At 40.6% G+C, this 144,179-nt stretch overlaps 1 protein-coding gene across 1 annotated transcript; it reads right to left on the bottom strand.

The window, feature by feature from the left end:
* Nucleotides 1-32,201: 32,201 nt before the first annotated feature.
* Nucleotides 32,202-118,293, bottom strand: LOC147368360 (adhesion G protein-coupled receptor E2-like). Its single transcript, XM_086413566.1, has 24 exons — nucleotides 118,233-118,293; nucleotides 114,350-114,409; nucleotides 113,700-113,819; nucleotides 110,641-110,787; nucleotides 107,643-107,750; nucleotides 103,146-103,297; nucleotides 91,365-91,476; nucleotides 76,119-76,172; nucleotides 75,685-75,804; nucleotides 69,728-69,774; nucleotides 69,537-69,614; nucleotides 68,960-69,137; nucleotides 66,802-66,909; nucleotides 66,399-66,619; nucleotides 66,029-66,208; nucleotides 64,198-64,395; nucleotides 63,688-63,923; nucleotides 63,146-63,147; nucleotides 40,617-40,681; nucleotides 40,261-40,352; nucleotides 39,204-39,372; nucleotides 39,014-39,122; nucleotides 38,811-38,839; nucleotides 32,202-32,487 (listed from the first exon to the last, which is right to left on the bottom strand). Exons 1-24 carry the CDS (start codon nucleotides 118,291-118,293, stop codon nucleotides 32,248-32,250), a joined length of 2,886 nt encoding a protein of 961 aa, XP_086269692.1. The 3' UTR covers nucleotides 32,202-32,247.
* Nucleotides 118,294-144,179: the final 25,886 nt, after the last annotated feature.

Here is a 144,179-nt window from a genome sequence, read left to right as displayed (position 1 = left end):
GCCATTCCCTTCTCCAGTGGACCACATTCTGTCAGATCTCTCCACCATGACCTGCCCATCTTGGGTTGCCCTACGGGCATGGCTTAGTTTCATTGAGATAGACAAGGCTGTGGTCCTAGTGTGATTAGATTGACTAGTTTTCTGTGAGTATGGTTTCAATGTGTTTGCCCTCTAATGCCCTCTTGCAACATCTACCGTCTTACTTGCGCGTGGGGTATCTCTTCACTGCTGGTCCAGCAAAGCGCAGCCATTGCTTCTTACCTTGGACGAGGAGTATCTCCTCACCGCCACCCTTCCTGACTTTCAACGTGGGATAGCTCCTCTGGGCCCTCCTGCGCCCGGGCAGCCATGGCTCCTTGGACGTGGGGTTGGTCCTCCCGGCCACTGCCCCTGGCCTCGGGCGTGGGTTGCTTCTCCTGGCCACCACCCCATGCCTTTGGCTTAGGTGTATGGGGTAGTTCCTCCCGGCCGCTGCCCCTGACCTTGGATGCGGGGTAACTCCTCTCGTCGCCACCCCTCATCTCGGACGCTGGGTATCTCCTCTCGGCCACCCACCCTGACCTCGGAGGTGGGGTAGCTCCTCTCAGCTGTTCCTGTGCCATCGCAGTCTGGTACTCTCGGCCTCTGCCCCTGACCTCAGATGTGGGGTAACTCCTCTTGGCCGCCGCCCTTCGGGCATGGAGTCCTCCCGGCTTCTGCCCCTGACTTCGGACGTGGGGTGGCTCCTCTTGGCCGCGCTTAGCGCGCCGGTCGTCACAGCCACCTGCGTCATTAACATAGCTTAAGAAAAACATTTCCATAGAGAAACCTCCTTTTAATTTTGTATGGAGAAGGAAAAAAATCTGACACTTGTAGTTTGTTTCTTCCTGCTGCTTTAGGGAGAGATAAAAAATGTCTGACACTTGCAGCCTATTTCCTCTATTTGGAGACCCCTGGCCTTCCTGCCTGTTACCCTCTCACTATCTCCAGGGGATCTTTCCAACCTAGGGATCAAACCTGGGTCTCCTGCATTGCAAGGACATTCTTTACCATCTGAGCCATGAGAGAAGTCCAATAACCTCCCTGGTTCTTTCCAAGTGAGTTCCTGGTCCTGTGCATCAGGGCACAGCCTTTTCCCTTGATCTCCCAGTTCAGTCTGAGAACATGAGTTACTGATCAAGGTTTCTGTTATGAAAACAACCCTTATATGTGGTATCTAAACAGAAATGATATAAATGAGCTAACTTACAAGTCAGAAAATCTCATGGAAGCAACCTAGATGTCCATCAGCAGATGAATGGATAAGAAAGCTGTGGTACATATACACAATGGAGTATTACTCAGCCATTAAAAAGAATACATTTGAATCAGTTCTAATGAGGTGGATGAAACTGGAGCCTATTATACAGAGTGAAGTAAGCCAGAAGGACAAACACCAATACAGTATACTAACGCATATATATGGAATTTAGAAAGATGGTAACAATAACCCTGTATACGAGACAGCAAAAGAGACACTGATGTATAGAACAGGCTTATGGACTCTGTGGGAGAGGCAGAGGGTGGCAAGATTTGGCAGAATGGCATTGAAACATGTGAAATGTCATGTATGAAACGAGATGCCAGTCCAGGTTCAATGCACGATGCTGGATGCTTGGGACTGGTGCACTGGGACGACCCAGAGGGATGGTATGGGGAGGGAGGAGGGAGGAGGGTTCAGGATGGATTTTCTTTTAAAAATAAATAAAAAAATAAAAATAAAAAAAAAAAAAGAAAATCTCATATACATAGAGATGAACTTATGGTTTCCAGGGGGAAGGATGGAGGGAAGGGATTGTTAGGGAGTTGGGGATGGGCATGTATGCATGGCCATATTTAAAATGCATAACCAACAAGGACCTACTGCAGAGCACATGGAAGTCTGCTCAATGTTATGTGGCATCCTGGGTGGGAGGGAGTTTAGGGGAGAATGGATACATGTATATGTATGGCTGAGTCCCTTCACTGTTCGCCTGAAACTATCACAACAATGTTAATTGGCTTTACTACAATACAAAATAAAAAGTTTAAAAAGTAAATAAAAAGAAAACAACTATGGGTGCAAATAAATAGAATTTATTCTTAGAGGCAATACATTTACCACTTGGTAGAGTCTTTCCTAGTATCTATATGAGCCAGTGAACCCTATGAAAACCTCTTATAATTTGTGAGTCTTTACAGGATTTCCCCCCAATGTATTCAGCATTAAGAAATGTCATGTTCCACTTATCAGAAGATAAGAAATATGGCTATTCTCACAAAAACCAGGAAATAATTTATAGCCAAGCAGGACAATATGACTTACTAGGTAAAAGGGATTATTCTAAACAGTGAAGAAAATAAAGACACATCAGAATTAAGCTGACCTGATACAGTTTTTTTCACCAATTCACTGTTGAAAGTGTTAGTGTCTCAGTTGTGTCCGATTCTTTGCCTCCCCATGGGCTGTAGCCTGCTAGGCTCCTCTGTCCATGGAATTCTCCAGGCAAGAATACTGGACTGATTTCCATCAAATCATTCCATCCCACATAAAGCCTATAGACTACGTAATCTTGCTTTTTCTTATCCCACTAGAATTTTCAAATAGTATGGTTTCCTACTCTTGTGAAAAACAAGACAAAACAAAACAGTTATTTTATCAGCGTGTCTCAGCCATAGTATCAGATATTTGGTCAAACACTAGCCTAGTTGTTGCTGTGAAGGTTTTTTTTTTTTTTTTTTTTTAAATGAGATTAACATTTAAATCAGAGCTTCCCAGGTCACTTAGTGGTAAAGAATCCACCTGCCAAGCAGGAGTTGTGGGTTCAGTCCCTGGGCTGGAAAGATCCCCTCAAGAAGGAATTGTCAACTTGCTGAAATATTCTTGCATGGGAAATCCCATGGACAGAGAAGCCTGGAGAGCTACAGTCCATGGGGTCCCAGAGTCCAACACAACTGAGAGACTGAGCATGCATGCACACCCACAGCATTTAAATCAATAGACTGAGTAATGCAGATTACCTTCTGTTATATAGGTGATCCTTTTTTCAAGCAGTTGAAAAACAGAGTAAAAGATTGACCTCACCGAGGAAGAGGGAATTCTTCTTCCAGATTGCATTTGGACTTGAGAAGCAACATCAGGTCATCCCTGCCTCTCTGCCCTGCAGATTTTCAACTTTCCAGTCTCCACAATCCCATGAGCCAATCCCTTAAATAAATCCCTTTCTCTCTTCCTATCTATATACATTCTAGTGATGTGTGTTTCTCAGGAGAACCTGGACTAATACTTGTGGTAAAATGAGGAATCTTTAAGCCCCCAGTTTGCCTAGAAGTAAGTTTCACCATTTTTCTCCTTTGAAACTTGCTATACATGTGCTAATATTCTTAAAATTTCTACTCTCTATTCCCTTATAGAGATAGTGGGAAAGCAAGTCAAATATCAAGGAAGAAAGGAAGAAGAGATAATATTCGCAGACTGAATAGGGAGTTCTCAGACAGTTTTACTTGTCTATCCCCCATGTTATAATTCTGGACATCTGGCAGCAACCTTATGCATGCATTTTTCGTGATGTAGAGACCAGCAAGCCCAGCCACGGAAGACATCTGATCTTGGTCTGTGTGTATTGAAAAGGCTTCTTATTTTAAGTCTAACTTGCACCCTCGAGGCGCTAACTTGGGAAAACGCTGATCTGGATTCTTTCTTCTCCCTGATCTCTCCTATGATTAGCTTCTTAGAAACCCCAGTCCTATTTTTAAACTATTTGCATGGTGAAAGTGAAAGTTGCTCAGTTGCTCTTTGTGACCCTGTGAACTGTATCAGTCCATGGAATCTTCCAGGCCAGAATACTGGAGTGGGTAGCTGTTCCATCTTCCCAACCCAGGGATTTAACCCAGGTCTCCTGCATTGCAGGCTGATTCTTTACCAGCTGAGCACAAGGGAAGCCCAATTGCATGTATTTGTACTGAAATACTCATTGAAGGTGGTTTTCAATTTTTTGATATAAGAAAGTGTGATACCAAGTATAAGAAAATCTCCCCAACATGAATAATTACTACTGGTCTTTTAATCCCTATGAGGCCCTTAGGTCAGAGTGAGCAGTGAACACAGTGAAGTTGCTCAGTCATGTCTGACTCTTTGCAGTCCCATGGACTGTAGCCTACCAGGCTCCTCAATCAGTGGAATTTTCCAGGCAAGAGTACTGGAGTGGGTTGCCAGTGAGCAGAATGATGTATTTATTATTTATTAGTGGACATTTAAAAAATTGTGGTATAATGGACACACAACATGATACTAGTTTCAAATGTGGAACATGATTATTTTCTATTTATATGTATTGCCAAATAAGTCTAGTTAACATCCATCACCACACATAGTTACAAAGCTTTTTGCTTGTGATGGGAACATTTAAAATTCACTTTTTGGTAACCCAGTAACAAAACAGAGCTTAACTAAATTAGGCAAGTTAACTCACAAGCAGGTGTTCTTTGATGTCCCTCACATTTATTTTCTTAGTCCTCAAGGTCCAAGATCTCTAGTTATGCACAACCACCACCATCGCCTGCACCATTTCTAAGGTACATTCTGTTTGACCATAAACAATTATGGTGCCTCATCTCCAGTCAGAGATTGGTTTCAGAATGGACTGGTGACTCATTCTTGCAGTGAGGACAAAAATCCATGGGGCTTCTAGTAAGATTCTATTTCCTAAGAAAAAACTTAGAGCCCCTCCCTTTCTAGACATTTCTACGTCTGGATGCAATGCTAGAAAGGCTCCATCCAGCAGCCTGAAGGTGGTGCCAGTCCAGTCAGAAAGGCAGAGCAGAAAAATGGACCTAGATGACACTGTTGACCAGCTAAATCACCCAGTGCTGAAGCTTGTTTGGCCTCAGAACTTCCCAATATGTAAGATAATAAATTTCCCTATTGCTTAAGCTGGGGAGTAGGGAGAGAGAGAGAGAGACAGAGCCCATCACTGTGATTACTGTCCATAGATAAGAGTGATTTACAATGGAACATTAAAATAAAAAAAAGAGAGGTTTACTTTGTTAGAAAATTTGCAATACGGTATTATTAACTATTGTCACTTCACTGCACATTATATCTGCATGACTTCTTGATCCCTTTCACCCAATGCACTCACTTCCCCTTCCTGGCCTTTGTGCTCTGTATTTACAAGCTTTTTTTTTTTTTTTTTGGTCTTATCTTCCTTCTCTTCACCTTTTTAAGTCTTATTTTTGTCTGATATATGAAATGTTTGTACATATTTTAGCTATTTCTGTGTTTTAAAGTAAAATTTTTTATGCTATAAACTTTGTCCTTGAAGGTCCTTTAGTCAGCGGTAGTTTTTGGGGAGTTATTTAATGTCATTGCATGTAAACCCACACTTTTCTTTTTGGCTGCTGTTGCATATATCTAGATTATTCAATATGAAGAAATTATATTTTTCTGTTCTCTATTTTTTGTGTCCATACAATAATGTGGCAGTGAAGGTCTCAAAAGTACCATAAGGAGAACATTTGTTATTTTCCATAGAATAGACATTATATAGTTGTAACTTTGGGTTGTTGAGTTCAGTTCAGTCACTCAGTCATGTCCAACTCTTTGTGACCCCATGAACCGCAGCACACCAGGCCTCCCTGTCCATCACCAACTGCTGGAGTCCACCAGAACCCATGTCCATTGTGTCGGTGAAGCCATCCAACCATCTCATCCTTTCATCCCTTCTCCTCCTGCCCTCAATCTTTCTCAGCATCAGGTCTTTTCCAATGAGTCAGCTCTTCGCATCAGGTGGCCAAACTATTGGGGAGTTTCAGCTTCAACATCAGTCCCTCCAGTGAACACCCAGGACTGATCTCCTGTAGGATGGACTGGCTGGACCTCCTTGAGTCGAAGGGACTCTCAAGAGTCTTCTCCAGCACCACAGTCCAAAAGCATCAATTCTTTGGTGCTCAGCTTTCTTTATAGTCCAACTCTCACATCCATACATGACTCCTGGAAAAATCATAGCCTTGACTAGATGGAATTTTGTTGGCAAAGTAATGTCTCTGCTTTTTAATATGCTGTCTAGGTTGGTCATAACTTTCCTTCCAAGGAGTAAGTGTCTTTTAATTTCATGGCTGCAGTCACCATCTACAGTGATTTTGGAGCCCCCCAAAATAAAGTATGACACTGTTTCCACTGTTTCCCCATCTATTTTCCATGAAGTGATGGGACTGGATGCCATGATCTTCGTTTTCTGAATGTTGAGCTTTAAGCCAACTTTTTCACTCTCCTCTTTCACTTTCATCAAGAGGCTCTTTAGTTTTTCTTCACTTTCTGCCATAAGGGTGGTGTCATCTGCATATCTGAGGTTATTGATATTTCTCCCAGCAATCCTGATCCAGCTTGTGCTTCATGTAGCCCAGCGTTTCTCATGATGTACTCTGCATATAAGTTAAATAAGTAAATATATATATTTACTCTTTCTCTCTATAGAGTAAATATATATACATATAAATATATATTACATTGTGATAAATTCTACAAGTCTTCTATTTAATGGTACTGCATTACCCAGGTGCTATAGGATAGAACCAACTTCCTATATTCAGTTAAAACTTTTGCTAACATACTTCTTTTGCTTTCATTTTTAATATAAAAGTTTTTGTTGTCAGTTGGCATAAGTGACTTATATGTACTACTTCACCATTTATCTCCTTTAGAAGAAAATTAATAGATGACTAAGATAGGGAACTTAAAAATGTTAGGAAATTGTATTCATTATATATTAGGTAGAATAGTAAAAGGAGTCCAAGTTGGCGGCTAGAAGACTCAAGCAAACAGCAAACAAGAGAAAAAGCCTGTAAAAGAGGAGGCTGAGGACAGGGGTGAGAACCTGTGGTAGGAAAACATGCCCAGAGCACATCTCATTCTTTGGTTGTCCTTGAGTATATGTCCATTTGCATTCCCTTCCCTGATTGGTGGTGGGTACAAGCACTATTTTGGGTAAGGCTGAACCAATCACACTGGAGGAGGATGAGACAGAAGTATGAAAGTGGAAGACAAGAGGGATCAAGGCTCTCCTATGGAGTCTGTCTGTTCTCACATCTTAAGAGTGTACTATCTGATGCCTGCTGCCTGCTGCCTGCTTGAGCTATAACTAGCCTACTAGAACTTTAACTACTGTGTCAATGAGACAAGAACCTTGAGGGTACACTGTCTGCAGCCTCCTTAATTAAGCTTGCCTACTTGGGTTATAACTAGCCTACTTGTGGTGTAACTAGTCTGTTGATGAGAGAAGAACCTTGAGGAGAACCCTGAGAATGCACTGTCTGTTGTCTTCTTAACAAATCCTGCCTAGTTCAGCTGTAACTAGTTTATTGTCTCGAGTCCATGCTATGACCAGACAAGAGTAAAGAAATCATGCCTGCTTGAACTGTAATTAGCCTGTCATTACAAATCTTTGTTATGAGGAGACAAGAACCAAAGTGAGAGAAATAAACTGGCCTGACATATCTGTGGATACAAAAAGGTCAAAACTTCAAGCTAATGAGCCACTGTCTCTGAAGGAGCACAGTTTTTTTTTTTTTTTCTTCTTCCCCTCAACAGAATGACAGTATATAATTTGTAAAGAACCAGTCTAGATAATTTGTAGAGAAACTTTCAACTTTACATTTATAAGATTCTGTAAGGCTTGCATTTAAACATTAGGAGACTTAGAAATCTTGAAATTAAACATTATCACATGGTTTCCACTTCCCCAATTTAATGGATAAACAATTTATTTTAATCTCAGAAAAATTTGTATTTCTTTGATTACCAGTGTAGTTGAAATTTTCATGTATTTTTATATTTTCATGGCACTCTGTGATTTATATACTCATATCTTTTGCAAACTCTCTATTTTTATTCATTGTATTTACTTACATTGTTAAGAATATATACATGTGCATGCTGTGTGTATATGTCTTTTTTTGGAAAAAACATAATGCAAATTTTTTAATGGTATCACGTCTTCAAACTCTGATTGTGGTGTCTTTTGTTACCATATTTTTTCCCTGAAAATTTGTTACCTGTTTTATTCCTGGAGAAGAGTAAACAAAAGAGAGAAGCTATTCACTTTAATTTGAGAGGCAGCTGTGTTGGAAGCAAAAGTATCAACCATTTTAAATCCCTCAGAATATTCTTAGCAGTAAAGGGAATGATGAATCATCTTTGGAGACTAGAGTAAGACGATCCATTTTCATTGGGATAAAAGAATAAAGAAAAGCAAGCTCAATAACACTACGTGGGGTTTTAACACAGAAATTAGCACCAGGTTACTTCTTTCAAATGCAGATTATTTTAATGAAAATATGTGTGTAAGTCACAGTTATATTTCCTCTGAATTCAGTTGGTCTCCTACCTATAGTAGGAGCCTGAAGAACAACGGTATTAGTTTTCTCTTAATTTTGTTTTTTGTTTTTTGCCAATTTAGTTTTTAATTGAAAGATATTTGCTTTACAGAATCTTGTGTTTTTTTGGTCATACATCAACAAGAATTAGCCATAGGTACACCCATGTCCCCACCCTCCGAAGCCTCCCTTCCATCTCCCTCCCCATCCCATCTTTCTAGATTGTCACAGAGCCCTTGTTTGAGCTCCTTGAGTCATACAGCCAATTTCCATTGGCTGCCTATTTTACATATGGTATTATAAATTTCCATGTTACTGTCTCCATGGGTCTCAACCTCTTTCTCCTCCGTGTCCTTAGGTCTGTTTTCTATGTCTGTTTCTCCATTGCTCCCCTGATAATAAATTCATCAGTACTATCTTTCTAGATTCCATGTATATGCACCAGTATATGATATTTATATTTCTCTTTCTGACTTAATTCACTCTGTATAATGGGCTCTAGGTTCGTCCACCTCATTAGAATGGATTCATATGCATTCTTTTTTATGGTTGAGTAGTATTTCATTGTACATATGTACCACAGCCCCTTTATCCATTCATCTATCTATGGACATCTAGGTTGCTTTCATGTTCTGGCTATTGTAAATAGTCCTCCAATGAAGATTGGGGTACATGTGTCTTTTTTCAGTTTTGGTTTCCTCAGGATGTATGCCTAGTAGTGAAATTGCTGAGTCATATGCTAGTTTTATTCCTAGTTTTTAAAGGAATCTCTGTACCATCCACCATCCATAATGGCTATATCAATTTACACCCCCACCAGCAATGCAAGAGGGTTTCCTTTTCTCCACACTTTTTCCAGCATTTATTGTTTGTAGACTTTTTGATATGGCCATTCCGACTGGTGTGAGGTGGTATCTCATTGTAGTTTTGATTTGCTCTTCTCTAATAATAAGCAATGCTGAGCATCTTTTCATGAGTTTGTTAACCATCTGTATGTCTTCTTTGGAGAAATATCTGTTTAGGTCTTTCCCCCACCTTTTGATTGGGTTGTTTGTTTTTCTGATATTAAGTTGCATGAGCTGCTTGTATATTTTGGAAATTAATTCTTTGTCAGTTGTTTCATTTGCTATTATTTTTCTCCCATTCTGAGCGTTGTCTTTTCACCTTGTTTGTAGGTTCCTTGGCTGTGCAAAAGCTTTTAAGTTTAATTAGCTCCAAGTTTTTTATTTTTAATTTTTATTTTTTTCCCATTACATTAGGAGGGGGGTCCTAGAAGATCTCGGAGAAGGCAATGGCCCCCCCACTCCAGTACTCTTGCCTAGAAAATCCCATGGGCAGAGGAGCCTGGACTGCTGAGGGTCGGACATGACTGAGCGACTTCACTTTTACTTTTCACTTTCATGCATTGGAGAATGAAATGGCAACCCACTCCAGTGCTCTTGCCTGGAGAGTCCCAGGGACGGGGGAGTCTGGTGGGCTGCCGTCTATGGGGTCACACAGAGTTGGACACGACTGAAGTGACTTAGCAGCATAGAAGATCTTGCTCTGATTTACGTCATTGAGTGTTTTGCCTATGTTTTCCTCTATGAGTTTTATAGTTTCTGGTCTTACATTTACGTGTTTAATCCATTTTGATTTAATCTTTGTGTCTGGTGTTAGGAAGTGTTCTAATTTCATTCTTTTGCACACAGCTGTCCAGTTTTCCCAGCACCACTTATTGAAGAGGCTTTCTTTTCCCCATTGTATATTCTTGCCTCCTGTGTCAAAAATAAGGTACCCGTAGGTGCATGGGTTTATCTCTTGGCTCTCCATCTTATTCCATTGGTCTATATTTCTGTTTTTGTGCCAGTACCATATAGTCTTGATGACTGTAACTTTGGAGTATAGTCTGAAATCAGGAGGGTTGATTGCTCCAGCTTCATTCTTATTTCTCAAGACTGCTTTGGCTATTTGGGGTCTTTTCTGTTTCCATACGAATTGTGAAATTTTCGAACAAAGGCACTATTAACCAGATACAATCAAGTCAACCCTTCCAAACTGGGATATGACTACCAATGGCCTTTCTAGCTCACAGCTGCCTCCAGGGATGGGGATCAGTAAGTATGTTGTCAGGAAAGACAGATACTGAGGATGAACCAGTCAAAACTTGAATGCTGTGCAGTGGGTCCAAGATGACTTTCACACTCTGTTCACTGCACATTTTCTGACCTCTATGCACAGGAGTATCTGGGAACACCAGGCTCACTTGATGATGATGCATGTCCATGTTCATGTTGATAGCAAACAGGGTAAATATCATCCCCATTACAATTGTAATAAGATGAAATTGGCAGTTATGTCATTACAAACTTTTATTTTGGCCTAGTTTTTCAACTATTTACTATACAGATTTTGCTTTAGTCTTGCCTAGAACATTGTCCTTCATCTTCCAATGTTTATTTGGTAGGTTTTTAGTACCCCTGGAACTTGTTCAATCAATAATTTTTCCTGAATAAATAACCTGCTGTCTTGATGTGATTTATTAAAGAAATTATTGTGACTTTTCCTGACTTTACATGTAATCTTTGATAACATAGGTTTAAAATACCATATCTATCAAACTTTAAATTTCTATACATGATGTATTTGTGATTCTGTTTCATGAATCCATTTTTCCATTTCCAGACCAATATCATGCTTAAAATGCTTTAGTTTCATTTTTATAGATGCTATGAAGCAAATTTGTGTATTTTCTTTAAAATTATTGTAAATCTGGTTGGATAAGACGAGACTTTCATCAATAAGTCTATTGCAATAGGGAGAATGCTCTGATCTCAGAAATCTGTGAGCATCTCAAAATTATACAGAAAAAAAAGTTTTTCTTTTATAGGGTAAAGGAAGTAGGCAAAAATAAACTTAATTTTAGGGGGCTGGTGGACAAATAAGGGGAAATTATCCCTGGTTTGTGACAGGAAATGTATCTTACTGTGGTCAGCCATTTTCCAGGAGAAGTTATAAATAAAGGCATGTTCTACTTTATTTTGATGCTTACACAGGCTTGTAGATAAACTTAGTTCAGGGACCTGTAGGAAAGAGAAACACCTGTTTCAAGTTTGATCACTGGCAAAGCAGAGGGTAAGAAATATCAGTTATGAAGAATTAATCAGTGTCATTATTTACAACTGTGCTATTTCCCCTTTCACATTTTTCTTCTATAAACTTTAATAAGTTTAATAAGCTCCACAAAATGTCCTTTGGACTTTGATTTTGATTGGACTGGTTGTGTAGATTAATTTGAAGGTAATTGATTCCTTATAAAACTGAGATTTCCCAACACCACCAGTATAGCTGTCTATGTAAGCATATGATTTCTTTTACTTACACTTTATAGTTTTCTCCTTGAGAAATTATAGCGTTTCAACAATGGAGGATTTTTCCTAGTTTTGTTCTTAAATTTCAAACAATTTTTCCTATATTAAAATTGGATTTTCCTTTGATAGGAAAACCAGTGGACTTTCCATATTTATCTTGGTATAGATGTGAAAATGAAAGTGAAGTCGCTCAGTCGTGTCCGACTCTTTGCGACCCCGTGAACTGTAGCCTACCAGGTTCCTCTGTCCATGGGATTTTCCAGGCAATAGTACTGGAGTGGATTGCCATTTCCCTCTCCAGGGGTTCTTCTCGACCCAGGGATCGAACCCGAGTCTCCTGCATTGTAGACAGATGCTTTACCATTTGAGGCACCAGGGAAGTCTGGTATAGATGTAGAACTCTCTATATTTTTCAGTAAACTCTCTGAAGTTTCTTTGGTAGACAGCTATGCCTTCTGCAAATAGTGTCTATTTTGTGTATTTCTTTCAAGCACTTGTACTTCTCTTTTTTTCATCGCATTTGTGTGCATTTTGTGGTGGAATAAAGATTTGTGAGACAATTCAATTGTCAGTGTTCAAAATATTTTGGTATGAACATTTATCACACGGTCTATGAGGTTTCACCACAATAAATCCTGCTTCCTAACAATGATAAAAGCTCAACTGCTACTGAGTTTGAAATTGTAATTTAAGAAAATATATCAGATGTTTTGTATGCATAAGTAATTTCAAGTTTCATTGGTAGAGCACAAACAGAATATGTTTGTGCCTTAGAATATGTCATGCCTTAGATGGTGCTTTTCAGCAATTATATTCTTGCCTTATCAAAATTGAAAAATTCATTTTTGATACTGACAACATGAATAAATATTGGTTGAAAAAAATATACCCAAAACACAAAAGACATATGGTTGATTACTACCTTGATCTAGGCTTCCTTAAATAGTTATCATCTACTATCACAAAATTATAATTTGTTCCGGTAAACATATAATCTATATTTTAATCTTGAAAGTTATATAAGATTTCCTGTAAATATTCAAGTATTAATAATATATACTTTTAGAATTATAAGTTATTTTATTGAAAAATCACCCAACAAGTTGACCTCTCTTTATAGTGTATGTGAAAATTGTTCTGTGTCAACATAGGTAGAAATAATTCAGTCTTTGGGTCCATGGGCCAGTATTCCTTAAAGCTGAGATGACTTTTCATTTTGCTATAGTTTATTAATGGTTCATTTGAGTAGTTTGTGTTTTCTTCTTACAATGCTGCAATGAACCAATCTTCTCCATGAGCTCCCTAGTTTATAAGTGTTGAGAGCAGAGACTTCTTATTGTCTGATAGATAAAAATGATCTTTTCTAAGATTTCGCATCTGTTCTGCTGATTGTCAGAAGCTGGTATTCTCAGGGATCTGGAAACCAGAAGTTTGTGAGTAGAGGACACTGGGAACCACATACTGCAACTTCCTGTAAATGGAAACCTGAGACTAAGGGGAATTGAAATTGCAGCCTTGGGCCTCCAGAAATCCAGAAGCATGTCTCAGGAATCTAAGGCTTGATCCTCGGGGATGCTGAGAACCCAAGAAATAGTTCTGCTCCTGGTAAATATGAAATACATATGTTCTTAGATGTGAACACATTAAACCGAGAAGTGCAAAGTTATTGATAAATGTGCTTCTTTTCTTTGATAGCAATAAAAAAATTTGTCATACCACAAATATGGATATTCTCTTTCAAAGAAGTTAAATACGTATCAATACAGCAAAATACAAAAAACTATCTTACACACAGCTGATGACAGCACGATACAAAATATTCCCTTACACTGCTAATTGTCCAAAACACAGTCACAAATGGACTTGCATTTTCTTTCTCACTTATGAAGTTACTTATGATTTACACTTCATAATAACACAATCAGTTCAGTTCAGTTCAGTCACTCAGTAGTGTCCGACTCTTCGAGACCCCATGAATCGCAGCACGCCAGGCCTCCCTGTCCATCACCAACACCAGGAGTTCACTCAAACTCATGTCCATCAAGTCCGTGATGCCATCCAGCCATTTCATCCTCTGTCGTCCCCTTGTCCTCCTGCCCCAATCCCTCCCATCATCAGAGTCTTTTCCCATGAGTCAACTCTTCACGTGAGGTGGCCAAAGTATTGGAGTTTCAGCTTTAGCATCAGTCCTTCCAATGAACATGCAGGACTGATCTCCTTTGGAATGGACTGGGTGGATCTCCTTGCAGTCCAAGGGATTCTCAAGAGTCTTCTCCAACACCACAGTTCAAAAACATCAATTCTTTGGCGCTCAGGTTTCTTTACAGTCCAACTCTCACATCCATACATGACCACAGGAAAAACCGTAGCCTTGACTAGATGGACCTTTGGTGGCAAAGTAATGTCTCTGCTTTTGAATATGCTATCTAGGTTGGTCATAACTTTCCTTCCAAGGAGTAAGCATCATTTAATTTCATGGCTGCAGTCAGCATCTGCAGTGATTTTGGAGCCCCCCAAAATAAGGTCTGACACTGTTTCCACTGTTTTCCCATCTATGTCCCATGAAGTGATGGGACCAGATGCCATGATCTTCATTTTCTGAATGTTGAGCTTTAAGCCAACTTTTTCACTCTCCTCTTTCACTTTCATCAAGAGGCTCTTTAGTTCTTCTTCATGTTCTGCCATAAGGGTGGTGTCATCTGTATATCTGAGGTTACTGATATTTCTCCTGGCAATCTTCATTCCAGCTTGTGCTTCATCCAGCCCAGTGTTTCTCATGATGTACTCTGCATATAAGTTAAATAAGCAGGATGACAATATACAGCCTTGACATACTCCTTTTCCTACTTGGAACCACTCTGTTGTTCCATGTCCAGTTCTAACTGTTGCTTCCTGATCGGCATACAAATTTCTCAAGAGGCAGATCAGGTGGTCTGGTATTCCCATCTCTTTCAGAATTTTCCACAGTTGATTGTGATCCGCACAGTCAAAGGCTTTGGCATAGTCAATAAAGCAGAAATAGATGTTTTTATGGAACTCTCTTCCTTTTTTGATGATCCAGCGGATGTTGGCAATTTGATCTCTGGTTCCTCTGCCTTTTCTAAAACCAGCTTGAACATCTTGAAGTTCACGGTTCATGTACTGCTGAATTGGAGCCTGGCTTGGAGAATTTTAAGCATTACTTTACTAGCGTGTAGGATGAGTGCAATTGTGTGGTAGTGTGAGCATTCTTTGGCATTGCCTTTCTTTGGGATTGGAATGAAAACTGACCATTTCCAGTCCTGTGGCCACTGCTGAGTTTTCCAAATTTGCTAGCATATTGAGTGCAGCACTTTCACAGCATCATCTTTCAGGATTTGAAATAGCTCAACTGGAATTCCATCACCTCCACTAGCTTTGTTTGTAGTTATGCTTTCTAAGGCCGCTTGACTTCACATTCCAGGATGTCTGGTTCTAGGTGAGTGATCATACCATCGTGATTATCTTGGTCATGAAGAGATCTTTTTTGTACAGTTCTTCTGTGTATTCTTGCCATCTCTTCTTAATATCTTCTGCTTCTGTTAGTTCCATACCATTTCTGTCCTTTATCGAGCCCATCTTTGCATGAAATATTCCCTTGGTATCTCTAATTTTCTTGAAGAGATCTCTAGTCTTTCCCATTCTGTTGTTCTCTATTTCTTTGCATTGATCAATGAGGAAGGCTTTCTTATCTCTCCTTACTATTTTTGGAAATCTGCATTCAAATGGGTATACCTTTCCTTTTCTCCTTTGGTTTTCACTTCTGTTCTTTTCACAGCTATTTGTAAGGCCTCCCCAGACAGCCATTTTGCTTTTTTGCATTTCTTTTCCGTGGGGATGATGGTTGGTGGAGTTTGTTATATTTCTGTTCTACTATCCAAAATCTCCTCATTGGCTTGTTCATTAAGTCTGTTTCTTTCATTTTCACTTCATCAATATGTTCAATTGCTTCTTGCTGTTCTTTTTCTTCCTTCAGCAAGTTTGAAGTAGCAGATGCCTCATCTGGCCTGGAGGCAGGAGTCAGCCTCACTTTCTTGTTTTTTTTTTTTTTCGCCTTGGATGGAAGTGAAGACTGGTGTTTGGGGGCCATGCTGGGAAAAAAAGAAAGCCAAGAATCCTCCCAGGGGAGGAGAGAGGTACTGGAAGCTCAGAGAACTCAGACTTTTTTATTTTGAAATATTTAGTTTTATTTTGAAATATAAATTAAGAGGAAGTTGCAAAACAGTACCAAGCAGTCCTGTGTAATCTTCAGTCATTTCCCCACAAAGACTACATTTTTATACAATGATAGTTCAATATTTAAATGAAGAAACTGACATTGCTACGATGCATGTGTGCAATTCCATGTTGTTTTATCATATATGTAGATTCCTGCAACTGTCACTGCAATCAAGATCCATCAATATTCCATCACCACAAAGATTTCCCTCATGCCACCCCAGCATCACTAAACCTTGGCAGGTCTAAAACTAAGGATTTTATTCTTCAACAAAGCTCAACATTGTGTGAGATGCATATTTGATAAGAAAAAAAAATATTCCTGATATGTTTTTAAAGATGAGAAAAACATATCCCTCAAATTTTCTAGTAGGCTGTGTGATGGAATTATGATAATTTTCCTTGTTTGCATTTTTCACCTTTACTGTTTTCTATGTGGCCATGATTATCAGTTCTGCTAGAGCTGCCACAACAAAATATAGACTGAGTGTCTCAAACAGCAGAAATTTATTTTGTTATAGTTTCGGGGCTGGATGTCCAAGATCAAGTGTTGGCAGGGTTGGTTTCTGATGAAAGTGCTCTCTTGATTTGTACCTGGCCCTCATCTCACTGCATCCTCATCTCACTGCACGCTTTCTTCTCTATGTGGAAAGACAGTGATCACTGGCGTCCTCTAGTTCTAAAGGTTGAGCTCTTATTTTCCATCTGTTGGACATGACAACACCAGTGCCCTATTCCCTTCACTCTTCCCTTGGCCTCTGTCCCCTTATGGAAGTGCTTCTGCTCCCTGATCCTACAGACACCCCACAGTTTGCATATTGTTCTCCATAGTGGCTGTAGCAGTTTACTTTCCCATCAACAGTGTAGGAAGGTTCCCTTTTCTCCACACCCTCTCCAGCATTTGTTGTTTGTAGATTATTTGATGATGGCCACTGTGACCAGTGTGCGGTGATACCTCATGAGAATTTTGATTTGTATGTCCCTAATATTTAGTGATGCTGAACATCTTTTTGTGTACTTTTTGACCATTTGTATATCCTCTTTGACGTAATGTCTATATAGATCTTCAATGCATTTTTTGATTGGGTTGTTGGAACATGAAATTATTTCTTTAATTTCTCTTTCTAATATTTTGATTTTTGTATATAGAAAAGCAAGAGATTTCTGCCTATTAATTTCATATCTTGCACTTTTACCAAATTCATTGTTTAGATCTAGTTTTAACAGTTTTCTCATAGCATCTTTAGGATTTTCTATACACAGTATCATGTCATCTGTAATCAGTGACAGTTTAGCTTCTTTTTCAATTTCAATCATTTTATTTCTTTTTCTTCTCTGATTGACATGTCTAGGACTTTGAAAACTACGTTGAATAATAGTGGTGAGATTGGACATCCTTGTCTTGTTCCTGATCCCAGAGGAAATACTTTCAGTTTTGACCATTGAGAATAATATTTGCTGTGGGTTTGTCTTATATGGCCTTTATCATATTGAGATAGATTCCTTCTGTGCCCACTTTCTGGAGAATTTTTATCATAAATGGGTGTTGAATTTTGTCAAAATCTTTTTTTTGCATCCATTAAGATGATCATATGGTTTTTATTCTTCAACTTGTTAATATGGTGTATCACATTGATTGATTTGTGTTTACTGAAGAATCCTTGTATCCCTGGGATAGATCACAGTTGATCATGGTATATGATCCTTTAAATGTGCTGTTGGATTTTTGTTTGCTAGTATTTTGTTGAGGATATTTGAGCCTTTAGGGATATTGGCCTGATGATATCTTGGTCTGGATTTGTTATCAGGATAATGGTGGCCTCATAGGATGAGCTTATGAGTGTTCCTCCCTCTGAAATTTTGAAATAGTTTGAGAAGGATAGGTTTTAACTCTTCTCCAAATGCTTGCTAGAATTTTCTTGTGAAGCCATCTGGTACTGGACTTTTGTTTGTTGGAAGATTTTTAATCACAGTTTAAAGTTCAATACTTGTGATTAGTCTATTCATGTTTTCTATTTTTTCTTGGCTCAGTCTTAGAAGGTTATTCCTTTCTAAGAATTTGTTAATTTCTTCGAGGTAGTCCATTTTATGGTGTCTAGTTGCTTCAACTAGGCTCTTTTTAATTTTATTTTTTAATTGGAAGATAATTGCTTTACAATATTGTGTTAGTTTCTGCCATACATCAGCATGAACTGGTCATAGGTATACACACAGCTCCTCCATCTTGAACCTTTCTCCCACCTCGCACCCCATGCAACATCTCTAGGTTGTCACAGAGCACTGGATTTGAGCTCCCTGCATTATATAGCAAGTTCCCACTGGCTATCCATTTTACATATGGTAAAGTATATGTTTTGGGGCTTCCCAGGTGACCACAGCGGTAAAGAACCTGCCCACCAACACAGGAGACAAAAGAGATGTGGTTTCGATTCCTGGGCTGGGAAGGTCCCCTGGAGGAGGACATCATAACCCACTCCAATATTCTTGCCTGGAGAATCCCCATGGACAGAGGAGCCTGGAGGGGGGGTGTCTACAGTCCATATGGTCACACAGAGTCAAACATAACTGAAGCGACTTAGTATGCACACATGCAAAGTTTACGTTTCAATGCTACCCTCCCAATTTGTCCCGCCCTGTCCTTCTCCAACTGTGTCCACACAGTTGGGTTTTTTTCTTTTTTTATATGGAGTTCTATGAGCTGTTTGTTATTTTGCAGTTTAATTCCTTGTTTGTTGCATCATTTGCAAATATCTTCTCCCACTCTGTATGTTGTCTTTTCATTTCATTTATAGTTTCCTTTGCTGTGCAAAAACTTTTGATTTTAATTAGGTCTCATTTGTTTGTTTTTATTTTTTTTATTTTTATTTTTTAAGGATGTGACTTTACAAAATATTATTTTATTTTTTTTAAATTTAATTTTATTTTTAAACTTTACATAATTGTATTAGTTTTGCCAAATATCAAAATGAATCCGCCACAGGTATACATGTGTTCCCCATCCTGAACCCTCCTCCCTCCTCCCTCCCCATACCATCCCTCTGGGTCGTCCCAGTGCACTAGCCCCAAGCATCCAGTATCGTGCATCGAACCTGGACTGGCAACTCGTTTCTTACATGATATTTTACATGTTTCAATGCCATTCTCCCAAATCTTCCCACCCTCTCCCTCTCCCACAGAGTCCATAAGACTGTTCTATACATCAGTGTCTCTTTTGCTGTCTCGTACACTGGGTTATTGTTACCATCTTTCTAAATTCCATATATATGCATTAGTATACTGTATTTATGTTTTTCTTTCTGGCTTACTTCACTCTGTATAATAGGCTCCAGTTTCATCCACCTCATTAGAACTGATTCAAATGTAGTCTTTTTAATGGCTGAGTAATACTCCATTGTGTATATGTACCACAGCTTTCTTATCCATTCATCTGCTGATGGACATCTAGGTTGCTTCCATGTCCTGGCTATTATAAACAGTGCTGCGATGAACATTGGGGTACACGTGTCTCTTTCAGTTCTGGTTTCCTCAGTGTGTATGCCCAGCAGTGGGATTGCTGGATCATAAGGAAGTTCTATTTCCAGTTTTTTAAGGAATCTCCACACTGTTCTCCATAGTGGCTGTACTAGTTTGCATTCCCACCAACAGTGTAAGAGGGTTCTCTTTTCTCCACACCCTCTCCAGCATTTATTATTTGTAGACTTCTGGATCGCAGCCATTCTGACTGGTGTGAAATGATACCTCATAGTGGTTTTGATTTGCATTTCTCTGATAATGAGTGATGTTGAGCATCTTTTCATGTGTTTGTTAGCCATCTGTATGTCTTCTTTGGAGAAATGTCTCTTTAGTTCTTTGGCCCATTTTTTGATTGGGTCATTTATTTTTCTGGAGTTGAGCTGTAGGAGTTGCTTGTATATTTTTGAGATTAGTTGTTTGTCCGTTGCTTCATTTGCTATTATTTTCTCCCATTCTGAAGGCTGCCTTTTCACCTTGCTAATAGCTTCCTTTGATGTGCAGAAGCTTTTAAGGTTAATTAGGTCCCATTTGTTTATTTTTGATTTTATTTCCAATATTCTGGGAGGTGGGTCATAGAGGATCCTGCTGTAATGTATGTCAGAGAGTGTTTTGCCTATGTTCTCCTCTAGGAGTTTTATAGTTCTGGTCTTACGTTTAGATCTTTAATCCATTTTGAGTTTATTTTTGTGTATGGTGTTAGAAAGTGGTCTAGTTTCATTCTTTTACAAGTGGTTGACCAGATTTCCCAGCACCACTTGTTAAAGAGATTGTCTTTAATCCATTGTATATTCTTGCCTCCTTCAATATCCGCAAATCAATCAATGTAATACACCACATTAACAAATTGAAAAATAAAAACCATATGATTATCTCAATATATGCAGAGAAAGCCTTTGACAAAATTCAACATCCATTTATGTTTGTTTTTATTTTTATTTCTATTACTCTAGGAGATGAACCCTAAAAGATACCGCTGTGATTTCTGTCAAAGGGTGTTGTGCCTTTGTTTTCCTCCAAGAGTTTTACCATATCTAGTCTTACATTTAGGTCTTTAATCCATTTTGATTTTCTTTTTTTTTTTTTTGTATGGTGTTTAAAAGTGTTCTGATGTCAATCTTTTAAATGTAGCTGTCCAGTTCTCATAGCACCACTTACTGAAGATGCTGTCTTTTCTCCATTGTATATTTTTCCTTCTTTTGTCATAGATTAGGTGACCATAGGTGCATGAATTTATCTCTGGAATTTCTATCCTATTCCACTGTTCTGTATTTCTGTTTGTGTGTGTGTGTGTGTGTGTGTGTCAATAACATGCAGTTTTGATAATTATAGTTTGTAGTGTAGTCTGAAATTAGAGAGCTTGATTCCTTTAGTTCTGTTTTTCTTTCTCAAGGTTGCTTTTGCAATTCCGTACACATTAAAATTTTTTTGTTCTAGTTTTGTGGAAAAGGCCATATAAGAAAAACCCACAATTAACATCATACTGAACAGTGAGAAGCTGAAAGCATTTTCTCTGATTAAAAATTTAAATGAATTCCTCCTAATCATCTGTGACAGCTAGATCATTGTTTTTTGGGCTTTGCATATGTGTATCAGTATTCTATCCTGATGGTCTCTCCGTGGATGATAGTGTCTTTTCTTAGAGTTTAGGTTACTTTGCTGTATATCAGCTCTCTCTGAGTCCAAGAAAATGAATGACTTTGTAGTTTATCTGGATATTTCTTATGAGTTTGCTGTTACTGGTTGCCATTTTCTATTTCCTAAGCAGAAGTAGAAATACTCTCTATTCCTTCTGTATTATAATAATGTTTTTTTTAATTTTTAGATTTTGTATCATTGCCATATAGCAATAAAAATCATATATTTATAAGATATCTATTTACAAAGTTAGCTTTGTAAACCTAGAAATTCATTAGTATATGAATTAGTATATGAATTAGTATATGAATTTAGGAATTAATAATTAATTAAGCATTTATTTTTATGATAGATTTTATTTATAAGTTTAAACAGAGAGAATTTTGTGTAATGACACACAAAATTATATATACTCTACCTTGAGACCACAGTTATTCACATAATGCCATATTAAAAGTCTTTCACAATGTATTTACACATACATATATTTTCCTGCTAATATATGATTTTCAGGGAACATACTGTAACACTTTTTTCTTTAATATATCTTCATCAAATATTGAAGAATTTATAGGATATGCTCTACATGATTATAATGATATTATATCCAAGAAAATAATTTCATAATAACTTTAAATGTCTCATACATATTTAATGTACCCCAATCATTTCCAAAATATTTTTATAGCATATATCCAAATCAGAGTCCTACTGAAAGCCTGTTGCTGAGCAGTGAAAGACGCCAGGATTCTTGGCCTCCGGAGGAGAGAAATTCACTCTGGGGCCAGCGACGAGGCTTGATCTCTCAGAGCTATTGTGCAATAAAGTTTTATTAAAGTATAAAAGAGATAGAGAAAGCTTCTGACATAGACCCCAGAAGGGGGCAGAAAGAGTGCCCCCTGCTAGCCTTTGAAAGTGAAAGTGAAAGTGAAGTTGCTCAGTCGTGTCCGACTCTTTGCGACCCCATGGACTGTAGCCTATCAGGCTCCTCCATCCATGGGATTTTCCAGGCAAGAGTGCTGGAGTGGATTGCCATTTCCTTCTCCAGGGGATCTTCCCAATCCAGGGATCAAATCTGGGTCTCCCGCATTGTAGACAGATGCTTTACCGTCTGAACCACCAGGGAAATCTGCTAGCCTTTGGCTGCATGCTATATACCTATCAGCAAGCTGTTAATTAGAGAAAGGAGGTGTCTCAAAACTCAGAGTGGCACCAGGCCCGTCACCCACAACATGCATTTTGAGATAACATTAGCACCAGGTGAGTCATCCCAGGCCATAAAATGATTGACATGAATTGTGAAGAAAGGCAGGTTTTCAAGTAAATAAATAGTTTCATTAACATAGATTAGGAGAACAATGTATGAGTGAAACATACAGGTTTGTTGAGCCCTCATTGGGTCTGAGTCTTAAGCAAACGGACTTGAAGAAAGGACAGAGTCTAGGGTAAATACATAGCTCATTAACGTAGCTTAAGACAAACATTTCCATAAGAAAAACGCATTGGTTAGCTCAAAGTTTGAGAAAAGTTAAGTTCAGGTGGACCCAGGTGTCATCATGGCAACACAGAATTTTAAGAAAAATCTCTTTTAAAATTATATAGAGAAGGGGAAAGAATCTAGCACTTGTTTGTTTCCTCCTGTCAGTTAAGAAAGAGATAAAAAAATGTCTGACACTTGCAGTCTATTTTCTCTGTTTGGAGACCCCTGGCCTTCTTGCCTGTTACCCTCTCACTACTAAAGTTGACAGTGAATTTGATTGCCATGTCACTTTCATCACTTTTATCTAAATAGCCTTATGTACCTTTTACAAGGATACTGACATTAGAAAAATTTCCTATGTTTTGTATTTGCCTGACTGCTTCATCATGGTTATTTAACTTGTGTGCCTTTCCCCTGTGTTTCATGTGTACTGAAAGTCTGGTCTCAAAGAACAGGTACAAGAAAGATTTTTCTAGAAAGGGCCAGATGGTAAAAAGTTTTGGCTTTGTGATCTTGCAGACTGTTTCACAAGCACTCAACTTCACACTGTAGCCTGAAAGCAACTATGGGCAATAAACCAGTGAATAGTGTGGTTCTGAACCAGTAAGAGTTTATTTGCAAAGACAGGCAGCTTCCTGGATTTGCTAAGCCTTGGTCTAAAGGTTAGATTAGATATAGGTTAAATTGATTGGGCTTCTCTGATGGCTTCGGAGAAGGCAATGGCACCCCACTCCAGTACTCTTGCCTGGAAAATCCATGGACAGAGAAGCCTGGTAGGCTGCAGTCCATGGGGTTGCTAAGAGTCGGGAACGACTGAGTGACTTCACTTTCATTTATCACTTTCATGCATTGGAGAAGGAAATGGCAACCCACTCCAGTGTTCTTGCTTGGAGAATCCCAGGAACGGGGAAGCCTGGTGGGCTGCTGTCTCTGGGGTCGCACAGAGTCGGACACGACTGAAGCGACTCAGCAGCAGCAGCAGCTGATGGCTTAGCGGGTAAAGAATCTGCCTGCAGTGCAGACTGTTTCACAAGCACTCAAGACAGGCAGCCTCCTGGATTTGCTAAGCCTTGGTCTAAAGGTTAGATTAGATACAGGTTAAATTGATTGGCATCTCCAATGGCTTAGTGGGTAAAGAATCTGCCTGCAATGCAGGAAGACACAGGCAGATGAGGGTTCGATCCCTCAATCAGAAAGATGCCCTAGAAGAGATCAATACTAGAGGCAACCCACTCTTGTATTCTTGCCTGGAGAATGCCATGGACAGAGGAGCCTGGAGGGCTGGACACGACTGAAGCGACAGCACACACACACACACACTTATGATATGGACACAAACCTTTATTTAACACAAACAGGATGTTTTCAGTTCATGTCTTATCAGGAAATATATAACATTAGACTGATATTATTGATGTTAAGATTGATCATTAAGTTCATTTGATGCCTATCTGATCTAACATTACAAAAATACACTTTGGTCCTTGTAATAAATCAATAATCACTTAAGAGAATTCTTTAGCATTGTGAGATTGGCGAGTTTTTCAACAAGATTTCCCCCAGTGCTTTTAGTGGTGATTTACTGGATACTGAAAAATTGTCATTATCTACTTCTGTCATATCTTCTACACTTATTTTCAAATATGTTAAGTATCATTATGTACTCATGGATATTTTAAATTTAACATGTTGTGATCATTTAAAGTCATTTTCCATTTGGTTTAAATTGATACAAATCTGGTCAGTGGATGTCCATGGGACATTTCTATGTCCCACTGGTCTTGGATCTTGCTAAGATCTCATTCTGAGAATGAAATAGTTTGTTATACATGTAAGTAAAACTTAAAAAATGTGCAGTAGCACTATACTCTTTCTAACCCAGCACATCTTACAATTGTAAGGATGTAGAGATTTTATTTATTTACAGGATTCTGATTTCATTCTTAACAAAGCCTTTTCTTTAACATGTAAGCTCTATGAAATTAGAAACTAGATCTCTTAATTTAGTGCAGTACATGGTGTGTACTGAGCTTCCATGGTGGCTCAGATGGTAAAGAATCTGCCTGCAATGCAGGAGGCCTGATATCAATCCATGGGTCAGGAAGATCCCCTGAAGAAAGGAATAGCTATCCACTCCAGTATTCTTGCCTGGAGAATTCCATGGACAGAAGAGCCTGGTGGGCTATGGACTATGGGGTCACAAAGAGTCAGACACTATGGAGCGACTTACAAACACCCACACATATGGTGAGTAGTAAAATATATTTTTCTCATGCATAAGTTTGAGGGTGAAGAAGTTGAAGCATGTATGTATTGAAACCCTGTCTTGCTTGCTTGTAACTCAAGTGTTTTTAGGACATAATCCAGGAAAAATTTGGGACACCATAGCAATTGTTTACCCTCCATGTATGTATTTGAACCTTACTTTCCTGTCTTATGGTATTTTAAGTCAGTTTTCTGAAGCTCATTTTCCTTATCATATACCTTGAAATATCTTCATATACCTACAAACTTGGGGAACTTTGTAGAAAAAGGTTGAAGCAGGTGATTTAACCTAAGGCAACTGTGGAATTACATCAGAGCCCTTTGACTATGCCGAGAGTGAGGTGAGCATACCATATGGAGTAGAAAAGCAAAATTCTCCTAGCAATCTAAATACCAACCATTCCCATCATACGTCCTTACACAATGGTTCTGTGAAGAGTTCCTGTAACAAACATGAAAACATATTTTAAAAGTTTTGCCCAAAGATGACAGTTCAGAATTTTCCTTGTCGAACAGGATACAAGATCATCTGATTTAGCCGTTACTTTAAGTCTCCTGAGAAGGAATATGTAAAAATGACACTTTGTTAGAAACTGCAAAACTTTTACACCAAAAACTAAAGAAGATTGTCAAAAGAAGTCAAAGAAGACCCAAAGAAATGGATCAACATGCCACATTCATGGATCAGAAGACAATACTGTTAAAATGGTAGCATTGCAGCAAATTGACCTATAGATTCAATGCAATCCTTATCAACATCTCAGTAACCTTATGATGTTGAATAAATATCCCCAGTTTCAATCAACTGATATTACTGTGGATGTTTTGTGCACATGGCTTTGTGCTGACCCTGTGCATTAAAAATAACACAGGCAAGATTTCTGATTTCACAAACCTTACCATCTAGTGGGAAGACAAATACAAATGGTCAATTATATTTGTGAAATGGGAGGTCCCTCTGCCCTGGTCCCTCCATTGATGTCCCTATCTTTTTGCTCTCCATGAAATGACCTAGAGCATTCTCTGTCCAGATGATTCTCTATGTGCTAATGAAAAGAAAACAATGGACCTCCCTGGCTTCTTAGAAGATGTGATAAGTGGATAATGAACCTGATTTCACCAGGTACAGTAGTGTGGATGAGGGTAGCGGGAAGTGCATGAATAAAGATAAGGTCATGAATTGGTGCGCTGGGTCCTAGGTCAGGTATGACATTTATCAGTAAAATGTCAAATAAATAACAAGCCCTCCAGATGATTTTTAATGTACTGTAAGACTTGAGAGTCTTTAGTTTCACCAACAGCATATCTAAAAAGTGTCCCCCAACCCATAAGAAAAGTACTACAAGCTAATAGAAAAATATACCAAGGATATGAACAAATTGTTTCCAGAGATTGAAATATTACTGACTCATAAAGAAAGATGTTCCCTTCCACTGAAAATAAAAAGGATACAAAGATACACATCTTTCCCTAGATATGCTATTTACCTCTCAGATGGGTAAAAGTACAAAGTTGGATAAGAACGTTGTGGTGAGGCTGTAGGGAAACATGTGGCTCAGGATAAAAAATCTGCCTGCCAATGCAAGAAATGCAAGAGATGTGAGTTTGACCCCTAGGTTGGCAAGATCCTGGAAGTGGACATGGCAATGCACTCTAGTATTCTTGCCCAGAAAATCCCATGGATAGAGGAGCTTGCAGGCTACAGTACATGGAATCACAACAGAGTTCACCAAAAGTGAGCACACACACACATACTACTGTTGTCAGGGTCGATGGAGTGACCTCAAGATGTTGAAATATGGAAGTATCTACAAACATGCAGTTGTGAATTTGACGCAGTATCCAACCTAACTGAAAAATCAAAAATGAGATCAATGAAGTAAGTTTAAACAGTTGCAACATTGTTTGTATTAGCAAATGATCTAACAAAAACACTCACTATAAGAGCCTTGATATGTAATTTATCCAACAGAACACTACATGGTCAAAAAATAATGGAGAATCTCATTGTAGACTCAAGAGAATAAACAGATGTGTGAAAAAAGAAGGATCAAATAAGAAATACACAGATTGTATTTACTGTGTAAAACATCTATTGACATGTGCAGGAGAAGCCAAATTTGGTTTTTGGGCCAAGAGGAATTCAGTGTCTGGGGTTCGAAGTGAGATGGAGATGGTTCCTTTCTTATTGTCTTGGCCTTCAAAGCCCAAATATTTTAACTCTTCAACAAGTGTAAAATTGTGTATTAAGTATGGATATTTTGACATCTAGTCACATGGCTGTAGGAAACATGGCCTTGGATTGTTGTTCAAACTTCTGGGGGCTCCTGTGATTCTTAGACATTTTGTGCTACAGTCATTTCATGCTTACTTTCATGTGAGTGCCACTTGTATTTCAGTAAATTCCCCATTGTTTCAGGTTGCCAGAGAGTGTTGGTTTTGATGAACCAGAGAAAGTAAGCAGCTCACTTGGTCAGGTGAAGAGGCAAAGATTTCTCCTGACTCACCTGTACTCACTGGTTCCTCTGGTCCCCTCTGACCTCTGCCATCATCAAATCTTTCTTTCTACAGCTCCTGTGCACTCAATTCCAGAATACCCTCATGGTATTGAGAATTCTATTGACAACCATATCACTGTCCCCTGTGGTATACGTAACCACTTCCAGGTTTGAAGTCAAATGAGAATCTGGGTGGGCTTCCAAGGTGGTGATAAAGAATGCAGTAAAGAACACAGGAGACATGAGACACAGGTTTCATCCCTGGGTTGGGAAGATCCCATGGAGAAGAGAATGGCTACCCACTCCAGTATTCTTTCCTGGGAATGTCCATGGAAAAGCAGTCTTGGGGGCTACAGCCTATTGGGTTGCAAGAGTTGGAGATGACTTAGAGACTAAACCACCATGGCTAATTCACATTGTTTTATCACTGAAACCAAAACAACATTGTAAAGCAATTATCCTCCAGTTTGAGAAAAACAAACAAGCAAAAAAAGAACTTCCTCTACAAAATAAAAGCAAAAACACAAACTGAGCTTTCTTTTTTTTTGAGAAAACATTCAAAGTTTAGAGAGTTTTCATGTAAGGGAGCTTCTCCTGGTGGCCTCCAGATAGAGACCCTGTGAGAGGGTCCAGGAGAGGCCACCTGAGAAGGAACACATGTAGGCCCTGAGAGCTATACCAGCTCCCTTGCTGACAGATAGGAAGACAATGAGACCTCAGTCTGACAACCACAATGAACTGAACCTTGCCAGAAGTCAGAGGGTTGGATGAGGACTCCAAGCCTCAATAAGAATGCAGTCCAGGTGGACAGAATGATTTCAGCATTGTAAAAATCTGAGCATCCATTCCAGTTGTACCATGCAAGATTTAATTTTTTTCTTGTTTTACATGGGTGGGAATTTGTTACCCAGCAGCACACATTGAATGTAGCCACTCTGAGGGTTCTCCTCTGCACATCATAGTGGGCCATGAGGACAGCAAAGCTGCTGAGGTGGGTACACTGGCAGGTGGTTCCCACCATCTTGCAGCCTCTGGTGGCCTGGTGACCACTTACATTCTGGCCACACTCCCAGAAGATGCAGTATGCCTTCTTCTTTGGCCCAAGGATCACTGACTATAGGGACAGGAAGTAGGTGTGAGCTGGTGGGTCTATTGCTCAGAAATGCTGACCCAGAGCTAGCTTATGCTGGGCTTTCCTGGGGATATGATGCACTTGTGGGGGAGCCCTCTGAAACCCAAGGCTCTGCCCAGGACTCAGGACTCTTCCACATCCACAGCCCCACCCCAACAGGACTCACATGTTGGAAGACCAAGGTGACAGGGAGCTGAGGTTCTGGGTGTTATTGTTGCTGATAAAGGTGGATATGCCATCTGACATCAGGATGGGGGAGACTTCCCACAGCAAACCCCTGTGTGTCTCATGTGCAATTGCCTGTTCCTCAGTATCCAGGACCAGGGGGACTTTATCCAGCAACTTTCCCATCCCAGGTGTGGAGATAAGCCCTACAACTATAGGACCTGCAGGACAAGGACAAGATTGACATCTGGGAGTGCCCAACATGACCCCTCTTTTAGATAGACTTTCTTTGTAGCCCCATCATAACCTGCAATTCCTTTTAAACTTTCATTTTGTTTCATGGTTAGTGGCCACATGAGGCTGCTCTTAGTGGGGCAAGGTTTCTCTAATAATTAGATACAGCAAGGTGACTCAGTTATGCACATATATACATTCTTTTTATATTATTTTCCATTATGATTTATCTTAGATGTTTACAGTTTTTTTGAATGCACTGTTCAGTTCAGTTCAGTTGCTCAGTCGTGTCCGACTCTTGTGACCTCATGAACTGCAGTACGCCAGGCCTTCTTGTCCATCACCAACTCCCGGAGTCCACCTAAACCCATGTCCACTGAGTCGGTGATGCCATCCAACTATCTTATCCTCGGTCGTCCCCTTCTTCCCCTGCTCTCAATCTTTCCTAGAATCAGGGTCTTTTCAAATGAGTCAGCTCTTCGCATCAGGTGCCCAAAGTATTGGAATTTCAGCTTCAACATCAGTCCTTGGGACACAGTAAAATTCCGGATTTGCAGGAATTGAGTAACCAATAAGTCCACCACCATGACTTCTTTCACACTGATGACATGATGAATTTCTTGAAACACACACAACTAAGTATCTTTTGTTCTCACTTAATGGCTCAAAGAATAACACTTCAGGTTTTCCATGCAATAAGAAGATACAGTTCAAATGATTTTTTTTCTGCCACTCTGCACAGCTTGAGGGATCTTAATTTCCTGAGCAGGGACTGAAGCTGGGCGCAGAGCAGTGAAAGTGCCAAGTCTTAACCACTGGACTGCCAGGGAATCCCTCCAAAGATCTTTTTAAAATTAATTAATTCATTTTAATTGGAGGCTAATCACTTTACAGTATTGGGGTGGCTTTTGCCATACATTAACATGAATCAGCCATGGGTGTACATAGGTCCACCCATCCTGAACCCCACTCCCATCTCTCTCCCTTGCACATCCCTCTGGGTTGTCCCAGAGCACTGGTTCTGAGTGCCCTGTTTCATGCATCAGACTTGCACTGGTCATCTATTTTACATATGTATACATGTTTCAATGCTAGTCTCTCAAATCATCCCACTTTCACCTTCTCCCACATAGTCCAAAAGTCTGTTCTTTACCTCTGCCTCTCTTTAGCTGTCTTGCAAATAGGGTCATCATTACCATCTTTCTACATTCTATATATATGCATTAATATCCTGTATTGGTGTTTCTCTTTCTGACTTATTTCACTCTATATAATAGGCTCAAGCTTCATCCCCCTCATTAGAACTGACACAAATGCATTCTTTTTTATAGCTGAGTAATTTTCCATTCAGTATATGTACCACAACTTCCTTATCCATTCATCTGCCGATGGACATCTAGGTTATTTCTATGCCCTAGCTATTGTAAACGGTGCAGCAATGAATACTGGGGTACATGTGTTTTTTTCAATTCTGGTTTCTTTGGTGTGTATGCCCAGAAGTGGGATGCTGGGTCATATGGCAGTTCTATTTCCAGCTTTTTAAGGAATCTCCACGCTGTTCTCCATAGAGAACAGTGGCCATACTAGTCTGCATTTCCACCAACAGTATAAGAGGGTTCCCTTTTCTTCACACCCTCTCCAGCATTTAGTGTTTGTAGACTTTTTGATGGCAGCCATGCTGAAAGGTGTGAGATGGTATCTCATTGAGGTTTTGATTAGCATTTTCTGATAATGAGCAACGTTGAGTATCTTCCTGTGTTTGTTAACGATCTATAGGTCTTCTTTGGAGAAATGTCTGTTTAGTTCTTTGGCCCAGCTTTTGATTGTGTCATTTGTTTTTCTGGTATTGAGCTGCATGAGCTGTTTGTATATTTTGGAGTTTAATTCTTTGTTGTCAGTTGCTTCATTTGCTATTGTTTTCTCCCATTCTGAAGGCTGCCTTTTCACCTTGTTTACAGTTTCCTTCATTGTGCGAAAGCTTTTAAGTTTAATTAGGCCCATTTTGTTTATTTTGTTTTTATTTCCTTTACTCTGGGAGGTGGGTCATAGAGGATCCTGCTGTGATTTATGTCAGAGACTGTTCTACCTATGTTTTCTTCTAAGAGTTTTATAGTTTCTGGTCTTATGTTTAGATCTTTAATCCATTTTGAGTTTATTTTTGTGCACGGTGTTAGAAAGTGCTCTAGTTTCATTCTTGTATGGGTGGCCAGCCAGTTTTCCCAACACCACTTGTTAAAGAGATTGTCTTTTCTCCATTATATATTTTTGCCTCCTTAGTCAAAGATAAGGTGTCCATAGGTGAATGGATTTATGTCTGGGCTTTCTATTTTATTCCATTGATCTATATTTCTGTCTTTGTGCCAGTCCCATACTGTCTTGATGACTGTAGCTTTGTAGCATAGTCTGAAGTCAGGAAGGTTGATGCCTCCAGTTCCATTCTTCTTTCTCAAGATTATTTTGGCTACTCAAAGTTTTTTATGTTTCCATACAAATTGTGAAATTATTTGTCCTAGCTCTGTGAAAAATCAAAGATCTTTTAAAGTAACTTGGAAAGGTAATATTTTAGAAACGATACATGAGACCATAGAAAGATAAATATTTTCTTTGAAAAAAAAGAAAAGAAATTTAAGAAGCCTTTAGTTAAAAAAAATCTCCTTGTCAGATGGACTTGTCAGGATAAGATCAAAATACCTATCAGACTGGATGAAATTTGGTTGAGCCTGGTCTTTCTCAGAAGTCCCATCTCCCTACGTTTCCTAACCCTGAAGTTATAGAATATAATAACAGTTAAATGTCCTTCAAAAAAAATCTATCTGTTTCTAAATGTATGTCTTGATTCCTCCAATCAGAGTTTAGGAAATGTTTTCTTCATGGAGTCATAAAATGGCAGTTTGAAAGTTGATAAAAATCTAGAAATGTTGTCTGTTGTTAATTGCCTGAGATGTAAAGGAAAAATCACTGAAGTCCTTTTGGACAATCCTTACCATCCCCAGTATGAGTTATTTATTCCTAGGTCTATAGAAAGCTCAGGGTAATTTCTGGTGTTTGGGATGGGCAACTTTACTCAAGAAGGTTTCAAATATTGTGCTCCAGGAAATTATGCACAATGGAACACAGATAAATTATGTTTTTCTTGAACAAGATGACAGGAAGCCATAGAAGAAAATTCCAGGATGAAAGAAAGATATCCCTAACTGTTAAGCACTGCTGCTACTGCTAAGTCACTTCAGTCGTGTCCGACTCTGTGCGACCCCATAGATGGCAGCCCACCAGGCTCCCCCATCCCTGGGATTCTCCAGGCAAGAACACTGGAGTGGGTTGCCATTTCCTTCTCCAATGCATGAAAGTGAAAAAATAAAGTGAAGTCACTCAGTCATGTCCGACTCCTACCGACCCCATGGACTGCAGCCCACCAGGCCCCTCCGTCCATGGGATTTTCCAGGCAAGAGTACTGGAGTGGGTTGCCATTGCCTTGTCCACTTTTAAGCACAAGAGACACCAAATTTTAGGAGAAAGTAGAAGATGTAATTTCATTAAGCCATGGATTTGTTTGGTCCTTTGCCCATAGATAGTAGAAATAGCTGACCAGATTACTTGAAGTTTAGAATCCTTCAATGGCTATCTGATGCCATTACTGTGTTTCTCTATAGAGAAAATAAATTTTGTTTCTTCACTATGTATATCATCTCTGCAGGAAGTAGGGGGCAGTGGCAAATATTTATTCATATATATATATATATATATATATATATATATATATATATAAGATTTCAGTATTTCTACTATAAATCATGAGATTAAAAGATGCTTACTCCTTGGAAGGAAAGTTACAACCAACCTACACAGCATATTAAAAAGCAGAGACATTACTTTGCCAACAAAGTTCCGTGTAGTCAAAGCTATGGTTTTTGCAGTAGTCATGTATGCATGTGAGAGTTGGACTATAAAGAAAGCTGAGCGCCAAAGAATTGATGCTTTTGAACTGTGGTGTTGGAGAAGACTCTTGAGAGTCCCTTGGACAGCAAGGAGATCCAACTAGTCCATCCTAAAGGAGATCAGTCCTAAGTGTTCATCTGAGGGACTGATGTTGAAGCCAAAACTCCAGTACTTTGGCCACCTAATGCGAGGAGCTGACTCATTGGAAAAGACCCTGATGCTGGGAAAGATTGAAGACAGGAGGAGAAGGGGATGACAGAGGATGAGATGGTTGGATGGCATCACTGACTCAATGGAGATGAGTTTGAGTAAACTCCAGGAGTTGGTGATGGACAGGGAGGCCTGGCGTGCTGCAGTCCATGGGGCTGCAAAGAGCTGGACATGACTGAGCAACTGAACTGAACTACAAATCAAACCAATGTACAATAGATGTGCTAGCAGAATAATGGTCCCACAAAGATGTCAACATCTTAACTCTGGAAGCTGCAAATATATGAGCTTACATGGAAAAATGAATTTTTATGATCTTGAGGTGGAAAATTTACCCTGGATTACCCTGATGAGCCAATGTACTGATCTGGGTCTTCATAAAGGAGAGAGGGAAGTAAGAGAGTAAGACGTGGGAAAAGATATAATGTTGGAGGTGAGAAAGAGAGAGAGAGAGAGAGATGAAAGAGGAGGAGAAGAAGAAGGGAAAGAAGGATGAGGAGGATAGAGGTGAGCTGACTGATCTGAAAAGCTACACTAAACAGACTTTGAAGATTGAGTGAATTACGAGGCCACTAACCATGGAATGCAGGCAGCACCAAGAAGTTAAAAAAAGGTGAAGAAATGTGTATTTCCCTAAAGTCTCCAGAAGGGATACAGACATTTTGATTTTAGTTCCATAAGATCCATTTTGAACTTTTGACCTCTAGATCTGTAGGGTGAATTTGTTTGTTTTTAGCAGCAAGTGTGTGGTAACCTGTTACAGCAACGGTAGGAAACTACACTATGAAAGTGTAAGTTTTCTTGGATTCTAAAGTGAGGGAAGCTCAGATTCTGTTCTGTGTCTCCCAGGGACAGGGTAATGTCCTTGCTGAGGCTGAGTTGACTCAAGAACATGGAGAGTCACACACCGTTAGCATTCCCTTAAGCAGAGACTCATGAGTTATTTGTTCTATTCTCTCTGAATGAGTGTAATCCATGAGTGGGACAGGGCTGTGGTAGAGCAAGTCATTGAATCTCTTAGATCTGTGGGGTCCTCCCCATGTGGACAGCATCAATTGTATGAGGGAAGCCACATTAACTCCCGCTAGGTTACACTCTGCAACCTTGGCTGAATCAGAATTTAGTGTGAGGAGGAAGTTCAGCCCCTCCCACCAAGACTTGACCCACTTAGAGTCTGCAAAGGGAAGCATGTGGTTAGTTCTGATTGAGTTAATCTAAGAAAATGGTCTTAATTTGGAGGGAGGAGACAAATGAGGCAACTGAGAGTTTAAATGTTTCACAATTTTGAAACAATTTGAAAAGCAATTTGACCTAGCTCACACAGCAAACACTTGGTTGAGCTAATATTTCATTCCAGATTTGTTTCAGCCTGGGAACTAGGATCTACACAATGCTCTGGGATCATAAGGAAATACTTGGGTTTAATTGGTAGACAGGATGGTTAATAATAAAAAAAATATAGTAGGAGAGAGATTACCTTGATATTTCCAAAGGAAAGAGGCACCATAAAATAATCAATAATTTTGTCTGATATTTTACCCCCCTTAATGATCAGTTATTCATTCATTCATTTTTGTTTAGTAAGTAATTTCTGATCATTTGGAAAATGTTAAACACTGGAGAGAGAGATTGATGAATAATACAGTTTCTGCCCCTTCTTTCAGGTGCAGATTATTCACTCATTAATTTAACCAATCATGTAGCAATTATGCATTGAGTAGTTCTACATGTCTGGCACTGTGTGAAATATTGAAGATATAACAGACAGGAAAAGCAAAATGGTGCCTGCAGATGGTAAATCTAGAAGGAGACAGATATTAATCAAATAGAGAAAATCAAGAGCAAATTGACTGACAAAACTCTCTAGGGGCTATTGGAGAGAAACATGGAAGAATATGATCTAATCTGAGCAGGTACAGCCTTCATGGAGCAATTGATATATAGAGATATGTCTGAAGGCGTACACAGTTTTGAGTCAAGGAATAAAAAAGTGTTTTAAAGAGAAGGAATATGTGCAAAGCCTTTGTCCCAAAGAGGCACACTGAATTTTCAAAACTGAAAGAAATTTGATGTGGCTGGAATAATGGTGAGTACATGGTATATGAAGCTGGAGAGGAAAGCAGGAGATGAATCAAACAAATTCTCACTGATGTATGGCTCTTGGTTTTGACCCTATATGTAATGTTTTTACCAAAGAGTGCAATGATTTTATTTGTGTTTTGAAAAGATCTTTCTGATTTCTGGGTAAAGGATGTATTGGGAGGTGACAAGGATGGAAGGAATAATCAGTTAGGTGAGCATAGCAGGTGTTTAGGCAAGCTGGCAGCCTGGCTAAGGAGGAGGTGATGGAAGTTGAGATAGCAGGAGAGATCGTGGACATATTGAAAAGATAAGAACAAAAAGATCAAAGGTGGTATGTTGTGATGGTAATAAGATAGCTGTTGAGAGTAACTTTCAGGATCCAAACTTGTGCCAAAGGATGAATGTGGTATCATGAAGATTGAGAAGGACACCATGAGAAAGAACTGGATTAGGGTAAAGACTGCAAGCCTTAAATTGGAAAGCTGAGTTGATGAAGACTTTGAGATACCAAAAATGTCAAATACTCCATACTCCTTTAGATTTAAGAGGAGAAGTAAGAGATAAAGAAACTAATGGTCACCGTTTGCAGCTATTGTGACTGAATCTAAGGAATAAATGTTGTCTAGGAGAAAAGAATAAAACAGGAATTAAAGTTGTTCTGGAACCAATCACTTGTATGGAACTACAAAGGAGACAGAGATTAGCAAGAGAGAATGGAAGAAAGACAAAGAGGAATATATAGGTAGAATCTAGTGAGGATAAGGATGGAGTGTTTTATGAGAAAACAGCAGAGAATGATCAGAAATTGTGAAAGACTTTCTTGGAGATGGAGATCATTGTAAATCTAAGAGATATTTGTTTTGGTGAACTATAGGGGAAAGAAACTATAATTTGCATGGGAGCCAGCATGGGAGTTCCCACCCATGACAAAGGTCATGCGGAGAGGACCTGACATGCAAAGGCGAATCAGGACTCGAGAGGCCGCCTGGACCTGCCCAAGCATCTACCCCAAAACCAAAATCTGTCTGTTTTACTATTTCATGACTTTCATCAACTTTTCTGACATTAACGGGGCGGGAGGCGGGGCGGGGGGTGGGGCTATCCCCGACCACCTTTCTCTGAAGAAAATCAACTTAGCGCTCTAGCTAATAAGTCTCCAAGTATAATAGGTGTGTTCCAATTCAAACCCCTCTGATGACCTTTTAGCTTGCCTGACAGGTTTGTTCAGATTCCTGCAGCTACGAATGTGATTGTTCACAGCCTCCCAACCAAGAGAGGCACGGGAAGCTTAAGATATTCTAACAATGCAGAGCTTCTCGGAGAGTTAAGAAATTATTAGAATAGCACTGGTGGAGGGTTTTATTGTTGAGCCAATACTTGCTGCCAAGTTTCCACATCCCCTGTATTGTGTCCTTGGGAGTATATTAATTGATATAGTTGGTATATAGGGAAAATAAGTAGTAACCTTGGTGTTAATAACCTTGGACCCTTGAGTTAATTCTTTTATTGTTATAGCCCACCACTCTTTTGCCCTATAGGAATGCAACTTTAATGCTTTCGGAGGGTGGCACCTGACTTCAGAATAATCACCTTTAGAGAAAATAAGTTTTCTGATTGACTAACCATTATTCAGAAGAAAGGGTCATAAAATGTTAACAGGCCTCCTGGCCAGAAGATGATGTAAATCATCTAAAGCCATATGATAAGTTTGCAGAAAGAAAGCCTGGCTTTGATAAGGGTCAAGGACTGCTGACCTTGCATGACTCTCTACCCTGTATTATCCTCTATGCACAACTTAAGGTATAAAAGCTACTTTGGAAAATAAAGTTGTGGGCCTTGCTCATCAGGCTTGGTCTCCCTGTGTCATTCTTTCTTGTTTCCTTTTCTCTCGTTTTCTTCTCTGTTCTTCCTTCAGGATGACTAACTTGGAGCGTGGGGGCCCTCTGAGACCACTTATTTGCCCGGGCTTCTAAGACCCACTCGAGAAGGTGCCTAAGGTGGGGCACTTTCCACGATTTGAGAGGGCGCCTGTGGCCTCCGTGGTCAGTGCAAACCTGATGTCACAGGTTTTATTGGCTTTCTGGGTAAACCAGTTAGATCAAGGCTTTGTCTCTCCCCTTTTGCTATTCTTTCGCCAACGCTGTCCTCCAGAGGGAATCCCTGGATCCAACCAGGGCTGGACCCCGGTAGGTTGAAGGCATGAGTTTAAGGCAGGGAAATAAAGACAGAAATGTCAACTCTTGGCTGGTAGCTAGAAGATGGCCAAGTAGTACATGTTTGTAAGACAGAAGAGAACCAAACATGTATCCATGGCTATGGGGAAAATACTGTTGAAAATGAGAGGAAAGAGTGAGGGAAGAAGGGTAAGGGGAAGAGAGAATGAGAGAATATGTGTGAAAAAGAATATAAGGAAAATTGATAAGCATTAATAATGGTATTCAAAGCAGAGGTGGAATAATTGTCTTCAGAGAGGAGAAGGTTCATTGTCTCAATGATACAAGAGGATGCACACTGATATTTTTTATGGCATAGAGTTCACAAAGTATCATCACCACAAGGTTGATTTTCTTTGTGAAATAAGTGCTGAGAACATTTGTTGAGAAAGGGCAAAGTGGTAGAAGATTCAATGGTGGAAGCAGTGCTTATGGAAGTTGGGGGGACAGGTAATGTGAGAAATGCAGAAGGGCTTCCAGGCAAATAGTAGTTTCCTTTCAGTGAGAGGGAAGATTGAAGGCATTAAATAGAAGAGGGAAGAGGTCAGAAAATATAAGGAAAATAAGTTTGTAAGTCTAAACCAGTAAGTGTTGTTTCTTGGTCACCACTGCCATGAATTATCTTGTGTCACTACTGCTTACCTTTTTCGGTTCTGTGGTGGGTAGAGGGAACCAAGGGACTTTCCCAGTGTCTCAGGGGTAAAGAATCTGTCTGCTGTGCAGGAGACCCGCATTTAATCCCTGGATTGGGAAGATTCCCTGGAGGAGTGCATGACAACCCACTCCAGTATTCTTGCTGGAGAATCCCATAGACAGAGGATCCTGGCGTGCTGTAGTCCATAGGAAAGCACGGAATCAGACACAACTGAAGCGATGGAGCACAGCACAGCACAGCACAGCACAGCACAGCACAACACAGCACAGCATAGCACAGAGAGTGCCCCAATATCAGGCAGTCTTGTTAAGAAAGTCTAAAATTCCAGCTAACAGCTTTCTCTTTGGTGCTCAGATAAGTACATAATCTCTCCCCATTTTCTGCATTTTTGAGGGGTGCTGCTGAGTGTTACATAGAGACAGGTGTACAGCAAAATGGTAGGATAATGGGACTCTGAATAGAATGTACCTCACCATTTCAGATCATTGATAGTTGCTTATTTAGTTGACCATGCATGGCACATAGTAAGTTTTCAATAAGAATACTGATATGAGTCAAGATGGACACAGTTCCCCAAAGGAATACAAGTGAAATACATTTTGTAAACAAACTGAGACCACTGCTAATGGTTAGTGTGTTTGTGTGTGTGCGCACGCGCATACGCGTGCATGCTCAGTAGTGTCCGATTGCGTGCAACCCAATGGACTGTACCTGCCAGGCTCCTTTGTCCATGGAATTTTCTGGGCAAGAATACTGGAGTTCATTGCCATTTTCTACCTAGGGGATCTTCCTGACTCAGGGTTCAAACCCAGGTATCTGGCATCTTCTGCATTGACAGGCAGATTTTTTACCACCAATGCCACTTGAGCATGAGTCAAACAGTAAACAAAGGGTAAGCCATCCTATTATGTAGATTATGTACTTATCTGTGCAGCAAAGAGATAGCAACAGCTCATACGCACCTGTCCAGTGTGCTAGGCATGTGCTGATCAATGAATTGGTTAGTGAAGTGCTCTGGGGGCAGTTCATGATCTTACCTCACTGTGTTTGCAACCTTCAGACATGGTCCTGCTGGAGAGCGTGTACTTCTCAGACTCGGCTTTGGTTTTCCTGATTCTTTTCAACCACTTCCTGTATTGCTCACGGACCTGCAAAGCATGCTCTGAGTCAGCTCACCTGAGAGGAGTGAGGATGGGATGAGTCCTGACAGGGAGTCAAGACAGTGGTACCTGCTGGCTGAGGAGGCAGTACACCAGGAAGATGAAGACGCCCTGCAGGCTGTTGATGACGGTGAAGAGGTAGGCCATGACGCGGGCAGCCGGTCCCACCTGCAGAATTCCCAGAAACCACGTGCATCCCAAGATGAAGAGCTGAGCTGTGGCTTTAAATGTCAGTATCCTGAGTAGGAGGAGAAAGTAAGTTTCTGATACAACCAGAGCCATTCTCATCTTCACTCATGGATGCTCCTTCCTTTCCCTGTTGGTAATGACTTCTCAGACTGGGTTGTGATTGTTTTTTTTCTTTGTTGTCAATGATGCTCCACAATAGAAATGCCACTGAGGTCTAGAATGACATTTTGATTTGGATGGAAAGGGAAGCGACACTTCATAAGTTGCAAAATCTTTATGATCCTCTGTGGAGATACCTAATTTCATTCAACCAATGTTCCTGAGGAAGTACCATGCATCACACTCTGTGTTGGGTCCTGGGCATTAAACATCACAAAGGTGAGATATCTATTTTCATAAAGCTCATGATCTACTCAAATGACTAATACAACAAAACAGTAAGATGCATAATTTAGAAAAGATAATGGTAGAAATGCAAAAGAAAGAGCCTCAGATATGCACAAGATTTCCTGGAACAAAAGTCTTCCTAAACCTCTTAGAAGATTTAATGTTCACTGGGATTTTTACCAGGAAGAGGAGTGGGAGAGAGGTGAGAACGAGCTTGAAATGTGGGGTGTGAAAGTGTACTAGACTGTGGAAGTGGTCACATATTCCTCTAAGTGCTTCATGGGAACATAATTGTTCTCTGCACATTTGTCATAGGACTGCTGACAAAGTCCAGAGAATGTTGCTGAGGGAGTCACAAGGTCACAAACTGGAATTAGAGATGGATAGAGAACACCACTGGGTCTGAACTTGCTGCCTTAGGACACCTCCATTCATTTTACTCTGGCTTTCCTTAGAAAACCTGAGAATGGACACAAATACCTGTTTAGGCTCATGCCTTCACTTTTGCAACCACACATCTGCAGGGCTGTCAGTCTCTTCTCCATCTTACCTCGTGTTCTGGAGGGTGGACACCTGATTATTGAGGGAACAGAGTTTTCTTTTCAAAATCCAAAGGGTCATCAGAAAGAAAGCTAAATTGACCTTCAGGAAACCAGAAAAGATTTATTTAGTAAAATTTCAGTCCCTGTCCAGCCTGTCCAACATAATTTCCGCACTTAAGTAGTTTCTATTTTTAACCATATTAGTGTGTTTTAAGAATGGTCTTAGAAAATGCAACCAAACCCATGATAACCCAGGAACACTCCTGTTCTTGTCCCCTCTGTCACCAACCCATGCCCCCCACTTTTTGTTCTCTTTAAATGATGCTTAGCTGAGTATTAAAGATGCTTTGATATCATCACTCACAGAGAAGATGGCACAGACTGGTCCAAGGAAACCCCATTTAAATCCCTTTTCTGAGTGGAGCCAGCCTGAGAAGGGAGAGAATAAAAAATGCATTTGTGGTCAAGAAGATGTGGTACATATTTACGGTGGAATATTACTCAGTCAGAAGGAACTAAATAATGCCATCTGCAGTGACATGAATGGACCTAGAGATTGTCATACCGAGTGAAGTAAGTCAGATAGAGAAAGACAAATATCATATGATATTGCTTATATGCAGTATCTTAAAAAAAGTATATAAATGAGCCTATTTACAAAACAGAAATAACGTTGCAGATGTAGAAAACAAGCTTATAGTTACCAAAGGGGAAAGGGGGGAATAAATTGGGTGACTAGGATTGACATATACACGCTACCATATTTAAAACAGATAAGTAACAAGGACCTACTGTAGAGCTCAGGGTACTGTACTCAATACTTTGTAATGACCTATATGCAAAAAGAATCTGAAAAGGGGCTGAATATATGTATATGGATAATTGATTCACTTTGCTGTACAGTAAAAACTAACACAACATTGTTAGTCAACTATATTCCAATGAAAATTAATTTAAAAATGAATTTGCATTGCATATGAGTGCATATATATGGAATCTAGAAAAATGGTACTGGTGAATTTATTTGTAGATCAGAAACAGAGAAACAGACATAGAGAACAGACTTGCAGACACAATGAGGGGAGAACGTGGGGTGAACTGAGAGCAGCATTGAAACGTATACATTACCATGTGTAAAATAGTTAGTGGGAAATTGTTGCATAACACAGGGAACTCAACCCAATGCCTGTGACAACCTAGAGTCATAGGATGGGGGTGGGTGGGTGGGAGGGAGTATCAAGAAGGGGAAATATATGCATATGTACGGGTGATTCACTTTGTTGTATGGCAGAAACAAATAGGACACTGCAAGGCAATTATCCTCCAATTAAAAACAGATATTTAGTTTCATTTTTTAAACAAGTGGTTGATCAGTTTTCCCAGCACCACTTGTTAAAGAGACTGTCTTTAATCCATTGTATATTCCTGCCTCCTTTGTCAAAGATAAGGTGTCCCTAGGTGCGTGGATTTATCTCTGGGCTTTCTATTTTGTTCCACTGATCTCTATTTCTGTCTTTGTGCCAGTACCATACTGCCTTGATGACTGTGGCTTTGTAGTAGAGCCTGAAGTCAGGCAGGTTGATTCTTCTAGTTCCATTCTTCTTTCTCAAGATTGCTTTGGCTATTTGAGGTTTTTTGTATTTCCATACAAATTATGAAATTATTTGTTCTAGCTCTGTGAAGAATACCGTTGGTAGCTTGATAGGGATTGCATTGAATCTATAAATTGCTTTGGGTAGTATACTCATTTTCACTATATTGATTCTTCCAATCCATGAACATGGTATATTTTTCCATCTATTAGTGTCCTCTTTGATTTCTTTCACCAATGTTTTATGCTGCTGCTGAGTCGCTTCATTTATGTCCGACTCTGTTTGACCCCATAGACAGCAGCCCATGAGGCTCCCCTGGCCCTGGGATTCTCCAGGCAAGAACACTGGAGTGGGTTGCCATTTCCTTCTCCGATGCATGAAAGTGAAAAGTGAAAGTGAAGTCGCTGAGTCTTGTCTGACTCTTAGCGACCCCGTGGACTGCGGCCCACCAGGCTCCTCCGTCCATGGGATTTTCCAGGTGAGAGTGCTGCAGTGGGGTGCCATTGCCTTCTCCGAGTGTTTTATAGTTTTATATATATAGGCCTTTATTTTCTTTAGGTAGATATATTCCTAAGTATTTTATTCTTTTCGTTGCAATGGTGAATGGAATTGTTTCCTTAATTTCTCTTTCTATTTTGTCATTATTAGTGTATAGGAATGCAAGGGATTTCTGTGTGTTGATTTTATATCCTGCAATTTTACTATATTCATTGATTAGTTCTAGTAATTTTATGGTGGAGTCTTTAAGGTTTTCTATGTAGAGGATCATGTCATGTGCAAATAGTGAGAGATTTACTTCTTCTTTGCCAATTTGGATTCCTTTTATTTCTTTTTCTGCTCTGATTGCTGTGGCCAAAACTTCCAAAACTATGTTGAATAGTAATGGTGAGAGTGGGCACCCTTGTCTTGTTCCTGACTTTAGGGGAAATGCTTTCAATTTTTCACCATTGAGGATAATGTTTGCTGTGGGTTTGTCATATATAGCTTTTATTATGTTGAGGTATGTTCCTTCTATTCCTGCTTTCTGGAGAGTTCTTATCATAAATGGATGTTGAATTTTGTCAAAAGCTTTCTCCGCATCTATTGAGATAATCATATGGTTTTTATTTTTCAATTTGTTAATGTGGTGTATTACATTGATTGATTTGTGGATATTGAAGAATCCTTGCATCCCTGGGATAAAGCCCACTTGGTCATGGTGTATGATCTTTAACTTGTAAAAGAATGAAACTAGAACACTTTCTAACACCATACACAAAAATAAACTCAAAATAGATTAAAGATCTAAACGTAGGACCAGAAACTATAAAACTCCTAGAGGAGAACATAGGCAAAACACTCTCTGACATACATTACAGCAGGATCCTCAATGACCTACCTCCCAGAATATTGGAAATAAAAGCAAAAAGAAACAAATGGGATCTAATTCAACTTAAAAGCTTCTGCACAACAAAGGAAACTATAAGTAAGGTGAAAAGACAGCCTTCAGAATGGGAGAAAATAATAGCAAATGAAGCAACGGACAAACAACTAATCTCAAAAATATACAAGCAACTCCTACAGCTCAATTCCAAAACAATAAATGACCCAATCAAAAAATGGGCCAAAGAACTAAATAGACATTTCTCCAAAAAGACATACAGATGGCTAACAAACACAGGAAAAGATGCTCAACATCACTCATTATCAGAGAAATGCAAATCAAAACCACTATGAGGTACCGTTTCACACCAGTCAGAATGGCTGCGATCCAGAAGTCTACAAGCAATAAATGCTGGAGAGGGTGTGGAGAAAAGGGAACCCTCTTACACTGCTGGTGGGAATGCAAACTAGTACAGCCACCATGGAGAACAGTGTGGAGATTCCTTAAAAAACTGGAAATAGAACTGCCTTATGATCAGCAATCCCACTACTGGGCATACACACTGAGGAAACCAGAAGGGAAAGAGACACGTGTACCCCAATGTTCATCGCAGCACTGTTTATAATAGGCAGGACATGGAAGCAACCTAGATGTCCATCAGCAGATGAATGGATAAGAAAGCAGTGGTACATATACACAATGGAGTATTACTCAGCCATTAAAAAGAATACATTTGAATCAGTTGTAAGTAGGTGGATGAAACTGGAGCCTGTTATACAGAGTGAAGTAAGCCAGAAAGAAAAACACCAATACAGTATACTAACGCATATATACGGAATTTAGAAAGATGGTAACAATAACCCTGTATACAAGACAGCAAAAGAGACACTGATGTATAGAACAGTCTTTTGGACTCTGTGGGAGAGGGAGAAGGTGGGATGATTTGGGAGAATGGCATTGAAACATGTATAATACCATATATGAAACGAGTTGCCAATCCAGGTTTGATGCACGATACTGGATGTTTGGGGCTGGTGCACTGGGACGACCCAGAGGGATGGTATGGGGAGGGAGGAAGCAGGAGGGTTCAGGATGGGGAGCACGTGTATACCTGTGGCGGATTCATGTTGGTATATTGCAAAACCAATACAATATTTTAAGATTAAAAAATAAAGTAAAATATATAAAAAATAATAAAAAAAGAAAAAACATATTTAAAACGTGACTCCCTTAAAAAATTAAAAAAATGCATTTATCCTTAGGGATCTATAATAATTATATAATTCACTCATTATTCAAGAAGTATTGAGTGTCTCTTTTTTGACAGATTCTGTGATTGTCTCTGATAATAAAGTGGTAAAGAGACTATACATGTAAATTCCATATTGGCAGGAGATACACAATTTAATGATAAAAAAGGGAGGTTATGACAATGTATCTTTGAATGTAATGCTCAGTTTTGGGTCTAAGGAAATAGAATGGTTAAGGAAGATTCCCAGAGAAATCATGTTTCAGTAGAAAGAAGACCAATGAGTAGATGTTCCTGAGATAATCAGGGTTGAAGCAGGGAAGTCTGTAAATGTGTTCGTTTTTGAGAGTCTTCTGAACCTAACATAGTTTTAAGAGCCTTTCTTGCATTATTCAATTTAATTTTTTATCTGCTGTAAAACTCATCCACTGCTTTTAAAAAAAAAAAAAGGTTTTATTGAGATATGATTTCACATCCAATGAAACTTACCCATTAAAACTGTACAGTTGAGTGATCTTTGGATAGTCACAGAGTTGTGCAACCATCACCATAGTCTAACTTCAGAACACTTTCAACTTGTCAAACAGAAACTGCATTCACAATAGCATGAGGAAATCCTCATTCCCACTTCCATGCATCCCAACCCTGATCCTAGCCCCCGGGTACCATTAATCAACTTTCTGTCACTAGATCTGCCTCTTCAGGATACTCACATAAATGGAATCATACAGTATGTGGTCTTCTGTGACTAGATTCTTTCACTTAATGTTTTCAAGGTTCATTCATGTTGCAACATGGTTTTATGGCTGAAAACTCATTTTTAGTCTTTCTTCATAGCTGAATAATATTCTATTATGTGGCTATGCTACATTTTGGTATGCCTTCATCAGCTGATGGACATTTATGTCATTCTCAGGCTTTGGGTATTCTGAATAATGCTGCAATGAACACTGATGTAATTTTTTGTGTGGATTTTCATGTGTTTAGGATATATACCTAAGAATGGAATTGCTGGGTCATTTGGTACCTACATATCAAAACTTTTGAGAAATTGTTTTCTACAAGTGGTGGCACTAATTTCATCTCAACAAGCAATATATGAGGGTTCTAATTGTTCCATAATTTTTATTTTTCTAATTGTCAGTCTTTATTTCCTTTAATCATTTAAGTGAATGAGTATGAAGTGATGTGTCCTTTTGTGGGTTTTGATTTGTATTTTCCTAATGACTAATGATGTTGAACATCTTTTCATGCACTTATTGTCATTTACTTATCTTTGGAGAAATCTTTATTCAAAATTAGTGTCCTTTTTTGGGGAATGGTGGCGAGTGGTAAAGAATCTGCTTTCCAATGCAGGAGATGCAAGCGACTCAGGTTTGACCCAGGGTCAGGCAGATTCCCTGGGTATGCCAACCCATTCCAGTATTCTTGCCTGGGAAATCCATGGACAGAGGAGCCTGGAAGGCTACAGTCCATGGGGTTGCAAAGAGTTGGATACATCTTAGTGACTAAGCAAGCAGGCAAGGAATCACTGTTGAACTTGGTATTAGAGACAGAAATCCTGTTTTCAGAAGAACAATACTTGACATGAATACTTAACCAGATTGAGGAGAGGGTCATAACTAGCAAACAGGCAGAAAAATTGAAGAGACAGACCTGGAGTCAAACAGAAAGAGGACTTGGCCTTTCTGAGTCACAACCAAGAAGAGACCTACAAGTGAAAGGGAGCATGTCCAGGGTTTCTGGTTCAAGATGGAGGAGTAGAAGGATTCTGCTCATCTCCTCCTGCAAAAGCACCAAAATCACAACTAGCTGTTGAACAGCCACAGACAGGAGGATGCTGGAATCTACCAAAGAAAGATACTCCATGCCCAAAGATAAAGAAGAAATGGCAGGAGATGGTAGGAGGGGCACAATCACGATAAAATCAAATCCTATACACACTGGGTAGGTAACCCACAACCTGGAGAACAATAATACAAAAGAAGATCACCCACCATTGTGAAGGTTTGGAACCGCACGTCAGGCTTCTAGCCTGGGGGCCCAACAAAGGAACTGGGAATTCTCAGGGAACCTTACTGGGAAGGCTAGTGGGATTTGATTACAAGGCTTCCACAGAACTGGGGGAAACAGAGACTCTACTCTTGGAGGGCACAAACAAAACTTTGCATGCACCAAGACTCAAAGGAAAAGAGCAGTGACTCCACAGGAAACTGAACCAAAACTACCTGCAATGTTGGAGGGTATCCTGTGGAGGTGTGGGTCAGCAGGGGCTCATCACAGGGACAGAGGGGACTGGCAGCAGCTGTCTGGGAATGTCTCCTTTGGTGTAAACCCTCTTGGACAAATTAACCTGACCATAGAGCCCATAGACCTGAGGGTTGGGTCACCTCGGCCAAAAAACTACCAGAGAGGAAGTGCAACCGCATCCATCAGCAGATAATTGGATTAAAGCTTTATTGAGTAAGGCCCTGCCCACCAAAGCATGACCCAGGTTTTCCAACCACCAGTCCCTGCCATTAGGAAGCTTACACAAAGAGAAGACGCAAGAAGAACCACAATCCCACAGCAACCAAAACAAAGCCACACCACAGAAAGTTAATCAGCATGAAAAAGCAGAAAGTTACATCTCAGAGGAAGGGATACTATAAACCCCCAGAAAAACAGCTAAATGATGTAGATGTAGGCAACCTTCCACAAAAAGTGTTCAGAATAATGATAATGAATATGATTCAGGTTCTTGGGAAAAGTACGGAGGCAAAGATTGAGAAGATAGAAGAAATGTTTACCAAAGACCTACAAGAACTAAAGAACAAAGAATCAGAGATGAATAATACCCTAGAAGGAATCCATAACAGAATATAAGGCAGAAGCATGAATAAATGACCTGGAGGACAGAATGGTAGAAATAACTGCCATAGAACAGAATATAGAAGAAAGAATGAAAAGAAATGCAGGCAGCCTAAGAGACCTCTGGGACATTAAACACATGATCATTCACATTATAGGGGTCCCAGAAGGAGAAGAGAGAGATAAGCAACCTGAGAAAGTATTAGCTGAAAACTTCCCTAACATGGGAAAGAAAATAGTCAACCAAGTCAAGAAGCACATTGAGTCCCAGGCAGGATAAACCCAAGGAGGAACACACTGAGCTGAGACATGTGGTAATCAGATTGGCAAAAATTAAAGACAGAGATAAAATATTAAAAGCAAAAGGGGAAAAATAGCAAATGACATACAAGGGAACTCCCATTAGGCTATCAGCTGATTTCTCAACAGAAACTCTACAAGCCAGAAGCAAATGGTATGATGTATTCAGAATGATGAAAGAGAGGAATCTATAACCAAGAATACTCTACCCAGCAAGACTCTCCTTCAGATTTGATGAAGTCAAATGCTTTCCAGACAACTAAAGTTAAGAGGATTCAGTACCACCAAACCAGCTATACAACAAATGGTAAAGCAACTTCTCTAGGCAGGAAACAGAAAAGGAAAAGCCCTACATACAGAAAATGCACCCAAAACAATTACGAAAATGGTAATAGGATCATATATATCGATAATTATCTTAAATGTAAATGGATTAAGTGCACCAACCAAAAGACATAGACTGGCTGAGCAGATGAAAACATGTCCAGGTATATACTTCCACTTACCACATCACTCTGCTTGACCCCCCAAGTTTTATGTAATTATTTTATATTGTTAGATTAATCGTGTTCCCTTCTGTAACTATTAAATTGCCAACACCTGTTGGATCATAGAAAAAGCAAGAAAATTCCAGAGAAACATCTACTTCTGTTTCATTAACTACACTAAAGCCTTTGACTGTGTGGATCAACACAAACGGTGGAAAATTCTTAAAGAGAGGGGATTATCAGATCACCTTACCTGCTTCCTGAAAAATCTGTATGCAGGTCAAGAAGTAACAGTTAGAACCGGACATAGTACAACTGACTGGTTCCAAGTTGGGAAAGGAGTATTTTAAGGCTGAACATTGTCACCTTGCTTATTTAACTTATATGCAGAGTACATCTAGTGAAATGCCAGGCAGGATGAAACACAAGATGGATTCAAGACTGCAGGGAAAATTATCATTAACCTCAGATATGCAGGTGACACCACCCTTAGGGCAGAAAGCAAAGGGGAGCTAAAGAGCCTCTTGATGAAAGTGAAAAAGGAGAGAGAAAAGCTGACTTAAAACACAACATTCAAAAACTAAGATCATGGCATCTGGTTCCAGCACTTCACTGCAAATAGGTGGGAAAACAGTGGATACAGTGACAGACTTTATTTTCTAGGGTTCAAAAATCACTGCCAAACGTGACTGCACCCATGAAATTAAAAGACACTTGCTCCTTGGAAGAAAAGCTATGACCAACCTAAAGAGCATATTAAAAAACAGAGACATTACTTTGCCGACAAAGGTCCCTCTAGTCAAAGCTATGCTTTTTCCAGAAGTCATGTGTAGATGTGAGTGTTGGACCATAAAGAAAGCTGAGCCCCAAAGAACTGATGCTTTTGTACTGTGGTGTTGGAGAAGACTCTTGAGAGTCCCTTGGACAGCAAGGAGATCCAACGAGTCCATCCTAAAGGAAATCAGTGCTGAATATTCATTGGAAGGACTGATGCTGAAGCTGAAACTCCAATACTTTGGCCACCTGATGCGAAAAACTGACTCATTGGTGTCTTTCCAAGACCCTGATGCTGGGAAAGATTGAAGGCAGGAAGAGAAGGGGAAGACAGAGGATGAGACAGTTGAATGGCATCACTGACTCAATGGACATGAATTTGAGCAAGCTCCAGGGGTTGATGATGGACAGGAAGCCTGAAGTTGTGCAGAGTCAGTCATGACTGAGCGACTGAACTGAACTGAACTGAACTATTACTTACTTAGTATTATTGTATCATGAATGGTCAACAAAAACATTATAGAATTTGATATCACCCAAAATAGCATTTATTAAAAAATCTGTAATCACTTAAAAATTTTAATTTATTTTATTTTTTAAATTTACAATATTGTTTTGGTTTTGCCATACATCAACATGAATCCACCATGGGTATACACGTGTTCCCCATCCTTGTATTTTCCAAATATTCCAAGATGATTCTGATATACATATGGACATACACTTTTTAAAGTCCATATGTATATCAGAATCATCTTGGAATATTTGGAAAATACAAATGCCCAAGTATTGAATTTCCTTTTTCTTTTTTTTGCCAGAGCTCCAGATATGTTTCTAATGAGCAGCCACATTTAAAAACAACTGGACCTTTTACTTTTATCTCGTTTGCTTCACTTTTTCTATTTCATATTCATGGCTCCCATTTCATTTAGTTTATGTTTTCCAATTTCTTCATCTCTTATTTTTTTTGACATTCTTTCTCAAGCCTTTATCAAGTGTAGTTCAAAAGGTTTAGTATACATATATATAAATAATATGTGTAATATATATTTTCAAAAACATTAATTTTTGCCTAACTAAAAATTTTATGACATTTTGATTTCACTTGCTTGACTTAGTATGAATAGAATGCTAGATTTCTAATTAAAAAAATGGATATGCAACAAGAAACAAAAGTTTACTGTATAGCACAGGGAACTGTAGTCAATATTTTGTATAATAACCTATAACAGAAAATAATTAAAAAATATTATATGTGTACATGTATAACTGAATCACACATACACAAATGAATTCTACTTTTGTAATTTAGTAATGTTCATCCTTTTGCCAGTTTTTCTAAATGTCCTATGGACATCTAAGAAAAGCATATAAGATTCAAACTTTTAAACATATTTGTGTAGCATATGATTAATATAAATGCATTAAATATGAAGGTCGACACTGAAATCAGATTGATTATATTCATTGCAGCCAAAGATGGGGAAGCTCTATACAGTCAGCAAAAACAAGACTGGGAGCTGACTATGGCTGGGATCATGAACTCCTTATTGCCAAATTCAGACTGAAATTGAAGAAAGTGAAGAAAACCACTAGACCAATCAGGTATGACCTAAATCAAATCCCTTATGACTATACAGTGGAAGTGAGAAATAGATTTAAGGAACTAGATCTGATAGAGTGCCTGATGAACATGGACGTAGGTTCGTGATATTGTACAGGAGACAGGAATCAAGACCATACTCAAGAAAAAGAAATGCAAAAAAGCAAAATGGCTGCCTGAAGAGGCCTTACAAATAGCTGTGAAAAGACGGGAAAAGAAAAGCAAAGGAGAAAAGGAAAGGTATAAGAATCTGAATGCAGATTTCCAAAGAATAGCAAGGAGAGATAAGAAAGCCTTCCTCAGTGATCAATACAAAGAAATAGAGGGAAACAATACAATGGGAAAGACTAGATATATCTTCAAGAAAATTAGAGATACCAAGGGAACATTTCATGCAAAGATGGGCTCAATAAAGGACAGAAATGGTATGGACCTAACAGAAGCAAAAGATATTAAGAAGAGGTGGCAAGAATACACAGAAGAACTGTACAAAAAAGATCTTCATGACCAAGATAGTCACGATGGTGTGATCACTCACCTAGAGCTAGATATCCTGGATTGTGAAGTCAAGTGGGCCTTAGAAAGCATCACTATGAACAAAGCCAGTGGAGGTGATGGAATTCCAGTTGAGCTATTTCAAATTCTGAAAGATGATGCTATGAAAGTGCTACACTCAATATGCCAGCAAAATTGGAAAACTCAGCAGTGGGACTGGAAAAGGTCAGTTTTCATTCCAATCCCAAAGAAAGGCAATGCCAAAGAATGCTCACACTACCGCGCAATTGCACTCATCTCACATACTAGTAAAGTAATGCTCAAAATTGTCCAAGCCAGGCTTCAGAAATACGTGAACTGTGAACTTCCAGATGTTCAAGCTGGTTTTAGAGAAGGCAGAGGAACCAGAGACCAAATTGCCAAGATCCGCTGGATCATGGAAAAAGCAAGAGAGTTCCAGAAAAACATCTATTTCTGCTTTATTGACTACACCAATGTCTTTGACTGTGTGGATCATAGGAAACTGTGGAAAATTCTGAAAGAGATGGGAATACAAGACCACCTGACCTGCCTCTTGAGAAACCTGTATAGATTAGGAAGCAACAGTTAGAACTGGCCGTGGAACAACAGACTGGTTCCAAATAGGAAAACGGGTACGTCAAGGCTGTTTATTGTCATCCTGCTTACTTAACTTATATGCAGAGTACATCATGAGAAACGCTGGGCTACATGAAGCACAAGCTGGAATCAAGACTGTCTGGAGAAATATCAATAACCTCCGATATGCAGATGACACCACCCTTATGGCAGAACGTGAAGAGGAACTAAAGAGCCTCTTGATGAAAGTGAAAGAGGAGAGTGAAAAAGTTGGCTTAAAGCTCAACATTCAGAAAACGAAGATCATGGCATCTGGTCCCATCACTTCATGGTAGATAGATGGGGAAACAGGGGAAACAGTGGAAACAGTGTCAGACTTTATTTTTTGGGGCTCCAAAATCACTGCAGATGGTGATTGCAGCAATGAAATTAAAAGATGCTTACTCCTTGGAAGGAAAGTTATGACCAACCTAGATAGCATATTAAAAAGCAGAGACATTACTTTGCCAACAAAGGTCCATCTAGACAAGGCTATGGTTTTTCCAGTGGTTATGTATGGATATGAGAGTTGGACTATAAAGAAAACTTTAGAGCGCTGAATAATTGATGCTTATGAACTGTGGTGTTGGAGACGACTCTTGAGAGTCCCTTGGACTGGAGGGAGATCCAACCAGTCCATTCTAAAGGAGATCAGTCCTGGGTGTTCATCGGAAGGACTGATGTTGAAGCTGAAACTCCAATACTTTGGCCACGTGATGCGAAGAGCTGACTCATTGGAAAAGACCCTGATGCTGGGGAACATTGAGGGTAGGAGGAGAAGGGGACCACAGAGGATGAGATGGTTGGATGACATCATCGTCTCGATGGACAACTGTTTGGGTGGACTCTGGAGCTGGTGATGGACAGGGAGGCCTGGCGTGCTGTGGTTCATGGGGTCGCAAAGAGTCAGACACGACTGAGCAACTGAACTGAACTGAACTGAATTATTTAAATGTACTGGTTTTGCCATATATCGAAATGAATCCACCACAGGTATACATGTGTTCCCCATCCTGAACCCACTTCCCTCCTCTCTTCCTACACCATCCCTCTGGGTCGTTCCATTGCACCAGCCCCAAGCATCCAGTATCGTGCATTGAATCTGGACTGGCGAGTCGTTTCATATATGATATTATATATATTCCAATGCCATTCTCCCAAATCATCCCACCTTCTCCCTCTCCCACAGAGTCCAAAACACTGTTCTATACATCAGTGTCTCTTTTCCTGTCTCGTATACAGGGTTATTGTTACCATCTTTCTAAATTCCATATATATGTGTTAGTATACTGTATTGGTGTTTTTCTTTCTGGCTTACTTCACTCTGTATAATAGGCTCCAGTTTCATCCACCTCATTAGAACTGATTCAAATGTCTTCTTTTTAAAGGCTGAGTAATACTCCATTGTGTGTATGTACCACTGCTTTCTTATCCATGCATCTGCTGATGGAAATCTAGGTTGCTTCCATGTCCTGGCTAGTATAAACAGTGCTGCGATGAACATTGGGGTACACGTGTCTCTTTCAATTCTGGTTTCCTCAGTGTGTATGCCCAGAAGTGGGATTGCTGATCATAAGGCAGTTCTATTTCCAGTTTTTTAAAGAATCTCCACACTGTTCTCCATAGTGGCTGTACTAGTTTTTGTTCCCACCAACAGTGTAAGAGGGTTCCCTTTTCTCCACACCATGTCCAGCATTTATTACTTGTAGACTTTTGGATCACAGCCATTCTGACTGGAGTGAAACGGTACCTCATAGTGGCTTTGATTTGCATTTCTCTGATAATGAGTGATGTTGAGCATCTTTTCCTGTGTTTGTTAGCCATCTGTATGTCTTTTTGGAGAAATGTCTATTTAGTTCTTTGGCCCATTTTTTGATTGGGTCATTTATTGTTTTGGAATTGAGCTGTAGGAGTTGCTTGTATATTTTTGAGATTAGTTGTTTGTCAGTTGCTTCATTTGCTATTATTTTCTCCCATTCTGAAGGCTGTCTTTTCACCTTGCTTATAGTTTCCTTTGTTGTGCAGAAGCTTTTAAGTTTAATTACGTCCCATTTGTTTCTTTTTGCTTTTATTTCCAATATTCTGGGAGGTGGGTCATAGAGGATCCTGCTGTGATGCATGTCGGAGAGTGTTTTGCCTATGTTCTCCTCGAGGAGTTTTATAGTTTCTGGTCTTACGTTTAGATCTTTAATCCATTTGAGTTTATTTTTGTGTATGGTGTTAGAAAGTGTTATAGTTTCATTCTTTTACAAGTGGTTGACCAGTTTTCTCAGCACCACTTGTTAAAGAAATTGTCTTTAATTCATTGTCTATTCGTGCCTCCTTTGTCAAAGATAAGGTGTCCATATGTGCGTGGATTTATCTCTGGGCTTTCTATTTTGTTCCATTGATCTATATTTCTGTCTTTGTGCCAGTACCATACTGTCTTGATGACTGTGGCTTTGTAGTAGAGCCTGAAGTCAGGCAGGTTGATTCTTCCAGTTCCATTCTTCTTTCTCAAGATAGCTTTGGCTAGTCGAGGTTTTTTGTATTTCCATACAAATTATGAAATTATCTAAAATTTTAAGACATCATTCAAGATGCTCCTCTATTATTGTTTTATGCAGTTGATAAAATATTCTGAGAAATATTAATATGCCTCACTATATATATTTTTTCTTTTTCTTCATATTTCTTTTGATTCTTGCTTTATGTGTCTTTGTTCTTTGTTGATAAGGTGTTTAATGGTTTATGATGTCTACTGTCTTTTTGAATTGCACCTTTTATCTTTAAAATATTAATATTTGTTTCATTTAAAATAAATAAATTGAAAAAAATGAGCATGTCCACAGAGACTAACGGGTTAATTTGTCTCAGGTTCCAGCACTTTCAAGTCTGTAGTGAGAGGTTGTTCCCAACATGAGCCTGGAGAGTGAACCCATCCTGGGATAGTTTGTGTGGTGAATGTGGGTGGAGAGTCATGGCTTGGCAGGGGAGGGTCTTATGAGGTCTTAGGACTTTCCCCTCTTCTAACTCCCAAAGGCTGTGTCCATTGTTAAATTGAGTTATTTGTCTTTTCTTGTTGAGTTATTCATTTTAATTTTAACAACAGTGAAAAGCAGAAATTCTCTTATCGAGTAACTGATTAGAAACTGAAGCATAGAGAAATGAAGTCTATTGTTCAAGGTTTTACAGATAGAAATCACTGTTGGTCTTCAGTTCAGTTCAGTTCAGTTCAGTCGCTCAGTCGTGTCTGACTCTTTGCGACCCCATGAATCGCAGCATGCCAGGCCTTTCTGTCCATCACCAACTCCCGGAGTTCACTCAGGCTCATGTCCATCGAATCAGTGATGCCATCCAGCCATCTCAGCCTCTGTCGTCCCCTTCTCCTTCTGCCCCCAATCCCTCCCAGCATCAGAGTCTTTTCCAATGAGTCAACTCTTTGCATGAGGTGGCCAAAATACTGGAGTTTCAGCTTTAGCTTCATTCCTTCCAAAGAAATCCCAGGGCAGATCTCCTTCAGAATGGACTGATTGGATCTCCTTGCAGTCCAAGGGACTCTCAGGAGTCTTCTCCAACACCACATTTCCAAAGCATCAATTCTTTGGCGCTCAGCCTTCTTCACAGTCCAACTCTCATATCCATACATGACCACAGGAAAAACCATAGCCTTGACTAGATGGACCTTTGTTGGCAAAGTAATGTCTCTGCTTTTGAATATGCTGTCTATGTTGGACATAACTTTCCTTCCAAGGAGTAAGCATCTTTTAAGTCTTACATTACTGTAAACTAGAGAGTGAGACATTCTAGAACAACAGAGAGCATGGTGGGACATTTCAGGAAAATATAGCAGCCACTGAGAAGAATGAAGTACACTTCACTGCATTAAGTTTGAGAAAACTGAAGTGTTCAGGGATTCCTGGAGAGAGCTCAGTTGACACAGATAAACATCACTTTAGCAGCATGGTATGTTTAAGCGTGCATGTTCTGGGAGAATGACTTCCTGAACAGGAGACTGAAGACCTTGGTAAACTTGAACTCCTCCTAAAACAACCAAAATACAAGCAAAACAACTAAAACCAACCATTTCAAAACTGGCAGTTATCCAAGGCCACAGAACAAACTGAAAGTTGTTGATCCAAGAGAAACTGTGGAACCTCAATAAGATGGGGGAAAAAAGTCTGCGATATTTCCCTTTGAACTATTTCCGTTCCATCTCTCCCCAGCTAAGTGGTGCAGCAGCCAAAAGCTAATAGCATTGCAGGCAGTAAAGATGTGTGACTGTTTTTGGAGCTTCATTAAAAGCATCATATTATACCCAGAGCACAGTCAATATCTTTTTCTGACTCTTTAACTCCCTGGGAACTCTTTTTTAAAATAACTAAATTTATTTTTAATTGAAGGATAATTGCTTTACAATATTGTGTTAGTTTTTGTCATATATCAACATGAATCAGCTGTTGACTAAAAAAAAAAAGGGTGTTTATCTTGAGAGTTGTGAGTTAGTTTTATTTAGGGCAAAATGAGGACTGCAGCCTGGGGAGGGGCAGCATCTCAGACAGTTCTGAGAGACTGCTCCAAAGAGGCAGTGGGGGAAAGTCAATACATAAGGTTGTGGTGAAGGGGGAGTTCAATGCCATGAAAAACTCATTTTACAAAAGGCTTTTGTTAGTCATGAGGATGTCACCATGAAGGGATTTAGTGCTTCTCTAGATGAGAAGCACTAAATGAGGAGATGCAAGGATTGACATCATAAAATCTGTTTCTAAAATCATCCAACTATCTAAAGACCTGTCCCACCAGATTCCCTGGAGCACAGAGTGCCTCACTCCACCCTAAACTCCCTCAGGGATTGTTGAAGGTCAACACTATAGCAGCATGGGGTTCCATCTCCATAGAGGCAGATGGCAAATGCCTTTGTTGTTCAGCTATTAGCAATGCTCTTGTTAAGTGCCGATTTGTAGTTGACACAGCCATAGGTATACCTAAGACCCTTCCCTCTTGAATCTCTCTCCCACCATATCCCACCCCTCTAGGTTGTTACAGATCCCCGATTTGAGATCCCTGAGCCACACAGCCAGTTCCCACTGACTATCTATTTTACATATGGTAATGTATATATTTCCATGTTGCACTCTACATACATTCCATCCTCACCTCCTTCCCCCCAACACCATCCATAAGTCTGTTCTCTGTATCTGTGTCCCGACTGCTGTTTAGTCACTCAGTCATGTCTGACTGTTTGTGATGCTCTGGACTGTAGCCCGCCACGCTCCTCTGTCCATGCAATTTAGAAGGCAAGAATACTGGAAAGGGTTGCAGTTTCCTTCTCTGGGGGATCTTCCTGACTCAAGGATTGAACCCGTGTCCCCTTTATTGGTAGGCAGATTCTGGGAAGCCGTTGGTGCCCTGAAAATAGGTTCAGCGGTACCACCTTTCTAGATTCCATGTATATGTGTTAATATATGATTTTTGTTTCCTCTGACTTACTTCAGTCTGTATATTGGTTTCTAGGTTCATCCACCTCACTAGCACGGACTCAAATACATTCCTTATCATGACTGAGTAATATTCCACTGTGTATATGTACCACAGCTTCTTTGTCCATTCATCTGTCGATGGACATCTAGATTGCTTCCATGTTCTAGCTATTGTAAATAGTGCTGCAATGAACATTGGGGTACATTTATTTTTTTCAATTTTGGCTCCCTGAGAACTCTTTAGCCTCCAGATTTGGTGGTTTTTGGATTTGGGTGACAGCTCATCTTAGTGAGGGACATAACAAAAGCCCACCTTTAGGACATTACCAAAATAATACAAATTACTGTCACATCTCCAGTTTCCCAAAGATATGATCTCAGGTGGAGTCAACTAGATTGTGAATTTAAAAGGAAGTACTGGAGAAAATCAGGGACATGGGGAACTTTGAAAAGCTCTGAAATATTCCCAGAAATCCATGGATGCACAATGATATGCCCATGCTCAGTGAAGACCTGAGAAAGAAAACAGTCTCTCATCTCTGGCTGATCTTGAGGCTTGTGCAGTCAGGAAGTGAAAGCCCATACTGTTAAATAATCTTCCTGAAGTCTGAAGATGTGGCTTCTCACACAGATGCCTTTGTGGAAGTGTGCAAAACATACAGGCAAGGCATTTAAGGAAATCTCCAATTAAAATAAATAAACTAAAAAAAAAAAAAAAAAAAAAGAAATCTTATGGCCAAACACTGGTTGGCCACTAGATTATACTGAACCAGATATGAGATCCTAGGCACCTAGAACTAAAAAATAAAAACAAGAACCTAAACTAGAACTCAAAGGCCACACATTGCAGGCAATTATCAATACACAGAACTAGTCTAGGAATGTCATTAAACTATTACACAAAGAGCAGCAAACTAAAAACAGGAAACCTTGGAAGGCAGAGGGATCTGATAACTGGAGTGTTACAAAGTATTATCTAAAACATCTAGTTTTAAACAATAATTATAATATCCCTGGTGGCTCAGCTGGTAAAGTATCTGCCTGCAATGTGGGAGACCTGGGTTCGATAGCTGGGTTGGAGAGATCCCCTGAAGTGAACCGCTACCCACCACAATATTCTGGCCTGGAGAATTCCATGGATTTTATAGTCCATGGGGTTGCAAAGAGATGGACATGACTGAGACTTACTTCTAAGGAACATACAAATAAACAAGAAAATATGCTATATACAGAGGAAAAAAAGAAGGAGAAGTGTCTCTGAGAGGCACAGATAAAGAGGATGTGGTACATATACACAGTGGAATACTATCCTGCCACAAATACAATGAAACTGTGCCATTAGCAGCAACATGGCTGCAACTAGCAATTATCACACTAGAGAAGTCAGTCAGACAGAGAAAGATAAATACCATATGACATCACTTATCTATGAAATCTAAAATACGACACAAATGAACCTATCTATGAAATGGATACAGACTCATGGACGTAGTGGCCAGACTTGTGGTTGCCAAGGGGGCGGGGGTTGTGATTACATGTGGAATGGATAAACAACAAGGCCCTGTTGTGTAGCACACAGAATTCTGTTTAATATCCTATCGAATATTGGATTTCATATGTTTATCAGCATAAATGTATGAAAAGATGCTCAACATCACTCATTATTAGAGAAACGCAAATCAAAACTACAGTGAGGTATCAACTCACACTGGTCAGAATTGAGTTCACTTCAGTTCAGTTCAGTCACTCAGTCGTGTCCGACTCTTTGTGACCCCATGATTCACAGCATGTCAGGAATCCATCACCAACTTCTGGAGTTCACTCAAACTCATGTCCATTGAGTCAGTGATGCCATCCAGAAATCTCATCCTCTGTCGTCCCCTTCTCCTCCTGCCCCCAATCCCTCCCAGCATCAGTTTTTTTTCCAATGAGTCAACTCTTCGCATGAGGTGGCCAAAGTATTGGAGTTTCAGCTTTAGCTGAACATGTAGGACAGATTTCCAAAGAACACCTAGGACAGATTTCCTTTAGAATGGACTGGTTGGATCTCCTTGCAGTCCAAGGGACTCTCAAGAGTCTATTCCAACACCACAGTTCAAAAGCATCAATTCCTCGGTGCTCAGCTTTCTTCACAGTCCAACTCTCACATCCATACATGGCCACTGGAAAAACAGCCTTGACTAGACAGCCTTTTGTTGGGAAAGTAATGTCTCTGCTTTTTAATATGCTATCTAGGTTGGTCATAACTTTCTTTCCAAGGAGTAAGCATCTTTTAATTTCATGGCTGCAATCACCATCTGCAGTGACTTTGGAGCCCCCCCAAATAAAGACAGCCAGTTTCCACCATTTCCCCATATATTTTCCATGAAGTGATGGGACCAGATGCCATGATCTTAGTTTTCTGAATGTTGAGCTTTAAGTCAACTTTTTCACTCTCCACTTTCACTTTCATCAAGAGGTTTTTTAGTTCCTCTTCACTTTCTGCCATAAGGGTGGTGTCATCTGCATATCTGAGGTTATTGATATTTCTCTCGGCAATCTTGATTCCAACTTGTGTTTCTTCCAGTCCAGTGTTTCTCATGATGTGCTCTGCATAGAAGTTAAATAAGCAGGGTGGCAATATACAGCCTTGACGTACTCCTTTTCCTACTTGGAACCAGTCTGTTGTTCCATGTCCAGTTCTAACTGTTGCTTCCTGACCTGCATACAGATTTCTCAAGAGGCAGGTCAGGTGGTCTTGTATTCCCATCTCTTTCAGAATTTTCCACAGTTTATTGTGATCCACACAGTCAAAGGCTTTGGCATAGTCAATCAAGCAGAAATAGATGTTTTTCTGGAACTCTCTTGCTTTTTCCATGATCCAGCAGATGTTGGTAATTGGATCTCTGGTTCCTCTGCCTTTTCTAAAATGAGCTTGAACACATGGAAGTTCATGGTTCATGTATTGCTGAAGCTTGACTTGGAGAATTTTGAGCATTACTTTACTAGCATGTGAGATGAGTGCAATTGTGCAGTAGTGTGAATATTCTTTGGCATTGCCTTTCTTTGGGATTGGAATGAAAACTGACCTTTTCCAGTCCTGTGGCCACTGCTGAGTTTTCCAAATTTGCTGGCATATTGAGTGCAGCACTTTCACAGCATCATCTTTCAGAATTTGGAATAGCTCAACTGGAATTCCATCACCTCCACTAGCTTTGTTCATAGTGATGCTTTCTAAGGCCCACTTGACTTCACATTCCAGGATGTCTGGCTCTAGGTCAGTGATCACACCATCGTGATTATCTGGGTCATGAAGATCTTTTTTGTACAGTTCTTCTGTGTATTCTTGCCATCTCTTCTTAATATCTTCTGCTTCTGTTAGGTTCATACCATTTCTGTCCTTTATTGAGCCCATCTTTGCATGAAATGTTCCTTTTGTATCTCTGATTTTCTTGAAGAGATCTCTAGTCATTCCCATTCTGTTGTTTTCCTCTATTTCTTTGCATTGATCACTGTAGAAGGCTTTCTTATCTCTTCTTGCCATTCTTTGGAACTCTGCATTCAGGTGTTTATATCTTTCCTTTTCTCCTTTGCTTTTCACTTTTCTTCTTTTCACAGCTATTTGTAAGGCCTCCTCGGACAGCCATTTTGCTTTTTTGCATTTCTTTTCCATGAGGATGGTCTTGATCCCTGTCTCCTGTACAATGTCACGAACCTCATTCCATAGTTCATCAGGCACTCTATTTTTCAGATCTAGGTCCTTAAGTCTATTTCTCACTTAAATTCATAGCCATCGTCAAAAAATCTACAAACAAAAATGCTGGAGAGGGTGTGGGGAAAATGGAACCTTCTTGCACTGTGGGTGGCAATGTAAATTGATTCAAACACTATGGAGAATGGTATGGAGATTCCTTAAAAATCTAGGATTAAAACAAACATATGACCCAGCAATCTCACTACTGTTCAATTACCCTGAGAAAACCATAATTTAAAAGGACACATGTACCCCAGTGTTCACTGCAGTGCTATTTACAGTAGCCAGGACATGGAAGCAACCTAGATATCCACTGACAGATGAATAGATAAAGAAGTTGTGGTATAAATATATAATGGAATCTTACTCAGCTGTAAAAAAGAACAAATTTGAATTAGGTGTAGTGTGGTGGATGAACCTAGAGACTGTTACCAAGAGTGAAGTAAGTCAAAAAGAGAAAACCAATATCATATAGTAATGTGGTTATATAGTATCTAGAAAAATAGTACTGATGGAGCTATTTGAGGGAAGGAATGGAGATGCAGACATGGAGAATAGAATTGCGGATACAGTGAGGGAAGAACAAGGTAGGATGAACTGAGAGAATAACATTGACATATATACACCAGCATGTGTACAACAAATAGCTGATAAGAAGTTGTTCTCTAATACAGGGAGCCCAGCCTGTTGCTCTGTGATGACCTGGAGGGGTGGGATGGGGGGAAGGGAGGGAGACTCAAAGGGGCGCAGTATATATGTATGTAATTATGGCTGATTCATCTATTGTAAGGCATAAACCAACACAACATTGCAAAGCAATTATCCTCCAATCAAAAAAAATGCATAAATGGAAAAAATATTGAAAAGAGTATATATTCATATGTTCATATATAACTGAATCAGTCTGTTGTACAGAAGAAATTAACATGACATTGTAAATCAACTATATTTCAGTTTAAAAATAAATGAAAGAAATTATGAAATACTTGATATAGGCCAGTAATTAATATAATACCCTTTGGGAGGATGTGACTTTTTATTCTGAGAAGAGTGAAAATCATTTTCACTTAAGATGGATGACTGCATCCCATAAGGTAGAAACAAAGACTATATTGCTGTTGATGATGGATATGTGGATATCTTCTTCAAATATGTGTAGAAATATGTACATAGTTCTAAGGAGCCCAAGGAGTGGATTCTAGAAGTAACTGACTTTTTGCCTGTTGACTGCAACAACATCCTGCTTTGTTGTGCTTTGTAGTATCATCTTGACCTTATAGACATTTCTTCCTTGAGAGTTGGATTCATGTCACGATTTTATGATAATCCAATGCCATTTTTTTTCTGAAGAGGCATTACCTGGTATTTTCAATGCCAATATTAATAAAGTCAAAAGTTTCAAAAAAGGTAAAATATTTGAATATGTGTTTCTCCAAAGAAAATATGCAAATGGTCAATAAGCAGGTGAAAAGATGCTCAACATCAATAGTCATTGGAGAAATCACAAATTGAAACCACAGTGAAATTTGACTCCATTCTCATTGCTACTACTACTACCACTGATAATCACGTGGAGAAACTGAAAGCCTCATACACTGCTAGTTGGCTTGTAAAATGGTCCAGAAGCTTTGGAAAACAAGTGGTGGTTTGTCAGAAGGCTAACCAGATCTTCCATTTGGCCCCAGGATTCTACTTGTAGAGTAGATATATAACCAGGAAAAATGAAACTTGTACATTTATGTTTGTAGTGATCTCATTCATAATAGCTTTACAAAAAGGTAAATAAGCTAAATGTCTATCAGCTGATGGATGGATAAACAAAATGTGACATATCCATATAATGGAATATTATTTGCAAAATGATAGCAACAAAAACAACAACAAAAAGTGAGGTCATGATACATACTACGATATGAATGAACCTTGAAAACTTCAGGTTAAGTAAAAACATCCACAAAAGACCACATGCATAATTGCATTTATGTGAAATATCCAATAGAGACAGAAAGTAGATAAGCATTTGTCAGGGGTTGGGGCAGAGGAGTGGGTAGAAGGAATGAGAAATGAATTTTATTGTGTATGAGGTTTCTTTGGGGAGTTGAAAATGTTGTAAAATTAGACTGTGATGATAGCTGCAGTGCCCTGTGACTATTCTAAAACCCACTGATTTGTACACTTTTAAAGGGTGAATTTTGCAGTGAGCGAGTGAAAGTTGCTCAGTCATGTCTGACTCTTTGTGATCCCCTGGACTATTCAATCCATGGAATTCTCCTGGCCAGAATACTGGAGTGGTAGCCTTTCCCTTCTCCAGGGTTTCTTCCCAACCCAGGGATCGAACCCAGGTCTCCCACATCTCAGGCAGATTCTTTACCAGCTGAGCCACAAGGAAAGCCCTACAATATATGTAGCATATGTCAACAAAAATGCAAAAACAGTAAGTCTAGTATTAAAAGCTGAAAATAAAAGTGTAAGCTAAGAATCTTGACTCTGAATTTGAATTAAGCTTGGCTACCTACTAAACTGAATTAAACTGTGCACGTTTCTGCATTTACTTAAACTATTTGTGCTTTAGTTTACTTATCTGTAAAGTGGGGTGAATTACAGCATCTACTATTACAAACGAAAAATTGAAACATCCTATAGAATTAGGGTAAAACAGAAGGCTATATTTTTCTAAATGATGCCCTAAGCACTTCCTTTGATTTCCTCTTTATTATTTTATGAGCAGAGGTTGAAGGCATTCTCCTTCAATATTATCATCCTCTACCAAAGATGACCTAGGGATTATTACTTAGTGTCTGTATATATTGTGATCTGTCATAGTCAAATACTACATTTGTTCTACAACACATGATTGTGCTGGAGAGATAAGAACAGTTGGAAGTTAATTTACCTGGTGGAAGTCCCATAAAGATGAGGCCTGGATGCTGCAGAAATGGCCACAATCACAGCAGGGACTCCGTAGCCAACAGGGAACATGGCCTTCTTCATGAACCTGTTGATACCGGAGTAGTTGACCACCGTCAGGTTGCGTGCAGAGAGGAAGAGGTGCAGGCCCACCAGTAGCATCCAGGTGAAGGAGGCCAGGTAGAGATAGTGTAAGGCACCTGCGATGATGGCGCACAGCACCTGCAGGAGGAGGAAGGTGCCACCAGGAGGGACTGTCAGGGTGGAGCACGGCCCTGGTACTCCTATAACTTGCCACTAGGGAGAACTTTGATGTATATGAAGGAGTTGTCAACAGAGTCTTTGTCTTCTAGTCGTGGCAGTCAATGTGAGACTGGTTATTTTCCAATTTAACCTTACCTGAAACCCAAGTCATTTTATAAAAGTGTCCAAAGCAGTGTGGCTCCATGAACTCAGAATCCCCTGGGGGAGGAGTATTTTGGAAAAGTATACGAACCTTGCTCTCAGTTCTGTCGATGGCTGTGAGGAAGAGCAGGTGGGCCAGGAAGAGGCAGAGCGAGAGCTGCAGGTGGAGCGAGGTGCTGGTGTTCTGGATGGCTTTGCACAGCAGGAAGGTGAGGGCCGCCAGGAGGAGGCAGAGCAGAGAGAGGCTCAGCCCCACGTAGGTGATCACAGTCAGTGCGGGATCCTCCTCCTGGGACCCAGCAGAGAGGGGACCACAGTCACGCATTCCTGCTCTGGGTAATGACCCTTCCACCATTTTTATTTTTAGACATAGAAAAATCAGAATAGAAGGCCTAGATAGAGTTAGTATATTTGTGGATAGCTTTCTCCAGCTTCTGAATGTTAGAATTTTATGGGATCTGAATGATGAATTCTGTCCCTGGAAGGACAGAGGGACAGGAGAATCTTTAGTCAAGAACAAACTTGGAACTCACAAGGGTTTATTTTCCTATAGACTTCTGTGCATGACTCAGCCTCCCAGTTACCACAGTAGGTACACAGAGGCATGAAACTTCATGCTGAGCACCACCCTCCATCCCCACCATGTGATGGTGTGTGACAGAATCTGTACCTGAGACTCTCTGTCCAGGTATTAATCACCTGCCTTGGACGCCACTCACCCCAATGATTATAGATTAGAACTGAACCCTTGACGGAGGAAGTCTACTATATTTTGACAATGGTGGTAGCATAAAATTCATATTTTCTGAAGCCCCTGAGCACCCTGTTGTGAAGACCCCTGGGGTAAACAGAATTTTAATGTGGCAACCACACCTCATCTCCATCTCTGCTCTATGTTCAGTCAAGAGCCAACCCAGGTGCTGCTGTGAAGAGAGTGTTGCAGGTGAAATTCAAGCCCTCCATCAACTGACTTAGAGAGTTTATCCTGGTTAGACCTGTTGTAACCAGAAGAGCCTTCAGAAGAGGTAGGCTCTTCTTGGAGAAAACGATTCAGAGTTTGAGAGAGTTCTGACATGAGGGAGTTTCTGCTGCTGATCTCCAGACAGATTCACTGGTGCACTGTGAGAGGTCCCAGAGGAGAATTAGGACCAGAAAGAAGGCTGAGTGCTGAAGAATTGATGCTTTTGAATTGTGATGCTGTAGAAGACTCGCTGAGAGTCCCTTGGACATCAAACAGATCAAACCAGTCAGTCCTAAAGGAAATCAACCCTGAATATTCATTGGAAGGACTGAGCTGAAGCTCCAATACTTTGGCCCCTGATGTGCACAGAGTCCACTCATTGGAGAAGACCCTGATGCTGGGAAAGAATGATGGCAAAAGGAGAACGGTACAGCAGAGGATGAGATGGTTGGGTGGCATCAATGCCTCAGTGGATATGACTCTGAGTAAAATCTGGGAGATACTGAAGGACAGGGGAACCTGTTCTGCTATAGTATATGGGGTCGCAAGGTGTGGGACATGACTTAGCAACTGAACAACAGCAACAGATGATAAGCAATGCAGGCAACCATGGGAACTGAGCCTGGTTCTCTGCTGCCAGAGATAAAGAAAATACTACCTCAGTCCTACTAACACCAGAAACTGAAATCAGGGAGTTAGGGGACAACCCCAATTTTCTGATGAAAGGTTTATAAGACTTGTAGGAACCTGAACAGAGAGCTCATCTGAACCACGACTATTTGCTAACTTGAAGAAACTGTGAGATAATAATAAATGTATGTTTCTAAAGCTGCTGTGTGTGGGGGAATTTGTTACACCTGGTGGGCTGTTGTCTATGGGGTTGCACAGATTCGGACATGACTAAAGAGAGGCAGCAGCAGCAGCAGTAGCCCTTGGATGCTGCCTGTGTGAGAGTTCTCACCTGAACACCGTAGTGGGCCATGAGGACAGCAAAGATGCTGAGGTGGCTGCACTGACAGGTGGTGCTGTTGTCTCTGGTGCTGGTCACCCAGCAGCCTCTGGTGTCCCAATGACCACTTCCATTCTGGCCATGCTCCCAATACACACAGTGCACCTTCTCTCTTGGCCCAGGGGTCACTGACTGTGTTAACAGGAAGAGGAAGTGGGTGTGAGTTCGGGGTTCTGTTGCTCAGAAATGCTGACCCAAAGCTAGCTTGTGAAGGGCTTTCCTAAACAGTTTATGCACCCATGGCACAGCCCCCTGAAGCCCAAGGCTGGGCCCAGGACTCAGGCCTGTTCCACACCCACCACTCCATCCCATCTGGACTCACATGTTGGAAGACAAAGGTGACTGGGGACCTGAGGTTCTCAGTGTCCTTGTTGGTGATAAAGGCAGATATGACATCCGACAGCAGGATGTGGGAGGTTTCCTGCAGCAAACCCCTGTGTGTCTCATGTAGAGTTGTCAGTTCCTCAGCATCCAGGACCAGAGGGGCCTCCGCCAGGAATTTGTCTATCCCTGGAGTGGACAGGAGGCCCACCACAGCAAGACCTGCAGGACAAAGCTAAGGTTGACATCTTGCAGTGCCCGAAAGGACCTCTTCTTCTACAGATGGACCATTTCCTTTTGCCCCACCATAACCCACAATTCCCTTTAAACTTCAATATCCCATTTGTCATATCCTTGGGCATCTTGACACACAGTGAAGACTTACCCGCTGTCTCAGCCATTACCTGAGTCACCAGAATCATGCACTGTATCCCAGGTCAGCATCATCTTTGTCTGTTTCTGAATCAAGGTGATATTCCTGTAGCTTGGCGCCTGCACCTCCAGTGACAGTTCTATGAATTGTGGGAGTTAGATTAGTAATTGTGATTGTTTTGATGACTATAACACCATGCTGTTCAGTTGCTAAGTCATGTCCAACTCTTTGCAACCCCACGGACTGTTTCATGTCAGGCTTCCCAGTGCTTCACTAACCCATGGAGTTTGATCAAATTCATGTCCATTGAGTCAGTGATTTCTATCTAACCATCTCATGCTCTGCTGCCTCTTTCTCCTTTTGCTTTCAATCTGTCCCAGCATCAGGGTCTTTTTCAATGAGACACAGATATACTATATGTGCTTATATAGTATATCTGTTTAATTATTATGATGGAGAATTCCTGGCCATTTAGTGGTTAGAACTTGGGCTTTCACTGTGGTGACCTGGGTTCAGTCCCTGGTCAGGGAATTAAGATCCTGCATGCTGCATGCCATGGCCAAAAGAAAAAAAAATAGGCAAAAGGACTTGAGTAGATAGACATATTTCCAAGAAAGGTACAAAAATGCTCAACAATGACATAAAAAAAAAATTAAACATCCTTAGGTACTAGAGAAATGCAGATTAAACCATGATGCAATCTCTCCTGACAGCTACTAGTATGGCTATGACAGGAAAAAAAAATGGAAGCAACAGGTGTCACTGACAGTAAGGAGACTGGAACCCTTGTACATTGCTGTTGGCAATGGAAAATGGAAAAAAAGCCACTTTGTGAAAATAGGTAGTTTCTCAAAAAGTTGAAAATAGAACTACTGCATAACTCAGCAATACCACTCCTAGCTTTGTGACTTAAATGAATTAAAATAGATATTCAAGCCAATACCTATACATCAATATGCACAGTAGTACTGTTCACAACAGTCAAAATGTAGAAATAACCCAAATGTTTATAGGAAAATAATATATTTATTTCTATTTATAGGAGCTATCCAGGATGGAAATCCATAGGGACAGAAAACCAATAACTGATTGCCAGGGCTGAAGGAAAGGAGAAATTTGTGACTGTTTAGTGGACAGAGAATACCTTTACGATTATGAAACTGTTTTAGAAATAGAGGTGAAGGTTATACACCTCTGTGAATGCACTACTACATGTCTCCAAATTGTACACTCTGGTTAAAATGGTGAATTTATATTAAGTGCATTTCAACTTAATAAAACAAATCAGACTTAAATAGCAAATAATACTAGATTTATACACTTCCAAATTTAATACCTTGTTTTCTTTTGAAAAGACAGTGAAAGTATTAGTGACTCTTGTCTGACTCTTCGTGACCCCATGGACTGTAGCCCACCGGACTCTTCTGTCCTTGGAATTCTCCAGGCAGGAGCACTGGGAGTGGATTGCCACTTCCTTCTTTAGGGGATATTACTGACCCAGGGATTGAACCCAGGTATCCTGCATTGCAGGCAGATTCTTTACCATCTGAGACAGCAGGTGGTCTTGTTTTGAAGCCATTTATATTTTATCATAAATTCTTCAGTATAATTATTTCCTTTGCTGATACTTCATTTTACAATGAAAGTTTAGTTTTTCATTTATTTTTAACCTCTTTTTCTCTCTGTTTTTCACTGAAGTGCAATTGAACTAGAATATTATAATAGTTTCAGGTGTATGATACAATGATTTGATATTATCATACATTACAACATGATCAGCACACTAACTCTAGTTACCACTCATTTCCATATATTATTGACTACATTCCCTATGCTGAACATCATTGGTGGTGGTTTAGTCACTACGTCGTGTCTGACTTCTGCAAACCCCTGGACTGTAGCCCTCCAGGGTCTTCTGTCCATGGATTCCCCATGCAAGAATACTGGAGCAGGTTGCCATTTCCTTCCCCAGATTCTGTACCTTACATCCTTTTATTTATTTCACAACTACAAGTTTGTACCTATTAATCCCTCTCAACGATTTTGCCCTTAACCTTTTATTTTAATTTGTTTATGACATTAACTGGGAGATATAGGCATGGTCACTTTGCTCTAGTGGGATTGGAAGAGCAAGGAGGCAGGGAACAAGCGAAGCAGGAACCTGCGGTCAGACTCAGGTACTGACTTACCTATGCCTGCAGATGAACTGAAGGTAAATGACCCTTTAGGCAGTGCCTTGCTCACCCCTCTCAGGACATTTTCCAGGCCAAAGAGCAGGTTAGTGACCACAAAGTGCTGCTCTGAGAAGGGCAGGGTTTTCAGGTCCCCGGGGGTCTCCAGCAAATCACCCATCTCCTGTACGAGGTCCTGGGGGGATGGGGACACAAAGCCAGTAGCCCATGCATCTGAGAGGCCGTATGAAGTTATGACTCAGTCACAGAAAACAGACTAAAGAGACTGTCTGGGTGATACAGGTGGTACTGGATGGGATTCCCTGGGTGATTTTTGCCGCTTCAATCCAGCCACTCAGAGGTCAAACTTTTTCATTAGTGTCAAGGATGATGTAAACCCAATGTCCAGAAATAGAGCAAGGAAAGGGCATTAGTAGATGTGCCATGGTGTTCAGTAGTCACTACACGTGTCCACTGTTCCCACCCACCCTGTGGGAGAGTGTGCCATTGTTGTTGGGGTGTCCCTTTCCAGATCAAAGTTTCCCAAGGCTTCTATGGGATGCTTCTGTCTGCCTCCCTTGGGTCCGGCCCTTACCCGAACAGTGTTCAGGACAGAGGCCGAACTGAAGTTTCTGCCCAGATCCTGGATTCTGTTCAAGAAGTGAGAGAGCGCCTAGGGGAGAAGACAAGGTGGCCAGAGAGCCTCATGTGAGTGTAGGAGCTTGGGGGAAATGAACAGGCTTTGCGGAGAGATTTCCTGCTGCCTGTCCCTTTGGGGCCACTCACCTGGCTCTTGATTCCAGAGGGAGCAGTCCAGGTGGGGAAGGAGATCTCTGCAGGGGACAGGTGAGCAACTCATTAGGTGTGGCAGTGTCTGTGTTTGCTGTGGGTGGGTCTTAGATCAGGGTAGGACAGGTACCTTTACAGATGGTGTTCCTTTGCTTATCCCAGAACCCAGGTTTAGGCTCCCAGCCTTGGCGGCAGTGGCACCTGTGTGAACCCACAGTGTTGACGCAGACGGTGGTGTTGTGACACTGATGCTGCTGGGAGCTGCACTCATCCACATCTGGGGACAAGAAGGAGGGGGTCAGGCTCTGCCTCAGTCCTGTGAGGCCCCTGTCCTCCTTGTGCCCCTCTTTTCCCCCATATTATTTCCCCAGGAGGTGATGCCACCTCCTAGAATCAAGGACAGCACATCTTTGAGTAGTGGATGCTGTGAAAATATATATAGGAAGTGTGTAGAGTTCTGACAGACAGCAGATGAGACAAGTACAGCTTGTGAAAATACTGAAATATTCTCTTTCCAGTTGGTGATTAGCTGTTGCCTGGGGTCCCTGGGAGCCTTCTGCTTTGTACCCCAGCTCCTTTTCTAGGACCCCTCACCCCTCCAAGATCTTTTCACATTTAGCCTCAAAATGCGTAACACCTTACACAGCAGGGGACCCCCAGTGATCTTTCTGTTTGGTTTGTGTGGGTACCAATGAGTATATGGTTAGATGTTTTGAGTGTGGGTCTCCAAGAGTGTAGCATTTGAGCTCCAAACCTTCACAGACTGTGATGTTTGGGCCATTGGGGGACCCATGGATAGGCTTCCAGCCGGAGCGGCAGCGGCACTCATAGCTGCCCACGGAGTTGAGGCAGTGGGTGGAGCTGTGGCATGGCTTTTTCCCTGAGGTGCATTCATTCACATCTGAGGACAAAGCCAGAAGATCAGAGCTACTCCCCTTCACTCACTGCACCCATTCTTCAAGCCCCTTCTCAGATTTCTTAGCGCTGCTCTCTGAGGACACCCTCTCTCTGCAAGTTACCTGGCCTGTTGGGATACAAATGTGTGATAGCATTTTCTAATGCAAAAGTTCCATAAGCTCAGATCCTTCCTGCAAGGTGGACAGGGCACAACTTTGTGGGTGCAGGTGTAATCCCAGACCAAGCTGAATCCCTTCACGTCTGGTGCAGGAGGCTCTGTGGGCTTCTAACCAGGGAGGTTGTAGCACTGATCATGACCACATGTGATGCAGTGGGTGAGGGGGAGGCACCACTGCCATCTGGAGCTGCATCCCTGCCTTTATTAGAACAGAACCCAGAGGACAAGTCCTGTGCAGCCCAGGTCTCCAAGCTCATCACTGTGCTAAGGGCACAGCTCTCCTCATAGTGTTGCTGCCTCTTCATTGCCAAAGATTGTCATGGCAGCTTCCCTTAAGATGACTCCAGCTGGGACGTTGTCCCTATTTTTAAGAAGAAAAATGAGGCAAAGATAGAAACTGAGTCATGGAAACTCGACTCCTCCATCAATGCTCTTACTCACATTCTCTTTAGCCCTGAACCGAGGTTCCCCCTCTGAAAGCCAGAGGTGACACCTCCCTCTGCTCTAATGTAGCAGATGCGGAAGGGGTGAGGTCTGGGGATGTTCTTGGGGGGCAGGGAACTCTACAAAGAAACCCCAGGCCCAGAAGGCTCTGCTGTCTCCCTGGTCTGTGGTGGGACCATTTGAGGATGTGATCCTTGGACAGGGCCCCAGCAGGCCCTTGGTGTCACAGGAGCCTGAGTCTCGTCCCCCTCATTCTTGGGGTCCCTGAACCACCCCAGCTCCTTCCCCAGCTCCAGGCCTGCCTCACACTGTCTTCCGAGGGTCTACCTGTGCAATGCCTCGGGTCCTCTGGGCTGAACTCCAAGCTGGGTGGGCACTGGCAGGTGTAGTTGCCCTCGGTGTTGATGCAGACACTGCAGCCTTTACAGACTCGGGGTCTGTGCTGACATTCGTCCACATTTGCAAGGGGAAGGAGAGTGTGATGGATACCTGCTGCTGTGGACAGCCTTCTGGTCTGGATGTCAGCCATGTTTCTCAGCATAGAAGCATCCAGAAGGGCCCGCTTTCTCTTTCTTGGTGAGTGGGGGCCTCTCCTCATTCATATTGAGTTATGCTATGGATGAGCATGGTGACTCAGAAGTTCTGTCATCCAGAAGTGGCCATAAGTGGCCCAAGTTACCCAGTTTGCTCTCTCTGACTCCGTGAGCCCCTCTGGGAAGAACCCAGCTGGATGGGGGCATCACAGCTGCCTGTGTCCAAGGCTAAAGATTTGGACAAAGGCCTGGGTGGGTCTTCTTGGTAACCGAGTAAAGCTGTGTTCCCTGAGCAGGGCCCATCTTGGTTCCCAGTGATGCACTTTGTCCTGACTTCCCCAGGGCAAATGCTGCCACTGAGTTCTCCTTGGATCCTGCTGACCCCGGCAGGACAGTGCTTTTCCATCCATGCTGAGACTCCAGCTCTGTGGACATGGATGAAGACCCACCCCTGAGTCATGCAGCTCAAGGCTAAGGCTTGTGGGCAGTTACACAGAAAATGAAAGTGAAAGTGAAGTCGCTCAGTCGTGTCTGACTCTTTGCGACCCCGTGGACTGTAGCCCACCAGGCTCCTCTGTCCATGGGATTCTCCAGGCAAGAATACTGGAGTGGGTTGCCATTTCCTTCTCCAGGGGACCTTCCTGACCCAGGGATCAAACCCAGGTTTCCTGCATTGCAGGCAGACACTTTAACCTCTGAGCTACCAGGGAAGCTCAGTGGGCACCAGGCTGTGCTGGACAGTGGGTTTGATGTCTGGCTAGTCAGCTTTAGGGCTGTGAAGGTGCCTTTATCTGATTCCCATGAAGGCATACCCCAGACTTGTAGGAAGTGATGAGAATCCACAGCTGAGCAAGGCTCATGATGGGCAAGGGCTGGGTGGCTGGAGCAGGGAGAAGGTGCTCATGGGCGAAGGGTGGCAGGTGTTTCTGCCATCTTGACACTTGGCCTCCCACTAGAAATGTGGACATGTGCACACTGCTGGGTGGGGCTTAGTCTCCACCTTCTGTCCTCACATGGTCTGGGTCATTGTGCAGTCTGGGCTGATCTCCTTAGTAGAGGGTCAGACCAGAGGAAATGGTCCCTTGAGACCAGATGGAAAACCTCTTCATTTACCTGATTCTTCCAGTGAGTTGGGGGTTGATGTCACCCTGCCACACCCCTGACACAACATCCTCCCAGGCCCCAGTCATCAGAGCTACCTCAGGCCCATGAACTGAAATTATGGGAGAGGGTCAGGTGGAGCCTTGGATGGGGAAATAAATGGAAGCTGAGCAGTTGAGATGTTACATCAGGGTGCCAGGAGGCATCTTCTCCAGGCTGTTTGCTGGCAGGGTCCGTGATCATTCCTTGAGTCTTCCTCCTCTCACATTTCTGGATGGGGCCCCAGAGTCCACCATGACCCAGGGTCTCATAAGCCCCAATCAGGGCAGGTATTCTCCCAGACAGCACTAACAATGGCAAAGAGGACAGATAGTGTTCTGGAACACACAGTGCTGTGACCACACTGAGTATCATGAATGTCACTTTCTCTTTTGTTTTAAGAAGATAAGAGGCCATGTGACAGTGGGATGTTCTGAACATCCAGAAGAGACCCTCTGCAGAGGTTCTGAGTCTTGGGGTTCAGAGAGGGTTGGGAGACTAGATAGGCACACAGGACAGCTGTCTGGAAAAGTTGAACAAGGAGCCCAGGGACCCAGCCCAGGTCTTCTTCTCATGGCAGACCTCATGGCCTGAACATGGATGGAGATGTACTTGGGTGCAGCGAGGGCTGGAATGCTGAGGTGGGGAGTGTAAGACAATCCAGCTGAGCCTGTCACAGCTCTAGGTCTTCAGGCAGAAGGTTTTGATGCAAACCAGCAGGTGGCTCTCTCCCTGTCATCCACCTTGAGGTCTGTTGAGGTCCCCTTCCACTTCAGTCTTCTACATCTATGTCTCTGGAGGGTCTCACAACAATGGGTGAGCAGCCCCCTTAGTGCAGACACACTGAGTGGGATCAATGATCACCATGTGCAGTTGTGCAGGTTGCTTACTGCACAAGAGTATCTGGCCAATGAGGCAAATTGGGGGTGGAAAGTCAACTCAATCTCCATTCCCAAACACACAGTAGGCCTGGAGATGAGGGACCATTACTAATTTACTGAAGGCTCTGTCTTCTGACCAGGTCATGAGTTCAAGCACAACAGCCACCCACCGAGGCTGCTATAGGCTAGCAGGGACTCCATACAGATGCAGGTCCCCTCTTCCCTCCCACTAGGGAGGCTCTGCTGCTCTCTGTCTGCAGTGCAGGAGGGAAGGGACTGGGCCCACAGTCGCTGGCTCTTCTCCCTGTAGCAGGGAGGTCAAAGAACCCTCTTCAGAGTCCTCTGTACCCTGAGCTCAGCATTCTTCTCACCTCCCACCTTCTCTCTCCTCCCCTCCTCACCCTCAGTATTCAGGTCTATCCCTCTTCATGGACCCCTCTCTGGAGTCCTGTTTGACCCACTGCTGGCCCCTTGCCCCTTTCCCTACCTGCCTGCTCCCCCTGGAAGTGGGGCAAAGCCTGGTGATGTGTGGAGGCCATGCTCCTCCTGGTCCTGGTGAGGGAGTGGGCAGGACAGCTGCTCCTGAGCACCCACCCTGGGGCAGAGCCCTCAGGGATGCCCATGATGGAAAGGGTATGTTAGATCATGATGACCATAATTTAAAAGCCCAACAGCCATCAGTGTTTTGTGCTTTGTGACCTCATATACCTTTCCAGCAATTCTATGAGGTAAACACCATAATTCCCCTTGCCCGCATTTTTTATAGTTAGGTAAGCTGGGGCACAGAGATAGGTGAATTAACTTGTCCAAGGTCACGTAGTGATCTTGGCAAAGTTGCTTTTGTTTTTATTTGTGCAAGATAGGGGTACTTAAAAAAGAAAATAGAAAATCATAATAATATTATCACATCTCCCATATTAACAGTGATTTCTGAATAAGTGTTCTGGCCAGTGTCACACATGCAGCTCTCAGGTGGCAAAGCTGGGACCTGGTTCCTTGGCTTGTACCATCTGCCTCTCTGTGCAGGTGGGACAGATACCTGTAAACTGTCCCAACTCAGACCTGGGTGCTACACCTGTAACCAAGGTCCTGTCCCCTGGATGCTTCAGAAATGACTCAGCATTTCAGCCCTGAAATGTCAAAAATGAGAGGCAGGAAATGCAGCCTCATTCTTACCTCGACATGTGTTCTCACTCTCATTCCGGAAGATCATTGCCCCAGAAACAGGCTCATATCCTGGGCTGCATGTGCAGTAGTAGCCCCCTTCCGTGTTCTGGCAGTCTGCTGAACTTCCACAGTACACTGGTGAGGGCGGTTCACACTCATTGATGTCTGGAACACAACAGGGCAAAGGGTCACCTCCCAAAGATGTGTGTCCCCTCAAGACAGAGATCCCCATCCCCTACCTGACTCTGTAGCACTGGGCCTGATATGTAATCCATGTCTCTCTGGAACGATTTAGACTCTTGGTCAATACTGCTGAGTCTAGGATGCAGCTGGAACAAGCCATCCCTGAAGCTTGTGCAGTCAGCTCTGATCTTCCTAGCCCTCTGACTGGCACCCCAGATTGGGACACAGTGGGCAGTGCTGAAGTGGGGAGTGGGTAGAAGTTTTGCATCTCCCTCCTCAGTCCTGAAAGGACAAACTGAGGCTCAGACTCCAGACTCCTGAAGACCTAGCTCCTCCCCAGAAAGCCAGGATTATTCACGTTATTCATGTCTCATCTCTCCACCTTTGTATGTTTTTGTTTTTCTTTTTTTCTGTGCTTGACAGTTCTGAGGACAAAGCCTGAGGCACCCATTGAATATCCATGTCTCCTATGGGTACTGGGCTGTACCCCACATTCTCTGCATGTCCTGCAACCACCCCAAATCTTCGTACCATCACAGCTTTCCAAGGGGTCCGTGAAGATCTCCCCAGAAAAAGAAATGAATCCTGGAGCACAGCGGCAGGAAGTACCATTGACACATGAGGAGTTTGGAGGGCATGGCAGAGCGCAGGCTGTGGGGGGCAGAAGTGGGGATGGAGACCGTCATCAGAAGTTCCAGAGAATGAAAGAAAGCTATCATCTGGGGGTCCATGGGCAGAATGGAAGGAAGCATGAATGGGAGGAAGGGAGGGAGGAAGGGGGAGAGACAATGCTATCCAAACGGGAAGAGCTCAGAACATTCTGGGCATTTGGGTAGAAGAAACAACTTCTCTTGTTCCCAGAGAACCATTTCTGAACCTCACTTGAAAAATAAGTCTCCTTTTCTCCCTTGTCGGTGAGAGAACCCAGACCCTGGCATGCATTCTCCACCTTTCCCCAGACTCACCTTTACTGTTCTGGGCTGTAGGTCCCATTGGAAACAGCAGCAGCACCAAGAGTCCTGGGGCAGAAAGACAGAGATGACAAAGATAGGAAAATGGAGCTTCAATTTCAACCCTTTCCATGTGGCCACTGCATCCTAGGGAGATGGTGGTGTCTCCACTGCCCACCACTTTCCAGCAGCCTCCCCAAGGTTCCTGTGCTTTGCACAGAACTGAGGACTCTGCCTTTCCCCTGCATCTCCTGGGACTCCACAAGGAATCAGTTACTGACAGGCACAGCCCTCATGGAGCCTCAGGTGCTAGATGTAAAGGTACAGAGTATACACAGAGAGCTGATAACAAGGACACATCTTAGAAACTCCAACCTTTCCCAAACGAGGGGGCATATTTGAAGGAGGAAGAAAGTCCTCAGATTGGTGCCTTTGCCCATACTCAGATTCTTGATCCTCTGGCAATGGCTGAAACCTCTCTGGATTTCTCTCCAGGATGGTTTCTCCTGTTGAAGTTACATGTTTCAGGACACATAGGAAAAGCATGGATATTGCAGTTCAAGATTGGAGTTATACAGTGGCCTTTCTAGTTTCAGCAGCCATAGCTGCTATGGTTCCCTGCAGATGAGCTCCTGGCCTTTCTATAGTGCACTGAGGTCACAGCTCCTCTGCTTGATTTCAGTCCAGGCCTGAAATGAATCACTGGCAGCAGTAGGTTTTGTGATATGAAACCACTGTGGGTGTAAAGGGATTAAGTATACCTACAAACAGTACCCAGTCTGTGATCCCATCCAAGTGAGAAGTTGAACCCTAAGAAAAATCTTTTCAGAGCTGTGTGCTTTACAGGATATTTCTTCTGAGGCAAAGATAAAAAAGAATTCCTCTTCAGGCTGTACTGCCATTTCAACACTGTTATGTGACAGAGGATCCTGGTGGAGAATGGATTTGAAGACCCAAGTCTGCATACAAACTTTCACTTGGTGGCCACTTGTCTTTGGAAATGCCACCTGTCCTTTGAAGCACAATTTCCCCAATGCAAAATGAGTTGTTCTTCAGTTGTTAAGCCGTGTCCAACTCTTTGTGGCCCCATAGACTGCAGCACATCAGGCTTCTCTGTCCTCCACTACCTCCCAGAGTTTGCTGAAACTCATGTCCCTTGAGTCAATGATGCTATCCAAACATCTCCTCTTCTATTGCCCCCTTCTCCTCATGCCCTCGATTTTCCCCAGCATCAGCGTTTTTTTTTTTTTTTTTTCCCCAGTGTGTCAGCTCTTTGCATCAGGTAGCCTAAGTATTGGAGCTTCAGCTTCAGCATCACTCCTTTCAAAGAATATTCAGAGTTGATTTTCTTTAGAATTGACTGGTTTGATCAAATGAGTGCAATGGTAGTAATAGCATAATGGCATGAGCTTTATTTCAGTTGTAGATGACTGAAGACTAATAAGGTTTAGTTGATATTATGGTTAATTTTATGTAGTAATGTGGCTGGGCCGCTGTACCCACATATTTGGTCTCACACTAGTCTGGATATTGCTGTGAAGGTGTTACATGAACTAGCATTGTTTGGCAGGAAAAATAATTTCTTCCATCTTTATCTTATAGTGGATCACAGTTGATTAACAATGTTGTGTTAGTTTCAAGTGTATAGCAAAGTGATTCATTACACATATACGTATATCTATTCTTTTACAAATTATTTTTGCATTTAGGCTATTACAGAATATTGAGTAGAGTTCCCTGTGCTATGCAATAGGTGCTTGTTGATTATCTATTTTAAATATAGCAGTGGGTACATGTGAATCCCAAACTCCCAATCTATCTCTCATCCCCCACTTCCCCCCTGTAATCATAAGCTTATTTTCTAAGTCAGTGAGTCTGTTTCTGAGTTAACATTTACATCAGTAGACTCTGAATAAAGCACATTACCCTCCATAATTTAGGTGAACCTCATCCAATCAGTTAAAGGCCTAAGAGGAAAAAGAAAATTGATCTCCTTGAAGAAGAAAAAAAAAAAAAGCTTCTGGAGGCCCTCGAATGTGAGATGCAACATCAGGTCATCCTGGGTTTCCAGTGTGCTGCTGGTTCTTGAGGTTTTTGGGCTTTCCAACCTCCACAATTTCATGAATCAGTTTCTTAAATAAAATCCTTTCTCACCTCTATTGATTCATCCTATTGGTTCTGTTCCTCTTGAGAACCTGGGCTAATATAGGTGGTAAAATGAGAAATCTTAGTTAAGTTTCACTAGGAATGTATTTCACCAACTTGGGACTTTCCTGGTAGTCCAATGGGCAGGAATCTGCCTGCCAATGCAGGGGACACAAATTAAATTCCTGGTCCGGATGGTCCCACATGCTGCAGAACAACTTAACCCCGTGAGCCACAGCCACACACCTAGAGCCCATGCTCTGCAATGAGAAGCCACCAGTGTTTGGAGGAGAATGGGTTCATGTAGATGTATGGCTGAGTCCCTTTGCTGCCCACCTGAAACTATCATAACATTGTTAATCGGCTATGAAAAGTAAAAGTGAAAGTCGCTCAGTTGTGTCCAGCTCTTTGGACCCCATGGACTATACAGTCCATGGAATTGTTCAGGCCAGAATAGCAGAGGGGGTAGCCTTTCCCTTCTCCTGGGAATCTTCCCAACCTAGGGATCAAACACAGGTCTCCCACATTGCTTGCGATTCTTTACCAGCTGAACCACAATGGAAGCCCAAGAATATTGGAGTAGCTAGCCTATCCCTTAATCAGCTATATGCCAATATGTAATACGAAGTTTTTTAAAAGAGAGAGTTGAGGGTGGTCCTAAGATGGTGGAGGAATAGGACAGGGAGACCACTTTCTCCCCCACAAATTCATGGAAAGAACATTTGAAGCCTGAGCAAATTCCACAAAACAACTTCTGAATGCTGGTAGAGGTCATCAGGCACCAGAAAGGCAGCCCATTGTCTTTGAAAGGAGATGGGACAAAATATAAAAGATATGAGAGACAAAAGAGGTAGGGACGGAGATCTGTCCCAGGAAGGGAGTCTTAAAAAAGAGAGAAGTTTCCAAACACGAGGAAACACTCTCACCTGCGGGTCTGTGGCAAGTCTTGGAATCTCATAGGGCAACATAAGTGCAAGGAAAAATAAATAAATACCTACTTAAACCTGACAGATTCCGTGCCTAACGGCAACTTCCAGCGGAAAAGCAGCCCAGATGCTAGCATCCACCGCTAGCAAGCGGGGGCTGGGCAGGGAGGCGAGGGCTGCATTGCTTAGGGTAAGGACCTGGCCTGAATGCCCCGACGACAATCTGGGGGAACTAACATGAGATATCAACCCAGACTGGGGGATAGCCAGAGAGAGAGAGAGAGAGAGAGAGAGAGAGAGAGAGAACTATCCAGTGAAAAGCTCTAACCTAAGACACTGCCAGGCCTGCTCACAGAACAAAGGACTGAGCAGAGCTAACCAGCTGTGGACTGGCCCATCCCCCACGGGAGACAGGCAGGCGGGAGCAGCCAGAGCTGGAAGGGAGCAATCGTGGCTCCAGAGAGGCATCCTCTACCAAACTGAAAGCAGGCTTCATTGCTAACCAAGACTTCTTGGGATTCTGGATGGTTGACATTCACCGGGAGGGTCATAGCCAGAGATCAGCTCCCCAGAAGAGACACACGGCACACCTGAGAAGGTGCGCCCATTGTGCAGAAAACTGAGCGGCTGAGATGGGGGAGGGGATAAGACGCACCCCCCACCTGGGGGTGACTGTGCTCGCCAAGCACCTGATCATCTGAGCTGCTTGGACCTGGGACGGGCACAGAATGCAGGCCCCACCCAGTCTGTGCCTTTGTGGAGTACCTGAGAACCTGAACCTGAGTGGCTTAAGCCTGGGAAGTGCACGCAACCCAGGGCCCACCTCAGACTGTTCCAGCAGAGCAATCTAGAGCCTGAGAAGTGTAGACCATGAAAGCACACACGCTGTGAGCAGGGGCAAACCCAGTGTGGCCGAGACACTGTGAGCACTCCACACACACGCCAGTGATATTTGTTTGCAGTGTTCCTCCCTCTCCACAGCACGACTGAACAAATGAGCCTAAAAAAGTGACCACCATCGCCCTCTTGTGTCAGGGCAGAAATTACACACTGTAGAGACCAGCAAACAGAAGAAGCTAAAATAAACAGAGGGAACCACTTTGGAAGTGACAGGTGCAAAAGATTAAAACCCTGTAGTTAGCACTGACTACATAGGAAGGGGCCTATAGATCTTGAGAAGTATAAGCTGGATCAAGGAACTGTCTGAAAATGAATTGACCCCACACTGTCCGCAACAGCTCCAGAGAAATTCCTAGATACATTTTTATTATTATCATTTTTTAAATTAAAAAATTAAAAAAAATTTAAGTATTCCTCATTTAATTTTCATTTTTTTAACCTACTATTACCTTGAAAAAAAAAAGACCCTATTTTTAAGCAAACTTCACATATATATTTTATTATTTTTGTGACTTTGTTCTGTTTTTTTAATATTGTATTTTTGAGAGTCTAGCCTCTACCCTAGATGTTTAATCTTTGCTTTTTGATATTTGTTATCAATTTTGTACCTTTAAGAACCCGATCTTCAGTACCCAGTTTTACTTGGGAGCAAGATTACTAGCTTGACTGATCTCTCCCCCTTTTGACTCTCCTTTTTCTCCACTAGGTTGCCTCTATCTCCTCCCTCCCACTTCTCTTCTCTACCCAACTCTGTGAATCTCTTTGTGTGTTCCAGGCTGTGGAGAACACTTAGGGAACTGATTACTGGCTGGATCTGTCTCTCTCCTTTTGATTCTCCCTTTTATCCTCCTGGCCACCTCTGTCTCTTTTCTCCCTCGTCTCTTCTCTGTGTAGCTCCATGAACATCTCTAAGCAGTCCAGACTGTGGAGAGCACGTAGGGAAATGATTACTAGCTAGATTGCTCTCTCTGCTTTTGATCCCCCATCTTCTTCTCCTGGTCCCCTTTATCTCCCTCCTCCCTCTTCTCTTCTCCATGTAACACTGTGAACCTCTCTGGGTGTCCCTCACTGTGGAGAAACTTTTCATCATTAACCAAGATGTTTTATCATTGGTGCTATAGAGATGGAGAAGTCTTGAGGCTACTGTAAGAATAAGACTGAAAACCAGAGGCAGGAGGCTTAAGTCCAAAACCTGAGAACACCAGAGAACTCCTGACTCCAGGGAACATTAATCGATAAAAGCTCATCAAAAGCCTCCATACCTAAACTGAAACCAAGCACCACCCAAGAGCCAACCAGTTCCAGAGCAAGACATACCATGCAAACTCTCCAGCAACACAGGGACGTAGCCCTGAGCTTCAATATACAGGCTGCCCAAAGTCACAGCAAACCCATAGATATCTCAAAACTCATTACTGGGCACTTCATTGCACTCCAGAGAGAAGAGATCCAGCTCCATCCACCAGAACACTGACATAAGATTTCCTAACCTAGAAACCTTGACAAGCCACCCTTCCAGCCCCACCCGCAGCAAGAAACCTCCACAATAAAGAGGAACCACAAACTGCCAGAATATGGAAAGGCTACACGAAACAGAGCAATATAAACAAGATGCAAAGGCAGAGAAATACTCAGCAAGTAAAGGAACAGGATAAATGCCCACCAAACCAAACAAAAGAGGAAGAGATAGGATATCTACCTGATAAAGAAGTCCGAATGATGATAGTAAAAATGATTCAAAATCTTGAAAATAAAATGGAGTTACAGATAAATAACCTGGAGACAAGGATTGAAAAGGTGCAAGAAATGTTTAACAAGGGCCTAGAAGAAATAAAAAAGAGTCATTATATAATGAATAATGCAATAATGAGACCAAAAACACTCTGGAGTGAACCAAAAGTAGAATAACAGAGGAGGAAGATAGGATAAGTGAGGTAGAAGATAGAATGGTGGAAATAAATGAATCAGAGAGGAAAAAAGAAAAAAGAATTAAAAGAAATGAGGACAATCTCAGAGACCTCGGGGACAATGTTAAATGCCCCAACATTCGAATCATAGGAGTCCCAGAAAAAGAAGATGAAAAGAAAGACCATGAGAAAATACTTGAGGAGATAATAGTTGAAAACTTCCTTAAAATGGGGAAGGAAATAATTACCTAAATCCAAAAAACCCAGAGAGTCCCAAACAGGATAAACTCAAGGCGAAACACCCCAAGACACATATTAATCAAATTAACAAATATCAAACACAAAGAACAAATATTAAAAGCAGCAAGGGAAAAACAACAAATAACACACAAGGGGATTCCTATAAGGATAACAGCTGATCTTTCAATAGAAACTCTTCAGGCCAGAAGGGAATGGCAGGACATAGTTAAAGTGACGAAAGAGAAAAACCTACAACCCAGATTACTGTACCCAGCAAGGATCTCATTCAAATATGAAGGAGAAATCAAAAGCTTTACAGACAAGCAGAAGCTGAGAGAATTCAGCACCACCAAACCAGCTCTCCAACAAATGTTAAAGGATCTTCTCTAGACAGAAAACACAGAAAAGTGGATAAACTCGAACCCAAAACAACGAAGTAAATGGCAACTGTATCATATTTATCAATAATTACCTTAAATGTAAATGGGTTGAATGCCCCAACCAAAAGACAAAGACTGGCTGAATGGACACAAAAACAAGACCCCTATATATGCTGTCTACAAGAGACCCACCTCAAAACAAGGGAAACATACAGACTGAAAGTGAAGGGCTGAAAAAAGATGTTTCATGCAATTGGAGACAAAAAAAAAAAAAAAAGCAGGAGCAGCAATACTCATATCAGATAAAATAGTCTTTGAAATAAAGGCTGTGAAAAGAGACAGAGAAGGATACTACATAATGATCAAAGGATCAATCCAAGAAGAATATACAACAATTATAAATATATATGCACCCAACATAGGAGCATCACATTATGTAAGGGAAATGCTAACAAGTAAAAAGGGGGAAATTAACAATAACACAATAATAGTGGGAGACTTTAATACACCACTCACACCTATGGATAGATCAACTAAACAGAAAACTAACAAGGAAACACAAACTTTAAATGATACAATAGACAGTTAGACATAATTGATATCTATAGGACATTTTACCCCAAGACAACGAATTTCACCTTTTTCTCAAGTGCACATGGAACCTTCTCCAGGATTGATGACATCCTGGGCCATAAATCTAGTCTTGGTAAATTAAAAAAATTCAATCATTCCAAGCATCTTTTCTGAACACAGTGCAGTAAGATTAAATGTCAATTACAGGGGAAAAGCTATTAAAAATTCCAACATATGGAGGCTGAACAACATGCTGCTGAATAACCAACAAATCACAGAAGAAATAAAAGAGAAATCAAAACATACATAAAAATGAATGAAAATGAAAACACAACAACCCAAAACCTATGGGACACTGTAAAAGCAGTGCTAAGGGGAAGGTTCATAGCAATACAAGCTTATCTCAATATATAAGAAAAAAGTCAAACAAATAACCTAACTCTACACCTAAAGCAACTAGAAAAGGAAGAAATGAAGAACCCCAGGGTTAGTAGGAGAAAGAAATCTTAAAAACTAAGGCAGAAATAAATGCAAAAGAAACATAGGAGACCACAGCAAAAATCAACAAAGCCAAGCTGGTCAGACTTTATTTTTCTGGGCTCAAAATCACTACAGATAGTGACTGCAGCCATGAAATTAAAAGATGCTTACTCCTTGGAAGGAAAGTTATGACCAACCTAGATGGCATATTCAAAATCAGAGACATTACTTTGCCAACAAAGGTTCGTCTAGTCAAGGCTATGGTTTTTCCTGTGGTCATGTATGGATGTGAGAGTTGGACAATGAAGAAGGCTGAGCGCCGAAGAATTGATGCTTTTGAACTGTGGTGTTGGAGAAGACTCTTGAGAGTCCCTTGGACTTCAAGGAGATCCAACCAGTCCATTCTGAAGGAGATCAGGCCTGGGATTTCTTTGGAAGGAATGATGCTAAAGCTGAAACTGAAGTACTTTGGCCACTGTTGGGGGCCAGAGTGAGGTACTCCGCCCGTGGCAAAGGTCATGAGGAAGGAGGCTCGACATACGCAAAGGTGGGATCGAGCCTCAGGAGTCCCCCTGGAAATCCTCGAGCATCTACCCCCATAACCAGAGCCTTACTGCTTTACTACTTTGTGCTCCTACCTACACCTCTGACTTTACGGGGGGCTGTCCCCCACCACCTCTTTTGGAGAAGGAGTTAACTTAGAGCTCCAGTTAATAAAAACTCCTGGGTGTGACAAGAGTGTTTCAACCTACAAACTCCTCTCAAAGTTCTCTAGCCTGCCTGACAGGCTTGTCCGGCCACATGTGATTGCTCACAGCCTCCCAACCGTGAGAGGCACGAGATACTTTAAACCTTCTAAAAACAGGTTCCTTAGAAAAGTTAGAAAACTATTAGTATAAGTATAATGGGCTGATTAGAAATTGTATTGGTGAAGGGTTTTTCATTTGTTGAGCCAATGTTTGTTGCTAAGTCTCCATATCCCCTGCCCTTACACACATTAATGAATATATAGAAGAAATAAGTATTAACCTTTGATATTAACCACGTTAGACCTTAGGCTAAGTAAATTCTTTCCTTAACTAAAACCCACTACACCCTCACCCTATAGGAATGTAACTTTATTTGGGTGGTGTCTGTTTTAAGAATAATCACCCCTGGAGAAATAAGTGTCCTGGTTGACTGACAGCTGTCACAAGGAGAGGGTCGTAAATTGTCAGCAGGCCCCCTGGCCAGAAGATGATGTAACACCCCTAAGACCTCTCTATACATTTGTATGAAACACCTGACTTTGATAAAAGTCAGGACTGCTGACCCCCCGTGACTTTTGCATAACATCTCAATGTATAAAAGTAGATCATGGAAAATAAAGAATTGGGATCAGTTTCTCGAAATACTGGTCTCCCCATGTCGCTCTCTCTCCCAAATTCTGGCTGAGTCTCCATCTGGAGCCCGGAACCCGCCATGCTTGCTAATTATGCCTGGGCTTCTAAGATCCGACTGGGGAGGCCTCAGTGTCTCCTCTCCTTCGGGAGAACGGAAGGACGCCTGTGGCCTACGTAAGTGGTGCAAACTTCTTGTCTTGAAGTTTTATTGGTCTCCCGCATAAACCAAGCTACTCAGCCTCTTTTCTCCACTGAATTTTCCTACTGAGCTATCCTTATTCTATTACTTTTTATATCCTTAATTAACGTTTAATTAAGCAATTATTTCCTGATCCTCGCCTACGCCATCTCTCCTTCAAATACCCTGGATCAGCCAGGGCTGGACCCTGGCAGGCCACCTCATGTGAAGAGTTGACTCATTGGAAAAGACTCTGATGCTGGGAGGGATTGGGGGCAGGAGGAGAAGGGGACGACAGAGGATGAGATGGCTGGATGGCATCACTGACTCGATGGACGTGAGTCTGAGTGAACTCCAGGAGTTGGTGATGGACAGGGAGGCCTGGCGTGCTGGGATTCATGGGGTTGCAAAGAGTCAAACACGACTGAGTGACTGATCTGATCTGATCTGATCTGAAGCTGGTTCTTTGAGAGGCTAAATACAATTGACAAACCATTAGACAGACTCATCAAGAAACAAAGGGAGAAGAATGAAATCAACAAAATTAGAAATGAAAATGGAGAGATCATAACAGACAACACAGAAATACAAAGGATCATAAAAGAATACTATCAGCAACTATATGCCAATAAAATGGAAAACTTGGAAGAAATGGACAAATTCTTAGAAAAGCACAACTTTCCAAAACTGAAACAGGAAGAAATAGAAAAATCTTAACAGACACACCACAAGCACGGAAATTGAAACTGTAATCAGAAATCTTCCAGCAAACAAAAGCCCAGGAAAAGACGGCTTCACAGCTGAATTCTACCAAAAATTTAGAGAAGGGCTAAAGTGAAGAGGAACTAAAAAGCCTCTGATGAAAGTGAAAGAGGAGAGTGAAAAAGTTGGCTTAAAGCTCAACATTCAGAAAACTAAGATCATGGCATCTGGTCCCATCACTTCATGGCAAATAGATGGGGAAACAGAGGAAACAGTGTCAGACTTTAATTTTGGGGCTCCAAAATCACTCCAGATGGTGATTGCAGCCATGAAATTAAAAAACACTTACTCCTTGGAAGGAAAGTCATGACCAACCTATATAGCATATTAAAGTGCAGAGACATTACTTTGCCAACAAAGGTCCATGTAGTCAAGGTTATGGTTTTTCCAGTGGTCATGTGTGGAAGTGAGAGTTGGACTGTGAAGAAAGCTGAGTGCCGAAGAATTAATGCTTTTGAACTGTGGTGCTGGAGAAGACTCTTGAGAGTCCCTTGGACTGCAAGGAGATCCAACCAGTTCATTCTAAAGGACTTCAGTCCTGGGTGTTCATTGGAAGGACTGATGCTAAAGCTGAAACTCTAATACTTTGGCCACCTCATACAAAGAACTATCTCATTGGAAAAGACTGATGCTGGGAGGGATCGGGGGCAAGAAGAGAAGGGGACGACAGAGGATGAGATAGCTGGATGGCATTACCGACTTGATGTACATGAGTTTGAGTGAACTCCGGGAGTTGGTGATGGACAGGGAGGCCTGGCATGCTGCGATTCATGGGATCACAGAGTCGGACACGACTGAACGACTGAAGTGAATTGAACTGAACACCTATCCTACTCAAACTCTTCCAGAAAATTGCAGGGGAATGTACCCTTCCAAACTCATTCTATGAGGCCACCATCACCCTAATACCAAAACTTGACAAAGATGCCACAAAAAAGAAAACTACAGGCCAATATCACTGATGAACATAGATGCAAAAATCCTTAACAAAATTCTAGCAATCAGAATCCAACAACATATGAAAAAGATCATACATCATGACCAAGTGGGCTTTATCCCAGGGATACAAAGATTGTTTAATATCCGCAAATCAATGAATGTAATACACCACATTAACTAATTGTAAGATAAAAATCATATGATTATCTCAATAGATGCAAAGAAAGCCTTTGACAAAATTCATTAACATCCATTTATGATAAAAACTCTCCAGAAAGCAGGAATAGAAAGAACATACCTCAACATAATAAAAGCTATATATGACAAACCCACACCAAACATTATCCTCAATGGTGAAAAATTGAAATAATTTCCTCTAAAGTCAGGAAAACAACAAGGGTGCCCACTCTCACGACTACTATTCAACATAGTTTTGGAAGTTTTGGCCACAGCAATCAGAGCAGAAAAAGAAATAGAAGGAATCCAAATTGGAAAAGAAGAAGTAAAACTCTCACTATTTTCAGATGACATGATCCTCTACATAGAACCCTAAAGACTCCACCAGAAAATTACTAGAGCTAATCAATGAATATAGTAAGGTTGCAGGATATAAAGCTAACACACAGAAATCCCTTGCATTCCTATACACTACCAATGAGAAAACAGAAAGAGAAATTAAGGAAACAATTCCATTTACCATTGCAATGAAAAGAATTAAATACTTAGGAATATATCTATCTAAAGAAATAAAAGATCTATATATATAAAACTATAAAACACTGGTGAAAGAAATTAAATAGGACATAAGTAGATGGAGAAATAGACCATGTTCATGGATCAGAAGAATCAATATAGTGAAAATGAGTATATTACCCAAAGCAATCTGTAGATTCTATGCAATCCCTATCAAGCTACCAACAGTATTTTTCAGAGAACTAGAACAAATAATTTCACAATTTGTATGGAAATACAAAAAACCTCGAATAGCCAAAGTGATCTTGAGAAAGAAGAATGGAACTGGAGGAATCAACTTGCCTGACTTCAAAGCCACAGTCATCAAGACAGTATGGTACTGGCACAAAGACAGAAATATAGATCAATGGAACAAAATAGAAAGCCCAGAGATAAGTCCACACACCTATGGACACCTTATCTTTGACAAAGGAGGCAAGAATATACAATGGAGAAAAGACAATCTCTTTAACAAGTGGTGCTGGGAAAACTGGTCAACCATTTGTAAAATAATGAAACTAGAGCATTTTCTAACACCATACACAGAAATAAACTCAAAATGGATTAAAGATATGAATGTAAGACCAGAAAATATACAACTCCTAGAGGAGAACATAGGCAAAACACTCTCTGACATAAATCACAGCAGGATCCTCTATGACCCACCTACCAGAATATTGGAAATAAAAGCAAAAATAAACAAATGGGACCTAATTAAATTTAAAAGCTTCTGCATGACAAACAACTAATCTCAAAAATATACAAGCAACTCCTGCAGCTCAATTCCAGAAAAAAATGACCCAATCAAAAAATGGGCCAAAGAGCTAAACAGACATCTCTCCAAAGAAGACATACAGATGACTAACAAACACATGAGAAGATGCTCAACATCACTCATTATCAGCGAAATGCAAATCAAAACCACAATGAGGTACCATTTCATGCCAGTCAGAATGGCTGCTATCCAAAAGTCTATGAGCAATAAATGCTGGAGAGGGAGTGGAGAAAAGGGAACCCTCTTACAGTGTTGGTGGGAATTCAGACTAGTACAGCTAGTATGGAGAACAGTGGAGATTCCTTAAAAAACTAGAAATAGAACTGCCATATGGCCCAGCAATCCCACTGCTGGGCACACACACCAAGGAAACCAGAATTGAAAGAGGCACATGTACCACAATGTTCATCACAGCACTGTTTATAATAGCCAGGATAAGGAAGCAACCTAGATGTTCATCAGCAGATGAATGGATAAGAAAACTGTGGTACATATACACAATGGAATATTACTCAGCCATTAAAAAGAATACATTTGAATCGGTTCTAATGAGGTGGATGAAACTGGAGCCTATTATACAGAGTGAAGTAAGCCAGAAAGAAAAACACCAATACAGTATACTAACGCATATAAATGGAATTTAGAAAGATGGTAACGATAACCCGGTATGCGAGACAGAAGAAGAGACACAGATGTATAGAGCAGTCTTTTGGACTCTGTGGGAGAGGTTGAGGGTGGGATGATTTGCGAGAATGGCATCAAAACATGTATATTATCATATGTGAAATGGATCGCCAGTCCAGGTTCAATGCATGAGACAAGGTGCTCGGGGCTGGTGTACTGGGATGACCCAGAGGGATGGGATGGGGAGGGAGGTGGGAGGCGTGTTCAGGATGTGGAACACATGTACACCCATGGCGGATTCATGTCAATGTATGGCAATACCACTATAATATTGTAAACTAATTAGCCTCCAATTAATATAAACACACTTATATTAAAAAAATAAAAGAGGGAATTGCCAAAAAAATGAGAAGCCCTTGCACTGCAACCAAGAGGAGCCTCCATGCACAGCAAACAGAGAAAGCCCACATACAACAGCAAGGACCCAGCACAACCAAAAATATAAATTAACTAACTAATTAAAAGTTTCACCAACCTTCTCCTTTGAGAACTTAACATAATTGAGTTAATACCCTTCATAAATTTCCTTCCCTGCTTTCCTTTGTAAAGATAGTGGGAAAACCAGAAAAAAACTTTTAAAAGTAAAGAACAGAGGAAATTCTCAAACTGGATAAAGAGTCTCGGACAGCTTTAGTTGTCTAACTCCATCGTTATAATTCTACTTACCTGGAAGCAAACTTAGATACTTGTTTCTCATGGTGCAGAGAGCAGAAAGCCCAGCCACAGAAGATGTCTTATCTTTCTCTGTGTGTGGGGGAGGGACTTTTGGCTTTCAGTATGACTTCTGCTTTTCATGGGGCTCATCCAGGTGGCGCTAGTGGTAAAGAATCTACCTGCCAAAGCAGGAGACTGAAGAGACACGGGTTTGATAGCTGTGTTGGGAAGATCCCCTGGACGAGGGCATGGTGATCCACTCCAGTATTATTGCCTGGAGAATCTTGTGGACAGAGGAGCCTGGCAGGCTATGGCCCATAGGGTCACATAGAGTCGGACATGACTGAAGCGACTTAGCGCACACGTATCCTGCTTTTCATTACTTAACAGGAAATCACTGGTCTGGATGTTTCTTCCTCCTGTTTTGCCTGATGATTACTTCTCTGAAATTTCTAAGCATTTGCATAGCATTACTGGTATTTGTAGCGCAAGACTCTTCAAAAGTGGTTTTTATATTGTTTTGATATATGAAGACCTCCTATATCAAACATGAAGACTCATTTTACTGGTCTTTTTGCATGTATGAGGACCTTGGTTCAGAGTGAATAGAATTATTTATTTGCTATATATTAACAGATTAAAAAATATTTTTGTGTACACATTTAGTTTTATTGTAACCAAGCAACTTGTACACGTTTAACGTTTAAAACTGAGCATTATCTTTCCTTTCCAGTGAAACAAAAAGAAAAGTTTAAGAATAAACAGGGGCAAAATTACAATAGAGAACTTTGATAGCAAATAAGATCCTACAGGTTCTGCTGATTCTCCCAGCAAGCGGCAGGGCTCAAGTCATCATTAGGAGAGAATTTTATTTTAAAATGTCACCTTAAACTGCAAGGATTTGCATTAAACATCACAATTAAACATGCCAAAGGAGAAGCCATGTTGTCAAAATGCCCACTTAACCCACCCAAACATCTGAAACCCACCCTTTCTAACCTTCTATAAACCCTGTTTTTAAAGTATTTTTTCTTTTTTTTAAACAAGAGAAAGTAGACAGATACATGTTGGTAAATGCTAACTGTCCATATTCATATAGAGACACAGTGTACTCTCTGAGCCCAGTATACAGAGAAGAGAGGAAAAAAGCTAGAATTCTATGCACTACTACACAGGGGCCTAGAACCCTTCAGTTTCCAGCAGAGCTAAGGGAGCAGGAGGTTTTTCTTTTTTCCCTACAGAGCATGGTGGTGTTGATTCCATAAAATTTTTGTTGAGACAGGAAGGGATAAAAATGAATTTGGAACAGAAATGGGTAGAGATTCTTTACTGAAGAATCTAGTATTCTTCTAGCATCACTGAATTCTTCTCAAGGTATTCCCCACCCCCCACCTTCACCCCCCAAATAAGTTTTAAGCCATGGTATAAAGGGAAAAGAGACTTCAAAAGCAGGGCTCTGAGAACAAGAGGAGAGAATAAAAAAGACTGCTACTTGCTTTCAGGGACTGGAGAAAATAAAAAAAGGTTGGAATCCACCATCGTTCCTTTCATTAGTCATCTATCTCCTTCATCTTCCTCTCCTTCCTCCCCCTCATCTTCTTCACCTTCATTCTCATTCCCTTCTTCATCAGTATCTTCCAATCCTTCATCCTCTTCATCATTGTTGTCTTCTTCTCCTTCCCCTTCCTCATCATCCATGTCAGGAACCAAGTAGTACTGTAATGGATTTGGCAAATATCATCTTTGATGACCTCTCCTAACTCATCTGTACCTGCATCAGAATGATCAGTAAACCAGGTGAAGAAGCTTTCTGGTTCCTGATGCTGTCTCTTCCTGCTGGCTTTATTCTGTGTTTGACCTGATTGTTTCATCAAATCCTTTTCAGATTTCCATTTGATTTCAGTGGACTTTGAAGATGGGTCACCACTCTCATTCAGATGAAATTCGTTGGAGAGAATTTTGTTTTCAAAGTAAGGGTTTTCATCAAAGTAAAAATCTATTCTTGAACCTGATTTAATGTTTTCAAATTCTGTCACTTTGACTCTTGTCAAATAACGTAGTGCCTCTTCATCTTCCTCCCCAAGCTGTGCAGACACTTGTGGATGGTGATCAAATATTGCTACCCAAAATTTTGGGATTTTTGCCATCAATTCTGACCACTTTTGAAAAAATGGTTGGTGAAGTTTGTTATATTTCTATGCTACTTTCAAAATCTCCTCACTGGCTTGTTCATTAAGTCTATCTCATTTTGCACTTCATCAATATGCTCAATTGCTTCTTGCTATTCTTTTTCTTCCTTCAGTGAAGTTGAAGAAGCACATGCCTCATCTGGCCTGGAGGCAGGAGTTGGCCTCACTTTCTTTGGTTTCTTCACTTGGGGTGGAAGTGAAGACTGGTGTATGGGGGCCATGCTGGGAAAAAAAAAAAAAAAAGAAGCCAAGAACAAGCTCAGAGAACTCAGACTTTTTTATTTTTAAGTTTTATTTTGAAATATAGATTAAGAGGAAGTTGCAAAACACTACCGAGCAGTCCTGTGTAATCTTCAGTCTTTTTCCCACAAAGATTACATTTTCATATAATGATAGTCCAATATTTAAATGAAGAAACTGACATTGGTATGATGTGTGTGTGTAATTCCATGTCATTTTATCATATATGTAGATTCCTGCAACTGTCACTGCAATCAAGATCCATCAATATTCCATCACCACAAAGATTTCCCTCATGCCACCAAAGCATCCCTAAACCTTGGCAGGTCTAAAACTAAGGATTTTATTCTTCAACAAAGCTCAACAGAGTTGAGATTCATATTTGATGGTGAAAGAAAATATTCCTGATATGTTTTTAAAGATAAGAAAAATATATCCCTCAAATTTTCTGGAAGTCTGTGTGATGGAATTATGATAATTTTGTTTGTTTGCGTTTTTAAACTTTTACTGTTTTCTATGTGACTATGATTATCAGTTCTGCTAGAGCTGCCACAACAAAATATAGAATGAGTGTCTCAAAGAGCTGAAATTTATTTTCTCACAATTCTGGGGCTGGATGTCCAAGATCAAGTGCTGGAAGGGTTGGTTTCTGATGAAAGCAAGCCCTCTCTGGGCTTGTACCTGGCCCTGTTCTCATTGTGTCCTCATATGACCCTTTCCCACCTATGTGGAAAGGCAGTAATCACTGGTGTCCTCTAGTTCTAAAAGTAAAGCTCTTCATGCTCCATCTCTTGGACATGACAACACCGGTGTCCTATTCCCTCACTCTTCCCTTGGCCTCCATTCCCCTGATAAAGTGCTTCTGTGCTGCTCTGTAGTGTCACTGACACCCCCAAATCTCCATACTGTTGTCCACAGTGGCTGTACCAGTTTACATTCCCACCAACATGTAGGAGGGGTCCCTTTCCCCCACATCTTCTCCAGCACTTGTTGTTTGTAGAATTTTGGTGATGGCCATCCTGACCAGTGTGAAGTGATACTTCTTTACAGTTTTGATTTGCATGTCTCTAATAATCAGTGATGTTGAGCATCATTCATATCCTTTTTGGCCATCTCTACAGATGGTGACGGCAGCCATGAAATTAAAAGACGCTTACTCCTTGGAAGGAAAGTTATGTCCAACCTAGATAGCATACTGAAAAGCAGAGACATTACTTTGCCAACAAAGGTTCGTCTAGTCAAGGCTATGGTTTTTCCTGTGGTCATGTATGGATGTGAGAGTTGGACTGTGAAGAAGGCTGAGCACCAAAGGATTGATGCTTTTGAAGTGTGGTGTTGGAGAAGACTCTTGAGAGTTTCTTGGACTGCAAGGAGATCCAACCAGTCCATTCTGAAGGAGATCAGCCCTGGGATTTCTTTGGAAGGAATGATGCTAAAGCTGAAACTCCAGTACTTTGGCCACCTCATGCAAAGAGTTGACTCATTGGAAAAGACTCTGATGCTGGGAGGGATTGGGGGCAAGAGGAGAAGGGGATGACAGAGGATGAGATGGCTGGATGGCATCACTGACTCGATGGATGTGGATCTCAGTGTACTCTGGGAGTTGGTGATGGACAGGGAGGCCTGGCGTGCTGTTATTCATGGGGTCATAGAGAGTCAGACACGATTGAGTGACTGATCTGATCTGATCTGATGTGGGGTATTTGGGGTAGGCTTCCCAGGTGGCTCAGTGGGAAAATAATGGTCCTGCAATGCAGGAGATGCAGGTTCACTCCCTGATTTGGGAAGATCCCCTGGAGGAGGGCATTCCATTGCAATATTCTTGCCTGGAGAATTCCATGGATAGAGGAAGCTGGTGGGCTGCAGTCCATGGGGGTGCAAAGAGTCCCACATGACTGAAGTGACTGAGCACACACCTACGCATACCTTCTTTGGAGAAATATCTATGTAGATCTTCTGCCCATTTTTGTTTTTCTTTTATTTAAGCATTGAGCTGCACAAGCTGTTTGAATATTTTGGAGATTAATGCCTTGTTGTTTGCTTCTTTGGAAAATATTTTCTCCAGTTCTGAAATGGTCTTTCTTTTGAAAAATGTTTATTTGTCTGTTTATTTGGCTATGTCAGATCTTATAAATTGTGGTGGGATGTGGGATCTTTATTGCATCATGTGGGATATTTCACTGAAATGTGGGCTCAGGAGTTGCATGTGGTCTCAGTTGCCTCCAGCATGTGAAATCATAGTTCCCCGACCAGGGATTGAACCCACTTCTCCAGCATTAACCAGTGGACCACCAGGGATCAAAAAAGATATTGTTACAATTTATGTCAAGGAGTGTTCTGTCTATGTTTTCCTCTAAGAATCTTATAATATTTGGCCTTAAATTTAGGTGTTTAAACCATTTGAGTTTATTTTTCTGCATGGTATTTGAGAATGTTCTAATTTTATTTATTTTTTAATGTGGCTGTCCAGTTTCTCAGCACCATTTAATGAAGAGACTGTCTCTTCTCCATTGTGTATTTTTGCCTCCTTTGTCATAGAGTACATAACCACAGGTGTATGTGTTTGTTTCTGGACTTTATATCCTGTTCCATTGGTGTATATTTCTGTTTTTGTGCTAGTAGCATACTGCTTTGAATAACTGTAGATTATTAGTATAGTCTTATTTCAGGGACCCTCATCCCTCTAGTTCTGTTTTCTTTCTCAAGATTGCTTTTGCTATTTCATACAAATTAAATTTTTTCTGTTTTAGTTTTGTGAAAAGGGCCATATAAGACAAACCCACAGTTAGCATCATACTCAACAGAGAAGAGCTGAGAGCACTTTCTTTAATTAAGAAAATTTTGGAGGATTCAGGATGGGGAACACGTGTATACCTGTGGCAGATGCATGTTGATATATGGCAAAACCAATACAATATTGTAAAGTTAAAAAATAAAATAAAATTAAAAAAAAGAAAATTTTGGTGAATCCTCTTCATCATTTCTGTAACAGTCATATCATTTGTGTGTGTGTGCACTGTATGTGTGAGCCAGTGTTCCTGATGGTATATTTGTGGATGATCTTTTCTTAGAGTTTAGGCTTCTTTGTTGTATATCAGCTGTCTCTGGGTTCAAGGAAAGGCATGACTTTGTAGTTTCTATGAATATTTCTCATTACTAGTTTGGTGTTACCTGTTTCCATTTTCTAGCCAGAAATCTAAGTATTCTCTATTTTCTTCTATATTTTAATAATTTTATTTTATTTCTAAGTTTTAAACTTTAAATCATCACCACATAGCCATACCAATTCATATATTTATAAGGTATCTATTTACTAAGTTAGTTTTTTATTAAAAAAGACATTTTTTTGTCTACCTAAAAATTCATGAGTATGCATGTTTTTAAGGAATTATTAACTGATTATAAATTTGTTTCTTTTGTTTCTTTTTTTTAAATTTTATTTTATTTTTAAACTTTACATAATTGTATTAGTTTTGCCAAATATCAAAATGAATCCGCCACAGGTATACATGTGTTCCCCATCCTGAACCCTCCTCCCTCCTCCCTCCCCATACCATCCCTCTGGGTCGTCCCAGTGCACTAGCCCCAAGCATCCAGTATCGTGTATCGAATCTGGACTGGCAACTCGTTTCTTACATGATATTTTACATGTTTCAATGTCATTCTCCCAAATCTTCCCACCCTCTCCCTCTCCCACAGAGTCCATAAGACTGTTCTATACATCAGTGTCTCTTTTGCTGTCTCGTACACCGGGTTATTGTTACCATCTTTCTAAATTCCATATATATGCGTTAGTATACTGTATTTATGTTTTTCCTTCTGGCTTACTTCACTCTGTATAATAGGCTCCAGTTTCATCCAGCCCATTAGAACTGGTTCAAATGTATTCTTTTTAATGGCTGAGTAATACTCCATTGTGTATATGTACCACAGCTTTCTTATCCATTCATCTGCTGATGGACATCTAGGTTGCTTCCATGTCCTGGCTATTATAAACAGTGCTGCGATGAACATTGGGGTACACGTGTCTCTTTCCCTTCTGGTTTCCTCAGTGTGTATGCCCAGCAGTGGGATTGCTGGATCATAAGGCAGTTCTATTTCCAGTTTTAAAAGGAATCTCCACACTGTTCTCCATAGTGGGTGTACTAGTTTGCATTCCCACCAACAGTGTAAGAGGGTTCCCTTTTCTCCACACCCTCTCCAGCATTTATTATTTGTAGACTTTTGGATCACAGCCATTCTGACTGGTGTGAAATGGTACCTCGTAGTGGTTTTCAGTGGAGACTTTGCAACACTTTATTCTTTAATACATCTTCATCAAACATTGAAAAATTTATAGAATATGCTTTACATAATTATAATACTATTATTTCACCCAAGAAAATCAATAGTTTCATAAGTAACTTTAAATATCTGAGGCATACTCAAATTATCCCAACTGTGTCCAAAATATTTTTATAGCATATATCCAAACCAGAGTCCTACTAAGATTGACATTGAATTTGATTATCATGTCACTTTTCTCACTTTGATCTAGAATAACCTTACGAACTTTTTACAAGGATACTGACATTAGAAGAGTTTCCTATGTTCTGTAATTGCCTGATTGTTTCCTCGTGATGTCATTTAACTTGTGTGCTTTCCCCCTGTATTTCAAGTGTACTGAAAACCTGGTCTCAAAGAATAGGTTCCTGTAAGCTTTTTCTAGAATGAGCCAGAAGGTAAATATTTTTGGCTTTGTGGTCTTGCATTCTCTTTCACAAGCACTCAACTTGATATTGTAACCTGAAAGCAGCTATGGGCAATGAACCAGTGAATGGTGTGGTTAGGACCCAATCAGAGTTTATTTACAAAAACAGGCAGTTTATTTCCAGATTTTTCCTGAAAATTGTAATTTGCCAAACCTTGGGGTAAAGGCTGGATTAGCTTTAGGACAGATGTATTTGTCACAATCCTTTATTTATCACAAACGAGATGCTTCTACTTCATGTCTTATCAGGAAATATTCAATGTCACACTGATATTTTTAATGTTGAGATTGATCATTAGTTCATTTGGTGGCTGTCTGATCTAACATTATTTAAAAAAAAAAACACTTTGTTCCTCATAATTAATCAGTAATCTCTTGGGAAATTTTGTGGGATTGACCTGTCTTTCAACAAAATTTCTCCCAGTGCATTTAGTGGGCGTTTACTACCGAAAAGTTATCATGATCTAGTTCTGTCATATTTTCTATATTTATTGGCTGGTATTTTACTAATATCTATTCTCCAAGCTAGGCTTCAGCAGTACATGAATTGAGAATTTCCATATGTTTGAGTTGGGTTTAGAAAAGGCAGAGTGTCCAGAGATCAAATTACCAACATTTGCTGGATCACAGAGAAAGCAAGGAAATTCCTGAAAAACATCTACCTCTATTTCATGGACCATGCTCCTGACTGTGTGGATTGTAACAAACTGGAAAACTCTTCAAGAGATGGGAATATGGGACCATCTTACCTGTATCCTGAGAAACCTGAATATGGGTCCAGAAGCAACTGTTAGAACCCTGTATGGAACAATTGACTAGTTCAGGGTTGAGAAAGGATTGCGACACTTTATAAGGCTGTTTATTGTCACTCTGTTTACTCAACTTACATACAGAGCACATCATGCTATATGCCAGGCTGGATGAGTTACAAGCTGGAATTAAGTTCTCGGGGAGAAATAGTGAAAGGTTGTAGTTGAATCACGCGAAGACATGGGGATTCTTGGCCCCCGGAAGAGAAGAATTCAATCCAGGGCCAGAGACGAGGCTTGATCGCTCAGAGCTTTTATGTAATAAAGTTTTATTAAAGTATAAAGGAGATAGAGAAAGCTTCTGACATAGGCATCAGAAGGGGGCCGAAAGAGTACACCCTTGCTAGTGTTAGCAATGAAGTTATATCAGTTCAGTTCAGTCGCTCAGTCATGTCTGACTCTTTGTGACCCCATGAATTGCAGCATGCCAGGCCTCCCTGTCCATCACCAACTCCTGTAGTGCACTCAGACTCACGTCCATCTAGTCAGTGATGCCATCCAGCCATCTCATCCTCTGTTGTCCCCTTCTCCTCCTGCCCCCAATCCCTCCAGCATCAGAGTCTTTTCCAATGAGTCAACTCTTTGCATGAGGTGGCCAAAGTACTGGAGTTTCAGCTTTAGCATTAGTCCTTCCAAAGAAATCCCAGGGCTGATCTCCTTCAGAATGGACTGGTTGGATCTCCTTGCAGTCCAAGGGACTCTCAAGAGTCTTCTCCAACACCACAGTTCAAAAGCATCAATTCTTCGGCGCTCAGCCTTCTTCACAGTCCAACTCTCACATCCATACATGACCACAGGAAAAACCATAGCCTTGACTAGACAAACCTTTGTTGGCAAAGTAATGTCTCTGCTTTTCAGTATGCTATCTAGGTTGGTCATAACTTTCCTTCCAAGGAGTAAGCATCTTTTAATTTCATGTCTGCAGTCAGCATCTGCAGTGATTTTGGAGCCCAGAAAAATAAAGTCTGACACTGTTTCCACTGTTTCTCCATCTATTTCCCATGAAGTGATGGGACCGGATGCCATGATCTTAGTTTTCTGAATGTTGAGCTTTAAGCCAACTTTTTCACTCTCCACTTTCACTTTCATCAAGAGGCTTTTGAGTTCCTCTTCACTTTCTGCCATAAGGGTGGTGTCATCTGCATATCTGAGGTTATTGATATTTCTCTCAGCAATCTTGATTCCAGCTTGTGCTTCTTCCAGCCCAGCGTTTCTCATGATGTACTCTGCATAGAAGTTAAATAAGCAGGGTGAATACATACTCTGCAATGAATCCAAAGAATGTCTGGAGGTTGTAAAGACCTCATCAGACCTACTTCCATAATTTACATTCTAAGATAATAGAATTAGCCAGAAGGTTTAATCCAGAGACTGTCCTCAGGCAGGATACATTATTGTTATATAATCCTAAGGAATGTAGAGAAGGAAAAAAAAAAGTTTGTCCTTTCTTCCCCCTTGAGAATTCCAGACCCCTCTCTCCTTGGGACCCCTAGACTTCTTATCTGCCTAGGAAATGACTCAATAGCAACAACCTCAGATATGTGGATGATACCCACTCTAATGTCAGAAAGCAAAGAGGAACTAAAGAGTCTCTTGATGAAGGTGAAGGAGGAGAGTGAAAAAGCTGGCTTAAAATTTAATGTTAAAAAACTAAGATCATGGCATATGGTCCTATCCCTTCATGGCAAATATAAGGGGAAAAGGTGGAAGCAGTGACATATTTCCTCTTTTTAGGCTCTAAAATCACTGTGGATAGTGACTGCAGCCATGAAATTAGAAGATGACTGCTACTTGGCAGGAAAGCTATGACAAACCTAGACAGTGTGTTGAAAACAAAGACTTCACTTTGCCATCAAAGGCGTGTATAGTCAAGGCTATGGTCTTTCCAGTAGTTATGTACTGATGTGAGAACTGGACAACAAAGAAGGCAGAGTGCTAAAGAATTAATGCTTTCAAACCATAGTGCTGGAGAAGACTCTTGAGAGTCCTTTGGAAAGCAAGGAGATCAAACTAGTCAGTCCTAAAGGAAATCAACCCTGAATGCTGATGGTGAAGGGACTGATGCTGAAGCTGAAGCTCCAACACTTTGGTCACCTGATGTGAAGAGCTGACTCATTGGAAGAGACCCTGATGCTGGGAAAGATTGACGGCAGACAGAGCAGAGGAAGACAGAGGATGAGATGGTTGGATGGCATCACCGATTCAATGGATATGAACTTAAGCAAACTCCAGGAGATAGTGAAGGACAGGATGGTGAGGGACATCTTCTGACTCCAGGATATGGTGAGGTGTGCTGCAGTCAATGGGGTCACAAATAGTCAGACATGACATATCAACTGAACAACATATACCCATTGATGAGGCTTCCCAGGTAACTCAGTGATAAAAAATCTGCCTGCCAATGCAGGAGATATGGGTTTGATCCCCGGGATGAGAAGATCTCCCAGAGAAGAAAATGGCAACCCACTCCAGTATTCTTGCCTGGGAAATCCCATGGACAGAAGAACCTGGTGGGCTGCAGTCCACAGAGTTGAACATGACTTAGTGACAAACAACAGCAACTGAAGGGAATTTTAAATTTAGTATATTATGATCACTTCCAGTCATTTTCCATTTGGTTTAAAGAGATACAAAGGGGTCAGTGGCTGTTTGTAGGGCATTCATTGTAGGTGAAATCTTTTGGTTTAGATCTTGCTTAGGTAACATTCTGAGAAAGAAATAATTTATTATATATGTAATAATATGTTATATAAGTAAACAAAACAAAACTGTGCTGTAACAATATATATTTTTTATCCAGCTCTGCTTATAAGATGTAAGAATCACAGGGTTCCAATTTTACTCTGATAAAGCATTTTATTTATCATTTAAGCTCTGTGAAATTAGAATCCTAATCTCTCAATTTAGTGCAGTGTATGATGAGTAGTAAAATATATTTTTCTAATGAAAATGTTAGTAATCTTTAGAAATGGACAGTGAAGTTGAAGCATGCATGTATGGAGACCAACTGCTCTAGGTTGCGTGTGACTCAAGTTTTTTTAAGGACATAATCCAGAAAAATCTTGGGAAACCATGTTAGTTGTTTACCCTCCATGTAGGGTTTGACCTTATTTCCTCTCTTACTGCATTTTAAGATAGACTTCTGAAGCTCAATTTCCTTGTCGTATATCTTCAATTAGAGGCACTTTATAGGAAAAAAGATTGAAGCAGGTGATTTAATCCAAGGAAACTGGGAAATTGGGTTGTAACTCCTTGACTATGCTGGGAGTGAAGTGAGCATACCATGTGGAGCAGAAAACTAAAATTCTCCAGCAATCTGAAGAGCAGACATTCCCTTCATGCTTTCTTCCACAATGGTTCCATGAAGAGTTACTTGTAAAAAACATGAAAAAGTATCTTTTTTTTCCCACAAAGATGACGGTTCAGAATTTTCCTCATCATCCAAGACAGCAAATTATGTGGTCTACTGGTTAATCCAATTCTGAGAAGGAATGTGTGAAAAATAATACCTTGTTAGAAAGTAGTAGACTTTTACACTGGAAACTATAAAAGATCACCAAAAGAAGCCAGGGAAGACTCAAAGTAATAGATAAACATCCCATGTTCATGGATCAGAAGATAATACAGTTAATATGGCAGCATTCCACTAAATTGACCTGTAGATTCAATACAATCCTTATCAATATCTCAGTTATTTTTTTCAGAAATTGACAGGCATATCTTTGAATTTACATGGGACTTCATGGGATCCAAAATAGTTGAAAAATCTTGACAAGAACAAATTGGTAGAGTCAATTCTCCAAAGTAAAATTTACTACAAAACAACATGACTCAAGATAGATGAGTGTAACAGCCAAGGATGCAGGCATAAAAACTTATTGATAGTAACTTATTTTAACAAGGATGTCAGTACAAGTCCCTGGGGAAAGAGTAATCTTTTCAACAAGTGATGATGGGACAACTGTATAACCATATGCTGAAGGTGGACTTCACAAAAAGTTATGAAACTCATACCAATAAAAAGTTAATTCCAAATGGATATACCTATATGCAGTTACTAAAACTACTAAAGTCTTGGAAGAAACATAAGTGTAAATTTTTGTGGTCTTGTGGTAGGTCATTGCCTTTAAAATAAGACAGCCAAAGGTGAAGTGAACATAGAGAAACTGGACTTCTTAAAAATTAAAACTTCTGTGCATCAATGAACACCATCAAGAGAGTAACAATATTGGGAGGAAGGATGGGCTAAAGTCCTTGCACAATTTATATAGACCCCATTGTTTCAGTTTTTTCCCCTATCAAAGGGAAACATAATAATACTTACCTTACCTTCAAGTGGTCATATGAAGAATATATAAAACAAAAATATGACAACTGTTTTTGTAAACACAAAAATAAAATTGCTTGGTAAGATTCACCTTGCCAGGATCTCTCCTATGCACCCTGTGATTATCAACCTGTTATGCATTGTTTGTGTGTGTTGCAAATCCCAGGAATGACTACATAATTTGAAGGAAATTCTCCAGTCTAACGTAATGCTTATGTCACCTTACTTTTATGACTAAACCACGTATTTACTGTTTTCTATATAGAGGTGGTGTTAGTGGTAAAGAACACACCTACCAATGCAGGCAGATGCCAGAGACAAGCATTTGATATCTGGGTCAGGAAGATTCCCTGGAGGAGGACATGACAACCCACTCCAGTATACATGACTGGAGAATCCCATGGAAAGAGAAGCCTGATGGGCTATGGTCCATAGGGTTGCAAAGAGTCAGACACAACTGAAGGGATTTGGCAGAAACACACACATATAGAGGGGTACCGTGGTTGACATGAGTGTCTCTGGATTGCTTGTACATCTCTGCTTCAGATCGAGTTACTGTTTAAGTTGAGCCTAACATAGGAACATTCTCTGTTTTTTTTTTTTTTTACATATTTTGTGCATGAAAAAGTCCATGCAGCATGTTACAGAAAATGGGTGCTCAACCCAGGTGGAGAATAAGAAGATAGTTATGTACAAGGGTTAAGATGAGCATAGAAACACAATAAGCAGAAGTAGAGGAAGACCTTTTTCCATGACAGAGAAATGTCCTGAGTGAGCCTAGATATAAACCACTGTGAGTCATAATAGGGTATCGCCCCCTTTATACCCAATTGTCCAGTGTAATAGGCATGTGCTGCTCAATTGATCAGTGAGTGAAGTGCTCTGGGGGACAGTGCATGATCTTACCTCACTGTGTTTAGAGGGTTCTGACATAGCCCTGCTGGAGAGTGTGTACTTTGAACCTTATCTTGTATTGCTTTTGCACCTGTAGAGGCAAATCATGCTCTGGATCAGCTCACAGAGAGGAGTGAGAATTGGATGAGTCCTGGGGTGGAGTCAGATAGTGGTACCTGCTGGCTGAGGAGGCAGTGCATCAGGAAGATGAAGACATCCTGCAGACCGTTGATGATGGTGAAGAGGTAGGCCATGACGTGGGCAACCAGTCCCACCTGCAGGATTTCCAGCCACCACGTGCATCCCAAGATGAAGAACTGAACTGTGGCTTTAAATGTCAGCATCCGTAAGAGGAGAAAAGAGGCTCACAATGCACCCTGAGCAACACAATCAAGGCCTTTTCTTCTCTACTGCTGGATGTCTCTGACTCGGTTGTAGCCACTCTGATCTTTACCGTGAATGATTCTCTAAATGTTTCTTTGGGTTCAGAATGGCATTTATCTTGGATTGAAGTTGGTAGTGACACTTCATAATGTGAGTTTCAGTAATACGATGTTGTATGAATATTCTGTTTCAATCAACTGATATTACCGTAGATATCTTGTGCTGGCCCTGTGCATAAACAATAACAAAGGGAAGATTTCTGATTTCACAAGCCACCTGGTAAAACCAGGTTGATATCCACATATCACATCTTCTAAGAGGCTAGGTATGTCCTTTGCTTTCTTTTCATTTACATAGAGTGAATCATCTAAACAAAGAATGGTCTAGGTCAATTCATGGAAAGGAAAAAGATAGGGACATCATTGAAGGGACAAGGGCAGAGGGATCTCCCATTTAACAAATATAATTGACTATTGTCAAATATAATTAACAAATATAAAATACCACTGTATTTGTCTTCCCACTAGATGGTAAGGTTTGTGAAATGCAGAGTTCCAAAGAATAGCAGGGAGAGATAAGAAAGCCTTCCTCAGTGATCAATGAAAAGAAATAGAGGAAAACAACACAATGGGAAAGACTAGCGAGCTCTTCAAGAAAATTAGAGATACCAAGGGAACATTTCATGCAAAGATGGGCTCGATAAAGGACAGAAATGGTATGGACCTAACAGAAGCAGAAGATATTAAGAAGAGGTAGCAAGAATACACAGAAGAACTATACAAAAAAGATCTTCATGACCCAGATCACAATGGTGTGATCACTCACCTAGTGGAAGATATCCTGGAATGTGAAGTCAAGTGGGCCTTAGAAGGCATCACTATGAACAAAGCTGGTGGGGGTGATGGAATTCTAGTTGAGCTATTTCAAATCCTGAAAGATGATGCTGTGAAAGTGCTGCACTCAATATGCCAGCGAATTTGGAAACTCAGCAGTGGCACAGGACTGGAAAAGGTAAGTTTTCATCCCAATCCCAAAGAAAGGCAATGCCAAAGAATGCTCAAACTACCACACAATTGCACTCATTTCACACACTATCAAAGAAATGCTCAAAAATTTCCAAGCCAGGCTTTAACAATACGTGAACCATGAACTACCAGATGTTCAAGCTATTCTTAGAAAAGGCAGAGGAACCAGAGATCAAATTGCCAACATCCACTAGATAATTGAAAAAGCAAGAGAGTTCCCAAAAAAGGTCTATTTCTGCTTTATTGACTATGCCAAAGCCTTTGACTGTGGATCACAATAAACTGTGGAAAATTCTGAAAGAGATGGGAATACCAGACCACTTGACCTGCCTCTTGAGAAACTTGTATGCAGGTCAGGAAGCAACAGTTAGAACTGGACATGTAACAGTAGACTGGTTCCAAATAGGAAAAGGAGTATGTCAAGGCTATATATTGTCACTGTGCTTTTTAACTTATATGCAGAGTACATCATGTGAAGTGCTGGGCTGGATGAAGCACAAGCTGGAATCAAGATTGCCGGGAGAAATATCAATAACCTCAGGTATGCAGATGACATCACCCTTATGGCAGAAAATGAAGAAGAACTAAAGAACCTCTTGATGAAAGTGAAAAAGGAGAGTGAAAAAGTTGGCTTAAAGCTCAACATTCAGAAAACTAAGATCACGGCATCTGGTCACATCACTTCATGGTACATAGATGCGGAAACAGTGGAAACAGTGTCAGACTTTCTTTTTTTGGGCTCCAAAATCACTGCAGATGGTGATTGCAGCCATGAAATAAAAAGACGCTTACTCCTTGGAAGGAAAGTTATGACCAACCTAGATAGCATATTGAAAAGCAGAGACATTACTTTGCCAACAAAGGTCCATCTAGTAAGGTTTTTCCAGGAGTCATGTATGTATGTGAGAGGTGGACTATAAAGATAGCTGAGAGCTGAAGAATAGATGTTTTTTAACTGTGGTGCTGGAGAAGACTCTTGAGAGTCCCTTGGACTGCAAGGAGATCCAACCAGTCCATCCTAAAGGAAATCAGTCCTGAATGTCCATTGGAAAGACTGATTATAAAGCTGAAACTCCAGTACTTTGGCCACTTGATGCGAAGTGCTGACTCATTTGAAAAGACCCTGATGTTGGGAAAGATTGAAGGCAGGAGGAGAAGGGGATGACAGAGGATGAGTTGGTTGGATGGCATTAAAAAAAAAAAAAAGTGTTGGCATTACTGACTGAATTGACATGAGTTTGAGTAAACTCTGGGTGTTGGTGATGGACAGGGAGGCCTGGCATGCTGCAGTCCATGGGGTCTCAAAGAGTTGGACACGATTGAGAGACTGAACTGAACTAAACCACCTGTAGTCATGATGTGCAAGTATCAACTCCTAACTCTGAATTCAACACACTTTATCCCTGTAATACTTCTTCATGGCTGGCCACTAATCCTTGCAGAATTAGAACTAAATTCTTTGGTAAAATAGGCCACTGATTCTTACAGATTTAGAACTAAATTCTTGGGTAAAAGAGGAAAACTACTATACTTAGATGATGGCCGTAGCCTAAAATTCATATTGTCTGTCTCTTTTTGGCCTGGATGCATGCTCAGTCTCTCAACTGTGTCTGACTCTTTACAGCCTCATGGACTATAAGCTGCCAGGCTCCTCTGTCCATGGAATTTTCCAGCCAAGAATGCTGAAGTGGGTTGCCATATCCTCCCCTGGGGGATCTTCCCAACCCAGGTTTTTGAACCTGAGTCTCCTGCGTCTTCTGCATTGGTAGGTGGATTCTTTACTATTAAGCCACCTGGGAAGCTCCCCTCTTTTTGGAAATCATCCAAAGTCCTTGAGGACAAGGGAAAAATACCTGCCAATTGCCTTTTATTACTAGTCTGGGTAGGTAGACAGAGAAAGGCAGAAATAGATGCACAAAGGATGAAGAAAATGAATGTTAAAACCTGCAAATTAGGTGCTTCTGGATAAAAAGCAATTGAGTATGGTAGCACCAAATTTATTTTTGCAGCATGTCTCTATGTTTGAATTTTTTTTTTTAGGAATAAAATATTTAAAAATAAATAACAAGCCCTCCAGATGATTCTGATGCACTTTAACTTTTGAGAATACTTGGCTTATTGCATAAAACTAATTTTTGTACTGTACTAAAGTTCCCAAGAGAGGTTCACATGGGAAGAAATGCAGGTAGCCCTAAGAGCTAAACATGGAGACCTGCTGACAGATAGGAAGTCAAGGAGACCTCAGTCCTACCACCACAAGGAACTGAATTGTGCCAAAAATTCGAGGGTTAGAGGAGGACCCCAAACCTCAGATCAGAATGCAGTCCAGGCTGACAGAATAATTTCAGCCTTGGAAGAACCTGAGCAGACAATCCAGCTATACCATGCCAGATCACTGACCTGCGATAACTGGGAGACAGTATTTTTTTCAAGTTTTACATGTGTGAGAATTTGTTCCACATCAAGATATTGAATGCAACCCCCCTGAGGGGTGTCATCTGCAATCGTAGTGGGCCATGAGGACAGCAAAGCTGCTGAAGTGTGTGCACTGGCAGGTGGTGCTGTCGTCTCTGCTGTCCATTGTCCTACAGCCTCTGGTTGCCCAATGGCCACTTCCATTCTGGCCCTGCTCCCAGAAGACACAGTGCACCTTCCCCTTTGTTTCAGAGGTCCTTGACTGTAGAAACAGGAAGTAGGTTTGAGCTGGTGGTTCTGTTGCTCAGAAATGCTGACCCAAATCTAGCTCATGATGGACTTTCCTTGGGATATGATGCACCCGTGACGGACATCCCTGAAGCACAAAGGCTGTGCTCAGGACTCAGGTCTCTCCCACACCCACAGCTTCATCCCCCCAGGACTCAGATGTTTGAAGACAAATTTGGAGAACTGAGGTTCTGTGTGTTACTGTTGCTGATAAAGGCAGATATGACATCAGACAGCAGGGTAGGGGGGATTTCCTGCAGCATTTCCTTGTGTGTCCCATGTGGAACTGCCTGTTCCTCAGCATCCACGATTGGGGGGCTTATTCAGCAACTTTTCAATCCCAGATGTAGAGATAAGGCCCACCACAATGGGACCTGCAGGACAAGGGCAAGGTTGCTATCTTGGGGTATCCAACATGACTCCTCTTTTAATGAAGCATTTCCCTGTGGCCCCACCATTACCCATAGTTCCCTTTAAAGTATACATTTCTGTTTATTTCTTCTTTGAGTATTGTGTCCTACTTTGAATCCCTAGGAACCTGTACCCTGCCACAACCATTACCTGAGTCATTAGATTCATGCACTGTATCCCAGATCAGTATCATCTTTATGTTATTCTGAATCAAGGTGACATTCTTATCTTCTTTATCCAGTCCCTTCAGTGACATTTCTAAGAGTTGTGAAGGTTATAGAAGGGAGTTAAATTAGTAATTGTGTCAATAGTGGAACACATACTTCCATTATTTGCATACATAAAAATAAAAATTTTATAAATATGTAAACATGCTATATATTACATAATGCATTTTATATACACATAATGGTATTATTTATTATAAGTAATACCATTCAGTACACATAATAATGGCATATGTGTATATCATTTGAATTTACAAATGATTGTAAGAGAACATTATAAGCAATTATTCAACAACATGTTAGGAAACCTAGGTAAAATGGAGAAATTCCTAGAGACATGGTATACCAAAAAGTGACTTAATAAATTAGAAAATCAGAACAATTCAGTAACAGGTAAGTACATTGAATCAGTATCCAAACCTCTCCAAAATGAAAAGACCAGGACATCTGGCTTCTACAGTGAATTTTCCCAGCCATGCATAAAAGAATTAACACTAATTCTTTGTAAACTCTTCCACAGAATAGAAGAGAAAGAGCACTACATAAATAATTCTATGAGACCATCATTACCAAAGAACAAAACAAGATAATATATCACAGAAATCTCAATAGAAAGCCAGTATCTATTATGAACATAGATACACACATAGTCATCAAAATACAAGGAAAATTTTTATTCAAGGAAACTCAAGATTTGTATATTGAAAACTACAAAAGACTGTTGAAAGAAATTAGAAACTCTAAATAAGTCATAAGACGTCCTATATTTATGGATTGGAACCATCATATATCTCAAAAGTCCCTGAAATAATCTATAGATTCAATGTAATCTGTATCAAAATTCTGACATCATTTAATTAATTTTTTGTTAGAAATGGAAAGTTCATCCTATAATCTATAAATGATTACAAGTGGCCTGGAAAAACAAAGCAATCTTAAAAATGAAAAATAAATTTGGAGGAGTTATAATTTCTGATTTCAAAACTTACTGCCAACCCACAGTATTCAAAACAGTGTGAAGTTACCATTTGAATACAGACCAGTAAAACAGAATTGAGGATCCAGTAATAAATTCATTCATCTATGGTCAGTTGATCTTCAAGAAGCAATAACAAGATCCTTCAATGGCCAAAGAAAAATCTGTTCAACAGTGATACTGAGACATTTGGCTTTTCATAAGCAAATGAAGGAATTCAATGACCTACTTCACACAATAAATGTTTGAAAAATTAACTCAAAGTAGATTGAAGATCTACATTTAAAAGTTAAAACTAGAACAAGTAGGACACAAACACAGGGGTAACTCTATATGACCTTGGGTTAGGAAATGGATTATTAGATATGAAAAAATATGCAGAACAGCAAAAGTCCCAATAGATTATATGACCTTCATCAAAATGGAAACATTTATTTTTTAAAGTGAAAAGATCACAAAAAAGTGAAAAGGCAATCTACAGAACATATTTGTTAAGACATATCTGATAGGATCTACTATTAGAATATACAAAAATCTCCTACAGCTTAAAAACCAAATGCCAAAAAAAAAAAAAACCGAAAAAACAAAAAACAAAAAAACCAAATGCCAAATAACTGAATTTGAAAAGAAAGAAAAAAATACTTGAGTAGATATTCCTCCAATAAAAATAGACAGATTCAACAATGACATGAAAAGATGCTTTGACATCTTTAGTTACAGGGAAATGTAGATGAAACCATGAGATATCACCTGACACACACTAGAATGGCTACAAGGAAAAGAAAGCAAAATGGAAGTAACAAGTGTTGCTGAGGATGAGGAAATTGAAACCCTCGTGCATTTCTGTTGAAAATATAAAATGGAGAAATAACCACTTTGGGAAACTAGTTTTGTGTTTCCTCAAAAAGCTGAAAATAGAACTACCACATCACTAAGCAATTTTAAACACTATTATGTGCCCCAAAGAACTTTATTCAACAGTTATTCAAGCCAAAACTTATACTACAGGGGTTTTTTTGAATGGAAATGAAGTGGTAAGACTCATCATCTGAGTGAGGCCAGCTTTGTGTGAGGGCTGGGTGGCCAAACAAGGGAGCAGGTGGTGATGGATGAGGAGTGGCTGGTGCTTCTGTTTTCTTAGCCCTGGGCATCCAACTAAGGATGCAAACTTGTGGGCTCCTTCTGCAGAAGGCTCAAGTGGTCTGGGTCAATATGGGGCCTTTGTTGAATTCCTAAGTAGAGAGTGGTCTAGGGTAATGAAGCCCAGTGACACTCTCTCTTTCCCTCTGCTTCAGATGGGAGCCACTTTGAGTATGTGTGGTGTGGTTCATGTCATTCTGACATGAACACCCATTCTGACATAACATCCTCCCAGGTCATTTGAGTTTCCCATAGGCCTGTGAATTGAAATTATTGGTCAGGGGCATGGCGGATCCTTGCCAGGAGAAATAAACAAAGGCTGAGTGGCCAAGGAACTGGGCCAGGGGCCAGATGTGGTTGCTGTCCAGGGACAGGGCTGGCTGGGGAACATGGGGCCACCTTGAATATCCCCCTTCCCACATTTCTAGACAGAGTTCTTGGGTCCATCATCCCAGCAGAGTCTGAAAGGACCCCTGACTTACCCAAACCTGTATAGGATCCAGTGCAGGATGGTCTCATCTTGGCAATTGATGAAGAACACAGATAGTGCCCTAGGGCTCATTGCACTGGAGGTCAACTCCTGAAATGTCTTTAATACCACCCCTCTGTTTGTTTTAAGAAAATAAGATGCCAAGTGTCAAGGGGGCACTCCAAAATTGCAGAAATGATAATCTGTGAGAGGTTCTGACCCTTGGGGTTTGGAGAGAGAGGGGATACCAGTAGATGCTGAGAACAGACCTCTCTGGCTTGGAGTAAGTGGCCAAATCTCATGAAAGAGGAAATGAAAGAACGGATTCCTTTTTACCAGAACATGTGTTAGTACACTCATTCTCAAACACTACTTGAGAAAGAGATCTGTTTCCTCTGCATTGACGGTAGCTCTTGTTTAAGTTCTGGCAGTCTATATAAATTCCACAGGACAGTTTCCATGATGTTCCACACTTGTTGATGTCTGGAACACACAGAACGAAAGGTCACCTTACAAAGGTGTGAATTCCATTGTGAATTCACATGGCTCTGGCCTCCATCCTGATCCTGACACAAGGACTGAACTGACTCAGCTCCTCAATAGCTCTCCTGGAGTTGGACTGAGCTAGAACCAGCTGCTCTAGAAAGCTGGCTTACTATTCCATTCATCTCTCCTCTCTGGCCGTATCTGAGTGTACCTCAATTCAGACACCCATATGGGGGTTAGAAGGAAGTCTGCATCCCCAATGTAGGCCTTTTGGGGTAGACAGAGGCCATGATTCTGTTCCAGACCATCCTCTTGGTACTGTTTGCATCATCAGGGACCTGAATATGAGCTCCAGTCAGTCCTAAGTGTGAGTGACAGTGACATTTAAGGCTTTCCACGATGCTGAGGAAATGGAGGGAAGTTACGGCTTGGGGATTATCCAGAGTAATATGAATCATTTGCCCTGAGGTTAGATCTAGGTGGTCAGGCTTCTACACATTGCTCTCCTCCATCTCCCCTTTAGCTATAGAATCCCTAGAATACCCTGAAATCCTCATCAGGCACTTGCCCAGTTCTCAATGTTAAGACTTCTCAAGATGCTTGAGGAAGTCTCTGGGGGAGTCTTGCTGTCTCCACTCCTGGAAAAATCCCATTTTATCAGAACCTGTTATGCATGGGAGATGAGGAAGCAACAGGAATGCTCATAGCTGAGTTGTTTTGAGTGTTTTCTGGCATCTTACCTCTTCCTGTTCCTAAACATAAGAAAAAAGGTGCCCATGACCCAGGTCTCCTTGGAGTAGGCCAGGAAACCATACAACAAGTGTTAGACACCAATGCTAAGAACAACAACAACTTAGTAAAAATGCAGGGATAGGATGTTTGGCCTTTGTACATGTTTGAGCTCCTTGCAGTCAGGAGACTAAAGACTTTTGGAGCCTGGAAGGACTCACAGGGTCATGATCAGTCAGGGAAGACAATTGGTGTTCCCCAGGTCAGAATTTCTTATCCAGACTCTTGATGTTCCCTTCTAAGGCCCCAGGTCCAGGTTGTGGGTAGTATTAACATAAGGATATGAATGGAAGTGGGAGGGATGCTGAGGAATTCCTGTTCGGCCCCCATCTGAGCGCTGAAACTTCCTTCTCTCAGATGATGGCAATAGCTGGAGACCCGTATTAAAGGCTGAGGGATAGAAAGGAGTGAATGGGGGCATATGGGAATGAGTGCCAGAAGGGGAAGACATGAGGATGGGAGATTCCTCAACCTGACAAGCGTAGTCCAAGGAAGGAGCAGGAATCCAGTTACAGCAGCAGCCAGATTTCCTCTCCATGTTCAAAAGTCTGCATATCTCTGTAAGACACAGACACACACTTTGTCTAAGTGCACAAAGGAATCTTTAGGATACCTCCAGGGTCATGTAAGGGCTGTGCAGTAACCATAACATCTTTTTTTTTTCTTTTATAAAATTTACTTTCTCCCCAATTTTAAATAATACATGGATACTTGGAAAACAGAGAAAAAGTAAAAAAAATGGAAAAAAAAATCACCCAGAAGTCTAGTATCCTAGAATATTGTAGGGTTTTTTTTTTTTTTTTGTAACTCATTGTTTCAAATATACTATGAATAATTTATTTTATTACCAATAATAAAGACTATTTTAGGTAGATGAAGAGTACTTCACAATGAAAAATCATATAACTTCCCCCCCTCATTTAAAAAATAATTATGGTAAAATGCCCATAGCAAAAGTTTTCATCTTAACATTTATGTTTAATAATTTCCTTTTCTGATTCTATTTTGTTGAAGAATAAAAACTCCTTGGCTTTAAGCATGGTCTGTTTCTACCACCTTATTAGTTATATAACTTTGGACCAGTCAATCTCTTTGAGCCTGAATTTGATAACTACAAATCAAGACTATCATGAAATCATAAAATTCTAAAAAAAAAAATCAAAATGTGTAAGCTCCTTGACACTGGTCTTGGCAATAACTTTTTTTTTTTTTTGTTTGACAGCAAATGCAAACACAACAGGAGAAGGCAATGGCACCCCACTCCAGTACTCTTGCCTGGAAAATCCCATGGACGGAGGAGCCTGGTGGGCTGCAGTCCATGGGGTCGCTAAGAGTCAGACACGACTGAACAACTTCACTTTCACTTTTCACTTTCTTGCATTGGAAAAGGAAATGGCAACCCACTCCAGTGTTCTTGCCTGGAGAATTCCAGGGACGGGGGAGACTGGGGGGCTCCCGTCTATGGGGTCACACAGAGTCAGACACGACTGAAGCGGCTTAGCAGCAGCAGCAGCAGCAAACACAAGAGAAGCAAAAATAGGGAGGCGGGACTCCATCAAATTACAAAGCTGTGTACAGCAAAGAAAACTATCAAAAAATAAAAAGGCAGTCTACAATTTCAGAGAATAATTTACAAATCATATATACACAAGGGGTTAATATCCAAAATATATAAAGAACTCATACAAATCAATGGCAAAATAAACAAAGTGATTGAGTCAAAAATGGGTAGATGACCAGAAGAGACATTTTTCCAAAGAAGACTACCAGTTGGCCAACAGGTACATGAAAATGTGTTCAACATCACCAATCATCAATGAAAGGGAAATAAAAACCAGAATCAGATATCACCTCACACTTGTTAGAATAACTATTATCAAAAAGACAAGAAAGAACAAGTGTTAGCGATGATGTGGAGGAAAGGACTTTTTTCCATTGTTGGTATCAATTAAAGTTGCAGCCCCTCTGGGCCTGCTCAGTTCCTTCATGCTTTCTTAAAGTGTCTCCTTTTTATTCTCAACAAAGTGCTTCTGTGCTGTCCTCAGAGCTGAATGCTCTAGATGTACCACAGCCTCTCCCCAAATATGTCTGAGCATTTCCACCACCCCAAGGCTCTGTACCATGGCAACTCTTCAAGGGGCTGGTGAAGCTGTCCTTAGATGCAGAACTGAATCCTGGAATGCAGCGGCAGGCATCAGTGTTGACACATGGAGGGTTTGGAGGGCACCACCAAGCACAGGCTGTGAGGGAAGAAGCAGTGGGGATGGAGACTTAGTCAGAAAGTCAAGGAATGAACAAAGCCCACTTCAAGCTGGTGATATAGTAGTAGAGGAAGGGAAGGAATGGATGGGGTGACTTCCATTAGAAGTTGTCGTTTAGTCACTAAGTCGTGTCTGAGTCTTTGTGACCCCATGGACTTTAGCCCGCCAGACTCCATGGGATTCTCCTGGCAAGAACACTGTCATGGGTTGCCATTTCCTTTACCGGGGGCTTTTCATTATCCAGGGATTAAACCTGTGTCTCCTACATTGGCAGGCACATTCTCTATCACTGAGTCACCTGGGAAGCCCTCTGTTGGAATAGGAAGAGACAAGAACTTCGGAGCATGTTGGGGTGGGGAGGAATAACTTCTCTTACATTCATAAAACTGTGTGTGAGCCTTACATTCAGGATAGTCCTACCTTCCTCTTCCTTTGTTGGTAAGAGGACGTAGACCCCAGCAAATACGTCACAGTTTATGTCCCTAATGGGCCTGGCTGAGCAGACTTATGTTTCTTGTTTGAGGATGTGGATTCCAATCGCAAAAACAGCAGCATCAAGAATCCTGGGACAGATAAACAGAAAGAGGACAAAAATAGTAGAGTCACACACAATTTCACCTCCTGTCCCTATAACCATTGCCTCCTGGGGAGGTGGCTTTGGGCCCTGCATCCTTCTTCTTCAATGGCACCCCATATCCTCCTGTACTGTACTCAGAATCAAGAACTCAGCCTTTCACCTCCAACTCTTGGGACTCCCTGAGGAGTCAGTCAGCAATGGACACAGTCCTCATAGAACTTCAGATGCTACAGGTAAAGGATAGAGCATACATAGACTGACAGCTGATATCAGCAGCATATCTTAGAAATTCCACCCTCTCCCAGTGGAAGTGTTAGACTGTAGAGGAGAAAGTTCTTTAGATTGGTGTACCTAGGTTCTTTGTTCTCTGGCAATGGCAGCAATCTGCTCTGAAGATTTCTCTTCCAGGATCTTTCCTCAGGTTTAAGATACATGACACAAGATGAGCATGGACAGTAGAAGTGAAACAGCCTTGAGTTTGAGCTCGAGCTCACAATTATGTCAGCAGGGCGTGGACTCCTGGAATCAGGAGACAGGGAGTTGAGGACAGGTGAGAAGTAAGAACTAAGGCAACTTTTAAGGTAGAATAACTAAGGTATAGTCACTGTCCCCTGGTTAAGTGGCTTCTCCATGTATAGCACAAATGACTTCTATGAAACTGAAAGAAAATGTTAGTCACTCAGTCATGTCCAACTCTTTGCGACCCCATGGACTGTAACCCACCAGGCTCCTCTGTCCATGAAATTCTTCAGGCAAGAATATTGGAGGGGGTAGCCATTCCTACTGATAGCTTATGGTAACGGTGTCAGATTCATGATCTCCACAGAAGATTTAACTTTGGGACCAGGGACCAGGCTTTATCACTCAAGAACTTTTGTATAGCAGAGTTTTATTAAATTATAAAAAGGGGCAGAGAAAGCATCTGACATAGACATCAGAAGGGGGGCGGAGAGTGCCCCCCCCTGCTAGTTTTAGCAAGCTGTTTTATGTCTGTTAGAAAGCTATTAATCAGATAAGAGAGCCACCTCAAGGCTGAAGGAGTTTCACCAGGCCCCTCTCCTACAATATGCATTTTTGAGGTAGGATGGCACGAGGTTTGCCATCTCCCAGCCATAAAACAATTGATATGAATACTGGTTTGTTGAGCTATTATTAGTCCAAAGTTTGAGAAAAGAAAAAAGTTAGCCTTAGGTGGAACCATTTTAAAGAAAGGCAAATTCCAAAGCAAATGCATAGTTTCATTAACACAGCTTAAGAAAAACATTTCCATAGAGAAACCTCCTTTTAATTTTGTATGGAGAAGGAAAAAAATCTGACACTTGTGGTTTGTTTCTTCCTGCTGCTTAAGAGAGAGATAAAAAATGTCTGACACTTGAAGCCTATTTCCTCCATTTGGAGATCCCTGGCCTTCCTGCCTGTTACCCGTTCACTATCTCCAGGGGATCTTTCCAACCTAGGGATCAAACCTGGGTCTCCTGCATTGCAAGGACATTCTTTACCATCTGAGCCATGAGAGAAGTCCAATGACCTCCCTGGTTCTTTCCAAGTGAGTTCCTGGTCCTGTGCATCAGGGCACAGCCTTTTTCCTTGATCTCCCAGTTCAGTCTGAGAAAATGAGTTACTGATCAAGGTTTCTGTTACGAAAACAACCCTTATATGTGGTATCTAAACAGAAATGTACAAATGAGCTAACTTATAAATCACAAAATCTCATATTTGTAGAGATGAACTTATGGTTTCCAGGGGGAACGATGGAGGGAAGGGATTGTTAGGGAGTTGGGGATGGGCATGTATGCATGGTCATATTTAAAATGCATAACCAACAAGGACCTACTGCAGAGCACATGGAAGTCTGCTCAATGTTATGTGGCATCCTGGATGGGAGGGAGTTTAGGGGAGAATGGATACATGTATATGTATGGCTGAGTCCCTTCACTGTTCACCTGAAACTATCACAACAATGTTAATTGGCTTTACTACAATACAAAATAAAAAGTTTAAGAAATAAATAGAAAGAAAACAACTATGGGTGCAAATAAATAGAATTTATTCTTAGAGGCAATATGTGTACCATTTGGTAGAATCTTTCATCATATCCATATGACCCAGTGAACCCTATGAAAACCTCTTATAATTTGTGAGTCTTTACAGGATTTCCCCCAAATGTATCCAGCATTAAGAAATGTCATGTTCCACTTATCAGAAGATAAGAAATATGGCTATTCTCATAAAAACCAGGAAGCAATTTACAGCCAAGCAAGAAAATATGACTTACTAGGTAAAAGGAATTATTCTAAACAGTGAAAAAAATAAAGACACATCAGAATTAAGCTGACCTGATACAGTTTTTTCACCAATTCACTGTTGAAAGTATTAGTCTCTCAGTTGTGTCCGATTCTTTGCCTCCCCATGGGCTGTAGCCTGCTAGGCTCCTCTGTCCATGGAATTCTCCAGGCAGGAATACTGGACTGGTTTCCTTCAAATCATTCCATCCCACATAAAGCCTATAGACTATGTAATCTTGATTTTTCTTATTCCATTAGAATTTTCAAATAGTATGGTTTCCTACTCTTGTGAAAAACAAGACAAAACAAAACAGCTATTTTATCAGCTTGTCTCAGCCATAGTATCAGAAGTTTGGTCACACATTAGCCTAGATGTTGCTGTGAAGGTGTGTGTGTGTGTGTTTTTTAAATGAGATTAACATTTAAATCAGAGCTTCCCATGTCACTTAGTGGTAAAGAATCCACCTGCCAAGCAGGAGTTGTGGGTTCAGTCCCTGGGCTGGAAAGATCCCCTCAAGAAGGAATTGGAAACTTGCTGGAATATTCTTGCATGGGAAATCCCATGGACAGAGAAGCCTGGAGGGCTACAGTCCACGGGGTCCCAGAGTCCAACACAACTGAGGGACTGTGCACACATGCATACCCACAGCATTTAAATCAATAGACTGAGTAATGCAGATTACCTTCCGTTATATAGGTGATCCTTTTTTCAAGCAGTTGAAAAACAGAGTAAAAAGATTGACCTCACCGAGGAAGAGGCAATTCTTCTTCCAGATTGCATTTGGACTTGAGAAGCAGCATCAGGTCATCCCTGCCTCTCTGCCCTGCAGATTTTCAACTTTCCAGTCTCCACAATCCCATGAGCCAATCCCTTAAATAAATCCCTTTCTCTCTTCCTCTCTATACACATTCTAGTGATGTCTGTTTATCAGGAGAACCTGGACTAATACTTGTGGTAAAATGAGGAATCTTTAAGTCTCCAATTTGTCTAGAAGTAAGTTTCACCATTTTTCTCCTTTGAAACTTGCTATCAGATCAGATCAGATCAGTCGCTCAGTTGTGTCCAACTCTTTGCGACCCCATGAATCACAGCATGCCAGGCCTCCCTGTCCATCACCAACTCCCGGAGTTCACTGAGACTCACGTCCATTGAGTCACTGATGCCATCCAGCCATCTCATCCTCTGTCGTCCCCTTCTCCTCCTGTCCCCAATCCCTCCCAGCATCAGAGTCTTTTCCAATGAGTCAACTCTTCGCATGAGGTGGCCAAAGTACTGGAGTTTCAGCTTTAGCATCATTCCTTCCAAAGAAATCTCAGGGCTGATCTCCTTCAGAATGGACTGGTTAAACTTGCTATACATGTGCTAATATTCTTAAAATTTCTACTCTCTATTCCCTTATAGAGATAGTGGGAAAGCAAGTCAAATATCAAGGAAGAAAGAAAGAAGAGATAATATTTGCAGACTGAATAGGCAGTTCTCAGACAGTTTTACTTGTCTATCCCCCATGTTATATTTCTGGACATCTGGCAGCAATCTTATGCATGCATTTTTAGTGTTGTAGAGACCAGCAAGCCCAGCCACGAAAGACATATGATCTTGGTCTGTGTGTATTGAAAAGGCTTCTTGTTTTAAGTCTAACTTGCACCCTGGAGGCGCTGACTTGGGAAAACGCTGATCTGGATTCTTTCTTCTCCCTGATCTCTCCTCTTATTAGCTTCTTAGAAACTCCAGTCTTATTTTTAAACTATTTGCATGGTGAAAGTGAAAGTTGCTCAGTCATGTCCGACTCTTTGTGACCCTATGAACTATATAGTCCACGGATTCCTCCAGGCCAGAATACTGGAGTGGGTAGCTGTTGCCTTCTCCAGGGGATCTTCCCAACCCAGGGATTTAACCCAGGTCTCCTGCATTGCAGGCCAATTCTTTACCAGAGCTTAACTAAATTAGGCAAGTTAACTCACAAGCAGGTGTTCTTTGATGTCCCTCACATTTATTTTCTTAGTCCTCAAGGTCCAAGATCTCTAGTTACGCACAACCACCACCATCGCCTGCACCATTTCTAAGGTACATTCTGTTTGACCATAAACAATTATGGTGCCTCATCCCCAGTCAGAGATTGGTTTCAGAAAGGACTGGTGACTCATTCTTGCAATGAGGACAAAAATCCATGGGGCTTCTAGTAAGATTCTGCCTTCCTAAGAAAAAACTTAGAGCCCCTCCCTTTCTAGACATTTCTATGTCTGGATGCAATGCTGGAAAGGCTCCATCCAGCAGCCTGAAGGTGGCACCAGTCCAGTCAGAAAGGCAGAGCAGAAAAATGGACCTAGATGACACTGTTGACCAGCTAAATCACCCAGTGCTGAAGCTTGTTTGGCCTCAGAACTTCCCAATATGTAAGATAATAAATTTCCCTATTGCTTAAGCTGGGGAGTAGGGAGAGAGAGAGAGAGAGTCCATCACTGTGATTACTGTCCATAGATAAGAGTGATTTACAATGGAACATTAAAATAAAAAAAAGAGAGGTTTACTTTGTTAGAAAATTTACAATACGGCATTATTAACTATTGTCACTTCACTGCACGTTATTATCTGCATGACTTCTTGATCCCTTTTACCCAGTGCACCCACTCCCCCTTCCTGGCCTCTGTCCTCTGTATTTAAAAGCTTTTTTTTGGTCTTATCTTCCTTCTCTCCACCTTTTAAAGCCTTCTTTTTGTCTGATGTATGAAATGTTTGTACATATTTTAGCTATTTCTGTGTTTTAAAATAAAATTTTTTTATGCTATAAACTTTGTCCTTGAAGTTCCTTTAGTCAGTGATAGTTTTTGGGAGTTATTTAATGTCATTGAATGTAAATCCACACTTTTCTTTTTGGCTGCTGTTGCATATATCTAGATTATTCAATATGAAGAAATTATATTTTTCTGTTCTCTATTTTTTTGTGCCCATACAATAATGCTGCAGTGAAGGTCTCAAAAGTACCACTAGGAGAACATTTGTTGTTTTCCATAGAATAGATATTATATAGTTGTAACTTTGGGTTGTTGAGTTCAGTTTAGTCGCTAAGTTGTGTCCAACTCTTTGCGACCCCATGAACTGCAGCACTCTAGGCCTCCCTGTCCATCACCAACTGCTGGAGTTCACCCGAACCCATGTCCATTGTGTCGGTGAAGCCATCCAACCATCTCATCCTCTCATCCCTTCTCCTCCTGCCCTCAATCTTTCCCAGCATCAGGGTCTTTTCAAATGAGTCAGCTCTTCGCATCAGGTGGCCAAAGTATTGGAGTTTCAGCTTCAACATCAGTCCCTCCAATGAACACCCAGGACTGATCTCCTTTAGGATGGACTGGCTGGACCTCCTTGCAGTCCAAGGGACTCTCAAGAGTCTTCTCCAGCAACACAGTCCAAAAGCATCAATTCTTTGGTGCTCAGCATTCTTTAAAGTCCAACTCTCACATCCATACATAACTCCTGGAAAAACCATAGCCTTGACTAGCTGGACCTTTGTTGGCAAAGTAATGGCTCTGCTTTTTATGTTGGTCTAGGTTGGTCATAACTTTCCTTCCAAGGAGTAAGCGTCTTTTAATTTCATGGCTGCAGTTACCATCTGCAGTGATTTTGGAGCCCAGAAAAATAAAGTCTGACACTGTTTCCCATCTATTTTCCATGAAGTGATGGGACTGGATGTCATGAGCTTCATTTTCTGAATGTTGAGCTTTAAGCCAACTTTTCCACTCTCCTTTTTCACTTTCATCAAGAGGCTCTTTAGTTCTTCTTCACTTTCTGTCATAAGGGTGGTGTCATCTGCATATCTAAGGTTATTGATATTTCTCCTGGCAATCTTGATTCGGCTTGTGCTTCAAGTAGCCCTCTATTTCTCATTATGTACTCTACATATAAGTTAAATAAGTAAATATATATATTTACTCTCTCTCTCTATATATATAAATATATATGCATATAAATATATATTACATTGTGATAAATTCTACACGTCTTCTATTTAATGGTACTGCATTACCCAGGTGTTATAGGATAGAATCAACTTCCTATATTCAGTTAAAACTTATGCTAATATACTTCTTTCGCTTTTCATTTTTAATATAAAAATTTTTGTTGTCATTTGGCTTCAGTGACTTATACGTACTACTTCACCATTTATCTCCTTTAGAAGAAAATGAATAGAAGACTAAGATAGAGGAACTTAAAAATTTTAGGAAGTTGTATTCATTATATATTAGATAGAAAAAAAGAGTCCAAGATGGCGGCTAGAAGTGTCACGCAAACAGCAAGTAAGAAAAAAAGCCTGTAAAAGAGGAGCCTGAGGATAGGGGTGAGAACCTGTGGTAGGAAAACACGCCCAGAACACATCCCATTTTTTTGGTTGGCCTTGAGTATATGCCCATTTGCATTCCCTTTCCTAATTGGTGGTAGGTATATGACCTAAATCAAATCCCTTATGATTATACAGTGGAAGTGAGAAATAGATTTAAGGGCCTAAATCTGATAGATAGAGTGCCTGATGAACTATGGAATGAGGTTCATGACATTGTACAGGAGACAGGGATCAAGACCATCCCCATGGAAAAGAAAGGCAAAAAAGCAAAATGGCTGTTTGGGAGGCCTTACAAATAGCTGTGAAAAGAAGAGAAGCAAAAAGCAAAGGAGAAAAGGAAAGATATAAACCTCTGAATGCAGAGTTCCAAAGAACAGCAAGAAGAGATAAGAAAGCCTTCTTCACCAATCAATGCAAAGAAATAGAGGAAAACAGCAGAATGGGAAAGACTAGAGATCTCTTCAAGAAAATCAGAGATACCAAAGGAACATTTCATGCAAAGATGGGCTCGATAAAGGACGGAAATGGTCTGGACCTAACAGAAGCAGGAGATATTAAGAAGAGATGGCAAGAATACACAGAAGAACTGCACAAAAAAGATCTTCAGGACCCAGATAATCATGATGGTGTGATCACTGACAGAGAGCCAGACATCCTGGAATGTGAAGTCAAGTGGGCCTTAGAAAGCATCACTATGAACAAAGCTAGTGGAGGTGATAGAATTCCAGTTGAGCTATTCCAAATCCTAAAAGATGATGCTGTGAAAGTGCTGCACTCAATATGCCAGCAAATTTGGAAAACTCAGCAGTGGCCACAGGACTGGAAAAGGTCCGTGTTCATTCCAATCCCAAAGAAAGTCAATGCCAAAGAATGCTCAAACTACCGTACAATTGCACTCATCTCACACGCTAGTAAAGTAATGCTCAAAATTCTCCAAGCCAGGCTTCAGCAATATGTGAACCGTGAACTTCCAGATGTTCAAGGTGGTTTTAGAAAAGGCAGAGGAACCAGAGATCAAATTGCCAACATCTGCTGGATCATGGAAAAAGCAAGAGAGTTCCAGAAAAACATCTATTTCTGCTTTATTGACTATGCCAAATCCTTTGACTGTGTGGACCACAAGAAACTGTGGAAAATTCTGAGAGATGGGAATACCAAACCACCTGATCTGCCTCCTGAGAAACCTATATGCAGGTCAGGAAGCAACAGTTAGAACAGGCCATGGAACAACAGACTGGTTCCAAATAGAAAAAGGAGTACATCAAGACTGTATATTGTGACCCTGTTTATTTAACTTATATGTGGACTACATCATGAGAAATGCTGGACTGGAAGAAACACAAGCTGGAATTAAGATTGCAGGGAGAAATATCAGTAACCTCAGATATGCAGATGACACCACCCTTATGGCAGAAAGTGAAGAGGAACTAAAAAGCCTCTTGATGAAAGTGAAAGTGGAGAGTGAAAAAGTTGGCTTAAAGCTCAACATTCAGAAAACGAAGATCATGGCATCTGGTCCATCACTTCATGGGAAATAGGTGGGGAAACAGTGGAAACAGTGTCAGACTTTACTTTTCTGGGCTCCAAAATCACTGCAGATGGTGACTGCAGCCATGAAATTAAAAGACGCTTACTCCTTGGAAGGAAAGTTATGACCAACCTAGATAGCATATTCAAAAGCAGAGACATTACTTTGCCAACAAAGGTTCGTCTAGTCAAGGCTATGGTTTTTCCTGTGGTCATGTATGGATGTGAGAGTTGGTCTGTGAAGAAGGCTGAGCACCGAAGAATTGATGATTTTGAACTGTGGTGTTGTAGAAGACTCTTGAGAGTCCCTTGGACTGCAAGGTGACCCAACCAATCCATTCTGAAGGAGATCAGTCCTGGGATTTCTTTGGAAGGAATGATGCTAAAGCTGAAACTCCAGTACTTTGGCCACCTCATGCGAAGAGTTGACTCATTGGAAAAGACTCTGATGCTGGGAGGGACTGAGGGCAGGAGGAGAAGGGGACGACAGAGGATGAGATGGCTGGATGGCATCACTAACTCGATGGACGTGAGTCTGAGTGAACCCCAGGAGTTGGTGATGGACAGGGAGGCCTGGCGTGCTGCGATTCATGGGGTCGCAAAGAGTTGGACACGACTGAGCGACTGATCTGATCTGATCTGACAAGCACTATTTTGAGTAATGCTGAACGCATCACACTGGAGGAGGAGGAGACAGAAGTATAAAAGTGGAAGGCAAGAGGGATCAAGGCTCTCCTATGGAGTCTGTCTGTTCTCACATCTTAAAGAGTTTACTATCTGCTGCCTGCTGCCTGTTTGAGCTATAACTAGCCTACTAGAACTTTAACTTCTGTTTCAATGAAACAAGAACCTTGAGGGTACACTGTCTGCAGCCTCCTTAATTAAGCCTGCCTACTTGAGTTATAACTAGCCTACTTGTGGTATAACTAGTCTGTTGATGAGAGGAGAACCTTGAGGAGAATCCTGAAAATGCAGTCTGCTGTCTTCTTAACAAATCCTGCCTAGTTCAGCTGTAAGTAGGCTATTGTCTTGAGTCCTTGCTATGACCAGACAAGAGTCAAGAAATCATGCCTGCTTGAACTGTAATTAGTCTGTCATTACTAATCTTTGTTATGAGGAGACAAGAACCAAAGTGAGAGAAATAAACTGGCCCGACATATCTGTGGATACAAAAAGGTCAAAACTTCAAGCTCATGAGCCACTGTCTCTGAAGGAGCACAGTTCCCCCACCCCCCCAACAGAATGGCAGTATATAATTTGTAAAGAACCAGTCTAGATAATTTGTAGAGAAACTTTCAACTTTACATTTATAATATTCTGTAAGGCTTGCATTTAAACATTAGGAGACTTAGGAATCTTGATATTATACATTATCACATGGTTTCAACTCCCTCAATTTAATGGATAAACAATTTATTTTAATCTCAGAAAAATTTGTATTTCTTTGATTACCAGTATAGTTGAAATTTTCATGTATTTTTGTATTTTCATGGTACTCTGTGAATTATATACTCATATCTTTTGCAAACTCTCCATTTTATTCATTGTATTTACTTACATTGTTAAGAATATATACATGTGCATGCTGTGTGTATATGTCTTTTTTTGGAAAAAACATAATGCAAATTTTTTAACGGTATCACGTCTTCAAACTCTGATTGTGGTGTCTTTTGTTACCATATTTTTTTTCCCTGAAAATTTGTTACCTGTTTTATTCCTGGAGAAGAGTAAACAAAAGAGAGAAGCTATTCACTTTAATTTGAGAGGCAGCTGTGTTGGAAGCAAAAGTATCAACAATTTTAAATCCCTAAGAATATTCTCAGCAGTAAAGGGAATGCTGAATCATCTTTGGAGACTAGAGCAAGACGATCCATTTTCATTGAGATAAAAGAATGAAGAAAAGCAAGCTCAATAACACTACATGGGGTTTTAACACAGAAATTAGCACCAGGTTACTTCTTTCAAATGCAGATTATTTTAATGAAAATATGTGTGTAAGTCATAGTTCTATTTCCTCTGAATTCAGTTGGTCTCCTACCCATAGTAGGAGCCTGAAGAACAAAGGTATTAGTTTTCTCTTAATTTTGTTTTTTGCCAATTTAGTTTTTAATTGAAAGACATTTGCTTTACAGAATCTTGTGTTTTTTGGTCATACATCAACAAGAATCAGCCTTAGGTACACCCATGTCCCCACCCTCCGAAACCTCCCTTCCATCTCCCTCCCCACCCCATCCTTCTAGATTGTCACAGAGCCCCTGTTTGAGCTCCTTGAGTCATACAGCAAATTTCCATTGGTTGCCTATTTTACATATGGTATTATAAATTTCCATATTACTGTCTCCATGGGTCTCAACCTCTTTCTCCTCCGTGTCCTTAGGTCTGTTTTCTATGTCTGTTTCTCCATTGCTCCCCTGAAAATAAATTCATCAGTACCATCTTTCTAGATTCCATGTATATGCACCAGTATACGATATTTATATTTCTCTTTCTGACTTAATTCACTCTGTATAATAGGCTCTAGGTTCCTCCACCTCATTAGAACGGACTCATATGCATTCTTTTTTATGGTTGAGTAGTATTTCATTGTACATATGTACCACAGCCTCTCTATCCATTCATCTGTCTATGGACATCTAAGTTGCTTTCACTTTCTGGCTATTGTAAATAGTGCTTCAATGAACATTGGGGTACATGTGTCTCTTTTCAGTTTCGGTTTCCTCAGGATATATGAGTAGTAATGAAATTGCTGAGTCATATGCTAGTTTTGTTCCTAGTTTTTAAAGGCATCTCCGTACCATCCACCATCCATAATGGCTACATCAATTTACACCCCCACCAGAAATGCAAGAGGGTTTCCTTTTCTCCACACTTTTTCCAGCATTTATTGTTTGTAGACTTTTTGATATGGCCATTCCGACTGGTGTGAGGTGGTATCTCATTGTAGTTTTGATTTGCTCTTCTCTAATCATAAGCAATGCTGAGCATCTTTTAATCAGTTTGTTAACCATCTGTATGTCTTCTTTGGAGAAATATCTGTTAGGTCTTTCCTCCACCTTTTGATTGTGTTGTTTGTTTTCCTGATATTAAGTTGCATGAACTGCTTGTATATTTTGGAAATTAATTCTTTGTCAGTTGTTTCATTTGCTATTATTTTCTCCCATTCTGAGGGTTGTCTTTTCATCTTGTTTGTAGTTTCCTTTGCTGTGCAAAAGCTTTTAAGTTTAATTAGGTCCCAGTTTTTTATTTTTGTTTTTATTTCCATTACATTAGGAGGTGGGTCATAGAAGATCTTGCTCTGATTTATGTCATTGAGTGTTCTGCCTATGTTTTCCTCTATGAGTTTTATAGTTTCTGGTCTTACATTTAGGTGTTTAATCCTTTTTGAGTTAATCTTTGTGTCTGGTGTTAGGAAGTGTTCTAATTTCATTCTTTTGCACACAGCTGTCCCGTTTTCCCAGCACCACTTATTGAAGAGGCTTTCTTTGCCCCATTGTATATTCTTGCCTCCTGTGCCAAAAATAAGGTACCCGTAGGTGCATGGGTTTATCTCTTGGGTCTCCATCTTATTCCATTGGTCTATATTTCTGTTTTTGTGCCAGAAACATACTGTCTTGATGACTTTAACTTTGGAGTATAGTCTGAAGTCAGGAGGGTTGATTCCTCCAGCTTCATTCTTATTTCTCAAGACTGCTTTGGCTATTTGGGGTCTTTTCTGTTTCCATACGAGTTGTGAAATTTTCGAACAAAGGCATTACAATCAAGTCAACCAGATACAATCCAGTCAACCCTTCTAAATTGGGATATGACTACCAATGGCCTTTCTAGCTCACAGCTATCTCCAGGTATGGAAATCAGTAAGTATGTTGTCAGGAAAGACAGATACTGAGGATGAACCAGTCAAAACTTGAATGCTGTGCAGTGGGTCCAAGATGATTTTCACACTCTGTTCACTGCACATTTTCTGACCTCTATGCACAGGAGTATCTAGATACACCAGGCTCAGTTGATGATGATGCATGTCCATGCTCATGTTGATAGCAAACAGGGTAAATATCATTCCCATTACAATTGTAATAAGATGAAATTGGCAGTTATGTCATTACAGACTTTTATTTTGGTCTAGTTTTTCAATTATTTACTATATGGATTTTGCTTTAGTCTTGCCTAGAACATTGTCCTTCATCTTCCAATGTTTATTTGGTAGGTTTTTAGTGCCCCTGGAACTTGTTCAATCAATAATTTTTTCCTGAATAAATAACCTGCTGTCTTGATGTGATTTATTAGAGAAATTATTGTGACTTTCCTGACTTCACATGTACTCTTTCATAACATAGATTTAAAATATTATATCTACCAAACATTAAATTTCTATACATGATGTATTTGTGATTCTGTTTCATGAATCCATTTTTCCATTTCCAGACCAATATCATGCTTAAAATGCTTTAATTTTGTTTTTATAGATGCTATGAGGCAAATTTGTGTCTTTTCTTTTAAATTATTGTAAATCTGGTTGGATAAGAATAGACTTTCGTCAAGAAGTCTATTGCAATAGGGAGAATGCTCTGATCTCAGAAATCTGTGAGCATCTCAAAATCATACAGAAAAAAAGATTTTTGTTTTTTTTTAATAGGGTAAATGAGGAAGCAGGCAAAAATAAACTTAATTTTATGGGGCTGGTGGACAAATAAGGGGAAATTACCCCTGGTTTGTGACAGGAAATGCGTTTTACTGTGGTCAGCCATTTTCCAGGAGAAGTTATAAATTAAGGCATGTTCCACTTTATTTTGGTGCTTACACAGGTTTGTGGATAAACTTAGTTCAGGGACCTGTAAGAAAGAGAAACACCTGTTTCAAGTTTGATCACTGGTAAGGCAGAGGGTAAGAAATATCAGTTATGAACAATTAATCAATGTCATTATTTACAACTGTGCTATTTCCCCTTTCACATTTTTCTTCTAGAAACTTTAATAAGTTTAATAAGTTCCATAAAATGTCCTTTGGACTTTGATTTTGATTGAACTGGTTGTGTAGATTAATTTGAACGTAATTGATTCCTTATAAAACTAAGATTTCCGAACACCACCAGTATAGCTCTCTATGTAAGCATATGATTTCTTTTACTTACACTTTATAGTTTTCTCCTTGAGAAATACAGCATTTCAACAACGGAGGATTCTTCCTAGTTTTATTCTTAAATTTCAAATAATTTTCCTATATTAAAATTGGATTTTCCATTGATAGGAAAACCAGTGGGCTTTCCATGTTTATCTTGGTATAGACGTGAAAGTGAAAGTGAAGTCCATCAGTCATGTCCGACTCTTTGCAACCCCATGGACTGTAGCCTACAGGCTCCTCTGTCCATGCGATTTTCCAGGCAATAGTACTGGAGTGGATTGCCATTTCCCTCTCCAGGGCTTCTTCCTGACCCAGGGATCGAACCTGAGTCTCCTGCATTGTAGACAGATGCTTTACTGTCTGAACCACCAGGGAAGTCTGATATAGACGTAGAACTCTCTATATTTTTCAATAAACTCTCTGAAGTTTCTTTTGTAGACAACTATGCCTTCTACAAATAGTGTCTATTTTGTGTATTTCTTTCAAGCACTTGTACTTCTCTTCTTTCATTGCATGTGTGTGCGTTTTGTGGTGGAATAAAGATTTGTGAGTGAACACAATTGTCAGTGTTCAAAATATTTTGAGATGAACATTTATCATATGGTCCATGAGGTTTCACCACAATAAATCCTGCTTCCTAACAATGATAAAAGCTCAATTGCTTTGTAATTTAAGAAAATATATCAGATGTTTTGTATGCATGAGGAATTTCAAGAAGTTTTGTTGGTAGAGCACAAACAGAATATGTTTGTGCCTCAGAATATGTCATGCCTTAGAAGGTGTTTTTCAGTAATTATATTCTTGCCTTATCAAAATTGAAAAAATCATTTTTGATACCGACAACATGAATAAATATTGGTTGAAAAAAATATACCCAAAACACAAAAGACATATGGTTGATTACTACCTTGATCTAGGCTTTCTTAAATAGTTATCATCTAGTATCACAAAATTGTAATTTGTTCCGGTAAACATAGAATCTAATCTTAATCTTGAAAGTTATATAAGATTGCCTGTAATTATTCAAGTATTAATAATATATACTTTTAGAATTATGAGGTATTTTACTGAAAAGTCACCCAAAAATTTGAACTCTCTTTATAGTGTACGTGAAAATTGTTCCATGTCAATATACGTAGAAATAATACAGTCTTTGAGTCCATGGGCCAGTATTCCTTAAAACTGAGATGACTTTTCATTTTGCTATAGTTTATTAATGGTTCATTCGAGTAGTTTGTGTTTTCTTCTTACAATGCTGCAATGAACCAATCTTCTCCATGAGCTCCCTAGTTTAGAAGTGTTGAGAGCAGAGACTTCCTATTGTCTGATAGATAAAAATGATCTTTTCTAAGATCTCACATCTGTTCTGCTGATTGCCAGAAGCTGGTATTCTCAGGGATCCGGAAACCAGGAGTTTGTGAGTAGAGGATACTGGGAACCACGTACTGTAACTTCCTGTAAATGGAAACCTGAGACTAAGGGGAATTGAAATTGCAGCCTTGAGCCTCCAGGAATCCAGAAGCATGACTCAGGAATCTAAGGCTTGATCCTCGGGGATGCTGAGAACCCAAGAAATAGTTCTGCTCCTGGTGGATATGAAACACATATGTTCTTAGATGCGAACACATTAAACTGAGAAGTGGAAAGTTATTGATAAATGTGCTTCTTTTTCTTTGATAGCAATAAACAATTTTGTCATACCACAAATATGGATATTCTCTTTCAAAGAAGTTAAATATGTATCAATACAGCAAAATACAAAAAACTATCTTACACACAGCTGATGACAGCAAGATACAAAATATCCCTTACACTGCTAATCTGTCCAAAACACAGTCACAAATGGACTTGCATTTTCTTTCTCACTTATGAAGGTACTTATGATTTACACTTCATAATAACACATTCAGTTCAGTTCAGTTCAGTCGCTCAGTAGTGTTCGACTCTTCACGACCCCATCAATTGCAGCACGCCAGACCCCCCTGTCCATCACCAACTCCCGGGTTCACTCAAACTCATGTACATCGTGTCAGTGATGCTATCCAGCCGTCTCATCCTCTGTCATTCCCTTCTCCTCCAGACCCCAATCCCTCCCAGCATCAGAGTCTTTTCCAGTGAGTCAACACTTCACATGAGGTGGCCAAAGTATTGGAGTTTCAGCTTTAGCATCAGTCCTTCAATGAACATGTAGGGCTGATCTCCTTTAGAATGGACTGGTTGGATCTCCTTTTAGTCCAAGGGACTCTCAAGAGTCTTCTCCATCACCATAGTCCAAAAGCATCAATTCTTCAGCACTCAGCTTTCTTCACAGTCCAACTCTCACATCCATGCATGACCACTGGAAAAACCATAGCCTTGACTAGACGGACCTTTGTTGGCAAAGTAATGTCTCTGCTTTTCAATATGCTAACTAGGTTGGTCATAACTTTCCTTCCAAGGAGTAAGTGATCTTAGTTATCTGAATGTTGAGCTTTAAGCCAACTTTTTCACTCTCCTCTTTCACTTTCATCAAGAGGCTTTTGAGTTCCTCTTCACTTTCTGCCATAAGGGTGATGTCATCTGCGTATCTGAGGTTATTGATATTTCTTCTGGAAATCCTGATTCCAGCTTCTGCTTCTTCCAGCCCAGCGTTTCTCATGATGTACTCTGCATATAATTTAAATAAGTAGGGTGACAATATACAGCCTTGACGTACTCCTTTTCTATTTGGAACCAGCCTGTTGTTCCATGTCCAGTTCTAACTGTTGCTTCCTGACCTGCATACAGGTTTCTCAAGAGGCAGGTCAGGTGGTCTGATATTCCCATCTCTTTCAGAATTTCCCACAGTTTATTGTGATCCACACAGTCAAAGGCTTTGGCATCGTCAATATAGCAGAAATAGATGTTTTTCTGGAATTCGCTTGCTTTTTCCATTACTTTTTCTAAGTATTAATCTACATGGATTTGCCTATCTATATTTTTAAAAATTTGTATCAAAGACTCTATACATGGACATCACCAGATGGTCAACACCAAAATCAGGTTGATTATATTGTTTGCAGCCAAAGATGGAGAAGCTCTATACAGTCAGCAAAAATAAGACCAGGAGCTGACTGTGGCTCAGACCATGAACTCCTTATTGCCAAATTCAGACTTAAATGGAAGAAAGTAGGGAAAACCACTAGACCATTCAGGTATGACCTAAATCAAATCCCTTATGACTATACAGTGGAAGTGAGAAATAGACTTAAGGGCCTAGATCTGATAGATAGAGTGCCTGATGAACTATGGAATGAGGTTCATGACATTGTACAGGAGACAGGGATCAAGACTATCCCCATGGAAAAGAAATGCAAAAAAGCACAATGGCTGTCAGGGGAGGCCTTACAAATAGCTGTGAAAAGAAGAGAAGCGAAAAGCAAAGGAGAAAAGGAAAGATATAAACCTCTGAACGCAGAGTTCCAAAGAATAGCAAGAAGAGATAAGAAAGCCTTCTTCAGCGATCAATGCAAAGAAATAGAGGCGGAGGAGCTAAGATGGCGGAGGAGTAGGACGGGGAGAACACTTTCTCCCCCACATATTCATCAAAAGAACATTTAAACGCCGAGTAAATTCCACAAAACAACTTCTGAATGCCGGCAGAGGACATCAGGCCCTCAGAAAAGCAACCCATGTCTTCGAAAGGAGGTAGGAAAAAATATATAAGACAAAAAAAGAGACACAAGAGGGAGGGATAGAGCTCTGTCCCGGGAAGGGAGTCTTAAAAAGAGAGAAGTTTCCAAACACCAGGAAACCTTCTCACTGCTGAATCTGTGCCAAGCCTTGGAAGCACAGAGGGCAACATAACAGGGAGGGAAAATAAATAAACAATTAAAACCCACAGATTACGAGCCCTAAGGTAACTCCCCCAGTGGAGAAGCAGCGCAGATGCCTGCATCCACCATTAGCAAGCAGGGGCTGGGCAGGGAGGAGCGGCGCGGGCTGCATCACTTAGAATAAGGATCCGGCCTGAATACCCTGAGCGCTATCTGAGCGAAATAATTTGGGCTAGCAAACCAGACTGTGGGATATCTACCACGCGAAAAGCCAGCCCTAACCTAAGACACCACCAGGCCTGCGCATGTAACAAAGGACTGTACAGAGATAGCCGGCTGCAGACCATCCCCCTCTGGTGACAGGCAGCCAGAACCGGAAGGGGGCAATCACAGCCCCAGAGAGACATTATCTACAAAACTGTAAGCAGGCTTCTTTGCTAACTAAAACTTCTTGGGGGTCTGGATGGTCAACATCCGCCTGAGAAGGTGCGCCAGTTGTACACCTGGATAACCAAGCGGCGGGGAGGTGATAAGTCGCAGCAATCACGCTTGCCAAACACCTCATCACTGAGCTGCTTGGACCTGGGAAGGGCACAAAACGCTGGCCCAACCGAGTCCACGCCTCTGAGGACTACCCGAGTGCCTGAACCTGAGCGGCTTAGACCTGGGAGGTGCAAGCAGCCCAGGGCTGGCCACGGATGGTTCCTGGCGGAGCAACCTAGAGCCTGAGCAGTGTGGGCAGGGAGGCTACACGCGCTGTGGGCAGAGACAGGCCCCAGTGTGGCTGAGGCACTGTGAGCACATACCAGTGTTATTTGTTTGCAGCGTCCCTCCCTCCCCACAGCGCGACTGAACAAGTGAGCCTAAAAAAAAAAAAAAAAAAAAAAAAAGTGTCCACCACTGTCCCCTTTGTGTCAGGGCGGAAACCAGACACTGAAGAGACCAGCAAACAGAAAAAGCTATAACAGAGGGAACTGCCTTGGAAGCTACAGGCAATAGATTAAAACCCTGTGGTTAGAATGGAATACATAGGAAGGGGCCTATAGATCTTGAGAAATGTAAGTCGGACCAAGGAACTAGCTGAAAATGAACTGACCCCACAGTACCCAAAACAAAACCAGAGAAAGTCCTAGATATATTTTTACTATTTTTATGATCATTCTTTCTTTCTTTTTTTTTTAATTAAAAAAAAATTTAAAGTCCTCTACTATTCCTTTAATTTTCACTTTTAAAACACTATTACTTTGCAAAAAAAAAAAAGACCCTATTTTTTTTAAAAGCAAACTTCATATATATATATTTTATAATTTTTGTGATCTTGTTTTTTTTTTCTTCTTTTCTTTAACATTGTATTTTTGAAATTCCAAACTCTACTCTAGATTTTTAATTTTAGTTTTTTGGTATTTGTTATCAATTTTATACCTATATATATATATATATTTAAATAATTTTTGTAACTTTTTTTTTCTCTCTCTTTCTTTCTCTTCTTCTTTTATATAACATTGTATATCTGAAATTCCAAACTCTACTCTAGATTTTTAGTTTATGCTTTTTGGTATTTGTTATCAATTTTGTCCCTATATTTTCTTTATAATTTTTGCGACTTAGTTTGTTTTTGTTTGTTTTTTCTCTCTTTCTTTTTCTTCTTCTTCTTTTTTTTTAACATTGTATTTTTGAAATTCCAGACTCTACTCTAGATTTTTAACTTTTGCTTTTTGGTATTTGTTATCAATTTTGTACCTATATTTTCTTTATAATTTTGTGATTTGGTTTGTTTTTGTTTTTGTTTGTTTTTCTCTCTTTCTTTTTCTTCTTCTTTTTTTTTTTAACATTGTATTTTTCAAATTCCAGACTCTACTCTAGATTTTTAACTTTTGCTTTTATGTATTTGTTACCGATTTTGTACCTTTAAGAACCCAATCTTCAGTACCCATTTTTCACTAGGGAGTGAGATTACTGGCTTGACTGCTCTCTCCCTCTTTGGAGTCTCCTTTTTCTCCACCAGGTCGCCTGTGTCTCCTCCCTAACCCCTCTCTAATCTATGCAACTCTGCGAATTTCTATGTGTTCCAGATGGTGGAGAACACTTAGGGAACTGATTACTGGCTGGATCTGTCTCCCTCCTTTTCATTCCCCCTTTTATCCTCCTGGTCACCTCTGTCTCCTTCCTCCTTCTCTTCTCTTTATAATTCTGTGAACATCCTGAGCGGTCCAATTGTGGAGTGCACATAGGAAGTGATTACTGGCTAGCCTGCTCTCTCCTCTATTGATTCCACCTCATCTCATTCGGGTCAGCTCTAACTCCGTCCTCCCTCTTCTCTTCTCCATGTAATGCTGTGAACCTCTCTGGGTGGCCCTCATGGTGGAGAAACTTTTCATCTTTAAAGTAGATGTTTTATCAATGGTGCTGTATAGAAGGAGAAGTTTTGAAACTACTGTAAAAATAAGACCGATAACTGGAAGCAGGAGGCTTAAGTCCAAACCCTAACTCCAGGGAACTCCTGACTCCAGGGAACATTAATTGACAGAAGCTCATCAAATGCCTCTATACCTACACTGAAACCAAGCACCACACAAGGGCCAACAAGTTCCAGGGCAAGACATACCAAGCAAATTCTCCAGCAACAAAGGAACACAGCCCTGAGCGCCAAGATACAGGCTGCCCAAAGTCACCCCAAAACCATAGACATGTCATAACTCATTACTGGACATTTCATTGCACTCCAGAGAGAAGAAATACAGCTCCACCCACCAGAACACTGACACAAGCTTCCCTAACCAAGAAACCTTGACAAGCCACCTGTACAAACCAACACACAGTGAGGAAATGCCACAATAAAGAGAACTCCACAAACTGCTAGAATACAGAAAGAACACCCCAAATTCAGCAATTTAACCAGAAGAAGAGACAGAGGAATACCCAGAAGGTAAAGGAACAGGATAAATGTCCATCAAATCAAACAAAATAGGAAGAGATAGGGAATCTACCTGATAAAGAATTCCGAATAATGATAGTGAAATTGATCCAAAATCTTGAAATCAAAATGGAATCACAGATTAATAGCCTGGAGTCAAGGATTGAGAAGATGCAAGAAAGGTTTAACAAAGACTTAGAAGAAATAAAAAAGAGTCAATATATAATGAATAATGCAATAAATGAAATAAAAAACACTCTGGAGGCAACAAATAGTAGAATAACAGAGGCAGAAGATAGGATTAGTGAATTAGAAGATAGAATGGTAGAAATAAATGAATCAGAGAGGAAAAAAGAAAAAAGAATTAAAAGAGATCAGGACAATCTCAGAGACATCCAGGACAATATTAAATGCTACAACATTCGAATCATAGGGGTCCCAAAAGAAGACAAAAAGAAAGACCATGAGAAAATACTTGAGGAGATAATAGTTGAAAACTTCCCTAAAGTGGGGAAGGAAATAATCACTCAAGTCCAAGAAACCCAGAGAGTCCCAAACAGGATAAACCCAAGGCGAAACACTCCAAGACACATATTAATCAAATTAACAAATATCAAACACAAAGAACAAATATCAAAAGCAGCAAGGGGAAAACAACAAATAACACACAAGGGAATTCCCATAAGGATAACAGCTGATCTTTCAGTAGAAACTCTTCAAGCCAGGAGGCAATGGCAAGACATACTTAAAGTGATGAAAGAAAATAACCTACAGCCCAGATTATTGTACCCAGCAAGGATCTCATTCAAATATGAAGGAGAAATCAAAAGCTTTACAGACAAGCAAAAGCTGAGAGAATTCAGCACCACCAAACCAGCTCTCCAACAAATACTAAAGGATATTCTATAGACAGGAAACACAAAAAACGGTGTATAAAATTGAACCCAAAATAATAAAGTAAATGGCAACGGGATCATACTTATCAATAATTACCTTAAACGTAAATGGGTTGAATGCCCCAACCAAAAGACAAAGACTGGCTGAATGGATACTAAAACAAGACCCCTACATATGCTGTCTACAAGAGACCCACCTCAAAACAGGGGACACATACAGACTGAAAGTGAAGGGCTGGAAAAAGATTTTCCATGCAAATAGGGATCAAAAGAAAGCAAGAGTAGCAATACTCATATCAGACAAAATAGACTTTAAAACAAAGGCTGTGAAGAGAGACAAAGATGGTCACTACATAAGGATTAAAGGATCAACCCAAGAAGTAGATATAACAATTATAAATATATATGCACCCAACACAGGAGCACTGCAATATGTAAGGCAAATGCTAACAAGTATGAAAGGAGAAATTAACAATAACACAATAATAGTGAGAGACTTTAATACCCCACTCACACCTATGGATAGATCAACTAAACAGAAAATTAACAAGGAAACACAAGCTTTAAATGATACAATAGACCAGTTAGACCTAATTGATAGCTATAGGACATTTCATCCCAAAACAATGAATTTCACCCTTTTCTCAAGCGCACATGGAACCTTCTCCAGGATAGATCACATCCTGGGCCGTAAATCTAGCCTTGGTAAATTAAAAAAAATTGAAATCATTCCAAGCATCCTTTCTGACCACAATGCAGTAAGATTAGATCTCAATCACAGGAGAAAAACTATTAAAAATTCCAACATATGGAGGATGAACAACACCCTGCTGAATAACCAACAAATCACAGAAGAAATCAAAAAAGAAATCAAAATTTGCATAGAAATGAATGAAAATGAAAACACAACAACCCAAAACCTGTGGGACAGTGTAAAAGCAGTGCTAAGGGGAAAGTTCATAGCAATACAGGCACACCTCAAAGAAAAAAGTCAAATAAATAACCTAACTCTACACCTAAAGCAAGTAGAAAAGGAAGAAATGAAGAACCCCAGGGTTAGTAGAAGGAAAGAAATCTTAAAAATTAGGGCAGAAATAAATGCAAAAGAAACAAAAGAGACCATAGCAAAAATCAACAAAACCAAAAGCTGGTTCTTTGAAAGCATAAATAAAATTGACAAACCATTAGCCAGACTCATCAAGAAACAAAGGGAGAAAAATCAAATCAATAAAATTAGAAATGAAAATGGAGAGACCACAACAGACAACACAGAAATACAAAGGATCATAAGAGACTACTATCAGCAAATATATGCCAATAAAATGGACAACGTGGAAGAAATGGACAAATTCTTAGAGAAGTACAACTTTCCAACACTGGACCAGGAAGAAATAGAAAATCTTAACAGACCCATCACAAGCATGGAAATTGAAACTGTAATCAAAAATCTTCCAGCAAACAAAAGCCCAGGTCCAGACGGCTTCACAGCTGAATTCTACCACAAATTTAGAGAAGAGCTAACACCTATCCTGCTCAAACTCTTCAAGAAAATTGCAGAGGAAGGTAAACTTCCAAACTCATTCTATGAGGCCACTATCACCCTAATACAAAAACCTGACAAAGATGCCACAAAAAAAGAAAACTACAGGCCAATATCACTGATGAACATAGATGCAAAAATCCTTAACAAAATTCTAGCAATCAGAATCCAACAACACATTAAAAAGATAATACTCCAAGACCAAGTGGGCTTTATCCCAGGGATGCAAGGATTCTTCAATATCCACAAATCAATCAATGTAATACACCACATTAACAAATTGAAAAACAAAAACCCATATGATTATCTCAATAGATGCAGAGAAAGCCTTTGACAAAATTCAACATCCATTTATGATAAAAACTCTCCAGAAAGCAGGAATAGAAGGAACATACCTCAACATAATAAAAGCTATATATGACAAACCCACAGCAAACATTATCCTCAATGGTGAAAAATTGAAAGCATTTCCTCTAAAGTCAGGAACAAGACAAGGGTGCGCACTTTCACCATTACTATTCAGCATAGATTTGGAAGTTTTGGCCAGAACAATCAGAGCAGAAAAAGAAATAAAAGGAATCCAGATTGGAAAAGAAGAAGTAAAACTCTCTCTGTTTGCAGATGACATGATCCTCTACATAGAAAACCGTAAAGACTCCACCAGAATATTACTAGAACTAATCAATGATTATAGTAAAGTTGCAGGATATAAAATCAACACACAGAAATCCCTTGCATTCCCATACACTAATAATGAGAAAACAGAAAGAGAAATTAAGGAAACAATTCCATTCACCATTGCAACGGAAAGAATAAAATACTTAGGAATATATCTACCTAAAGAAAATAAGACCTATATATAGAAAACCATAAAACACTGGTGAAAGAAATCAAAGAGGACACTAATAGATGGAGAAATATACCATGTTCATGGACTGGAAGAATCAATATAGTGAAAATGAGTATACTACCCAAAGCAATTTATAGATTCAATGCAATCCCTATCAAGCTACCAATGGTATTCTTCACAGAGCTAGAACAAATAATTTCACAATTTGTATGGAAATACAAAAAACCTTGAATAGCCAAAGGTATCTTGAGAAAGAAGAATGGAACTGGAGGAATCAACCTGCCTGACTTCAGGCTCTACTACAAAGCCACAGTCATCAAGACAGTATGGAACTGGCACAAAGACAGAAATATAGATCAATGGAACAAAATAGAAAGCCCAGAGATAAATCCACGCACATATGGACACCTTATCTTTGACAAAGGAGGCAAGAATATACAATGTATTAAAGACAATCTCTTTAACAAATGGTGCTGGGAAAACTGATCAACCACTTGTAAAAGAATGAAACTAGACCACTTTCTAACACCATACACAAAAATAAACTCCAAATGGATTAAAGATATGAATGTAAGGCCAGAAACTATACAACTCCTCGAGGAGAACACAGGCAAAACACTCTCCGACATACGTCACAGCAGGATCCTCTATGACCCACCTCCAAGAATATTGGAAATAAAAACAAAAGTAAACAAATGGGACCTAATTAAACTTAAAAGCTTCTGCACAACAAAGGAAACTATAAGCAAGGTGAAAAGACAGCCTTCAGAATGGGAGAAAATAATAGCAAATGAAGCAACTGACAAACAACTAATCTCAAAAATATACAAGCAACTTCTACAGCTCAAGTCCAGAAATATAAATGACCCAATCAAAAAATGGGCCAAAGAACTAAATAGACATTTCTCCAAAGAAGACATACAGATGGCTAACAAACACATGAAAAGATGCTCAACATCACTCATTATCAGAGAAATGCAAATCAAAACCACTATGAGGTACCATTTCCCGCCAGTCAGAATGGCTGCAATCCAAAAGTCTACAAGTAATAAATGCTGGAGAGGATGTGGAGAAAAGGGAACCCTTTACACTGTTGGTGGGAATGCAAACTAGTACAGCCACTATGGAGAACAGTGTGGAGATTCCTTAAAAAACTGGAAATAGAACTGCCTTATGAGCCAGCAATCCCACTGCTGGGCATACACACCGAGGAAACCAGAATTGAAAGAGACACGTGTACCCCAATGTTCATCGCAGCACTGTTTATAATAGCCAGGACATGGAAGCAACCTAGATGTCCATTAGCAGATGCATGGATAAGAAAGCAATGGTACACATACACAATGGAGTATTACTCAGCCATTAAAAAGAATACATTTGAATCAGTTCTAATGAGGTGGATGAAACTGGAGCCTATTATACAGATGAAGTAAGCCAGAAAGAAAAACACCAATACCGTATACTAATGCATATATATGGAATTTAGAAAGATGGTAACAATAACCCTGTATATGAGACAGCAAAAGAGACACTGATGTATAGAACAGTCTTTTGGACTCTGTGGGAGAGGGAGAGGGTGAGATGATTTGGGAGAATGGCATTGAAATATGTATAATATGATATATGAAACGAGTCACCAGTCCAGGTTCGATGCACAATATTGGATGCTTGGGGCTGGTGCACTGGGACGACCCAGAGGGATGGTATGGGGAGGGAGGAGGGAGGAGGTTTTAGGATGGGGAACACGTGTATGGCTGTGGCAGATTCATATTGATATATGGCAATACCAATACAATATTGTAAAGTTTAAAAATAAAATATAATTAAAAAAATTAAAAAAAAAAAAAGAAATAGAGGAAAACAACAGACTGGGAAAGACTAGGGATCTCTTCAAGAAAATCAGAGATACCAAAGGAACATTTCATGCAAAGATGAGCTCGATAAAGGACAAAATGGTATGGACCTAACAGAAGCAGAAGATATTAAGAAGAGATGGCAAGAATGCACAGAAGAACTGTACAAAAAAGATATTCATGACCCAGATAATCACGATGGTGTGATCACTGACCTAGAGCCAGACATCCTGGAATGTGAATTCAAGTGGGCCTTAGAAAGCAACACCAAGATCAAAGCTAGTGGAGGTGATGGAATAACAGTTGAGCTATTTCAAATCCTGAAAGATGATGCTGTGAAAGTGCTGCACTCAATATGCCAGCAAATTTGGAAAACTCAGCAGTGGCCACAGGACTGGAAAAGTTGTTTTCATTCCAATCCCAAAGAAAGTCATTGCCAAAGAATGCTCTAACTACCGCACAATTGCACTCATCTCACACGCTTGGAAAGTAATGCTCAAAATTCTCCAAGCCAGGCCTCAGCAATATGTGAACCGTGAACTCCCTGATGTTCAAGCTGGTTTTAGAAAGGGCAGAGGAACCAGAGATCAAATTGCTAACATCCGCTGGATCATAGAAAAAACAAGAGAGTTCCAGAAAAACATCTATTTCTGCTTTATTGACTATGCCAAAGCCTTTGACTCTGTGGATCACAATAAACTGTGGAAAATTCTGAAAGAGATGGGAATACCAGACCACCTGATCTGCCTCTTGAAAAATATGTATGCAGGTCAGGAAGCAACAGTTAGAACTGGACATGGGACAACAGACTGGTTCCAAATAGGAAAAGGAGTTCATCAAGGCTGTATATTGTCACCCTGCTTATTTACCCTATATGCAGAGTACATCATGAGAAATGCTGGACTGGAAGAAACACAAACTGGAATCAAGATTGCCGGGAGAAATATCAATAACCTCAGATATGCAGATGACACCACCCTTATGGCAGAAAGTGAAGAGGAACTCAAAAGCCTCTTGATGAAAGTGAAAGTGGAGAGTGAAAAAGTTGGCTTAAAGCTCAACATTCAGAAAACCAAGATCATGGCATCTGGTCCCACCACTTTATGGGAAATAGATGGCGAAACAGCAGAAACAGTGTCAGACTTTATTTTTCTGGGCTCCAAAATCACTGCAAATGGTGACTGCGCCATGAAGTTAAAAGATGCTTAGTCCTTGGAAGGAAAGTTATAACCTACTTAGATAGCATATTGAAAAGCAGAGACATTACTTTGCCAACGAAGGTTTGTCTAGTTAAGGCTATGGTTTTTCCTGTGGTCGTGTATGGATATGAGACTTGGACTGTGAAGAAGGCTGAGCGCCGAAGAATTGATGCTTTTGAATTGTGGTGTTGTAGAAGACTCTTGAGAGTCCCTTGGACCTCAAGGAGATCCAACCAGTCCATTCTGAAGGAGATCAGCCCTGAGATTTCTTTGGAAGGAAGGATGCTAAAGCTGAAACTCCAGTACTTTGGCCACCTCATGCAAAGAGTTGACTCATTGGAAAAGACTCTGATGCTTGGAGGTATTGGGGGCAGGAGGAGAAGGGGACGACAGAGGATGAGATGGCTGGATGGCATCACTGACTCGATGGACCTGAGTCTCATTGAACTCTGGGAGTTGGTGATGGACAGGGAGGCCTGGCATGCTGCGATTCATGGGGTCAGAAAGAGTGGGACACGACTGAGCGACTGATCTGATCTGATACGTAGGAGTATGTAACTAGCATTTTTCACATAAAAATAGTGCTTTTACCCAGCAATCCGACTGCTGGGCATACACACCGAGGAAACCAGAATTGAAAGAGACACGTGTACCCCAATGTTCATCGCAGCACTGTTTATAATAGCCAGGACATGGAAGAAACCTAGATGTCCATCAGCACATGAATGGATAAGAAGGCTGTGGTACATAGACTCAATGGAGTATTACTCAGCCATTAAAAAAAATACATTTGAATCAGTTCTAATGAGGTGGTTGAAACTGGAGCCGATTATACAAAGTGAAGTAAGCCAGAAAGAAAAAACACCATTACAGTATGCTAACGCATATATATGGAATTTAGAAAGATGGTAATGATAACACTGTATGCGAGACAGCAAAAGAGACACAGATGTATAGAACAGTCTTTTGGACTCTGTGGGAGAGGGAGGTAGTGGATGATTTGGGAGAATGGCATTGAAACATGTATACTATCGTATAAGAAGTGAATTGCCAGTCCAGGTTTGATGCAGGATACAGGATGCTTGGGCTGGTGCACTGGGATGACCCAGAGGGATGGTATGGGGAGGGAGGTGGGACGGGGGTTCAGGATAGGGAACACGTGTACACCCGTGGCGGATTCATGTTGATGTATGGCAAAACCAATACAATATTGTAAAGTAATTAGCCCCTAATTAAAATAAATAAATTAAAAAAATAAAGTGAAACAAGAACAACAATAACAAAAATATTCTTTTTATGTATACATGCCTTTGATTTTTATTCCTATCTGTATATCTTTTCCTATTACGTCCCTGGTGGCTCAGATAATAGAGAATCCACCTGTAATGTGGGAGACCTGGGTTCAGTCCCTGGGTTGGGAAGATCCCCTGGAGGAGGGCATGGCAACCCAATCCAGTATTCTTGCCTGAAAAATCCCATGGGCAGAGGAGCCAGGTGAGCTACAGTCCATGGTGTCAGACATGACTAAGCAACTAAGCACATTATAATTGAACTCTGATTTAACTCTGCCTTTTTAGCAAATGTTTAATTTTAAATGAGAGTTACACATTTGAGGCAGATGCAGATTTGATATGGACATGATATCAGCGTGGAGGAGGACAAAGACCCCATATCTGTCTGTGAAATCCTTGAGCTTTTACAAAGATAGGCAAAAAAAAAAAAAAAAAGGCCCATGATCAACTGTAGAAATACAGGGCTTCAGTACTCAGTATCAGTATGCGTTCAGTCGCTCAGTCTTGTTCAACTCTTTGTGACCCCATGAACTGTAGCACTCCAGGCCTGTATATTGTCACCCTGCTTATTTACCCTATATGCAGAGTACATCATGAGAAACGCTGGATTGGAAGAAACACAAACTGGAATCAAGATTGCTGGGAGAAATATCAATAACCTCAGATATGCTCCCAGAATTTACCCAAACTCATGTCCATTGAGTCGGTGATGCCATATAACTATCTCATCCTCTGTCGTCCCATCCTCCTCCTGCCTTCAACCCTTCCCAACATCAGGGTCTTTTCAAATGAGTCAGCTCTTCGCATCAGGTGGCCAAAATATTGGAGTCTCAGCTTCAACGTCAGTCCTTCCAATGAACACCCAGGACTGATTTCCTTAAGGATGGAATGGTTAGTTCTCCTTGCAGTCCAAGGGACTCTCAAGAGTCTTCTCCAACACCACGGTTCAAAAGCATCAATTCTTTGGTGTCAGCTTTCTTTACAGTCCAACTCTCACATTCATACATGACTACTGGAAAAACCATAGCCTTGACTAGATGGACATTTGTTGACAAAGTAATGTCTCTGCTTTTTAATATGCTGTCCAGGTTGGTCATAACTTTCCTTCCAAGGAGTAACCATCTTTTAATTTCATGGCTGCAATCACCGTCAGCAGTGATTTTCAGTTCAGTTCAGTTCAATTCAGTTCAGTTCAGTCGCTCAATCGTGTCCAACTCTTTGCGACCCCATGAATCACAGCACGTCAGGCCTCCCTGTCCATCACCAACTCCCGGGGTTCACTCAGACTCACGTCCATCGAGTCAGTGATACCATCTAGCCATCTCATCCTTTGTCATCCCCTTCTCCTCCTGCCCCCAATCCCTCCCAGCATCAGAGTCTTTTCCAATGAGTCAACTCTTTGCCTGAGTGCTGGAGTTTGTCCAAAGTGCTGGAGTTTCAGCTTTAGCATCATTCCTTCCAAAGAAATCCCAGGGCTGATCTCCTTTAGAACGGACTGGTTGGATCTCCTTCCAGTCTAAGGGACTCTCAAGAGTCTTCTCCAACACCATAGTTTAAAAGCATCAATTCTTCAGCACTTAGCCTTCTTCACAGTCCAACTCTCACATCCACACATGGCCACAGAAAAACCATAGCCTTGACTAGACGAACCTTCGTCGGCAAAGTAATGTCTCTGCTTTTCAATATGTTATCTAGGTTGGTCATAACTTTCCTATCAAGGAGTAAGTGTCTTTTAATTTCATGGCTGCAGTCACCATCTGCAGTGATTTTGGAGCCCAAAAACATAAAGTCTGACACTGTTTCCCCATCTATTTCCCAGGAAGTGATGGGACCAGATGCCATGATCTTTGTTTTCTGAATGTTGAGCTTTAAGCCAACTTTTTCACTCTCCACTTTCACTTTCATCAAGAGGCTTTTGAGTTCCTCTTCACTTTCTGCCATCAGGGTGGTGTCATCTGCATATCTGATGTTATTGATATTTCTCCTGGCAATCTTGATTCCAGCTTGTGTTTCTTCAATCCAGCATTTCTCATGATTTACTCTGCATATAAGTTAAATAAGCAGGGTGACAATATACAGCCTTGACGAACTCCTTTTCCTATTTGGAATCAGGCTGTTGTTCCATGTCCAGTTCTAACTGTTGCTTCCTGACCTGCA

This window comes from Bos grunniens, chromosome 7 (genome assembly GCF_055505025.1).
Source record: "Bos grunniens cultivar Pamir isolate PY7600 chromosome 7, Bosgru_T2T1.0, whole genome shotgun sequence".
In the NCBI taxonomy this organism is placed as follows: domain Eukaryota; kingdom Metazoa; phylum Chordata; class Mammalia; order Artiodactyla; family Bovidae; genus Bos; species Bos grunniens.
The sequence above is the reverse complement of the archived record's forward strand: the minus strand, read 5'-3'. Positions and strand labels throughout refer to the sequence as shown.

Coding starts and splice junctions, on each gene's coding strand:
- LOC147368360 (XM_086413566.1), bottom strand. CDS start 118,293: ATGTCTTTCGTGGCTGGGCTTGCTGGTCTCTACAACACTAAAAATGCA. Junction 114,410..118,232: donor AAATGCATGCATAAGATTGC/TGCCAGATGTCC, acceptor TCTGTTTATCTG/TCCCAGGATTCTTGATGCTG. Junction 66,910..68,959: donor CAGTTCATCTGCAGGCATAG/GTAAGTCAGTAC, acceptor CACAATTCATAG/AACTGTCACTGGAGGTGCAG.